Raw genomic sequence first — 144,179 nt, forward strand, 5'->3', positions numbered from 1 at the left:
ATCTCCTGAGGCGGTAGCTGGGAGGAACGCTCGTTTTTTAACAAAAATTGAAACTAAATTGATTGTTTTTACCTGTGTGTTGCACATTCTCCTGGGCACTCCCCCTCCTTAATACTTGCTCAGTTCTCCCTGCGCAACCGATCTAAACGCTGCCGCGGGTCAGAGAACTAATTTGCCGCCATTACCCGGGAAGCCAGGCCACGCCCACTGCCCCGAGGCCACGCCCCCTCCCCCTTAAAACAATGTGTCTCGGCCGGACACGCAGCGGACGCGCGCTGCGGGCGCGCCGCCAGCGCGACGAAGGCGCGCCAAAGGCAAGCCCATCTGCGTCCGTCCGCGCCAGGACGGGCAATGGGCCCAGTCCCCCTGCACCCTCCAGCTCAACACCCTTCAGTTAATGTGCAGGCACACTTCGGCAACTCAGGATTAGTACCCCTGACCTCTGCCTCCATACAATTTCACCCGAGGAGCGTCATAATAAATGCAACCATTGCTCATACAGACTCACTCCTCACTCCTCCCCCAAAACTAGCACAATCAAAATGGCCCTGCTCAACTGCAGATCCCTCCCCAAACACAGTACCGAGATTAACCTTCTCATACTGGACAACGATATCGAAGTGCTGTTCCTTACGGAAACCTGGATCAACTCAGCATCAGACCCTGACATAGTCCACGCTTTACCCCCGGGTTACCTGATCAAACACCTAGACAGACCTCTAGGACCAGGAGGTGGCTTAGCAATTATCACCAAAGCCCACCTCCCCTGCCAGTTCAAGGACAGCCCAATCCTCGACTGTGAAAACATCCACTTCTCCATACACCTTTCCCCGGAGAAAACTCTGTCGGGACTGTTGGTCTATCGACCCCCGGGCGCACTTGGACAGTTCCCTAATTCACTGGTGGATATAGCTACCTCTCTAGCCTGTCTCTCCTCCAACTTCACAGTGTTAGGAGATCTTAACATTCACTTTGATGACCCAGGGAACAAAATAGCTGTAGACCTCAAAGAAGATCTAGCCGCACTCAGCCTCTCCTTGAAAAATCTTCACCCCACCCACATTAAGGGCCATCTCTTGGACCCTATCTTCTATATCCCGGAACTCACCACATCAATACACCTCCCCATCCCCTGGACAGATCACCACCTGATCCTTCTTAAACACCCGATCACCACCGAACCCACTCACAGCCCTCCACCCCAGGCACCCTCTCGCCCGTGGCACAAACTAGACACGGATGCATGGACCAGCCAGCTGACAGCCTCCACTCCCACCTTGGATCCGGACCACTCGCTAGCAGACACCCAAATTCAAACCTGGATAGAAACATCCCTAGACTCGGTCCTTCCCTATAAACACCTCCCCAGTAAGAGGGGATCATTCAAGTCACCTTGGTTTACCCCTGAACTGCGCGAACTGCGGAAAAAATGCAAAAAACTAGAACGTCTCTGGAGGAAAGATTGGGCATCAAACAGCAAAGAAACTTATAAATCATCCATGAAACAGTATAAAATCCTTATAAAAAATACGCAAGCTGCCTACTTCGAAGGGAAAATTCTAGCTGCAGCCAACTCTTCCAAGGAGACCTACCGTATAGTACGATCACTTATGAAAGTCCCCGAACCTCAGCCTGTCGCTGGTCCTACCGGCGCCAGATGCACCCAACTTGCCGAGTTTTTTTCCTCTAAAATTCTCAAAATCCTAAAGACCTTCCCCCAGCTCCACCCCCGACAGATCCGCCAGCCTGGCCCATCGACCAAGATGCCCCCTTCCTGGATGCCTTCCTCCCCATTTCCACTGAGATGTTGGTGGCTACCCTCAATCAAGTGAAGAGCGGGTCCCCGGCCGATCCAGCGCCCATGAGCAAACTGAAATTAGTAGCTCCTACAATATCCCCCCTCCTAACCAGGCTGATAAATGCTTCCCTCTCCTGAGGGATAGTTCCCGCCAACTGGAAAAGTGCGATAGTACGCGCACTCCTCAAGAAACCCCACCTAGACCCCATGGATCCCTCAAACTTTAGACCTATCTCCCTCCTTCCAGGCATCAGCAAAGTGGCAGAAAAAATCGTGAATGAACAGCTATCCACCTTTTTTAGAGACCCACAAACTCCTTCGCCACTCCCAAACAGGGTTCAGACCAGGACAGGGGACCGACACCGCCCTCCTGGCCGTGACAGAGGAGACTAGATCCATCTTGGACGCAGGGGGATCAGTGGCAGTGATCCTCCTGGACCTGAGCGCTGCCTTTGACACGATGGACCACACCATCCTCCTCCACCGTCTCCACAAAACTGGAATCACTGGGACCGCCTGGCCTGGTTAAAATCGTTTTTAGAGCATAGGACCTTCCAAGCGGCCGATAGTCACGGTCATTCCAAAGCTCTTCCCCTTCAATGTGGGGTTCCCCAGGGATCGTCTCTGAGCCCCACACTTTTTAACATTTACATGGCCCCCTTAAACGACATAGCCTCACCATTCGACATAAAGGTGGTCATGTACGCCGACGACACCCAACTAGTCGTCTCCATCAATCAGTCCGACCTGTCCATGGAGAATCTGGTCTCCTACCTGCAGAGCATATCCAAATGGATGGACGACTCCCGACTAAAACTTAACGGTGAGAAATCGGAGATTATGCTCCTAGGTGACCCGCACAAACTCCCCAAGTCCCTTGCCAGGCCACCCAGCATGGGCTCCCCCCTATACCAAAAAATGAAATCAAGAGCTTAGGGTTCTGGCTCGACCAGGATCTTAGCTTCAGATCCCAAGCGAGAAAGACAGTCGGCACATGCTTTGGGCTCATGCGAACTGCCCGGAAGATCCTCCCTCTTATTCCACCCCAGTCTAGAAAAATTCTTATCCAGGGCCTTATTATCTCTAGATTGGATTACGGAAACGCCCTGTACCTGGGCGCCCCAGTAGCTGTCATCAAAAAACTTCAGCACGTTCAGAATGCTGCAGCAAGACTCCTCACGGGGACGAAACCCAGATGCTCTGCTAAACCCTCCCTCAAAGCTCTTCACTGGCTCCCCATTCAGGAGCGCATCGCCTTTAAAACCCTGTGCATCTCTCATAAAATCCTACAGGGTAAAGGCCCTCCCATTCTAAAACCACTCATCAAACCCCACAAATCCTCTAGACAGCTTAGGTCAGACTCCCTTTTCCTTGCCAGCATCCCCAGAATAAGAAGAGGGCGCACGGGTGGGCGCCGCTTCGCATACAACGCCCCAAAGCTCTGGAATAGTCTCCCCCTCAGCATCCGTAAAGAAACCAACCTGCTGCCATTCCGCAGGCTATTGAAGACATGGCTCTTCCCCCAATAATTCCCCCCCAGGAGCACTTCATGCTGATACTATAGCGCTGGGAGGCCCTTGGGTAGCTACGCGCTCTACAAATCTAAAATCAAATCAAATCCCTCACTATGGAGATGTTGCTGATAATCTTTTCAGATGTGACAGTCCAGTATATCCCAACCAGTTGCAACCGCTCTGTGTGCCTCTGTCAGTGATGCCTCGTTCTGCTCCCTCCCCTGCCTCTGTCGTTGCAGGCCAGCAAGCTGTGCTTCCTTTTTCCCAGATCCCATTTTAGCATTCTCCAAGATCCCATTATTCTGCCAAGACATGCCCCCTGATAACTACTGTCAATGTCTCCCATTTTACACCGCGGGTGCCAGTTCGTATTGCAAATACACTGGAGGTTGTCCTGCATGTCAATGGCATATTGTGGGTCACCTAGAGATTCAGGCCTGAACCTCCACAAAGGGATTCCGAGCTGACGACCCCTCACCCCGCAGTCCAACATTAGAGTTGCATGGTCAGAGTGAAACCACACCCAATAGAATGCTTTCACAACATCGAGGACCCCCTCACCGTCAAGAAGAAATCGATCCAGGCTTCTGTGAGTACCATGAGTCGGGCAATAACGTAAGTAATCCTGTGCCGCAGGGTGAAGCTCCCACCACACATCTACAAATTTAAGTCGAACCATAACCTCCTGCAGCCTAGCCACCTTACAGGGTTTCATGCCTTGATTGGGTGGGTCCCGATCCATTTGCCTATTCAAAATACATATATCTCTTTCCAAGACAAGGTGAACATTTATCGCCTACCAGATGGTGGTGATACGGGCTTACACTCACATGCCTCAGTAATCACATATCCACTCAGTTCACTGCTGTGCCAACCGGTGAGCCACCAGGTTTATCGTGCAACTCCGATTCTACACCTGAGGACGCCGCCAACGAGATCGTCTCCACCAGTGCCCTGCCCTGCACTCTCTTTTTGCTGCTGCGATTCAAGTGTGATGATGCAGTCTATTCTCATCACTACCCTTGCACCAGATCACGTCCTGCGCCTGCTCCTTTTCTGCAGATACGTACCCATTTCTGTCTGTTTCCATGACGCATCTCGTACCCACTTCAAATCTCCAACCAGTCCCATGTTTCTTCTGGACTTGTGAAAAAATAGGTGTGACCATCGTGGATTACTTTCAACTTGGTGGGATACAACATTGATTGTAGTCACATAGCAGACAATTTTTGCTTAACACCTTAAACGGGAAACAACCATTACAACGCAACTTTTACAACGCACTACCATTACAACGAAACTTTTACAACGCAAAAACCATTACAACGCATACCATTACAACGTAAGTATTGGTAAGTATATAATTATATTTTAAATATTATATGTTTGGGTTTTTTAAGGGGTATTTTTAGGGTTCAGGGTCAGTTTTCAGTTTTTGGGTAAAGGGGCATTTTTAGGGTTCAGGGTCAGTTTTCAGTTTTTGGGTAAAGGGGTATTTTTAGGGTTCAGGGTCAGTTGTCAGTTTTTGGGTAAAGGGGCATTTTTAGGGTTCAGGGTCAGTTTTTAGTTTTTGGGTAAAGGGGTATTTTTAGGGTTCAGGGTCAGTTTTCAGTTTTTGGGTAAAGGGGTATTTTTAGGGTTCAGGGTCAGTTTTCAGTTTTTGGGTAAAGGGGTATTTTTAGGGTTCAGGGTCAGTTTTCAGTTTTTGGGTAAAGGGGTATTTTTAGGGTTCAGGGTCAGTTTTTAGTTTTTGGGTAAAGGGGTATTTTTAGGGTTCAGGGTCAGTTTTCAGTTTTTGGGTAAAGGGGTATTTTTAGGGTTCAGGGTCAGTTTTCAGTTTTTGGGTAAAGGGGTATTATTAGGGTTCAGGGTCAGTTTTCAGTTTTTGGGTAAAAGGGTATTTTTAGGGTTCAGGGTCAGTTTTCAGTTTTTGGGTAAAGGGGTATTTTTAGGGTTCAGGGTCAGTTTGGGGTTTTTGGGTAAAGGGGTATTTTTAGGGTTCAGGGTCAGTTTGGGGTTTTTGGGGTACAGGGGTATTTTTAGGGTTCAGGGTCAGTTTTGGGTTTTTGGGTAAAGGGGTATTTTTAGGGTTCAGGGTCAGTTTTGGGTTTTTGGGGTACAGGGGTATTTTTAGGGTTCAGGGTCAGTTTTGGGTTTTTGGGGTACAGAGGTATTTTTAGGGTTCAGGGTCAGTTTTGGGTTTTTGGGGTACAGGGGTATAAGGTAAAAATAAAATAAAATTAAATTTAAATTAAATCAATAAAATAAAATAAAATTAAATTAAATTAAATTAAATTAAATTAAATTAAATTAAATTAAATTATATTATTTTCAATTATTTTAAATTTAAAAAAAATAATATATACTTACCAATACTTACGTTGTAATGGTATGCGTTGTAAAGGTACCTGCGTTGTAAAAACATGCGTTGTAAATACATGCGTTGTAAAAGTTTTTGCGTTGTAAAAAATTTGTTGTAATGGCATGCGTTGTAAAAGTATGAGTTGTAACGTCATACATCCCCTTAAACGATTGCCTCTGCAGCTGAACCGATCTGGTATAATCTGGGAAGTTGTGGATGGTGGTGTTGACAAATCTCGGGTCCCCTTGCTTTCGAACCACCTGTAGGATTTCATTCCGATCTCTATAGGACAGAAATGGAGTCCTGGGAAGGTCTCCAAGGTGTGGCGGCATGGCCAAGGATCTGTGCGCCCATTTCCCTGCAAAAGTTATACAGCTGTGTAGTTGGAAGCATCTACTTAATCTAGTCCTACAGTTTCTGGTCTGCCCTTTTCAATGCCCTCCAGGTACTCCACAAGTCGGAGGTTGCATCTGCGTGAGTGCCCTTTCAGGTCTTCCATCCTGGCCTCCGATTTGCTAGAGAGATACTCGAGCATGGTCACCGTTTTCTTTAGCTGAGAAACGTCTTCCTTCAACTCGGTGACCTGGTTCTCCATTTCTATCCATCTTTCTGCTACCTTGCGCAGATTAACTCTTAACAAGTTCACATTGATTGCTATTGCATCAATTTTTGTCTGTACCGCCATTCCAGAGGCTTCGATGTCTGCCAATATCTGAGTCCCCAGTGGTTCAGACACATTGCTGGGGCACGTCTCTCTCCATTGATTACGGGCCATTACTTATGGTCGGGCGGTGTATTTGTCCATTTTTGTTTGTTGTGTGGCCCATGCTGTCTGATCTTTACCCATAGAGTGGTGGAGTCACAATTCATATGGTTCAGTAGTTAGATCATTATCAGAATTGAATAACACCGTACCAAGTTTCAGGGAGAGATTTACCATATCTCCACGCAACGCAGTGCAGCCTCCCGCAAGGCTGTGCTGCTCAACAGGGAATGAACAGGAGAGTGCCATATTTTCAAAGATATGGCTCTCTCCTCCCCTTTCCCTTGTGCCGGTGCTGATTCCAGTTGCCGTGCACCACGCACCACCATAGCGCTAGGGTGTGTGTGTGTGCGTCTAGCATAGGTTTTGTACAGAAAGGGTACCCTTCCTGGACAAAATACTATGTATAGGCATGAGGGAAAGCTTTTCCCACTTTGTATGCATGCTGCAGAGTGCAGCACACATGCAAAGTCAGAAAAGGAAGGATAAATTAAAGCATTTCTCCTTCCTTAGGTCTAGTTGAAAAGGGCACCGTTTTCTCACGCTAAACCCAATCTAATGTGCTTAGTAAATTAGGTTTAGCATAAGAAACTTTGGGTGGTTGAATGGGAACGCCAATGCACAACACTTGGCACGCCCCCATGGCGCAAAGTAATGTGAACCAGCTCTATGCCCTGCTTTGCATTACTTTTACGTTATTTCCAGCGCTAAACAAGTTTAGCACTGGAAAGTAAATTTGGAAAAAAAAGAGTTTGCGCTGTTTTGCGTCACTTTTGTGACACAAACACTGTTCAAAATCTTTAATATTTCCCCCCTCAGTGCTTAGATGTACTGGGTACCAAAGATACAGACTCTTGCTTGGACTTTAATATGCTGTTGTGAGGTCTCTTATGCAGTAAGGAGTTTGATATTGCAATGGCCACCACACACAGTGTTGGGCAGGACTGCACCAATACCAAAGTTAGTAGCTAACTATGGTTAATGCTGCAATGGAAAGGCTTGCTAGACACTCAGTGCCTTTGCCTTGCGTCGTCACTCTAGGCCGCAGCCAGGCCAGGCTAGATGAGAAGAGCGTGGCACAGAAATCACCAGCCCCGCAGCCGCTCCCATTCTGCTCCGACAGGCCAGCTCCAGTCTCAGTGGGACGGCAGCTCTTGCACGGCACAGCAGACTACAGCGCCTGTGGGGACAGTGTCAGCCGCTCCTGCCTCCAGTCCCCCAGTTCCTCAGCGGCAATTGGAGCAGCACTCCGCCCCTCCACATAGCCATCAGAGACCGGATGCAGCTCACCTGGGCTCCCCAGTCACAAGGTGTATAGTGCTCCTATACCATGGGGATGGAGCAATCCTGCTTTCATGTGAGTTCCCTCCCCAGCTGGCACAATTACAGGTGTTTTTTAAGGGGCACTGGGGTGGCAGGATAGAGGGGGATTACTTTTACGGTGCTGAAGCGTGCGATTAGTACTGCCGCTCGACCATCTTGTAGGCCACGCCCCCACTCATGACATGTTAAATGACATGATTGATGACATCACTCATGACAACGGTCCCCAGCGCCTTGAGACCTCTAGGGGTGATTAGTACGTGCTTTACAAATACCGGATACAGATACATATCAGTCATAGCCTAAGACCAGACCCTGATTTCAAACACTATTTGGACTTGGACTCTGTCATAGCCCTACACCCAACCCTCCGCAAGCATCAAACCTCCACTACATGCAATCTTCAGCCATGTGTAGGACAAGTTTGACACAGGGTTTAGCCTGTGGCCAGGATCTGCACCCACCACTCCACAAATGGCTAACTTGCACTATGAACAGACTACAGACATACAGGTTGGGGGTTATCTGCAACAAGGCCTGGAGTCACACCGGACACTCCAACCAACATAAATCAGGGATTGGGCAGTGGGCTTGCCTATGGCCAGACCTTGCACTCAACCCTCTATTGTATTTGTATTATTATCTTCTGTAAACGTTCTTGCGCCCAGCTGTGGCATGCGCGAGAGCTGCACCCTTTGTTATTTATCCATTGCTCTCGCGCTCCAGCTACCTGCGGGCCCCAGAACGTAGGACTCGTTCTTTGTTCTGGTTTCCTTCAAACAGGCATCCCCATGCAGGCTTCTCCACCCTGCGCACAGATGCATGTTTGATTTCAAACTGTGCAACCTTTATTTATACAGCCATCACTGATAGTTGTGTCAGTTTGCTTTTCTCCTGTGCTCTGCTGACCTGCTGTTGTGGGCTCCTTGTATTCTCTTCATCAGGAAATAAAACCTTTCAATATATTCACTTGCTGTTTGGATTTTTGCTTTATCAACAAGTGGAACATCACTCCATGGACTCTTGTACCACATTTTGGCGACAATTGGAAATTGAAACGTGTGTCAAGGAGTCCACAATTCTTCAAATATTTTGTCACTACCCTGCCTTTCTTTATTGGATTGCTGCACCTATTTAAGCTACTTGGGTGCATTTTTCAAACCGCTTTCTTCTATGCTATGAATTAAGGTGCCTCTACTTTCGTCTGGATTTATTGCTGGCACTACGTAGCTCTGGCTTTGCTGTCCACCAGAGCGACACATTGGCAATTGCTTCCTGGCTCTTGCTGGAGTCATTTCTTCTGGATTACATTGGCAGCCATCAGAGATCTGTGACATTCATCACTAAACAGAGGTGACAGGCACACCTTGTGACTATTCAGTGCCTGTCTACTCTTGTGCTTCAGCCTCTTTATTCCCTTTTCCGCGGTGCCTGGTGCACGTTGGTTAGTGAGAGTATTTTTGCTGATTTCCTTATAATTCAGCTCTCTTCCTGAGTGTTCTTGATTATCATTTCTCACTACCCCTGCATATTTAACTGTGCTGTATCATCACGTCTTCTTCCAATAATTCTCCAAATGCCTTGGCTCAGTTGGCTCTATTCTTGCATCGTCCAGGGAAACCTCCCTTGAAATGGATGCTCTGGATTAGACCCTTTGAGAATTATCTTATTGCTGTGGGTGCTGACAAGTATGATCCTAAAAGTAAAGCAGCCATTCTTTTCAGTCACCTGGACATGAAGGTCAACAGGTGTTTGATAACTTACCCAAAATACCCACACCCACTGATGAGGGGGATGAATGGGATGTGTTCCTTGAAGCCAAAGCACGACTTCAAAAAAAGTTTAGTGACTAATAAACATTCTTCTAAAACGCTTTAATTTTGTCAAAAGACAAGCGGTTGATGAATCCATGGAAGACTACTTGTCTGCGTTGATACTTAGCTACCAACTGTAATTTTGGACCTGCATTAGATGTTTACTTACGTGACCAATTTGTTTATGGGTGTTTCTCTAAGAAAATTCAAGAAAAATTGTTATGTTACAGGAACCCATCTCTTCTTGAAGTGTTAACAGTAGCAGAAAGCATTGAACTTTCAATTGAGTCTTCTCGTTTCATGGGTCAGGAAGCAGTTTCTTCCTCTGCTCCTGTTGCTGTGCATACTGTAGATGACTTCATTGAGGTGAATGCTGTTAAACCCAAGTACAAACCTTCTAAATCTGTCAACAAAGTTGCTGTTTACTGGTTCAGATGTGGGTCTGAATCTCACATTGGTAATTTTCCACAGTGTCCAGTGGGTGGTAAACGGTGTATAAAATGTAAAAAGGTGGGTCATTTTCATAAAGTATGCAGGATGAGCAAGAATCAGACCAGAAATAATAGTCTGGAAACACCAGTAGATGTTGAAACATTGGATTTATCCAAATTATTGCTCAGTCTGGATGTTTTACATGTATCTTATTCAGAGATTAAGGATCCTATTTGTCAGGTGACCATTGGTAAGGATCTTACCTTGGACATGATGTGTGATTCAGTTGCTCCTATCACCATTATTTCTGATTTTTGTTTCATTCCTCCTGGGGTAATGAGGCTCATTTGGTAACTTTAGATGTACGACCCAAAACTTATGGGGATCAAGATATTGACGTTCGGATTCTTCTGTAAATCCATAACTTGTCTAGGTAGATCTCTGTACACTTATATATATGTTGCTAGAAAGGGAAAATCCATTGTGGGTTGGAAGGATCTTGCCAAGTTGGGAATTTTATATGGTTACTGGTGGAGTTCCTCCAGTAAGGGTTATTGATTCTTCTATAACTTCAATTCATTAAGTTACTCACACAGGCATGGCATTCTGGAAAGAATAAATTCCTGCTGTTTTCAACAATTCTTTAGGTTGTGTAAAACATTATTCTCATACAACTGTGTTGAAGAGAAACTTAAGCCCTGTGGCTTATAAAGCACTCCCTGTTCCTTTGAACATCAGAGATGAACTTGAAACTCTTCTGGATAAGGGGCCATATGTATCATTGAAAATTGCGATCGCAAACGCCGAAATTCGCAGAATTTTGGCATTTGCGATCGCAATTTAGCTAAGTGGTATGTATGAAAGCAAAACAGACACACAAATTTGGGATTCCCTATTTTGCGATTGCATTTAAGGAATCGCAAATTGCGATTCCTTAAATGCAATGTACGAGGCCCAGAAAAAGTAAAATTTGGCCATAAGGAACTTCAAGTTGGTGGTAATTTGCGATTTCTTTGAAAAAAGCACTTTTTTGCATTTTTCATAGTGCCATGTGCACACATGCACATTTCAGGGGTGCAACAGGGTGTCCTTTTGACACCCTGGCACCCTTCAAATTGCAATCTCAATTTGCGAATCTCTAATTGAGAATCGCAAATTGAGAATGTCTTCCCATTTATTCCAATGGGCCTCTAGGCCCATAGGAATGAATGGGGAGGTATTCCTTAATTGCGAATTGCAATTTGCGATTCACAATTAAGGAATATGTAGGATTCGCAAAATTATTTGCAAATCCTACATACAGAGCATTTTGCGATTCTCAAATAGAGATTCTCTAAAAATCGCAATTTGAGAATCGCAAAACGTAAGTTTCATACATATGGCCCAAGATGATTTCTGAAGTTGTAATTAAAAGGGGAGAGGCATCTGAATAGGTCTGTCCCAAAGCTATTGTCCGTAAGAAGGACAAAAGTATCAAGTTGTGTGCTGACTTGAGCAGCCTTAACAAGTGTATCATAGTTGAGTCATCCATTAACCAGAATTCATGAGCTAGTGGCCAATATTGGTGGCACACAGTATTTTTCCTTGCTTGATTTCAAATTGGCGTACCACCAAATTCCCTTGCAGTCTGGCTCTCAACTATTAACCATGTTTCTTACTCACTATGGGGCATACAAATTTACCAGCCTTCCATTTGGTCTAGCTTCTGCTGCCAGTGTCTTTCGGAGGCTGATGGACACCGTTTTGGAGGTCAATACTGGAGCACAGTATTTCCAGGATGATGTCCTCATCTTTGCCAAGACACTGGCAGAGCATGATGCTAACTCAGTCAAGTGCTGACTAAATTTGAGGAGTATGGCATTACTTTAAGATTACAAAAATGCCTATTCAAAGCTCAGAAGTTTGATTACTTGGGTAACTCTATAAGTTCTGAGGGCATTTCTCCCTAACGCCCAGTTATTAAGGCAATTCAGGATGCTCCTGTTCCCAGGGATAAACATTCCATTCGCTTATTTTGGGTACTAAGGGCCAGCTGTAGGTAATGAACATTTACCGATTCTAAAATACCGAATTTTACCGATTCTGTATTTTAGAATCGGTAAATAGGATGTAGGTATTTATTCGGTAAGTATTACCGAATCGGTAAGATTCGGTAATTACCGAATCGGTATTTACCGATTCGGTAATTCCCATTCTTTCCTATGGGTCTGGAGGCCCATAGGAATGAATGTGAATTACCGAAACAGTAAATACCGATTCGGTAAAAGGGGGAACACATTGAAGGGTGGCAGGGTGTCACTTTGACACTCTGTTGCACCCCATAATCATGCTTGTGTGCACATGTGGCACACATACATGCTCTAAGGGCATGTATGTCTGCCACATGGCACAGTTGAAAATGCACAGATTTGCATTTTCAATGGCATTCGGTATTTACCACCAACTTATAGTTGGTGGTAAATAATGAATCCTTGAAGCACATAAGCACTCTTAAATGTGCTTCCTACATGCCATTTACCGATTCGGTAAATACTGAATCGGGAAATAATGATTCAGTAAATACCGACTCTGTATTTACCGAATCATCAACTATATAGGAAATGGCTCAATACCGTTCGGTAAGCCTGAAATTTACTGAATTTCGGGTTTACCGACCGGTAATGAGCCACCTACATCGGGCCCTAAGTGAGTATTACTCCAGATTATATGAAGAGTATGCCTTTATGGTATAACCCCGGAGGAATTTATTGAAGAAAGGGATAAAATTCATTTGAAACTGTGAAAAGCATAATCATATCGGCACCTGTTCTTTCCCTTTTCAGGCTTATACAGAGTACATTCTTACTGTAGATGCCAGTCAAATTGGCTTGGGAGCTGTGCTTTCGCAAGTCACTCAGGCCAAAGAGCACACAGATGCTTTTGCCTCACGCTCCCTCGCTACAGCTAAATCTTGCTATAGCACTATTGAGCGGGAGGCATTGGCATGCTTCTGGGTAGTGGAAACATTTTAAATGTTTTGTGGGAACAAAATTTCGACTTGTTTACTGATCCCAGACCCTTGCTACATTTGTTGAATGGCAATGGATTTGGTACGGCCTCTTGCCGCTTGGTATTGTTGTTATCCAGATGCAAATATATCGTTACACAAGTAGTAACTTGTGCATCTGAAAGAGACACGTTAGTGATAGATTCCTTACCTTAGAATAGATACCCCAGCAATACCAACCCCGGTGGTGGGTCTGCGAACCAATAATCACACCAGAAAGTCCTGGAGGACAGAACGGCCAAAGAAGCCATCCCTCCAGACTTGGTTGTCCAGGCAGTAGTGTCTTGCAAATGTGTGCAGCGATGCCCACGTAGCTGCCTGACAGATGTCCTGTAAGGGCACTCCCCGGCCCAGGGCAGTTATAGTCGCCGTGGCTCGGGTGGAATGGGCCTGCAATCCAACAGGGGGCTCCTTTTTAGCCAAGGAGTAACATGCCTGGATACACAAGATGATCCAACGAGAGATGGTCCTCTTGTGCACCGCTTTCCCCTTCTTAGCGCCCACGTAACCAACAAAGAGTTGGTCATCCACCCGGAACTGGTGTGTGCGATCCAAATAGAATGAAAGCGCACGTTTTGGGTCCAGACGGTGGAGCCGCTCTTCCTCTTTAGAGGGATGCGGTGGCGGAAAGAAGGTGGGCTAGGTGATAGACTGCCCGATGTGGAAGGCCGTGACAACCTTGGGCAGGAAAGATGGCTTAGTACGCAACACAACCTTGTCCGGATGGACAGAAAGGAAAGGAGGAGTACATCAAAGAGCCTGGAGCTCACTCACTCTCCCGGCAGTGGTGATGGCAACCAGGAAAGCAGTCTTCAAAGTGAGAAGATGGAGAGGACAGTTGTGAAGAGGCTCAAAGGGAGCACACATCAGATATGTAAGAACAAGGTTCAAGTCCCACTGAGGCATCACAAACGGAACAGGAGGGAACATGTGTGTGATGCCCTTCAGAAATCGATTTACAATAGGGGACTTGAAAAAGGAAGGTTGATCAGGCAGCCTTAGAAAGGCTGAAAGGGCAGAAAGGTAGCCCTTGATAGTGCCCAGAACAGAGCCCTGCTGGGCAAGAGAAAGAAGGAAGAGAAGAACCTCAGAGAGAGGGGCAGCAAGAGGATCCACAGCCTTTGCTGTGCACCATGCCACAAATCTGTTCCACCTGCAGGCGTATACCGACTTTGTGGAGGGACGCCTGGCTGCCAGAATGACATTACAGACTTCAGGAGGCAAGTCAAATGGCCTCAACTGTCGCCGCTCAATCTCCAAGCATGGAGGTGGAGACTGGACAGGTTCGGGTGGAGGACCGTCCCCTGCTGCTGCGACAGAAGGTCCTCCCGAAGAGGCAGACGAACCGGGGGATCGACTGACATACTGAGTAGCTCTGGATACCAGTACCTTCGTGCCCAGTCCGGAGCCACAAGGATGACTTGGGCCCGGTCGCGCTTGATCTTCTTCAGCACTCTGCGCAGAAGTGGTATAGGCGGAAAGGCATACAACAGACTGCAACTCCACTCGCGACGAAAAGCGTCTCCGAGCGAGTGCCGCCTTGGAAATTCCAACGCGCAGAACAGATGACATTGCACGTTCTCTTCTGTGGCGAATAGATCTAACCAAGGCTCTCCCCACTGCTGAAAGAGGCCATGCGCCACGTCCAAGTTCAGACGCCATTCGTGATCCATCATGCACCGACGGATGAGCTTGTCCGCCCTGGCATTCAGAGAACCTGTCGGGTGTTGAGCCACCAGGGTCACGCCCTGGCGCTCCAGCCACTGCCAGAGGCGCAGAGCCTCCTGGCAAAGGGTCCACGACCCCACCCCGCCCTGTTTGTTGTAGTACCACATGGCGGTGGTGTTGTCCGTGAACACCTGCACTATACTCCCCCCGACGGAGGGGAGGAATGCCTTCAGTGCTAGACGAATCGCCCGCAACTCCAAAAGGTTGATATGGAACCGGGCCTCCGCCGGAGACCAGAGGCCTCTGATCTCCGCCTCTCCCATGTGGCCTCCCCAGGGACGCATCCGTCACAAGTACGTACTCTGGTTGGGGAAGGGAGAGGGATCTGCCGCTGACCCAATCGCGGTCCGTGAGCCACCACTGCAGCTGTCTCGCAGTGCCCTCCGAGATCAGGACGTGGTCGGACAGGTTGCCCTGATGCTGGGCCCACTGAAACTTCAGGTCCAACTGCAGAGCCCGCATCCGCCACCTGGCGTGATGCACCAGAAGGATGCAGGAGGCCATCAGCCCCAGAAGCCGCAGCGTCAACCTGACCGAGACCCGGGATAAAGGCTGAAAGAGTGGAATCAGAGCCTGAATATCCCGGACCCGCTGTTCGGGAGGATAAACGCGAAACTGCGCCGAGTCTAGAACCACTCCGATGAAGAGGAGCTTCTGAGAGGGACACAGGTGTGACTTCGGCACATTGATGGAGAACCCCAGCTGGTGCAGGAGGTCTGCCGTTGTCTGGAGGTGGTTGACGACTGTCCGGGGCGAGCCCACCTTCAACAACCAGTCGTCGAGGTAGGAGAAGACTGAAACCCCTAACCTGCGCAGATGAGCTGCGACCACCACCATCACATTTGTGAACACCCGTGGGGTGCTGGTAAGGCCGAAGGGGAACACGGTAAACTGAAACCACAGGTAGCGCCGGTGGGCCGGCAGGACGGCGATGTGGAAATAAGCGTCCTGCAAGTCCAACGCTACCATCCAGTCTCCTGGGTCCAGGGCAGCTAAGACCCGAGCCAGTGTCAGCATTTTGAACTTCTCCTTCCGGAGGAAGCCGTTGACGTTCCTTAGGTCCAAGATAGGGCGTAGGCCCCCTTTGCCCTTCTTGGGTACCAGAAAGTAGTGGGAGTAGCAACCACACCCTACTTCTGGCATAGGAACGCGCTCGATGGCCCTCTGGCCAAGAGGGCCGTAACTTCCTCCTGCAGAAGCCGCAAATGATCCCCCGATACGCGGTGGTATGGCTGGAGGGGTCGCCTCGAAGGGGAGGGAGTAGCCCCTTCGGACGATTTGCAGCACCCACCTGTCCGACGTGATGGTGCGCCAGTGGAGGAGGTGATGGCGAACCCTGCCCCCCACTGGCGTCACATGGGCCTGAAAGCACGGACTAGGAGGGTTTTGAGGCGGATGCTGCGGGGGAAGGTGTGGACTGACCTCGCCGTTGTCCCCGACCGCCGCCACGGCGGTTTCCACAGGCGCCACCGCGTTGGGTATTACCCTGCGGAGCGTGGCTGGCAGCACGTGTGGGTACACCCCTTCCGTGGCCACGAAAGGAGTGAAAGGCAGCCGATTGCTGGCACGGGGCCGAGAGGCCCAAGGACTTGGCCGTAGCCCTGGAGTCCTTAAAGCGCTCAAGCGCATGGTCTGCCTTGTCGCCAAAAAGGCGACGGCCATCAAACAGCATGTCCATGAGTGTGTTCTGGACATCAGCCGAGAAGTTGGCGGATCTCAACCGGGCGTAGCGACGAATCGCCACAGTCGTTGCCATCGCTCTGCCCAGAGTGTCGGTTGTATCCAGTCCACACCGGATAGAAGAACGTGCCGCATCTCGGCCTTCCACAAGGGCTTGGCCGAGTTTGGCCCGTACCTCCAACGGGCATTCTGGCAGCACGTCCGCGACCGTATCCCACAGAGAGTGGGTGTAGCAGCCCAAGAGGCATGCGGTGTTGGAAGACCGCAGTTCCAGACTCAGGGAGGAGAATACCTTTTTGCTGTATTGCTCATACCTCTTGGATTCCCTGTCAGGCGGGGCCGACGGGAATGCGGTCTGGGAATTGGAGGTCTGGATCACCAGGCTCTCAGGGGTGGGGTGGGTGGACAGGAAACAAGGGTCGCCCGGGGCCGGGCGGTGGCGTCTGGCCACGTTCCTATCTACAGGCAAACCTGTAGCAGGCCTGGACCAAGTGCCCAAAAGAACGTTGGTTAAGGCCTCATTAAACGGCAGCAGAGGCTCGGCCGACCTTGACTGCGGATTAAGGACCTCAGTGAGGAGGTTAGTCCTCACGGCCGCGACGGGGAGCTCAAGGCCCAAGGCCTTGGCTGCCCTCATCAACACCACACTGTAGGATGCCCCCTCCTCCGTAGCCATGGTAGGAGGTGACACAAAGCCAGTGTCCGGCGAGGTGTCGAGACCACTGGCATCCCCAAGTCCACCTGTCCAGTCCTCCTGGGACTGACATTCACGTGTCAGAGGGTCCTCAGACCCCTCCCAATTCTCCTCATCACCCATCTCCTGGTACTCAGGGTTATCAAATGATGGGTCCGGTTCATGGAACGTGAACTCTCCGAACGGCGTCGAGAGCGGCGCCAGAACCGGGTCGAGGGAGGCATCGGGGATGGCGTCGCCCGAAGACGACGACCCGGATCCGGAACCGGATCCAGTGGGGGCCTGCGGCGCCGGGCCCGAAGGCGCCGGGGCCGAAGCACCTGGCGGCGTCTGGGCCGAAGCCCCTGACCCGCTAGGGCCCCCAGACGGGTCCGCTAGGCCCGAAGGCGTCGCGGAGCCCGTTGGGGGAGTCAGAGACCTCATGGCCATGAGGAACCGCTCAATCTCCTCCGGCGTCGCGCCCGGCCCCATACCCTCCGGTCCCTGGGCCGCGCGCGACTCCGACGGAGCCGCATGGGCGGTGCCCCCTGAACCCCCGGCCGCGTCGCGCGAGCGTCGGGGGAGTCGGAAGAGCGATGACGTCTCTTCGACTTCTTGTGCTTACCTGACGACTTCGACCCTGAGGAGTGATGTCGACTCCCGGAGCTCCGATGGCTCCTCTCCCGCGACCGGTCCCTCGACCTCCGTCCGGACCGGGACCTCTCACGGCGCGGGGCCGACTGCCGGAGTTCGAGCCGCTTACGGGACCGCTCCCGCCTAGCCTTCGAAGTCAGGGCCTGGCAGTCAGAACAGGTCTTGTCGTCGTGGTCGACGCCAAGACAGTGGAGACACCGACGGTGAGGGTCGGTGACCGACATCAGTCGGTCGCAATCCTCACAGGGCTTAAAACCTGGCATCCCTACCGGCACCGTTCGGAGTCGAAGACTTCGAAAAAGGATGATCAAAAGAGATCAAAAAAGTTTAGTAAAAAAAAACTAAGGTACCACTTTTTCCGGATCTGCCCTGCTTGCGCAGAAAAAAGAAGAACTGATGTCAGCACGCGGAGGCGGCGTCTAAGTACTCCGACGACGTCATCACGGCGCCCACGACGGACACGGAGCCGCAGATGACGCCTACCGACGCACAAGGGTACTGCTACGCAAAAAAAATCCGGACCCAGTCTGACGCATGGGGATATTCTAAGGTAAGGAATCTATCACTAACGTGTCTCTTTCAGATTACAAGAACACAACTTCACTTTGAAGTACATTCCAGGTGGGAAAAACATGAGAGCAGATTGTCTTTCTAGGCTGCCCATTCAAGATTATTCTACTGAAAGTGTATACAATGAGGAATGTGTAGTTGCACTAGTGGATGGAGTTGTTTCTAATACTGGTATCATTTCGCACAAAAAATGACTAGAGGCTGCTTCATTGGACCACATCCTTGTTAATGTTGCAAAATTTTTGGAAGAAGGCTGGCCTAAAGAAAGGTCGGTTGAATCCTCTTTACGGCTTTTGTTCAAGTTGCTGATGAGTTAGCTTTAGTTGAAGGGGTACTTGTGAGGGGTGATCGCTGTGTTCCACCTTCATCACTCAGAATGGCTCACATCAAAGAAGTACATGAAGGGCATTTAGGAATTGCAAGCACTTGTAAGGCTCTGAAACAATTCTTTTGGTGGCCATGTTTAGAGGCACATGTGGAAAAGTTTGTTGAAGGATTTTCCACCTTAGTTTCTAACAAGCATTAGAAGAGACATGAAACTCACCTCATGCCTGTTCCTTTGCCTGAGGAAGCTTGGAGCAAAATTGCATTGGATTTTGCAGGCCCTTTTGAACTTTTACCTTCTGGACAACATTTTTTGATAGTAGTTATAGATTATTTTAGTAAATGGGTGCACTTTAAATTCACATCTCATCCTGATACGGAATCAGTTATTAGTTTTCACAGAAGTATCTTTCTGATTGAAGGTGTACTTAAGGAATTGGTTTTGGACAATGGGACATATTTTGTTTTAAAAAAAATGTGTACATTCTTGGAAGAACAGCATATTATCAAACACATCACCACTGCATTTTATTCTCCATCCGTAAACAGATTGGTTGAGCGCATAAATCGCTTTCTCAGAGAAGGCATTCAAACCGTGTTAACCATGGGTTGGGACGTCAAGAATTCCTTAGTAAGAAACTTTGGTCATATTTACTCACCCTTCATAGTATCACAGGAGTATCTCCTTTCCTTCTTTTGAGAAAAAGGTTACCTAGATGTTCTTTTTGTCCTAATTGGGTCAGGAATATGAATAAGCAGAAAACTAATAGCATGCTAGAAGATGTACCTGTTCACGTTGCCAAGAAACAAATGCAGTCTAAAGTAGCAGTTGACCACAGACACAAAGTGCGTACTTGTGAATTAGCTATTGGCGATTATGTTTTGGTGAAAATTCCTAAGAAATTTAAAAAGGGAGAGTCCAGATGGTCTGCTCCAGTAATTATTGAAAGAGTTTCTAAAGGCTCAGCCTTCTTGAAGGGCAAAGGTTGGTGGAGCAAAAGGGATTTAGTGAAAGTGACTGAAGACCAAGCTAAAACATTATCTCGCATAAAAAGGAGGGCGGAATCTGGTTATTTGGATTTCTCTGGAGCTGAAGTGGCTTGTTCAGTTCCAGGCAGCACATTGTCTGGTATCGAAGACAATTGTAACAATATAGGGAAATCAGGATCCTTACATATCAGCGATTCTGGTTTTGGGACAGGCTTACCTTCGTATTCTTTGTAGAGGGGTATTCACAATGTGGGAATGCCTTCTAAGTCCAAAGATTTTTATATGGGCTACTTCCAAGTGATTTCCAGCATTATTGTTCCTCTGCAGTTTAAAAAAAAAATTGAGTGAAGGGGAAGGTGTTGTACTAGTGTTATCTTGTGTAAACGTTCCAACACCCAGCTGGTGCCTTTTCCAAGAGCTGCACCCTTTATTCTTGATCTATTGCACTCGCGATCCCACTACCTGCGGGCACCAGAACGTAGGGCTCATTCTTTGTTCTGTTTTCCTTCAAACAGGTATCTCCATGCAGGCTCCTCCACCCTGTGCACAGATGCACGTTTGATTTCAAACTGTGTAAGCTTTATTTATACAGCCATCATTAACAGTGGTGTCAGTTTGCTTTTCTTCTGTGCTCTGCTGACATGCTGTTGTGGGCTCCTTGTAGTCTCTTCGTCAGGAAATAAAACCTTTGTATATATTCACTTGCTGTTTGGATTTACACTTTATCAACAGGTGGTACTTCGCTCCATGGCCACTTAACTCTGTGCTTGCTCAGCTTTCAGCACTTCACAGCAAGGTTGACCAAAGGGTCTATTGTTCAAAGATGTTCAGAAGCCTGCTCTCTGCAACTTAACTAGCCCCTATGCACCCACCTTTTTGATGAATACAAGTAAAAAGACAAGGTCAGTCATCAAAAGTGCTTCACATCTGAAATCTCCTATTCTTTTGCATCTCTCGAAGGCTTACAGACAAGCTGATAAGTCCAGTCATCGATTTAAATTGTTGTATTACTCCTCATTCATAAGGCCCCAGCCCACTGTCAGAATCATTGGTTGATCTCATAAGTAATATCAACAATGTTGTTCTTTAAATCTAGTCAGTGATGTCATGAGTGATGTCATGCTATGTTATATCTGTGTACCAAACTGTTACTTTTAAAACAAATTTAGAGAGCTGTAAGAGACAGAACATGGGTAGGCTGTGTAAGCCAACATGGAAAGAAGATGCTGCACTTATGCAGACATCTTTGTTTGAAATTATTTTTAGCTCCTTTAAAAATACATTATGATGCAAATAACTAAAAACCCATACCTCGCCTCACATTTCTAACCTGTTGGTGTCACACCTGCATTAACATCTCAATGCTAATTTACTTCAGCCTGCATATTTTAATAGTATGATGTATTTGCTTTTCTAATACTTCAAAACCTTATATTTGTTCTTGATTAAGTTTACAACACACAGCGTGCACTAAACTGCTCTGGTATATTGCCAGAAACACGTGCGTTCAAGTTTCCAATGCCTTTGTAACACCCCTGCCACCTACCTCACAAGAAACCACAATATTGGATCGGACCTCACTGGAAACATATGCATTGTCTTGATTTACAAAACAAGGTACAAAAAACATTGCTAGTTTAATAATACAAGTCCAACTAGGCCAACTCCTTTAGATGGATATACCTATAAGCGACACAAACACAAACATGTTTTGAAAACAAATATTATTTTTATATAAATTACAAGTTTAAGTTTAACACACAGGAAAAACACCCAAATAAATTGTCTTTTTTTATTTTGGAGAGATGTTTATATGTTAAGCAAATGATTTGTATTTTGCAAAATAAGAGTGAATCACAAAAAAAAGAATTTAACATTTGAAAAGTCAAATCTCAGTCTCCCAAAAGAAGCTGTGACGATATAGTAATATAGAATAAGCAATATGCAAGTGCTAATTAACAATTCCAATATCAATGAAGTGCAGCAAAATAAAACAGCATTTCAATGCCAATCACGAATCTTGATCTAGAAAGTGGGGGAGGGAGACAGTTTAGAGATGAGTGCAGGTTGGTGAGGCCCTCACAGTCTTTCACAGACCCCTTAACTCAGAAAACAGAAAATCACACATTACAAGAACATTTTTTGATTTGGGCTTGAGGTAAAGGGTGTGCCTGAACTGCTAATGCTGCGACAAAGCCTGAATTCTTCAGGGCAGCTGTTACTTTTCTTTCTGCTACAACTTTGACAGTTGACCAAAAATGAGCCATGGGTACTTGTTAGAAAGTGGCTCAGACAACACTCCAGAGATGACACCAGGGTAGAGGTTAACAGCAAGGCCACCTCAGTCCATCAAGCAGAATAAATTGCAGATAATCTGAAGTTGCGCCTAAAAAACAAGGAAGAAACAAATTAATCAAAGTTGTGATGCTAAATTATGCATTTTTGTACATTGTAGCTTTCGACAATTGCTCGGCCAATTTAATCTTTAAGTTACAAAAAAAAAAAAAAAAAAAAGAATCGCCATTCCCAAAGTAGGGACTTCAGTGTGGAAGGTGGGGTGGAGCAGACATTGCTCCAATGTCATGAGTGAATGACAGCGATGTGATTTAGATGATCTGTGTGTGGTCCTTGTGTGGGCGAAGGGATATGTGTATGACCAAACCCATGCAAACATGGCATACGTCAAGGTTGTCTAAAAGAACAACAGGACTAATATCTTCCACCTTGTCTGTGTGAGGGTTTATTCGTCATAGGGTAGTGTTAAGAAGCTGAGCTGTTCTTCTCTGGACTTTTGATTTCTGGTTTAGCATTAGATTTGCAAGGCTGCTGCAGTGCCTGTCCAGTTCTCTATAGGTCTCAAGTCCCTGCCAGTTTTCATTGACTCTGCCCTCTGACACTTAGTTCTCTGGCTACCTCCTCCGCAGTGTGCAAGGTTACAGCAGGTTGTCTCCTTGCTTTCTGAAAAAGGCCAGTTTAAATAAACCACAGCGGCCGAAATGAGTGGGCCATTCCAAGTGCCGGAAATAAAAGGAAAACAAAGACTATCAACATTAAGGGCACCTGTAGCATTACCTAATATAATTGTGATGTTAATACAAAATAAAATCACATAATAATAATACTGATATGAAAAAAGTATATATAAAGAGGAATGCATAGCATGAAACCTTTTATATATAAAACAAAGAATGTACACTTATTATGTGGAAAATGTGGAACAAAACCTGTTTCCCATAATGGCATTCCATTTGTAAATAATCACAACAAACTCAGTGGGTTGGTAAACAAAACAGTTTTTTATTATTATATATTTGTCGTGCTTTTATGAAACTAAAATGCAGTATTCTAGTGAAATTTGATGTGAATACCTTCTAGCAATATTGGTGCTTATATTTTTGGGTACTGTAGGAAAGAGATTGAATGTGAAATCTGAGCTAACCATACATATGTACTTATTACTTTTAATAATTTAAACTTTAATCTACATTTAAATCTAGAAGAGTGATGTGAAGCACTACCTCAAAGGATTATGTTGCTTACCCTTTAAGCATCTGTTCTTGGCATGTAGTGCTGTAGATTTACATGCTGTGCATAAGTCTGCCATCTAGTGTTGGGCTTGGATGTTTACAAGATGTTTTTCTTCGAAGACATAGTTCGGGTCAAAAGGTTGACTCCTGTTGGTGAGACTGCATATGGGGATCGACTCCATTGTTAGATTGTTTTGCCGCAGGTAGGTGAGAAGGGAGTTGTAGTATTAGTAATGTGATGTCCATGCAAGTAATGTGAATTCATGTAAATGAACTGTGACCTACACAGGCTTCCAGGGAGAGACGAGGGTGCATGTGAATCTACAGCACTACATGGCAAGTACAGATGCTTACAGGCGAAGTAACATAATTCGTTCGAGGCATTTGTGCTGTAGATACACATGCTGTGCATCGACTTTAGAGGGGAAACAACTGTTACAACGCATGCTTTTATCCCGTATGCCATTACAACGAAATGACTTGCTGTAGGGGTGTAAGGTGTTGGATTTAGCTTCAACACCTTCCCTACTGTTGCGCAGATTGGAGCTGGAATAGTAAATTATACTATTCCAAACTCCAGTGCATCCAGACAGCAAGTTGTTGTAGAAACTTGCGTTGTAATGGCATGTGGGGTAAAAACATACATTGGAATGTCATACAACCATTGTAGAGTAGTCACTCTCATGAAGAGGTGTTAGCCTGTGGGGGTGCAGTGGTTTAAAAGAGTCTGTAGTACTGCTTGGCCAACATTGGCTTGTTGATGTGCTAGTACATCCACACAATAATGTATTTGTGAAGGTGTGTGGACCATTACTGCCTTGCAAATGTCAGCAAGGGAAATATTGCCGAAAATGCCATTGAAGCCCCCATTGTACGAGTTGAGTGAGCTTTAGGCGTAACAGGTGAAAGTCTTTTAGCTTTAGCATAACAAGTTTGGCTACATTTTACTATCCATCTTGAAATTCCACTTTTTGAAATAGCATTTCCAGTGTGGAGAGGTGAATGAGAAAGCAATCAATAATTGCTTGGTCTTTCTAAAAGTTTTTTATTCTGTTAATGTAGTACATTAAAGCTTTTTTCACATCCAATGTATGTAAAGCTCTTTCTGCAAGAGTTGGGTTGTGGAAAGAAGAAAGGTAACTAAATTCACTGATTAATGTGAAAAGGGGGAATTACTTTAGGGAGACATTTGGATTTATTCGAATAACTATTTTGTCCCTACGTAGCTGGAAGAATAGTTCTTCTAAGGTTAATGCCTGGAGCCCACTAACACGTTTGAGTAAAGGGATAGCTACTACAAAAGCGACTTTCTAAGACGAATATTGGATTTGGCATGAATGTAGAGGCTAAAATTGAGGCCCCATGAGCCTTGTAAGTATAATATTAAGATTCCATGCTGGTGCAGGCGGAACCCTAGGTGGAATGACTCTTTTAAGTCCTTCTATAAATGCCTTAATAAAAAGGTATTCTGAACAGAGACAAATGTTGGCTATTTTGTAAGTAGGCTGCAATGGCAGCTACGTATAAGCATATTGAAGTATAGGCTAGACCTGAAGTTTGAAGATACAATAAATACAAAATAATTGTTTGTATTTGTACATGTGATGAATGGGTTAAACTTTGATGCTGACAGTATAGAACACACTGTTTTCAATTTGGCAGCATAGCATTGTCTGGTCATAGGTCTACAAACTTGTTTAAGAATATCCATACGGGGGGCGTGGCTTGAACGCCGGCCAAGATGGCGCGTAGCTCCGGACACAACCTCGGCGCAACTTCCCTCTTTTCAGCGCTGAAGGGGTTTAGCGGAAACCTAATCATGGATACGCCGACCGGAACGTGAGGTGCGCTACACGCTTTCTCCGTTGCACGGTTTTTCAGCGTTTTTCGAGCACTGTCATAGACTTCCCGATCCCGGCGATTGAAGCCGCCATTTTGTGCGCCGGCCACTTTTTCCTCACGGCGGCCGGCGATGCTGTTCCTGTCATGCCGTATTTATTGCCTGCATTTGGAATACTAACCTAATTGTGAGGTGAGCCCTCTTGCTAACCTGATGTGGATTAAGGACATTTTGCCTCTTTTTGCGCATAAAAGACCTTGAACTTATGCTCCCGCCGCCATTTTGTGACCTGTCTGAAGGCCTTATTGATTAGTGCAGTTAGCTGTTTTTCAACATCTTTGCTGAACTTTCTTCACTGCTTACTGCCTAGGCTGCATTCTTTCATTATTGCGCAGGAAGGTTCATGTGTCTTCTTCTTACATGTTATGGCTCACTCAGCTTGTTTTTCCGGCTCTGCAGTTGCCCTCTTATGATTACCTCATGACTTGGCAAATATCTCATATTACCTCAGACTTTCATGGAGTAACCTACTCATTATCTTTTCTATTACTTAATACCTGCACCTTGCTATCTCTATAAGTTGCCTGCGCTCCCGCCTCGCTCCTTTTGACTCACTACTTCCACTGCTTCTTTGGTGTTAATGGGGAAACTTCGCAATTTGAAACTCAATTCCGCATCTAAAGTGCCGGTTGGTTCAGACTCTGACTCGCCTATTCCAGACATGGAAGAGCCTCGACCATCAAAATCCGACTCTGTGCATGGAGCCATTCCTAAGGCTTCCACTGGAAAAAAAACGACATCCTCTTTGGTATCTTCCAAACGTTTGAAAAAGGACCCTCCTTCTCCTGGGAGTACTTCTTCTTCTTCTTCTTCTATGGATCTCATCTTGGAGGAGCTGCGAGCACTCAAGCCATTCATGGAAGCCACCACCAAAAACATGCAAGCTATGCAGGAGAAGTGGTCTTCTCTGGATGCGCGTGTCCATACCTTGGAACAATCCACAGAATCCTTGCAGACTTCTTATTCACGCATCCCGTCCATGGAAGCGGAAATACTACTACTTAAACGACAGACGGAGGAGTTGGAAAACAGAAATCGCAGGAACAATTTACGCTTGTACAGCCTTCCGGAACTTTCAGAAGGGTCAAACCCTACCTCTTTCTTCCAGTCCTTTCTTGCCAAGATCTTGGACACTCCAGCCTTGTCTTCCATCAACATTCAACGAGCACATCGCCTTGGTCCTAAGGTTGCTACCAAGCCTAGGGGTGTCATCATGCTTTTTCTCCAATATACTGACCTTCTACAGGTCCTTTCAGCCGCCAAGCTCAAGAAGCAGATCATTTGGGAAGGGCACCGTCTCTACATTTCACAGGATGTCTCCAGGGCTACTGCGGAGCGCAGGAAGAAGTTTTTAGCCATGAGACCACAGCTCAGAGCCCTTAATGCTAGATATGGTCTTCTGCATCCTTACCTCTTCAAGGTTACGTACAAAGACAGAACAATCACATACGAAGACCCTGAGGCCCTGCAAGCTTTTCTTCACAGTCAGGGCCCTGACGTCATGGATATGTCCAAACCCGGTTGACTGGTTCTGTTTGCTATTGTTTTGATCTTATTATAAGAATGGTTCTGGTTTCCTTCTTGATGGTCTGATGCGGTTTTGATGCATTTCTTGTTGTCATTATGTTTGCCTACCTTTTTTGTGCTCCTACTGTTTCTATCCTTCTCTCACATTGTTTATTGTACTCCATGCATATATCCTAATGTTTCTTTTTCTTCACCAGGTACTCCCCTTCTCCCCGTCACCCTGTTGTACCTCACTATTCCTCGTGCTGCCCTTTTGATGTCATAGCAATTGAGGTTGGTGTTCGCTCTGGATGTTGTCGCCGTCGTCTCCTGCCACCACCATCCCCTATCTTTGTCTTGGTTTTTTCATTTTCGTAAGTACGTTTCTCAGTCGTTCATTTTGGACGTGTACTGTCTTTTTGTTTGCTAGTGTTGCTGTTCTCTTTTCTACTTCTCTTATCATGTACTCTTCTTCTCAACTTCTCTTTTCCTTGTCTTCTCTTTTTCTTTCCTTTCTTCTTCTATGCCTTTCTATTCGCTTTTCTGGATTTAACATTGTTCTTATTCTTGAATCTTTTATCTTATCATTGCCCTATTATCTTTTTCTCACTTTCTCTTCAGTGTACTTTTTATGCATTGCTAAGCATGTTGCTATTAGCTGTTTTTCTAAATTGTTTCGTTCCGTGTAACGACATGGAACGTTAAGGGATTAAATAATCCCATTAAAAGACAGAGGGTTCTCTCACATTTAGCTAGACTTAAGACTGATGTTGCCCTCCTTCAAGAGTCCCATCTTGCTGAGTCGGAGGCTTTGAAACTTAAACGATGTTGGGTGGGTCATGCTCTTTGTTCTCCTACGACTTCAAGGAAGAATGGTGTTGTACTGTTAATACATAAAAAGTTAAATGTTTCATCGATTACTCATGAATGTGATGTTAATGGCCGTTGGCTCATTGTTAATTTATTCATTGATAATATTCCTCTCACCCTTTTTAATGTGTACGCTCCTACTGGAATTGATAGATCATTTTGGCCTGCCATTTCTTCCAAGTTGTCTTCCCTTTCTGGAGATTACATACTTCTCGCTGGAGATTGTAATCAGATTGTTGATCCCTTCCTTGACCGACATTCAAAAGTTACTTTTGTTCCCTCTAGAATGAACACGCAGTTTGTGAACTCCTTCCAGAATAATGCATTGGTAGATATTTGGAGACTTTGCAACCCTGATGTTAGAGAATATAGTTTTTTCTCCCCTCCTCATCAATCCCAATCCCGAATTGACCATATCTTTCTCAGTAAACCCTTATCCCAACACGCTATTCGTTCTGAAATCGGTTCCATTTTACTCTCTGACCATGCCCCAGTTTTTGTAGATCTTGATCTACTCCCTTTCTCTCCTTATACGGGCAGATGGCGATTTAATAATGCTCTACTTTTGGAACCCACCTTTTGTACCGAATTCACTGCTTTTGCCAAGGAATTTTTTCTTTTAAATCAAACCCCTGACTCCCCTTTTGTTATGGTTTGGGATTCGTTCAAAGCAGCCTCTAGGGGTTTTATTATTAACTTTGTATCTCGAAGGAAGAAACTACGAGAGGCCAAGTCGGAGAAAATTTTGGCTGACATTAAAGTTTTAGAACGTGCTTATTACGCTTCTAAATCTGACTCCTCCCTTAAGGCTCTTATTGACGCCAAAATCTCTTTTAATAAATTCACAACAGAAGCAGCTTCTAATATTCTGCTAAAATGTAATTCCAGATATTATGGGAGTAAGAATAAAATGGGCAAGCTTTTGGCCAACTACTTAAAGATCCGTAAAGAACGTACAAAAATTAAATCTATTAAAACTTCTTCCGGTGAATCCACATTTAAGGATAAAGAGATTCTCGCTGAATTTGCCAAATTTTATGATACACTTTACACTCCAGAACAGGTTCCAACATCTGACGATCTTCTTTCCTACTTCCAATCCCTTCCATCTCCCTCGGTTTCACATGTTGACTTTCGCACTTTGGAACGAGACATCTCGCTTTCTGAAATATCCCATGCTGTATCTAAACTTAATCATGGCAAATCTCCAGGCCCTGATGGTTTCACAATCGAATTTTACAGTCACTTTGCTTCTCTTCTTCTTCCTAAACTCCTACTTTTATTTCAGTCTTTCTCTAACGCTGGTGCTTCTAGTGCCTCTTTTCAACAAGCTTTAATTTGCTTAATTCCAAAGGAAGATAAAGACCATTCCTTATGTAAAAACTATAGACCAATATCCTTGGTTAACACAGATTATAAGATTCTAGCGAAGCTCTTAGCATTACGTATGGACCCTCTTTTACCAGATATCATTGGCCCAGAACAATCTGGTTTCGTCAAAGGACGTCTCTCCTCTGATAACTCCCGGGTTTTTCTTAACATTCTTAGCAAATCCTCTTCCCTCACTCTTCCTTTCGCAGCTATCTCCCTAGACACGGAGAAGGCTTTTGATAGGATTGGGTGGGACTTCATGTTTCAGGCTTTGCGTTGGATTGGTATTCCTCCTAATTTTATTTCTATTATTTCTTTACTTTATTCTAATCCTCAAGCTTCTATTTCTGTTAATGGAATGTCCTCTGATTATTTTTCTTTACATAGAGGGGTTCGACAAGGTTGTCCCTTATCTCCTTTACTTTTCGTTTTAGCCTTGGAACCCTTCCTTACTAAAATTCGGCTCGATTACACTATTTCTGGCTTTCCTTTTGGTTCCCAACAAGTCAAATTGTCGGTTTACGCCGATGATATTCTTTTTTATTGCTACAACCCTATTACTTCTATCCCTTCTTTTCTTCAACAGGTCTCTTCCTTTTCTGCAGTCTCCGGATATCGTCTGAACGCTGACAAGTGTGAAATTTTACCTCTGAACCCTCTTTGTCAAAAACATCTCTTTTCTTCCACAGGGTTTTCATGGCAAACATCCAAAATCAAATACTTGGGAATATGGTTTGCTCCTTTATTGTCTGACACTCTTAAACTGAACTTTGACTACATTCATAAGAAAATGGAAACGGCCATCACTCGTTGGCATCCACTCTTTTTGTCCTGGTGGGGTCGTCTCAATTCTATAAAGATGATGCTATCCCCTTTGCTTCTTTATACTATTTCTATGCTTCCTCTGTACATTCCTCTTTCTTTCTTTAAGAAAATTGACTCTTTATTACTAAAATTCCTATCCTCGAATAGCCATTGCCTCTCTGCGTAAAGACAAGGCTCAATCTGGAGTCCGTTTTCCTGATTTCAAGCAATACCACCGCGCTTTTTCAATAAAGCAAACGACTCGCTGGCTTTCATCTGAACTACCTTATTATTCCCCTATATGGTTAAGTATGGAATCCTTTTTCATCTCTCCTTTTACATTCCGTGAATTCTTGTCCTTTACGTCTTCGTTATCTCGCCTTCGTTCGCCCATTCTTTCACATTCTTGAACTCTCCTTTCTCCCTATTTAGCTTCATCTTACCCATCCCTTCTCTCCATTCACGAACAGCCGATTTGGAATAATTCTCTTTTCAAAATTCGCAATCGTACTATTTTTTGGAAAACTTGGCACTCCCGAGGAATTTCTTGGATTTCTCAACTACTTTCTCAAGCTACACCTCTTTCCTTCCAGGATCTTCAATCCCTTTTTTCCTTGCCTGCTTCTGCCCAGGTACAATACAATACCCTTTATTCAGTCTTGATTTCCTATCTTCAATCTCTTCCATCTTCCAATGATGTTCCTATAGATCACAGACCCACTTCCCTTTTATTGGAAACCTCTCCTTCTGCTTCCGCTCTTTATAATTCTTTTCGTTTTTCCACTGATCGATTGAAGTCTTGTGTTGAACTTGCGTGGGAGTTGGATTTTTCTCAGAATTGGCCTATACTTTTTTGGGATAAACTTTGGACTAAACTTCATAAGACCTCTAGAGCTGCTAACACTACCCAAACTCTATTTTTCATTTATCACAGAACTCTATTTACACCACTTGCTTTGTCCCGTTTTTCATCAGACACTCCCTCAATTTGTTGGTCTTGTCCTAGCCCTTCCGCTGACCTTAAACATATGTTATTTGAATGCCCGCCTACTTCCCAATTCTGGCAGTTAGTCTGGGGGCAAATACAGAAGATTTTCCATTTTCAGGTTCCCTTTTCCCCCTCACTAGTTTTTCTTGGCTCCCTTTCATCAGAACTTCCTCAATCCCCCAATCACTACCCTTTACTTGACCTTTGTATTGCTATAGCCTTTCACATTATCACCTCTAACTGGAAACAGGCTGCAAATATTTCATATCAGTCTTGGTGGAATGCAGTCTATTTTAACCATCGACTAGATACCAATGATGTATCTCCCATTTCCCTAGCTATCAAACTTGACCTGATTTGGCTCCCCTTGGTTACGTACCTCTCTTCACCTGCTCCTCTTCATTCCTCTCCTGCTCCTGATACAGTTGAAGTTCGCAAACCTCCATGATTACCTTTTTCTTCTCCTTAATTAATTAATATAATTATGGTATTTGTTTACACTGTGTTTTTTCTTAGTGTTTTTATATTCTCATGCTGTGTTCATAATTCCTCATGCTAGTAATGCTTACGTTTTATGAAATTGTTATTATATTATTTATTTCTGCCATCCACTTATTGTAACTCTTCTCCTTCATCCCCTTTCCTCCTCCCCCCCTATTTTTTTCTTTTAATAAATCAAACTTTAAAAAAAAAGAATATCCATACATTGCTGTGATAAACCTAAGTGCCAAAGTTTATGACTTCAAGAGCAATATTGCATGGTTCATCTCCCTGTAATTGGGGTGTCTTATTGTACCAAGGTTCTGTGTGAGAAGGTCTGGGTTGAGGAGAACCTTCTCATGTGGGATTAAGGAGAGTTCCAATAGTGTGGTAAACCATGGTTGACAAGCCCATGTTGGGGCTATGAGAACTATGGTGAGGGAGGTCTCCCTGAGGTTTCTAACCACTAATGGAAGTAGTTGGAGAGGTGTAAAAGTGTCAGCAAATATCCCTGACAAGTTCATCCATACAGCATTGCCCTTGGATAGGAGGTGCGGGAATCTGGATGTGAAGTTTGGGCATTTTGCGTTCTCTGGGGTTGCAAACCGAACTATTTTGGAAACCCCAATTTTTAAAAGTAAGGTAGGAAAACTTTGCGGTGAAGTTAAGTTCCCACTCATGGACTTGTTGCTGCGGCCTGCTGAGCAGTTCTGCAACTTAATTGCTTGTCCCTGGTACATGTTCTGCCAGAATATGACAGTTGTGATGTATCGCTAAGTGCCAAATTATTTGGGCTAAGCGGGATAATTGCAGAGAGTGCACCACCTCAACCCCAGTTTTTGTAGATAATACATTGTTGTTATATTGTCCGATCACCGATCAGATTAGGACAACTTTGTGCATTAAGTGAGGCAGGAATGCATTCATTGCTAGGTAAAAAGTACTGAAAACTCTAGGTAACTGATTTAGAGACTTGGAGACTCCTGTGTTTGGAGTCCCACACCCCCTGAATTGAAACATTCTGCAGGTGAGCTCCCCAACCCGTCAGGGAAACATCCACTGTGAGAATAGCTTGGGAAACTGGATCTAGAATCGGCCATTGTTTGGATAGGTTTTGTGGATTCTACCACTGCAGAGAGTGATATGCGCAGCGGTTTACCAATACTGGACCGTGTAGTTGACTCTGTGACCGTGTCCATTTAGGTGAAAGACAGTCTTGCATCGATCTCATATGTAACTGGGCACGTGGAACTATTGATATGCAGGAGGCCATCATGCCTAAAAGTTGCATGACATTTTTGGCTGTGACTTGGGTCCCGGGTTAAAGGTTTTGGATCAGTTTCACAATGTTTTGTGTTCTGTCTGCATTTGGGTATTCTATTCCCAAGTGAGCGTTGTTTATAGCTCCTACATATGGCTGTATTGGAGCTGGTTGAAGGTGCGATTTTTGCAGATTGATGGTAAACCTTAGTTGATGAAATAGGGTGAGCGTTTATTGTGTATGCTGTTTGCAAAGTTGGGAGCTGTTTGCTTTTATGAGTCAATCATCCAAATAAGGATACATATGTACATTTTGCATGCGCAGATGTGCTGCCACTACTACTAGGCATTTTATGAATACCCATGGTGCAGTGGTGGTTCCAAAGGGTACAATCTTGAATTGATAATGTTTTCCTGGGAAGATAAACTGAAGGAATTTCCTGTGTGAGCGATGTATGGGTATGTGGAAATAGGTATCCTTTAGGTCTAAAACAGCCATGAAGTCACTTTTTTGCAATACTGGAATCACTTCCTGGGGAATGAACATGTGAAAGTGTTCTGATAAGTTATAATGATTGAGTGGTCTGAGGTCGAGAAAGGGTCAAAGTTGGCTTTCTTTTTTGGGAATGAGAAGGAAACAGAAGCAGGCCAGAAGACAAATTAGTCCCGGCGGAAATTTGAAGACCCAATCCATTTTATATTGCTCAGACGGTGTGGACGACCATAGATCCGGTGGTCAAGATAGTTTGGACCTGTGGAACAGTAGAACCAATGAGGTTGTGGTCCCTGATTGCTGTTTTCCTAGTTGCCGGTCTAAGAATTGAATGTTACAGTGAAAGAGGCCTTAAAGGAAGGTTGTTCTGCCCCCATAATGTGTGTCAGCATTGCGGTTTATCCAAGAAGGAAACTGGTTTAGTGAAAGGAGAGATATATCCTCCTCCAGTTCAACAATGAATGGATCAAAAATTTGGGAGATTTGTTTAAAGTATTTGTTAGCCTGAAGAAGGTGGTGAACCATACGATACCACTGAAACACGTCGCTTCTTTGTCTAAGAGAATACCCAAACAACACTTGGTTTGAATAAAGCCGGTTGGGTTAGAACACTTGAAATAACATCTGGCTTGAATAGAAGACAAAGCGGTACAAAAGGGGGTGGTGATGGACGGAGCATCTGAACCAATCAAACACTCACACCCAGTCAACAGATCTGGGTTTAATCCATCACCGTTCTTTAGCCCACTCTGCCACCCCAGTTCAGACATGGCCATATGCAAATAAGTCTGACCCTGTGCCTCATTGGAACAGTCCAGCCTGAACTGCCAAGCCATGCCTTCCCTTGACCGGAATCAACCTTCCTAGGACCGGTTTTTGGCATTTCAGCCGTCTTCAGCCAGGCTTGCTTGAATCCAGTGGCAAAGTGAGCAAGGGACTCAACGTCTGAGCATACCCTGCCAACTTATGGCGAACAAAGCGGTACAATAGGGGGTTGTGATGGACGAAGCATCTGAACCAATCGAACACTCACATCCAGTCAACAGATCTGGGTTTAATCCATCAACGTTCTTTAGCCCACTCTGCCACCCCAGTTCAGACATGGCCATATGCAAATCAGTCGGACCCAGTGCCTCATGGGAACAGTCCAGCCCGAACTGCCAAGCCATGCCTTCCCTGGACCGGAATCAAGCTTCCTAGGACCCGTTTCTGGCATTTCAGCCATCTTCAGCCAGGCTTGCTTGAATCCAGTGGCAAAGTGATCAAGGGACTCAACGTCTAAGCATACCCTGCCAACTTATGGCGAACAAAGCGGTACAAAAGGGGGTGGTGATGGACGGAGCATCTGAACCAATCAAACACTCACACCCAGTCAACAGATCTGGGTTTAATCCATCACCGTTCTTTAGCCCACTCTGCCACCCCAGTTCAGACATGGCCATATGCAAATCAGTCTGACCCTGTGCCTCATGGGAAGACGGCTGAAATGCCAGAAACCGGTCCTAGGAAGGTTGTTTCCGGTCCAGGGAAGGCATGGCTTGGGAGTTCGGGCTGGACTGTTCCCATGAGGCACAGGGTCAGACTGATTTGCATATGGCCATGTCTGAACTGGGGTGGCAGAGTGGGCTAAAGAACGGTGATGGATTAAACCCAGATCTTTTGACTGGGTGTGAGAGTTTGATTGGTTCAGATGCTCCGTCCATCACCACCCCCTTTCGAACCGCTTTGAATATGTGCATTGATGAGATATTTGTGATTTTAAAAAGATTTAATGATATTTGTTTAATAAAGAATATATGACATTTTTATATTATACTCCTGGTTTCTATTTGGTGCTGGTGAGTGGCTTATGATTGGAGGTGAGTCTGATATTGCTGTATTCTTTACAAGGAGCCCAAAGGGATATTTTTATTTGACAAAAGTGTCTACTTTTTTGGGAATGAGGCAGAATAATAAATATAACACTGTTCTATAATATTGTTTTTGGACTGGTTCTAAGCTCCTTTGCGTAACAGAGTGGATATCTCTTGTTGGAGGAGAGATTGGTACTGCATGGATAGTTTGTGTTTCCTAGGTTTAATATTTGGAGAAGTTGTGCCCAGCTCCAGACAATAACCATGTTGGATAATGTCCAAAACCCACTAATCTGTTGTGATGTTTTTCAATGCCAGTAAAAAATTCTAAAGACATAACCCGACAGGTAAGTGGTTGGGTGTAATGGTAAGACAGTCATTGTTTGTTTGTATTTGCAGTCCTGGTATTCCAAGACTGAGGTCCTTGAAATTATTTCCTATGTGGGCTCCCCTATAAAAGGTTTTACCAGTGGAGGATTTTCCCAGATTTTTATAGGACGACCCTGTGGAGTCAGTGGAGACAGATCTATCACTGTTTGATAATGGGCTTACTAAAGGACCACCCCCTTATGTGGGAGTTTGTAAGGCTCCCATTGATTTAGCGACATCAGTGTCCTTTTTAATTTTTTCAAAGGCTGTGTCTACCTGAGAGCCAAAGAGGTGCTCCTTGTCTAAGGGGATATTAAGACTTGCCTATTTTACTTCAGGTTTAAAACCGTAGACTCCGAGCCAAGCATGTTTATGTAAAAGAATACTGGTGTTTATGCGTCTTGCTGCAGTGTCCGCAGAGTCTAGTGCACAATTTATGGGGTTTCTGGTGATTAGCTTTCCCCTATTAACAATTTCATAACTCCTTTTCTTGTGTTTTTCTGGGAAATGTTGGCTGAGCCCCTCCTTTTCATCCCAATGAGCCCTTTCATAAAAAGCTGGAAAGTGGGCAATACACCACTGATTAGCAGACTGTGCTGCTATCCTTTTGCCTGAGGCTTCAATCAGTTTTGACTCTTTTTCTGGGGAGGTATGTTCCCAGTTGTTTGAGAGTTTGCTCTTTTGCGTGCATTAGCCAATACCAGTGAGTCCAGTGTTAATTGTCTCCTAATGTATATAGGATCTGATGATGCAGCCTTATATTTTTCGTCCACTCGTGGGGTTATAAATGCCTTAACAGGAACCTTAAAAATGTTGCTTGCATGAAATAGCATTCCTTTAAGGAGGGGTAAATATTGTGACCCCATTTGTGCAGTTTATAGTGTTACAAGAAGGAAGTCATCCTCGATTGGAATGTTAAGGCATGTTATGAAAAGCTGCAGCTCTGTCTATTAGATCTTGATGGGCAGAGGCATCATCGGGTGGTGATGGACGTGTGGGATAAAGGTCTGGGTCTGTATCCCCTTGTGGTTCTATGTCATAAGCATCCTCAGCATCCCCAGGACGCGTGTCCTCTGGTATGTTATCATCCTCATCTATGATAGGTGAATGAGGGGAAATGTTGCCTGCATCACAATCTTGTGGTGAATCAGGTGGTGAATTGGCTGGTGGGGGTGGTGTTGGTGATGTAGGCATAGTATTGTCAAAGGCTAGTAGCAATTCTTTTTCTTCTTTTTGAGGTGTTGCCCGGGAATGTCTATAACCCCTTCAAAAGCTAATTGTCTTTTAGAGGGCTGAGGATTGCTGGGCTAAGAATTATCATTTTAGTTCCGGGTTGAATTTGCAATGTTTTTTGCTTTGGATCGAGCCGCACCTGCATAACATCGAGGATTGGTTTGGGTGGAGTTTTCGGTCCGAATGAGTAACATTTTGGAGCCGAAGAATGTTTTGGTGCCGATGTGGTCGGACCAAAAGCACCATGACTTTTGTCTTTCGTAACTAAAGTGGAAGAGTGGCGAGTTGCCGAATCGGACTTTGAGGAAGGGAAGGCCCCAGCTGTAGATCGAGATTTTGGTGCCGAGCCCGAGGGCGGGACCTCCGAATCTGTATGTCGGTGCGCGCCATGACTTTTCTGCATTGTTGGACCATGAACAGTTTTTTCGCTTTTGGATCAGGGACAATTGTACTCAGGGTTTGATGTTTTTGAGCTGACTTGAGGCTGGCTGAATCTTGTTCCATGTCTGAACCGGAATCGGAATCATGGATGGACAAAGATTCCTCTTGGGCTGCCAATGCCTCTTCTTCCTCCTGTTGACCGAAGATGTCAGGTAAGTCATCTGCTTGTCTGCAAAGCATTTCTTGGCAACTGCACATCGATCTCAAAGTGCCTTTTTGGACCCAAACGATCAGCAGGCCTCACAGGTATCGTCTCGATGATCGGTTGAGAGGCATAGATTGCAAACTGAATCTTGGTTGGTGTGAGGGTATTTGGATTGGCACTTTCAACAGAAATGGCACAGAATGCATTCCACCAGCAGCTTATACTCTGAAGATTCTGTAGAAGTAGAAGAGGCCCGACCAGGAAGCAGCTGATTATCTGTAAATTCTATCGAAGTAGAAGACGTCTGACCGGGTGTAGCCGAGAAAGGATCCGCTAGTGACCTGAAGGGAGCCAGGAAGGATCTCGAACCGAAGCGCGAGAGATTACATCTGAACCCATCAGTGGGAAAAAACAATCTAACAATGGGGTTAAAGCCCATGCACAGTATCGCCAACAGGAGGAGTCACACAACCTTGTGTCTCGAACCATTTCTTCAAAGAAAAACAACTCATAATCATCTGAGCCCAACACTGGATGGAGACTTATGCACAGCATGTCGCTCTACAGCACACATGCACTGAACAATCGAACAACACGTTACAGTGATAGGAGACAGAATCGGAAGAATATGTTGACAGTAGATTTTTCATGTATGGTTTATGGATCCTTATGTGCTCACAGTTTTTTCACTCGCAAAGCATGTAGTGCACCAAAATGCTGGCTATGCGAGTGTGAACAGACAATATGAATCGCTAATCTTGTGATTCAAGTATGAATAGGGGGCAAAAGGTCACATTGCCACCTTCTCCCAACCCCCCTCAATTCACAATGACATGTCCCAATGGTTTCGATACCAGCACCTCAAAGGGATGATTTCCATTCATAAAGCAGAAGCTGTCCTTCAGGGACAGATTCTGCTTTGAGAATGTAGGTTGTGGACACTGGGGGAAGCAAAAAGTGATGAATGGGACAATTTCATCTTCCTCCAATGTCCCTTTGAATAACATCTTTTCATTTTTTTTTTTAAATCTTTTTATTAAAACATAAATCACACATACAAAACAAATGAGAAATATATCAGGGAAACCAAGACAATACAGTATATTGGTACGAAAGAAGCATCAGAATAACATGATCCACCATAAAATCTCAGGGATCAACGGTTTCGGGCACCTCCTCATCAGGACTGGGCTCAGGGGGAGTGCAGATATCTCCCCTGTGACTGTTCTACGCTCCCCAGATCTTCCCCCACTTACGAGGGCACCCCCTGGTCACATATACCGACTTTTCCCGCACCATGCACCAGTCCAGGTCCTCCGCCCACCTGGTGACCCCAGGCGCCTGGCTAGTGCCCCAGAGCTGGGCAATATTAAGTTTGTGTAGAAACACAGTGAGGAGTACCACCCAAAGGGAATTGTCAGTTCCTAATGGGGTGCAGGCTAATGCAAAAAAGGGGAGGACTCTCCTTTTGATAAAAAACCCTCACTCACCACCTAGTGGTGACATGCTTCATCATCGGGGTCCACCCTCATGACCTAGCGTCATCAGGGTGTGCTACAACACCTGATTACAGTGGAGCTGGTTGTGAGTGGGGATGCGTGAAAGAAAAAAGTATGTGGGTTAAAAATTGTCCTGGTTTAACTTAGGAAAATAGAAGTTTTATTTGTAAGCAACTGGACAATGTTAAAATCAAAAAGTGCGAGATAAGTGTGGGTAATTATGAGCCCATGTATCTCTATGTGTTGCCGGGTCTACATGTTTCAACCATGAAGGTGGTTCACCAGGTTTTCTTCAGGACCGATGCCCGGAGTGTGGAAGGTGTGCGTCCCCTAAAAGGCGCACCCTGTCCTACTCTCTGGGACCACAATATGTGACAAAAAATTTTGTCTGTGGTAAGAGCTTGAACCCGGTTGGGTAAGCAGGAAAAATCAAAATACTCGTATTAGGGTATAGGGATACCTCATAGGGCGGGGGGAGGTTATCCTCGTTTAGAGAACGTATTAGTTCAGTAGCGAGGTAAATGGCAGTGTACCTACTGCGGTCCTCCGCCCTGTAGCAGTGACTATTAAGTTTGGCCAACATATACGCCAATGTCACCCATTGCTTCTGGGACACATTTAAATCAGACGGCTCCCAGACATTCAGCAAACAACGCCGAGCCTCGGGCCTCAGCTCAATTCCCAACACCTGGCCCAGCTCCACATGTATGGTCGACCAGAACGCCTGCACTCGCTCACAATGCCACAAGATATGCATTAGAGTACCATCTTCCCCGCACCCCCTCCGACACGCACTACTATCAGCTCGTCCCATGCGAACCAGGCGCGGTCCCGTAATATAGGATCTATGCAAGAGTTTCAACTGCACCAGCCTCAACCGCATCTGAATGGCTACCACCCTGGGAGAGGCCACCGCTTCCGTCCAGTCTTCATCATCCAATTCCAATCCAACTTCACACCACTGGGCCCTGATCTTACGCAGCGGATCGTCTGAATGATTCACCAGCTTGCGATAAATCAGCGAAATCGTTTTTTTCAGGGATGTGACCATCTAATACTCGGTCCTCCAGAGGCGACGCCTCCGGGAGAACCGTACCCTTAGAGACATGGGCGTCCAACGCGTGCCTCACCTGTAGGTATCGAAAATATTTGTTCTGGTGCAGTTTGTACTGGGCCACCAAGGACTCAAACGTGTGGACCGTACCCTTCCCCCACACGTCCCCAATCTTCACAATGCCAATTAAGTCCCACTTATCAAAGCCCTTAGACTTCCACATACTGCCCAACTTCTCCGAATTCAATAAAGGGGTGGCCAGTGTAAGTCTACCCTCCCACCCCAAACATTTGTTTGCAGCATGCCAGACGCGCACCACATGGGCAGTGGGACCAGTCAGAGGAAATCTACCCGGCCTAGAGTACAAAGCCCTCTCCAGCGAACCACCAGGCGCCTGACCCCGATCCATTGCATAACCCGGGTCTCCAGGGATCCCGTATACTATGTTATTCACTGCGGCCAGCTGGGAGGCCAAATAATATTTACGAATGTCCGGGAGCCCAATACCCCCATCGTACCAAGGAAGAGTCAACTTGCTGTAGGCAATCCGAGCACTACCTCCCCAGAGAAGCCGTCTCTGGAGAGTCTCTATCTCCTTGAAGTAAGCCACCGGCACCAGGTCCATTGAGTTCTGCAAAGCGTATAAAAACCGAGGGAGCACCATCATTTTAAACAAGACTGCCCTCCCAAGGAGAGAGAGTGGAAGGGACCTCCAACGCTCCACATCTGCCCTGCACCTAGTCAACGGAGCGACCAAGTTCCGTTTGTACCGCAGCTGTGGATCTAGCGTTATATATATATACCTAGATACCGAAACTCAACTTTTTCTATCCGCACCGGACATGACTGCGGAACCACCGGAGGATCCCCTGCCACCACAAACATCACCGACTTATCCCAATTAATGATCAGTCCAGAATACCTACTAAAAATGGCTAACACATCTAGGAAGACTCCGAATGACTCCTTAGGTCTAGTGAGGTAAAGCAAGACATCATCTGCATAAAGTGAAATCTTGTCCTCCCACTCCGGCGTCCAACGCAGACCCCGAATCGATCTGTCCCAACGAACCCACGCGGCGAGCGGCTCCATCGCAAGCGCAAATAGCAGGGACGACAGCAGGCATCCCTGTCTCGTCCCCCTCCCGAGCAGAAAATCACGGGATTTGCAGTTATTGACTATTATTCTAGCTAAAGGCTTAGAGTACAATAAGCGAACCCACCCTATAAATTCACTGCCAAACCCAAACTTCCCCAAGACCGCAAACAAATACCGCCACTCCACCCGGTCAAAAGCCATCGACGCATCCAAAGAGACCAGCACCGTCTGTTCGTGTATTTTCGAAGCACCCCCGAGGAGCCCCTGCAGCCGTCGCAAATTGAACGCAGTATTCCGGTGTGGCATAAACCCAGACTGATCCGGGTGAATCAGGGTCATAATTACCTTAACTAGTCTGGTCGCCAGGAGCTTCGTGAGAATCTTGGGCTCCGCATTCAGCAGCGATATAGGCCTATACGAAGAGCACTGCGTTTTAAGTTTGCCCTCCTTGTAAAGAACCACTACGTTAGCTACACGCTGATCGTACGGGAGCTCTCCCACCTCTCTACTCTCCAAAAACATAGCACGCACGTACGGAACCAACTTGTTAGCATTTAACTTATACAATTCAATAGGAATCCCATTCAGACCAGTCGCTTTGCCCGATTTAACCTGCCTAGTCGCCTGGGCCACTTCGTCACGCGGAGTCAAGATAGTCCCTATGTTCCTCCGACAGACGGGGCATGACTATATCCCTAATCAATTCACCATTTTCCACCTCCATCTACTATCTCCTGCGGGTCCGTTAACAGGTGTGACGACTTACCCTCTAACTCCGGCACCAACATCGAGGTCCGAACCCCTCTCTCGAGCCATGCTATCAATTTACCGGCCTTGTCCCCATGTTCATATATTTTACTCTGTACGGCCGTCTGACTAGCCACCGCCTTATTGCGTACTAGCACGCGATATTCCTCCACACGAAGGCGCAACTGATGCAGGTCCTCTGGAGCCCTCGACTCATTAAACTTCTCCTCTAAGCTCAGAATTTCTGCCTCTATCCGGACCATATCAGCCAGCGCCCTCTTCTTCTTCCCCGCCACCAGGGACAACACTTCCCCTCTCGCCACAGTCTTGTATGCCTCCCACAGGGTCTGCGCCGAATCTACAGAGCCAGCCTTTTCTCGAAAATAGCTATCGGACATACGGAGGACATCTTTTCTGATAACCGGGTCCTTCAATTGCCACGCGCCGATAGGAGCTACTCTGTCAGCCGCCGGCAAATCCAATCTAATGACAAGCCATAACGGAGAATGATCAGAGATACCCCTACCGAGCTAACGCGCCTCACAAATCTTAGGTGTCATTGCCGCCGGAAGTAACGCGTAATCCAACCAAGACAGACTGCCATGAGCCGCGGACACATGAGAATAATGTGTAGCCATCGGGTTACGTGCGCGCCATCCATCAATCAAACCCAACGTCGCCAGGAAATCCGTCAGCCACCGCTGTGATGGGCGGAGCACTCGAGGAGGACTACGATCTATTTCCCCATCCAGGACAGAGTTAAAATCTCCACCAATCACCAGGTCTCCCAGAGGAAACGATAGAAAAACATTCCCCAGATCGCGATAAGTTTCAGCCTGCAGGCCCAGTGGCACATACACCGACATCAAAGTCACAGTACGGCCTCCAACCAGTCCCGAAATCCCTACATATCTCCCCCTCTGGTCAACCCAAGAGTTTTGCACCGATAGTGGAAAGGAGTTTTTGACCAAGATCCCCACTCCTCTGGACCCAGTTGTAAAGCCTGCATGTGCCACCAACTTATAAGCACCCCTGTGAAGAGCCAGACATTTATTTCCAACCAAGTGCGTCTCCTGGAGAAGCACTACTTCCGGGCCATGTCTCCTGACGAGCTGGTTCACCATCCCTCTCTTGATCTTGTCCCCCAAGCCTTTCACATTCCAACTCAGTACCCTCATCCCGGACCCCTGGGAACTACGTGTCTCCGCACCTGTACAGTTCCAAATACAACAGCATGGTGACACCTGAGATCAAAAATCAAAAAAAAAAAAAGAAAAAACACTCTCAGCAACACACCCAAACCCCCTCCCCCCACCCTGCACCCCTGCACTCGGCCTTCGCCAAACCCCAACTCGCAGTGTGCCTGTCGCCCCATATACAAACAAACCCCTATCTAAATATAGATTCGAGGAGGAGTCCAGTACCCCGGATCCCCACCTTCCCGCCATGTCCAACACTGGCATCAAAGTCAATCAGGTGAATATGCACTCAACAGTATCCCCCTCCCCCCCGAAATTTCACATCTCCACTGCCCCAAATAAAGTCTGCCTCCTCCGCTGCCTCGCCATCACGCTCCTGCGGCTCCGTCCGCGTTGGCAAACCATCGACCCAGTCTGACACCACCTCCGGATTATCGAAAAACCAGGCCTTTCCTTGAACCTCCACTCGGAGCTTAGCTGGATACAGCAAGGCATATTTATAACCTTTGACTCGCAGCCGTTGTTTAACTCCTAAAAAACTCTGCCGCTGTTTCTGCACCTTTTGAGTGAAGTCAGGATAAAAGTTCAACGACGAGTTTTCAAATTGCAGAGGACCATTCGACCTTGAGGCCTGTAGGATAACGTCTCTGTCCCTAAAATTAAGGACCCTCACAATCATTGGTGGGGGAGTAGCGCCTGGACGCGGTCTCCCTCCTGGGACCCTGTGCGCCCTCTTGACCGTGAAAAAGGTACTCAGGCCTTTAGGCTGCAGATGTTTAGTGATAATGTCTTCCACAAATAGATCAGGGGCCTGCCCCTCAGCATTCTCTGGTACCCCGGTAAGGCGAACATTGTTCCTTCTGGCTCTCCCTTCTAACTCATCCAGTTGTCGACTCTGCACCTCTCCAGCGGTCCTTAAGTTTCGCACTTCCTGCTGGAGATCCACCACATCGTCCGTCAGGCTCGCTGTTTTAATGTCTATGGATTTCACTCTCTCGTTCGTTTTTGTGAGATCTGCCCAGATCAGGTTGACCTCAATGGTCACAGTGTCTAGTTTGTGGTCCAAAGACTGCATCTGTTGACCGAGAGAAGTACGAACCCCCTCAATGGCCGCCATTACATCATGCAATAGTGGGTTCCAGTGTTGGGCTTGGGCCCTCCGCACAGCCATCTTGTGTCCGGCCAGACATTGCCGGCGAACCCTTCGTGACCGTTTATCGATCTAATTTATTAGATTGCACTGTACGGCTTGTCCTGGACGATTTCACCTGGGCCTTCTCTACCTCCGGTTTGGTCGCCATCGCTAGGACCAGGCTAGCCTCAAGAGCGCAGTTCCTGCGCCCTCGCTCGGCAAATCGTCGTCAGCCACCAGGCCACCCCCTCAAGGACAGCGCATTCGTACACAACCGACCAGTGCACAAGGGGGATGTTTCCATCATACCCCAATAGAGAGGGCACCCACAGTCTGTTTGTCCGCGACCGGAAATCAAAACGGGGGTCCGGGCCGGCCACTTCCGGTCGATCGATCTGATGTTGTTCAACTCGGAACCGGGTCACCTCTCATCCAAGACCCCGGTCGCCCTCCAGCTCAGGCCCCGATCTCTCGGACTCCCCAACTTCACTCCCCGACGTCAGATTCGGCGCGGAATGTCTCATTCGGTGCCACTGTCAATCAATCATCCAGATCAGTGTCGAGAAATCAGGATAATTTACAGGATATTCCCGGCGGCAGCGGGGGTCCCGGGAGCCCCAAGCTAACGCGGCCATCTTGGACGCGCGCCAAGCTCCTCCCCCAACATCTTTTCATTTTTAAATTTTAGACCCTCTCCCACAGGGTACAAGGGCTGCAATATCAGAATTTTGCATATGTATATACAATGATGAGATCTCCTGTCCCTAGCAGGCGCCACATCTCTATATTAGGTAGGATTCGCACCAGCATGAATGTCATTTTTGGCTGCAATAGAGTATCACATCTATCGTAAAAAAAATATATCCTGTGGTTCCATCATGGATGCTTTATAATATTTATTTCTGCCAAGCATCCTGAGCATAGTACATTGGGTCCATGGGATATCCGGATATCTAGACATTTATATTTGTACTGTATGAGGAATGTTTGTCATAAAATGGAATGCTTTTCACTCCATAGTTTCTAGTTGCAAATAAGGTATTATGTTCAATTAATAACCATAAGCAAGAACATGGAATTTGAATGTTTTCTGTCTAGACTTAGGAGTGGAAGTGGGGGTTTGAAGGTGGGAGCTAGAATGATTTATTAAGGGAACTGAATAAAGACAAAGTGGCAAGTGAGGAATTTGAATAGCTGGAGCATAGAATAAAAACACAATCACAGTGTAAAGGTTGAATCTAGAAAGAAAAGATGTGATTCACCTACTCTATGGATAATGCCTGAATCATACTGTTAACCCTCATTACTCCATGTCCAACTGTTCCTCGTACCAGTTGTCACTAACAAAATGGGAGTCCATCCTATAGGGAGGCATCTCACTTGTTGCTGACACAAGAGAACACCACCACCTACCCCATGCAAGCCTTGCAGGTGCAGGCACGAGCGGCAACAGTGGTGTGTCACATTATTGACCACAAAAAATATCAAGCTACACATGTAGCATAACAATATCACCCCCAGAAATATTGTCAAGATCAATGAACATTTACTAATAACTCCACAGTGATGATTATTTTGGAGTTTATATTGCTGTCATGATATGTGCTAGGTTGATATTTTGACGGCAATAAAGTAGAATACAGTGGCAAGCTACCACCAACATTCACCTTAAATATTACTCGAGCTACCCAGCATGCCAAAACAATCACACCTCCAAGAGGCCGCGTACGACACAAGGAGTAATGAGAAAAAGTTGGAATAGGGAGTTCGATTAAGAAGTAATGAATACAAGCCCCTACTTTAAGCAGTACCACAAAAGGAAGGCTACAACCTAGTTCCATCTCCACCAAAACACACTAAAGCATGAAATGCTGCAAATACAAGGTACATTTATTTAGAAGTAACGAAGCACAAACGACTGAAGATCACCAAGCCCAAAACTAGAAGCCACTCCCACCTTCACTTGCAAACAAGAGTGTGGCATCAATGTATGGGGCATAGCCCAAGATCCAGCCCTTCAAATATCAGGCTAAGTATCTACCCAGACCTCTTTCCATTGTGCTACTTACTCACAGAATTCCCTGACTCCATGCCAGAAGTGGCAAATGAACCAATGATCACACTCAGGAGACCGCAGTCCTAGTATCTCGACTTACCAACCTTGTGACAGCCTTAGACCTCTGGCCAAAGAACGCAAAGTTCATATTTGGACAGGATACATTTCAGAGAATCAAAGAGGGATACCTGCACCCTAAATTAATAGGAGGTATCCAGCTAGTATTAGGGCCCGGACAAAAAGGCGATAAATTACAGACCAACCAGGCCACCACCAAGTCCCCTTTTTGCCACACAACCATCTTGTTCTATGGTTGCCTCTTCACTGAGGTAGCTACCACTGGCTAAGGAGCTGAGACAAATACACCAAGGGAAGTGCAATCCCAAATATACATAGAAATACTGCCAGAATTTCAAAAGGCATGGGACAGTGATCCTTCAGGGCACAAAAACAAACATAAGCTTTCAAGTACCTGTTGTATGATTGCATTAGACAGTACCACTAAAACAATTGAAGAACTAAGGGCCAGATGTATGATAAACTGGTCGTAAAACTGCTACTAGTATGCTATTTTGTAAACCGATCTATGTCCTTATAGGTCGGTTCACAAAATACAGATAGCAGGCCTCAATTCAACCTAAATCATGAATATAAGTGAGCTAAGTCACAAGCTGTGGTCCACTAGCAATTGCAGCCATCATAGGGACGGTGGCCTTCTGAGGTCAGCAGACCACCATGCCTGTAATTGCTTTTAAATAAAGGCAATAGAGCAATATTGATAATAGCAACTAGCTTAAGATTCTGTTAGATCCTCAATCTATAGAAACTGAACACGTGATACATACTTACCAGAGTAAAAAAAAATGCTTTTAAGGAAAGTTTACCAGCAGCTTATGTCAACATATTACAGCTTGGGTTTGTCCCAGCACCCTTGTGAGGTAAATACCCCAGAGTAACACTGGTCTGCAACACAGAGCTTAAGAACCTGAATAACGTTTCGAAAACTGGAATCCTGTGGCAAATAATCTTTGGTTTCAATACATCACCAATTCACATTTTTTGTCAGCAACCGCAACCAGTCAATAACCAGATATGTCAAAATTAGTGCTGGGTCTTGGGGCATGGTGCAGTGTGGTTGGAGAGTTAAATATTTTGCATCCTAGAATCCAAAATCTGGGGCAATGTAAATGTGAACTATTCTTCCAGAAGTTCAAAGGAGTCCTTAAAATGTCTTTTGTTCTGCTGTATCATCTCAGGCTCACCTAGATTTCCTTACTGTAACAAGCAGAGTTTCTGCACATGTATAAACTGGTAGGCACCTGTCCCCACCTGGCATGCTTCCTGGAGCCTTGAGGACAATTGAAAGCACATCAACCCATGAACAAATTCTGGAGCCCAAAATACATTTTCAGAAATGATTTAAAAAAAGTTGAGCACATCGTGCAAGAAGTACTTTGCAGAACAGGCATTTAACAAAGCTCCTTACCCATCTCTCCACCAAACGTATTTGCTTAAGGCCTTACAACATGGGGTCTGTGGAAGAGAGAAAAAGCAAAGAAAAACGTTAAAAAACATAAACAACGTTTGCAAAAATGAAAACCTACTTCTCAAAGGGCACCACATCAAGTGGCATTACCACAAAAGGGAGGTAGAGGAGTATTGGGAGTAGTAAACGAAATAAAAAAAATCAATTAGTGAGATAAAAATATATTTTTTTAACTGTGGGAGAGGACTAGAGGAAAAACAGTAAGTGTCGAGTTACTCTGGTACTTCCACACACGCGATCCATTACCAACAGCACTTTCTGGTGGATAGAGCCAGGAACTGCCTTTCAAATCAAAGGTGTTGATTGGATAGAATACAAACTGACAGATGCATCCCGTCCATTCCTCCCGCTATACCGCACCCATAACCCATGTGCCACACCATGACTTAACAAATTAATTTAACTAGCACAAATTAAATGCCCCTGTCTCTGTGTGGGTCACTATTTCTTATAAAAGTTGTTAAAATCTGTTGTCCACAAAAAATGTTTGGGAAAAAGTCACCTGCTATTTTTCTACATTCTGTGTGTCCGCTACAACGAGTGATGCTGCTGTTATGTAGCTACAGCCCCGTGACAATTTTATTAGCTCAATAAAGCACTGACCTGTCAACCAACATCAAAGTGCACATTATGGGACTTGTCGTTTTTCTTTTACCCTGCAAGTACAACTCAAAATCCGAACATGCTAGATCTTGTCGGCTAAAATGTCTGGGCTGATCGAATCTGATGTGTGCAAGGGGACAGTCAGAAATATTTTCATTATGCTATATTGGTATCTGGAATGAGTTTTTTCATGGTTTCACCTTTTCCGTTCTTCATTTCATTTGCATTGCATTTTAGCTTCAAACTTTCCAAAAAATACTCGGGTGTGTCTCTCTCCTTTGGAGGCAAGAAGTCTGTATTAATCAATATTTAACTGCCGACACTGATCTGCAGTGTTTCCATTTCAGAGTGGTCTTCTCAGAGTTTAAAGGTGTACACTGACGCAAAAGTATAACTGAACCTTACAAAACTAGGTTTCTGTGAAGATTGTGTTGCTATGGTACAACAGGAATAGGCATCGACCTAGTACTTGCATTAAAGGGTCTCTAGCGTCATCCTTTTTTTTTTTTTTTTTAATCCTCATATTGCGAAAAAACTTTATGTGTATGGAAAAAATTTGGATTCTGCCTCTCAAGATTCTGTACCGCCACTGCCCCATGTTCTCTCTTATCTGGGGAGTTTTCCCTTATCTTGCTCAGTCAAAGGAGTTCCTTTTTCCATTTACATATAAACATATCTGTAATCAAAAGGAGGGGAGCTAGCCACCTTGGCTACTCTATGAGTATCATACTCATTTAACCAGATTATGCTTTCGCTTAAATCATAGGACAGTGTGTTATTCAGAGGTCAGATATTTTTCCATAATCTCCCAATATTTAAACCTCTTGCTAATTTTTCCCCTTTTATCTAGTTTATTTATCTTAATAGCTGAGTTCATCCACTCTCCATGTGTCGGAGGGGATGGGCCAATCCACTTAATGCAGATCTCCCTTCTAGCGATCACCATTAATACAAAAAGAAGCTTTACTTCCATTACCGTTAGTTTAACATTCTCTGTTGTGCTATCAATACCAAAGAGAATAAGGGTTGTACTTACTTTTAGGTGTTTCTGAAATATCGATTTTAACGTCTTACCAACTTCTTCCCAGAATGTTCTTAAGGATGGGCAACTCCAGAACATATGGACGTCATCTGCCTTTTCTTCTCCACATTTAGGGCACTTTTTGATACCTGCGTTTTTGAATTTTGAAAGTTTTTTTGGTGTCCAATACGCTCTATACAAAGTATAAAGATGATTCTTTTTCAGTGCCGCTGATTTTAATGTTGACCAACATTTCTCTATTGAGTCTTCCCATATACTAGTTAGATCTTCTGTAATCAGGTCTTTCCCCCAGATTTGAACTGCCGTCTGGGAACTTTCATCTTCCTCCATTATTAAAGACCAGTACCACTTGGATATCTCCTTGTTTATGGGTAGGTTTTTTATCATGTCTTTCTCTATAGTTTTGCTATCCTTGTCATGTGTTGGTATTGTCTTTGCCCAGCTGCTTAATTGGTAAAACTTAAATTTTGATATTGAACCATTTGAGATCTTGTGCATTTCTTCCCATGAGATTAAAGTTGACCCATTTAGAAGTTGACCCCAGTATTTGATATTGTTTAGTTTTAAGGGGGTGGCCATGGCGTCTTTTAAGCAGTCCGGTGTACCGGGGGAGTTCCATATCGGTGCCATCGTACTGTAGTAAGGGATATTTAGGATTGTCTTGTCGGCTAAAATGTCTGGGCTGATCGAATCTGATGTGTGCAAGGGGACAGTCAGAAATATTTTCATTATGCTATATTGGTATCTGGAATGAGTTTTTTCATGGTTTCACCTTTTCCGTTCTTCATTTCATTTGCAGTGCATTTTAGCTTCAAACTTTCCCATAAATACTCGGGTGTGTCTCTCTCCTTTGGAGGCAAGAAGTCTGTATTAATCAATATTTAACTGCCGACACTGATCTGCAGTGTTTCCATTTCAGAGTGGTCTTCTCAGAGTTTAAAGGTGTACACTGACGCAAAAGTATAACTGAACCTTACAAAACTAGGTTTCTGTGAAGATTGTGTTGCTATGGTACAACAGGAATAGGCATCGACCTAGTACTTGCATTAAAGGGTCTCTAGCGTCATCCTTGCTTTTAAAGTGTCAAATGTCTTCGGTATATGTCTCCATGCCCTTTTCAAGCTACGTTCATAAACTGACCAACTTGTCCGGCAAGGTGAACTACGAAACAAGTTGCAGTCTTATTTCTGAGCCTGTTCTCTAGTTTCAAATCATAACCCTTCGCCTGGGTATCCAATTTTCCGTTCAAGTGTCCAATCTGGTTTCATACTGCGACATCCTATATTTGAAACTCCTGTATCATAGCCAGATCACTATTCTTCTGGTCTCCGTTTGTGCCCTTAAAGGTAAGGTAGCCGGCAATGCTACATCTGTCAGCAACTTGGCCCCTCAATCCCTTTATAGGTAGAGCCTGGGCAGTCCATGCACTGCTCTGTGAGGCATGATGTATTCAGGTATGGACTTGAAGCTCCACCCACTCTCCGCCCATATTTTTTACTGGCTTGTGTCATTGTCCTTTGTAAATGTTGGTTTCTGATTTGTTGATAGGCTTATTAGTGCCTCCTTAATACCATCCTGTTTTCTGTTAACTCCCATTAGAACTGGCCCTTTTACGTGTATCCTACTCGGGAGATTTCATTAGAAGTTTGGAGCGCTAGTTACTTAATTAATATAGGTAGGACTTGCAGGACGCCAGCAATAGCGGCTGTTTCTATGTATTAGCAGCGTGCCATGCGCGGTTTAGCTGTGACTGCCCCCCCCAGCACTCGCGGGATGCCGACCACTTCTATATATTAGCAGCGCTTTCACTGTGGATACCCCTCCCGCCCCCACAGCACTCGCAGGACACCAGCAATGGTAGCTACTTCTATGTATTTATGTATGCCAGCGTTTATACGACTGTGGATGTCTCCCTTCAAACACTCGCAGGACGCCTGCAAGGGTGGCCGCTTCTACTCTCTGCTATCCTTCTGAAGCCAAATAACTGACTAACCTATCTACCACTCAAATTACTTTCATATTTCACTATACTAATTCAACACTAATCCTTTATGGGTCACGGAGTAGCGTGCTACTCGCTGAAAAAGCGCTTCAACGCCTTGTCAGCGGCAGTAAGAGCTGTATAAATACAAATACGATACAATATAGAAGCATCGCGACACAAGATCACTGTGATAAGTCACTGAAGTCTTTGATTTCAGCTCTTGGTTTCTTGAAGCATGCTCTTCAGTTACACCTGAGGGTTGGCTTAATGCGTCCAGCTGCTGCGGACTGGTCAACTAACTAAAAACTCTGTAATATCAAAACAAACTGACCTATTCATTGGGATTGTCCATCCATCAGTTTTACTAAGTCACTGAATCAACCTGCTAAAAACACCTTCAGACTCAACAAGTCGATTCAGAATGAATAAAAAAAATAATAATCTCCACACGGTTTCAGTTGAACTTCTAGTCTCGGGTCTTATTTTTATGGTTAACTCATTCATCTCTTGCACGCTGCTCAGATTTCAGTTTTAGAGGTTACCTTTTCTGCCTCAGCACAGGAGATCAGTGTTACAGCAAACAAATGATGGACGGAACGCTGACAATGCAAACATTCTCCCCCAGTCAAAAGATTTGGGTTCAATCCATCTTTCTTTTGCCCATTACGCCACCCCAGTTTGGACCCAGCCATATGCAAATCAGTCTTGACCCTGTGCCCCATGGGAACAGTCCAGACCAAACTGCCAGGCCAGGTCCTCCACAGACAGGAAACAAGAATCCTGGGACCGGTTTCAGGGTATGTCATATTTCTTCAGTCAGGCTAGCTTGAATCCAGTGGCACAGTGAGCAAGGGACCCACGTCTGGGCATACCCATCCCACTTAGGGCGAAAAGTGTTACAGCAAACAAATTGATGGACAGAATGCTGACACTGCAATCATTCTCCCCCAGTCAAAAGATCTGGGTTAAATCCATTGATATTTTGCCCACTACACCATATGGCATATGGCTGGGTCTAAACTGGGGTGGCATGGTGAGCAAACAAACGATGGATTTAACCCAGATCTCTTGACTGGGGGTGAATGTATGATTCCTTCAGCATTCTATCCATCATTTGTTTGCATAGCACTAAGCACAGGGGATTGGCCTTTGGCTAGATATCTTTGGGAAGGGCTCTATAGGTTCCAGCAGATTGATTCTTTCAGGCACCTGGGATACATTGGACCATGGTGCTTGTTACAACTGCCCGACAGAGGGTGCGCTTGCGTAAAAACGATTTCTAGCTGGAGGCGTTACACCTCAGGGAAATGACTTGTGTCCTAGTCACCAGTATCATTATGTGCATTAGCTAATTTGAAATTTATGAGGTCACCAAGAGGTAATCCACATAAGAGTCCGAGTTTTAATGTTTGCTCTCTGAAGAAAGCACCTAGAAGCGCCGCTGGCAGAAAAGGCGAGGGTGCGCTTTCACTGTGGCAATGCAATAGGTCTCGCATCTGCGAGAGTTTGAGCTATTGGCATTGTAAATGACAATGCTTTTTATTTATCTATTGTAAAATCCAACATATAAATTAAAGACGTTGTCATTTACAATGCCAATAGCTTAAACTCAAAAAATTCGAGACCTATTGCATTGTAAATGCTAGTTTGGAGTATTGTAGGCAGCTGCATAGTAGTCATTATTGCAGTGCTGCCCTGTAGCTATAAGGTTTCCGGGAGGCGTTTCTGAAAAGGAAGACATGTCATTATGCCAAGGATCAGTCATTTCTCGCCTTGACAGCTGATGCATAGAGGCAATCTTTTTTGCTGTGGTATACTACACACACTTCAGAGGCTCAATGCAGCTACAGAGTGTTATATTCAGTTCCCTTCACTCAATCCCACAGTGCGAGCAACCCAGCAAAATGAAACTCTTGCTCCTAGTCGAACTGATATGACTGGCATGGGGGCAACTACAGGGTCGGATTGGTAAGGCGGGCACGCAGGCAATGGCCGAGGGGCCAGTATCAAAGTTCCAGCTTTGGGCTGCTTTTTTGGCAGCATGTGGGGCTGATTTGGGCTGTGCCTAGTGTGTTTAGATGTCGGTATCAACCCAGTGGGGCCTGAGTGGCATTTTTGAAGGCAGATGGGAGTCTATTACCTCCCCTTTATCAACGGGCAGAGGTGTCACTCCCTTTCACTCACTGGGCCGGCCAATTAAAGTCTGCATACTGAGCGGGGGCAGGGGGCCCGAACAGGAAGAGGCCTCGCTGTTTTTCAGGTGTAAAATAAACGGTTGTATGATTTTACAACGAATTACGTTGTAACACATGCCTTTACCACGCATGCGTTACAACAGAATGCAGTCACCACGCACATCCTTTACCACGAAAATACCTTTTACACGCATACTTTTTCAACGATTTTCGAAAATATGCATGTAAATGGTATTTTCATGTTAACAGACTTTCACCCTAAAAATGTACTTTTTTTTAATTTAACTCTCTGCTAGAACACCCATCCATTCCTCCTTACCTCTCCTCTCTTTGTTTTTCCGTGGTGACGTTGTACGTCATTAAGAGGAAGCGGAAGTGTTTTTCCGTTACCTCTTAAGACGCCGATCTCCTTCACTTTTTTTTTCTCAAACAGGTTCGTCTTTTTCTTTTTAAACCCACGCTTTTCTTTTGTTGGGGGGAGACCCCCCAAACCCCCCCTTTATGTTTTTTTTTACTTTAGCACACATGCCTTTACTACGTTTTTCGTAGTAAAGGTATGCGTGGTAAAGGCTTCTCGTTGTAACCACGCATGCGTTGTAATGCATGCGTGGTTATGGTGTGCGTGGAAACGGCCGCGTTGTAGTGGCCGTTTCCCAAAATAAACTTGCTGAAGCAGCGTTTTGCGGAAAGGCAATATGCAAATGTGGGCCACTCTTCTTTTGCGTGCCCGGGCTGATTTCTAATCCCAATCCATCCCTGGGCACCAACAGACAAGTTTGAAGAGCAAGTGCCATGTAAACTCAAGCCTCTCTGAATCCCTGGGCATCCAGACAGGGCAACGACTTAGCCGGTCATTGTGAATAAAAGAAAGTGGCCAATCATCGGCGTTTCCATCGCAAGTACTTTTCAGTTTTCGAGCTGAATGGTGCAGGCAGGGGCGGGCTGGGCGCAAGGTCGTCTCGATGTATTCTATCACAGGATGGGTGGGGGGAGGGGGCAGTGAATTAACAGTGAAAGCCCGGAGAAGGATTCAGCTTGGCTCTAAGAGCCCATGTATGCGCCGAGCCATAATCATATCATGTGACTCATTTAACAAACAATGTCAAAATATGATAATGGTTCTTCAAAATTAAAGTGTATTTAATTAACATGTGGAAATGTCCCACCTGGTACAATAAATTATATCACTGCATTTGAGAGTCATTCATTGAAGGAGCTCCCACTCTGAAGAAGTCTATTGAACCAAAAGGCAAGTTATTTTTCAAGAGCACCCTTTAGATAGCCTTGATTCTTATTATACACAAAACAGGTTTATATTGAGGTTTGTGAAGAATGCATATCTTGAACTTGTGTATTTGACTGTGCTCTAGTAAATGATAATGAAGAAAAAAGAGGGTTGGTGAAATAAAATATTTGCCCAGGATCACGCAATTGGGGTAACCAGGATTAATCTGAGGATTTCTGGGTCTATACTGTGCAATTCAGCCAGCTGGGTGTATCTTTCTCAAAGGGTAATGCTGTGTCTTTAGTTCTTCTCATGGAAGGTAGTGTTTTGAGATTTTTTTAGAACGCCGTGTTTGACTCAAGCATACATGCTTTGTTGATTTGTTTCTGTTAAAAAGTAATAAAGTTTCTGTCACAGCAGTGTCAGGGGAGCTGCAAAAGGAAATGAAACACCGCAAGGAGGGAGATGAGGGGTCTCACATAATAAAAAGAGACGGCAGATAAGAGGGGGTACCACTGACTATAGTTTTATCGCTCTCGACATGAATCCGTCTCTCATGGGCCTGATGCTTTAAATGGGCCGGTACAGGTACAGGCACTTTTAAGGGCGAGCCCTCGTGATGCACTGCGTAGCAGTGCTCGCGTAGGCGAGCCGTTTTGTAGGGGTTTTCAAAATGGACATGGAAATTCCTCACAGCGCGTGCGTGTTATTTCGTAGGTCCATTTTGATTGGGCTTGAAGTGCGTGCTGTTTTTTAACAGAGCACACAATAGGCCATAGGCGGTCGCGTAGCTCCGCCCATGGCCTATTGGTGTCTGTTACGCGCACCAAAGCCCATATGTCTCCAATTATCTTGCCGACACGGGCGAGATAATTGAAGACAAATGCCTGCAGTGGCGAGTGCGCACCACTCACAGGCTTTTTACTATAGCGATCGCGAAAGCGATCGCTTTCAGTACTGCTTGTTTCATATGTTTTTTATCCGGCATTAAAGCACATCAAAGGGAGCAGAAGGAGCCGTGATGGAGTTCTGGAGAGAGATAAATTGAACTCTTTTACCTCCACAGAGATAATTTGAGTTATAAACAGCCGGCTGACAAAAGCATCAGCTGACTCACCGAGGTGACGGCATCCCCGAGGCGGATGCGATATCACCAGATGAATGCACGCGTGATTTCATGACTGGTAGTTAAATATATAATGCGTGGGATAACGCATGCTGCACATTAAAGCAAAGGATTGGCAGTCAATTCAGCTACTCAGATGGATTTTGCTGGGCGCTCACACATGGGGACAGATAGATAGTGTGCCCTGCAAACAAGAAGTGACTCTATTCTAAACACTTGTTTTTTTTCCTAGTTTCATATTTTTGTGTTTAGCCAGCATCCTTTTCAAAATAATAAAGAACCACTAGAGAAAAGGCACCTACCTTCACTACAAAAATAGCAGCAGGCTAAAAAGACCTCTCCCACCACCTTCCGTCTTTTTTCTCAATTATTGCCCTGCCTTCCTAGCATCATTTATTGAAAAAAAACAGCTGTAATTCCCCCCCGGCACCAGCCGCGTCCCTACCCGCACCAACCCGGGAGAATTTCGGGGCATTTTTTATCTGAAAGAAACACCAGCCCGGGCGTTAATTTCACAAGCCCTTTCTTCGCCGCCCCCGTCAGCGGAATAACTCATCATGTGGCCGCTCTAGACCTCAGCATCACCCTTTTAGGTCATAAGTGATCATGAAATCATGGAGACGGGCACGCAGGGACCGCGTACCTCCATATATAGTAAATCATGCCCTGGCAGCAAGCAGGTTGTTGTGTTCGATGCACGGTATTTACACCCTCCATTGAACGGATATTGCTCTCAGTGCCCGCCATCCCCATTGGTCTCCATCGCTAACCTGTCAAGCACTTGCATCCCTCTTTGCAACAGTGTTTGGGCACCACAGGGAGGTGGCATCGCCATGGTGCCATAGTAAACGCTTTGCCCGTGCAATAATTCTCTTTCCTCCTCGCCGCAGAAGCCACCTTCACTGTCAACAAATCACAGGTGACGGCCCCCTCGCCATTAGACACGCAAATATTCGAGAATCATGAAGAAAACATATCAGAGAAACCTGTCATGGACAATGGGAAATGCCCAGAATAGGCAAACAAACACAGGTTCTGTTCCTACAGCCTGCACGCCGCTTCAGCAGTCTGGCGCACACAAACACACACTTGTTTTTTGTGGAGAGCAGATCTAATGCCCTTTCCAATGCTTGTCTTACATATGCCCAGCTTGCCCTCAATTCCATAATGCACCAGCGACAAAAGTGATAAGGCAGGGCACATTTAAAATCAATGATTTTCTTTTGCTCACAGTGAAACACGACCATAAACACCTCAGGTTTGCTTCATTTATCACCAGTATGTAAAAAGTGCCGTAAAGGTTAGCAGTAGAGCGTGAGGAAGGCAGGGGTAGGATGGGGAGTGCTGATCTCTGCTGTTCCGGTTATGTGACGTCTAATCCTGGTGGAGTAGGATACCCTGTTAAAGAGCTTTGATCTGCCGATGTCTGTGCAGCGCTACATCTGAGCACCCAGGAGGGTGCAGCTTCAGTACAGCTAAGGTAAAACTGGCAACAAGTTTCATGAAACTAGTAATCCCAATTACACCTATTTTTTTTATACAAATATACATTGCTATACTCCGATCCAAAACCACCCCCTTCTTCGAGCATGATTTACAGTCCTCTCACTTTTCACCCATTCCGTGTTCAAACTTTACATTCCTTCTGCCCTAACCGCTCCATCCGCAGGACGTTGTAACCTCATGGCAAACACGCAGCCTTGGCCCCACTCTGCTTCTCAACCCAAAGTATACATCTTATCTTACTTGGCCTATATATGTTATCTGTGTTGACTGCTACCATAAAACCTGTGGGGATGAAGAATGAGGTAGTGGTGACCGACCTTCAAAAATCAGCATCCAGTGGCTCTCGAAAATGTGGCTATTCCTTCATGGCAGTGGCGGCAGGTGACTCTCGAAAATAGTGGGGCGTTTATAGGGTACTTTCTCCTGCTGCTACCTTAACATTGTTTATTTATTTATTTTTGCAGTTTTTACATAATGCGAACTCGCCCAACAGGATTGGAGCGCTTTGCATGAGCACCATTACATTACATAAAACACACCACAAGAAGTTATATAGTAATAATAATAAATAAACATAATAAATAAACATTCAACTTACCTCAGCAGTTGACCTTCTTTGCACGTGTGCGGGCCGACTCTGAAATCCACTGCATCACGCGCTGAATAGAAGAGCTGAGCAATGCATGCCGGGCGGGTAAAGTGAAACTAAACACCATGCATCCCAGCCAATGATAGTACTGCTTTCATGGTGTTTATAATAGTAAACAGCATAAGTGCAGTGTGAGGATTGGCTGGGACGGGCAACCACAGTGCTCCATCTGAGAACGATGGAGCTGTGTATTTGCTTCCCAGCCTCCCTGACAGCTATGACTGGGGAAGCCTGAACTGTACATGTCGGGCAGGCATAAGCAAAATACCAGTCACCCTGACATGTGTGGTTCAGTTAAGAAACACTAACTGCTGGGTGCCAATAAACAACACCTACCAGTAAAACAAGCATTGGCATCGCCAATAAGTCTCGTTTTTATCTATCTATCTCCCTCACTTACTTTTTTGTATTTGTTCACCCTCTCTGTTTTCCCATTGTTCTCTTGGTAATTTAAAAAAAAATGTAATGTATGTTTCCTTCCCTGTACATGCCAGCCCACCTCCCACACCTCTCTGTCATGGCATCCCCTAACAGTGACATCCCCTCTTGTGTGCATATCTCTGTCTGCGTGCGTTTTTTGCTGTGTGTGCGTTTCTGTATCTGTGTCTGTGTGTGCATCTCTATGTGTGTGTTTCTGTCTCTCGGTGCACATCTCTGCCTCTGTGTGGGTGTCTCTATCTGTGTGTATTTTTCTGTATGTGCGTCTCTATCTCTGTGTGTGCGCGTCTCTATAGGTGCATTTGTCTCTGTAAGTACGTCTCTTCTCTGTGTGTGCATCTTTGTTTCTATGTGTGTCTCTGTCTGTGTGCGCGTCTCCGTATGTGTGTCAGTCTCTATGTGTGTGTGACTGTCTGTGCGTCTCTGTGTGTATGTTTCTATGTGCCTGTCTGTATCAGTGTGCGTTTGTGTGTGTTTGTCTCTATGTGTGTATCGGTGCATGTGTCTCTCTGTATGTTTGTCTCTGTGTATATGTCTACTGTTAGCCTCACTGGCAATGTAAACATGGCATGGGAACGCTATAATACACATACTTACTCCACAGATACATACAAACCGGCTATTCCCTAACACACACAGTACACAAACCAGCAAACATATCCAGCTAAATATAAACAATGCCAAATTCTCTAACTCTAACTAATGCGAGACCTGTTGCATTGCAAATGCTTGTTTTATTTTGAGAGGGAGAGTACCGGCACTTGTCAAAAGAAATGCTATACTTTTAATTGTAGAGTACCGGAAATTCTCTAGTAAAGAGTACCTGCACTTCTATTTTTCCATTTCAAGCACTGCATGAGCCTGCACATGAGAGAGCGGGGAGAAGGAGGCGGTGGGGTTGGGGTTGGGCCTGCCCTTGACTGACACACAGCTGGGAAGCCACACCAAATCGACTTTCCTCTTTCTCCGACAGCAGGGCAGATCAAAGTGCAGGTCGTTCTTTGGCTTGGACTTTGGCACCATCACCGCCATGTACATTACCATCCATCTGGCCAGTCAGTGCTGGGTGTCTAGCCAATCAGAGACCTACAAAAGTACGCCACATTTCTTACAGCATTTCTGATTGTCTGTGAGCCCCAGAGTCCCACACCTCGTACACTGTTTACGTGACTCAATGACTAGTTATCCGTCGGGCAAAATAGACATTAAATCTTCTTGCCTACCACAAAAATCAACATGTCTTGAGCTATAGGAATCCCCCGCCCCTGCGTTTTTCACCTGCAGGATACTCACCCCACTTGTAGACCTTGGGTTCAGACTGGCCATGAGCCACCCTGCATTCATACTCATCGCCCGAGGTGTAGGTGAACGTGAAGTACTTCATCCATTGGTATTTCCAGTCATTATCGAATGACATATCCGTGCCCTGCGTGTTTTTTATTTCTTCTCCATTTTTCAGCACAGCCACTTTGATGTCCGGTGGATGAAAGCCACGTACCAGACAAACCCCTGTGTTTTCCTTTCCTTCCTCCAGTGGGCCAGTCGTGTACATATTCACTTTGGGAGGATCTGCATTGGCAGGAAAGAAAAACATGTCAATGTTACCAGGAAACACCACCTCCACCTTCACCTCCCCCACTCTCCTCTTCACTGCCCTATGCAAAGAAGTACCATCCTGATAAACCCCCCACTCTATTCCACATTATCAGACCTTCTAAAAACCTCTTACACTCCACCCTCAGCACAGAAAACGTTCTTTAATTACGGCTCCACTATCAAAAATATTACGGGGCATATTTACAAGCCCCTATTGCCAGAGGAACGTCACTTTTAGTGACGTTCCTGTGGCGATAAACCCTTCGCCTTATTTACAAGCGGTGTAACACGACCTTGTGAATAAGGCCCCCCTTTTACACAGCACTTAGAGGGAACGGGGCGGGCAATGGGTGTTGAGGTGGGTGTTCCGACGCTACACCCATTTCTTTTTGATGTTGTCCCCTATTTACAAGGGTGGCGTAAATAGGAGGCAGCGCCAAAATTAAGACCAGGGAAAACCTGGTCTTAATAAGGCCGAAACAAGGAAAAATGTGTTATTTCTCCTTTCTTTTGCTGTTACACAGAAACGGCAAATAGTCATGAATGGTTGTTTATGTGCAGGAAGATGTGCCTTCCTGCACTTAAACAACCATTTACAATTTGCAACGTCTATGTGTGCTGCACAATGCAGCAAATATAGAATTTACAAATCGCCATTCTGGATTGTTTATGTACAGGAAGGGACACATTCCTGCACATAAACAATCATTTCCTCAACTCAGGCACCCTTGCACTATGGTGCAAGGATGAGTGCATTAGCGATAGGCAGCTAAATTTAGCACCAGCGCAGGGAGAAAAGCAAGGGTGCACCGTATTATTGTAAATTACGGTGTATCCCTGCATTTCTAAAGTGACTGCGTGTAGCTTTATCAATTTTGGAGCTAACCCGGGATCCGCCACTTTCTTATACACATGCCCCCATTTTTCTACTGCAAAGATATTCGATTTTAGCATGAAACGTGTGTCATTAAAATAAATGAGAAGATCCCATCAAATCCACACTTCTACAATGGTATTCTGTTCGGCAAACACATCATGAAAAGCTTATACACATACATTCATGATCGTTAAACGTGTGTTTCATTCCTGGTTGTCTTTCAAAAATAAACACAGTCTTAAAGTTCAGAGATCTGAAAGGACATTTTACCATTACTTATCAATTGTTTATTCAGAGGGCCTTTAACCGACCTCTGACTAAAATCTTGTAAAAACTCAAAGTATCAGATCAGAAGTTAGAGAGGACTTAACCGGGGTGATCAAGACAGGCTGGAATGACATCAGCATCCTCCTTAATCAAAGGCTCTTGTAAGGCTTTCGGCCTTCACTGAATGCTGCGAGGGCAGTGTTTGCTCTTGAACAGACAAGACAGTTGTCCATTATGACAGGAACAGCAGGCTTGCTATTTCACATGCCACAAAAGACCCTATTATTCTAAAGCAGGTAAGCGAGGTGCGTAATTAGGCATTTTATTTATTAACTAGCTAGCAGGGCCGGCTTTAACTCTTGTGATGCCCTGTGCAACTATGTCCCAATGACCACCTCTGCCACGGTTTTCCTCACTACCACCATTTAACAGCGCCGCTCAAGTCTCCATAACCACTGACTCTCAGATTCATTTAGTTTTATAGCGCCACTCATACCAGTGTAAAGTGTCAGAGCACTTTACATCACAAACACATTGCACAGAGACAATCAGTTGCAGTCAGAGAGAGAAAGGTAAACACCAGTTTTGTTGTTAAAACAATAGGCAGCAATTTGGCAGTAGGCAAAGGGCCTGATTTAGCTGAAAGTCCAAAACCGGTCCTAGGATGCTGGTGTCCAGGGAGGACCTGTCCTGACAGTTCGGGCTGGACTGTTCACATTGTGGGCAGGGTCAAGACTAATTTGCATATGGCTGGGTCCAAACTGGAATGGCATGGTGAACAAAAAAACGATGGATTTAGGCCCAGATCTCTGTACTGAGGTGAATGTATGACATTGTTCTGCATTCTGTCCATCAATTGTTGTTTAGGTCGAGCTGGAAAAAGCAATGCGAAGCATTGCGTCCAGCTCGACAACTAATGTTGCCCGCCTCCTGGGAATCTAGGACAGGGGTCAGGCACACGCGGAGATTGGTGTCTGTGGACGCGCAGGTCCAGGCCGGCGCCGTGCACATCTCCTGCCTCAGATTCCCTGAAGTGCGCAAACACACACACACATGCACACACACACACACACACACCCACCCACACACACACGCAGGCAGGCACACACACACGCGCGCAGGCAGGCACACACCCACACACACACGCAGGCAGGCACACACACACACGCAGGCAGGCACACACACACACACACGCACGCATGCACACACACGCAGGCAAACACACGGCAGGCACACACATGCAGGCACACGCACGGCAGGCACACACACGGCAGGCACACACACGACAGGCAGACACATGCAGGCACACACCCACACACACGCGCGCATGCACACACACGCAGGCAAACACACGGCAGGCACACACACGCAACACACGGCAGGCACACACACGGCAGGCACACACACGGCAGGCACACACGCGACAGGCACACACGCGACAGGCACACACACGCAGGCACACACACAGCAGGCACACCCCCTTCCCCCCCTTACCTCACCGGGCTCGCACCATGTGGAACACGCCGGGCTTTTCATGGGAGCCCCGCAGACCACTCGAGCTCCTCTGCCAGGCCAGCACGAAGCGGGGCTCTCCCCTTAGGGATAGGAGCCCCCGCAGCGCTGGTCTTCACCCGGGACCCCTCCTGGGACCCGGGACTTCAGCTGCCACTTCGCTTTCGCTCTGAGGCTCGGTACTCAAAACGAAAGTTAAGAAATGCCGCGCATGCTCAGGCAGCCCCCGCCCTCCCACTCCTCACACACTTTGTCTGCCCAGGCGCCTCGCAGACCACGTAATGGGCTAGTTTTAAGTTAGTTTCCTTTCCTTTGGGCGCTCGGGTATTGTAAACTCTTTGCCACTCACTCCTGTCATCGGTCACTTTCCTTGGTTTTTTTTAACAAACGGGTGCCCTTGAAAATCTCTAATCTAAACACTTCCCACCTCTTCAGCACTTAAGAGAGAAGCCCCCCTCCTCCCTCACTAATTGCTTCTTTTCCTTGAATGCCACTGCTTGTTTATAGAGCTTCATGTCACATTAAAGTAGCCTCGAGGCACTGAAGGGGTGCAGTGGAGCTGAGAAATTAGTAGCAGGCGAGATTTAAGGTGGGGAGACGCAGGGTGAGGGTTGAAGGTGCTTTGTGTGTGTGTGTGGGGGGGGTATCCAAATGGTAGTGTATGTGACAGGCTGCAGCTGGCACCTTCCGCACTGCGGCGCCTCCTCTCTGGTAAAGAGGTGCTTTCCTAAAAGACACAGAGATGCAAGGGCAACCAGCCACTGAAGCAGGAAAAACATCCTCTGTGAGATGATAAAATAAGCACCCCAAGAGGGAGATTACAAGTGAGCACGGCAAGCACCTGCTGCACGTAGACATAGTGTAAATAATACCAACTACGAGCGGGAGCACTAGGGTGGGCACCTTGGAGGGGTCAAAGGACCCTCAAATCACACTTCTTGGCAGTTTCTTCTTCATAGCACTACTTCCAGCATAGCACCTCCTTACATCAGAGCACCCCCTTTCACCAAAGTACCTCCTTTTATCACGGCCCCTCTTTTCACCAGAGCACCTTCCCATGTCAGAGCATCCCTCTTCTCAGAGGAACCATTCTTCACCAGAGCACCTCTCTTCAAACTGCAGCCTTCATTTACCATAGCTCTTCCTTTCACCAACATATTTTCTTCCACCAAAGCCCCTCTTTTCACCAGAGCACCTTCCTTCACCAGAGCACTCGCCTTACCAAAGAATCCCTCTTCTCCGAGGAACCATTCTTTACCAGAGCACCTCTCTTCACACTGCAGCCTTCTTTCACCATAGCTCCTCCTTTCACCAAAGTACCTCATATCACCACAGCTGCTCTTTTCACCAGAGCACCTTCCTTCACCAGAGCACTCTCCTTACCAGAGCATCCCTCTTCTCAGAGGAACAATTCTTCACCAGAGCACCTCTCTTCAAACTGCAGCCTTCCTTACCATAGCTCCTCCTTTCACCAAAGTACCTCCTTTCACCAGAGCACCTCCTTTCACCAGAGCACTCTCCTTACCAGAGAATCCCTCTTCTCGAGGAACCATTCTTCACCAGAGCACCTCTCTTCACACCGCAGCCGTCTTTCACCATAGCTCCTCCTTTCACCAAAGTACCTCCTTTCACCAAAGCCCCTCTTTTCACCAGAGCACCTTCTTTCACCACAACACTCTCCTTACCAGAGAATCCCTCATCTCCGAGGAACCATTCTTCACCAGAGCACCTCTCTTCACACTGCATCCTTCTTTCGCCATAGCTCCTCCCGTTACTATCGCATCCCTCCTCACCTAGGCACACGCCTTTACCAGCTCACCACACCTTCATTTACCAGTGCACCTCTCTTTAACGGGTCACCTGTCTTCACCCAAGAGTCTCCTTCTACTTCACCACCTCCCCCAATTGGGGGCTCTCACATTACCAAATCACCTCTGTTCACAATAGGCCTGCCAGTCACCATGGAGGACCCGATAGTGCATCTCTCCTCCACAGAACACCTCTATTCACCAGAGCACTTGTGTACGCCAGAGCACAAATGTTTGCATGGGTATCTTGTTTTCCCAAGGTACCTCTTTCAATCATGGTCTCCATCTATGCTGGATCACTGTCATTGTTATTTGTAATATCAATACATCAAACTCACGTAAATACAACACATATTGCATTATAAATGCTATAGTTGTCACATTTGCGAAAGATAAAACTATTGGCATTGTAAATGACAAAGCTATTAATTTCGCTATTTTCAAAACCAACTCATAAATAAAAAAATTGCCATTTACAAGACCAATAGCTCAAACTTTCCTAATGCGAGACCTATTGCATTGCAAATGCTTGTTTTGTATTGGTCATCCAGAGTGGGGACAGGTATGCCCAGATGTGGGTCCTGTGCTCTCCATGCCACTGGAGTCAAGCTATCCTGGCTGATGAGGGGTGAAACCCCGAAACCGGTCCTAGGATGCTTGTTTCCAGTCCAGGAAGAACCTAACCTGGCAGTTTGTGCTGGGCATTTCCCATTGGGCGCAGGTTCAAGACTGATTTGCATATGGCTGGGTTCAAACTGGAAAGGAATGGTGAGCAAAAAAACGATGGATTTAGGCCGAGATCTCAGTACTGGGGTGAATGTATGACATTGTCCTGCATTCTGTCATCAATTATTTTTTGCATCCGATTTAGACAGCAGCAGACGGGTTACTCCGTCACAACGGTGACGGATATCCTGTCTGCCGAAATATATATCCCATGATATCCTATGGGTTTTATATTTCGGTGGACGGGATATCCGTCACCAATGTGACGGAGTAACCCACCGCCAATATCTAAATGCGGCCTACAGTCAAACATTTGACACTTGTCTTTCTGAGCACAAAAAATGTGACAAGATTAACGCAAAATTAAAATCAAGACTGTCCATGAACAAGACAAAGTTAACAGTGAGCCCCTTGATGTCATTTAGACTCCGAGACATTAAAACCTTGCTGTCTGCATACAGAAGTGCAGGTATGGGTTAGATTTTAACTTGGGCATATATTTTCCATGTCGAATAAGGAAGGAGTTAAGATTAGTAATATATAATAGCAACAAGATGGGAGGAAGGACACACCCTTGTGTGACTCCACGATCTAATGTAAACGAGTCAGTACATTCTCCCGCTTCACCATACCTCACTGAGCATGAGACTTTTGTGGAGATCTCGAGAAAGTCTACTAAGGCCTTATCCGTACCTATATTTGTTAAAATTCCTCAAAGCTTTCTCCAATGTACTCATTCGAAGGCGCTACTCAAATCCATAAAGGATAAGCAAGGGGGGCCCCTTTACTATGGGGTAATTACTTATTAGAAGCTAAAGGTTTAGGCATTGCTCTGTTGTCCTAAGCCCTTTCCTGAAACCATATTGCACCTGTGAGAAGCTGTTTAAATCATCAGACCATGCCACAATTCTATCCAAGGCCATACGCCCACGGCCTTTACTAATGAATCGAGATCGGTCTGTCACATAGTAGATCTTGTCTATTACCTTTTTGTAAAACAGGGACCATGGTTGCTGTATTACACAAATATGGTAATTTAGTTGTGCAGGTTGAGTTCAGACCATTGGTGGGTAATAAAGGAGCAAAACCAAAAAAAGTATATTAATCATTTTTGTAGCTGGGTATTGGGCTTTCCAGAGGGATTCTGAGATTTCAGTGACTACCTCATGCAACTCAAACCTATCTGACTGCAAGAGGGCAGGTGTCTTGTAACATATTAATGTCGAAATATTTTACATAAGAGAGCCAAACCTCATCACTTACTTTGGTTGAAATACCAGATATGTTCCAACCAGAGACTTTCAAAGATGGAGAATTATGATCAGCAGTAACTTTTTTGGTAAGGGAGGGGATGCCCATAGGAAATGCGGATGGGACCACCAGATTCGATTTCAGGTTGCCCCATGGGGTCCCAACTGATGGCCCAAATCTGTGAATCAGTCCATTTGCGACCTCCAAAAAATCTTTGGACATTTGTCCCATAATGTATAAAAAAGAATAAAAATTGCACAGCTGGGACATGGCACAACGTGCAGTAGCCACAAGACAATGCCCAGCATGCACTGGCCATATGAGTTCAGGCAGGGGCGTTCCAATCAAGAGCGCAGGAAGTATGGGGCTGCCTGCAGATCAATTACATCTACTTTTTTTTACTGCTAAACCAGTGCTTACAGTGCCCGATTTCCCCTCCTTGCATTAGGAGTGATAGCACCTTTGCTATGCCACTGGGTAGAGGCAACTCTTAATTTTTAAAACAATAAGAGCCGGGAAACAACTTTTGCTCAGATGCCCACGGCTGGCTTTATAGGACCATCGAGGGAGAGCAGTCTTGATTCCACCTCATGCCTTTTTCACCCACCATCAGACACTCCCTGGCTATCTACCTCACTCTTGCAGCTTTTTTCTCCCCTGAACGTCCTCAATTAGGCATACTTATTCAGAGCCATAACTCCCGCCCCTCCCCCATTCAGAGCTCATTGCAGAAACACCTACGGCAGGTGCTTCACCAACCGAGCCGTCTTATGAGGATTTCAAGATTAGCCTGGCTGCGAAGCTGGGCTTGCACCTTGAACAGGTAATGAGAACTTCGGAAACTGTAAGGAGGAGCCGAGCTCCGTATCTTTGCATACAAGTGAAGGACATTCTCTGTGCGTCTCGTGGTCTCACGTGACTCCAGAAGCTTCCAGCACCTGGTTACAAACGCTTTCACTAATGTCTCGACGGGCTCCTCTCCTTGGCGACGGACAGGAAGAGCTATATTTGCGGGATTAGTCTAACAAAGGGTACTGAAATGTTTCCGTGAACGCTAGAAACAGAAAGTAAAACCACCGGGCACTGCATCACGTGATTTTCAGGAAAGTCCCGGGCACTATGCCAAGGACAACACAACGCCAAATGCTAGAACAGTAAACATTTTATCAAAGGGGCTTTCTGGAAATCGGTGTTCAAACAGCAGGAGCACCTCAAACCGAGCAATAAACTAGTCACTTTTGTAACGAGGCCGTCCCTGACGAGGTTTTTGGCTGTTTGTGGGCCTGGTTTATGGTTTCGTGGCTATTTTTTTTTCTGTTAACTTCCGACATTACCACAAACATTGCCTGCATCAAGCAACAAGCATGCACGCTCTCATTCTTTGCAAAAACAACGATACAGCGTGTCTTTACAACTTTAAAAATTCTCAGATTTGCAAGTATGCGAATCTTTTTTCAGCCATCTGATGTGTTAATGGGGGCCTCTTTTATTTTAGTGCCCGGGACTATTTTCTGTCGCTGCTTACCCACCTCTGTGACTCTTCAGTGAACTAGTCCTGCGTCAAACTGCCCAATGGCGTACTAAGTGGCCAATGCAGTTGATCAGAAAATACTTCTCGCTTAGCAAAATAACAATACCTTTTAACCACAGTAAACCACGAACAGAGAACAAAATGCAAAGAATCAAACACAAAGGAGATCATTAATTAACAGGAGAGGTTGATAATTGAAGAGGCACGCCATGAAATAAATACTTAAATAAATGAATCTCAAATATAGATGTGCTGAGATCAAGCCCTGATCTTTGGACTGGGTAAGAGTGGTCTGCTTAATTCAGACACTCTGTTCATCACCACCCCCTTTTCTGAATCGTTTTTGGCCACTATAGGTGTGGCAGGGTATACTCAGACATGAGTCCCTTTCTCACTGCTCCATCAGGATTCAAGCAAGCCGGGCCGAAGAGGCTGAAATGCCAGAAACCGGTCCCCGGTAGCTTGTCTCCTTTCTGGTGAAGAATTGGCTTAGTAGTTTGGTCTGCCCTGTTCCCATGATGCACTGGGCCAGGGACAGACTAATTTGCATATAGCCAGGTTCTGAGCTGGGATGGGGCAGTGAGATAAATAACGGTGATGGATCAAGCCCTGATCTTTGGACTGGGTAAGAGTGGTCTGCTTAATTCAGACACTCTGTTCATCACCACCCCCTTTTCTGAATCGTTTTTGGCCACTATAGGTGTGGCAGGGTATACTCAGACATGAGTCCCTTTCTCACTGCTCCATCAGGATTCAAGCAAGCCGGGCCGAAGAGGCTGAAATGCCAGAAACCGGTCCCCGGTAGCTTGTCTCCTTTCTGGTGAAGAATTGGCTTAGTAGTTTGGTCTGCCCTGTTCCCATGATGCACTGGGCCAGGGACAGACTAATTTGCATATAGCCAGGTTCTGGGCTGGGATGGGGCAGTGAGATAAATAACGGTGATGGATCAAGCCCTGATCTTTGGACTGGGTAAGAGTGGTCTGCTTAATTCAGACACTCTGTTCATCACCACCCCCTTTTCTGAATCGTTTTTGGCCACTATAGGTGTGGCAGGGTATACTCAGACATGAGTCCCTTTCTCACTGCTCCATCAGGATTCAAGCAAGCCGGGCCGAAGAGGCTGAAATGCCAGAAACCGGTCCCCGGTAGCTTGTCTCCTTTCTGGTGAAGAATTGGCTTAGTAGTTTGGTCTGCCCTGTTCCCATGATGCACTGGGCCAGGGACAGACTAATTTGCATATAGCCAGGTTCTGAGCTGGGATGGGGCAGTGAGATAAATAACGGTGATGGATCAAGCCCTGATCTTTGGACTGGGTAAGAGTGGTCTGCTTAATTCAGACACTCTGTTCATCACCACCCCCTTTTCTGAATCGTTTTTGGCCACTATAGGTGTGGCAGGGTATACTCAGACATGAGTCCCTTTCTCACTGCTCCATCAGGATTCAAGCAAGCCGGGCCGAAGAGGCTGAAATGCCAGAAACCGGTCCCCGGTAGCTTGTCTCCTTTCTGGTGAAGAATTGGCTTAGTAGTTTGGTCTGCCCTGTTCCCATGATGCACTGGGCCAGGGACAGACTAATTTGCATATAGCCAGGTTCTGAGCTGGGATGGGGCAGTGAGATAAATAACGGTGATGGATCAAGCCCTGATCTTTGGACTGGGTAAGAGTGGTCTGCTTAATTCAGACACTCTGTTCATCACCACCCCCTTTTCTGAATCGTTTTTGGCCACTATAGGTGTGGCAGGGTATACTCAGACATGAGTCCCTTTCTCACTGCTCCATCAGGATTCAAGCAAGCCGGGCCGAAGAGGCTGAAATGCCAGAAACCGGTCCCCGGTAGCTTGTCTCCTTTCTGGTGAAGAATTGGCTTAGTAGTTTGGTCTGCCCTGTTCCCATGATGCACTGGGCCAGGGACAGACTAATTTGCATATAGCCAGGTTCTGAGCTGGGATGGGGCAGTGAGATAAATAACGGTGATGGATCAAGCCCTGATCTTTGGACTGGGTAAGAGTGGTCTGCTTAATTCAGACACTCTGTTCATCACCACCCCCTTTTCTGAATCGTTTTTGGCCACTATAGGTGTGGCAGGGTATACTCAGACATGAGTCCCTTTCTCACTGCTCCATCAGGATTCAAGCAAGCCGGGCCGAAGAGGCTGAAATGCCAGAAACCGGTCCCCGGTAGCTTGTCTCCTTTCTGGTGAAGAATTGGCTTAGTAGTTTGGTCTGCCCTGTTCCCATGATGCACTGGGCCAGGGACAGACTAATTTGCATATAGCCAGGTTCTGAGCTGGGATGGGGCAGTGAGATAAATAACGGTGATGGATCAAGCCCTGATCTTTGGACTGGGTAAGAGTGGTCTGCTTAATTCAGACACTCTGTTCATCGCCACCCCCTTTTCTGAATCGTTTTTGGCCACTATAGGTGTGGCAGGGTATACTCAGACATGAGTCCCTTTCTCACTGCTCCATCAGGATTCAAGCAAGCCGGGCCGAAGAGGCTGAAATGCCAGAAACCGGTCCCCGGTAGCTTGTCTCCTTTCTGGTGAAGAATTGGCTTAGTAGTTTGGTCTGCCCTGTTCCCATGATGCACTGGGCCAGGGACAGACTAATTTGCATATAGCCAGGTTCTGAGCTGGGATGGGGCAGTGAGATAAATAACGGTGATGGATCAAGCCCTGATCTTTGGACTGGGTAAGAGTGGTCTGCTTAATTCAGACACTCTGTTCATCACCACCCCCTTTTCTGAATCGTTTTTGGCCACTATAGGTGTGGCAGGGTATACTCAGACATGAGTCCCTTTCTCACTGCTCCATCAGGATTCAAGCAAGCCGGGCCGAAGAGGCTGAAATGCCAGAAACCGGTCCCCGGTAGCTTGTCTCCTTTCTGGTGAAGAATTGGCTTAGTAGTTTGGTCTGCCCTGTTCCCATGATGCACTGGGCCAGGGACAGACTAATTTGCATATAGCCAGGTTCTGAGCTGGGATGGGGCAGTGAGATAAATAACGGTGATGGATCAAGCCCTGATCTTTGGACTGGGTAAGAGTGGTCTGCTTAATTCAGACACTCTGTTCATCACCACCCCCTTTTCTGAATCGAGAAAGAAAACAAGCATTAGAAATGCAATCGGGCTCGGATTTATTTGAGTTTGAGCTAATGGCATTGTAAATGCCAATGTATTGTTGCTATGTGTTATGGAGTGTGTTCATGTGGTGTGTACTGCCAGTGATCTCATTGTGAGTGTGAGAATATTGCACCGTTACTGCCTGTGTTGTCCTTCTTGTGAGTGTGAGAAGCTTGCACCTCTGCTGCCTGTGGTCTCCTTGTGAGTGTAAGAAGCTTGAACTGCTGCTGCCTGTGATGTCCTTCTTGTGAGTGTAAGAAGCTTGCACTGCTGCTGCCTGTGATGTCGTTGTTGTGAGTGTGAGAAGCTTGCACAGCTGCTGCCTGTGAGTATGAGAAGATTGCATTGTGCATCTCTGTGCTGTGCCTGTTCTTTATAAGGGACTCTTGCTCTGTTGCTGCTGCTGCCTTGGCACAGTACCTGCTGTGAGTGTGTGAGGGAATCTTGCACCGCTGCTGCTTGTGATATCCTTCTTGTGAGTGGGAGAAGCTTGCACCTCAGCTGCCTGTGGTATCCTTGTGAGTGTAACAAGCTTGCACAGCTGCTGCCTGCGATGTCCTTCGTGTAAGTGTGCTCTGTCATCGGTAGTTGAGAGTGGTAGTGGAGAGTGGAGAGTGTTAGTGGAAAGTGTTAGTGGAGAGTGGTAGTGCAGAGTGGAGAGTGGTAGTGGAGAGTGGTAGTGGAGAGTGGTAGTGGAGAGTGGTAGTGGAGAGTGGTAGTGGAGAGTGGAGAGTGTTAGTGGAGAGTGGTGAGTGGTAATTGGTAGTGGAGAGTGGTAGTGGAGAGTGTTAGTGGAGAGTGTTAGTGGAGAGTGGTAGTGGAGAGTGGTAGTGGAGAGTGGTAGTGGAGAGTGGAGAGTGTTAGTGGAGAGTGTTAGTGGAGAGTGTTAGTGGAGAGTGGTAGTGGAGAGTGGAGAGTGTTAGTGGAGAGTGTTAGTGGAGAGTGTTAGTGGAGAGTGGAGAGTGTTAGTGGAGAGTGTTAGTGGAGAGTGGTAGTGGAGAGTGGTAGTGGAGAGTGGTAGTGGAGAGTGGTAGTGGAGAGTGTTAGTGGAGAGTGTTATTGGAGAGTGTTATTGGAGAGTGTTAGTGGAGAGTGGTAGTGGAGAGTGGTAGTGGAGAGTGGTAGTGGAGAGCGTTAGTGGAGAGTGGTAGTGCATAGTGGAGAGTGGTAGTGGAGAGTGTTAGTGGAGAGTGTTAGTGGAGAGTGTTAGTGGAGAGTGGTAGTGGAGAGTGGTAGTGGAGAGTGGTAGTGGAGAGTGGTAGTGGAGAGTGGTAGTGGAGAGTGTTAGTGGAGAGTGTTAGTGGAGAGTGTTAGTGGAGAGTGTTAAGTGGTAGTGGAGAGTGGTAGTGGAGAGTGGTAGTGGAGAGTGGTAGTGGAGAGTGTTAGTGGAGAGAAGTTAGATCACAGAAGCTCTTTGTGCTCCACGTGCCGCCAAGCTCTGCAGAACAGGAGCTTAAAGCGAAAGAGAGAAACTGGTGTGCTATAGGGGAGAGGAAAAAAAGAAAAGCTTCAGACTTCAGTTGAAGGCTAAAAACGCGTAGACAGACAGGTCCAAAAAAATATTAACGTTTCTTAACAGGCAGACGAGAGGATGTGGCTTAACAGCTAGAGCGGCCGACCTCCAAGCTGGTCCAACTATAACTGCAGGCAAATGCTATTTTTACAGCATAAACCCGAACACATTATCTCCAGGCATGTTCGTGGTATACAGAATAGAATGGTATGTCTTATTTATTAATTTTCCTTCCCAGAAGGTACCGAGAACGAGAGACGTAAGACTACAGGAGAGAAGAACAGGAAAGATGCAAGCTTGTGTGGGAACAGGCACAGAAGGGAGAACTGACACTAGGTGACTAATGGGGATTAGGAGCAGGGTAAAGAGGAAGTGTTACACTACAAATCCCACGATGCACCGGAGAGCTGCAGCAGCACCCGGGTGGCACCAATGTCGGCCCGAGATGCCCACTGGCTGGATCCCGTAGTTTCCCGTTGAATTTCGGCAATCTTGGAAAGGAAAGAGGCCCGGCCCTTTGCCCAGAATCGGAAGGGTGCCCGATCTACGGGGAGCACGTGACATCAGAGCATGAGAAAGGGCACGCGAGAGATGTGCAGCGCGGAACCCCAGGCAGACAGCTGGAACTCATCTCTGGCAAGGCGGGGGTGACCACGGCAAGGAGCGCGAGCCCGCCCCTGGTTGCCAGGGAGGGGCGCGCGGTCTGGAAGGAGGCCACCGCCTCCCTTAGTTGTGCTTCCCAGCCTGGCATTCCCGCCTAGAATGCGGCATGATTATGAATCCAAAAGTTGTGAATAACATTTGAGCCATTGTGGTAACAGCCCCGGACAAAAATCTACAACCGAACAAAGTCTAGTCCCAGGAGCGCGCTGTGAACTTTCCATGTTCTATGGCGTAAATCACATTCACATGTACAGCTCCATCCGAGACCCACGCGGCATGCGCTCACCACAAGATCCATCCATCTCACAGCGGCACCACTACGGTTTCAGGTGTATATGCGCCTTCTGCTTTTGACACCGGTCTTTGCGTGCTCACAAATGCAGTGCCCAAAAAAACAATAACTTAACCTTCGTGTTTTCTTATTTATTTCCATGGATGCTATACATCATGTATGTGTACTTCATTCACATTGGTCACCAGCGAGTACATAAGCATTTTAACAGTGCTACGTTTCAGTTTAAATAACACAACATCGGCTTTCCGCTTTCTTCTGGACATCAGCTGCAGCGTAATTCTGCACACAACCCGCGGCAAGTAAAAGACACACAAACGGAGGAAGCAGGGTTTAAACTTCGACAAAGATAGAGAGCTCTGAGAGCGGCAGAAGCTGCAACGGTGTGCACAAACCAGCAAATGACAAGTCCTGATGAAATGACGACTCTGCTTCGTACCCCGTATTTCCAGTGCCCAAATGTAAACAAGCCCCGGAGACCACCGCAATGATCGGCATGTCTGGACCTCAGTGACATACGAAAGAAATTAAAGCGGCGCCATTACCGTATCCCCATTTATTCATACAACGCAACGTAGTCATAACATGCAAGAACAAGGAAGCTGCGCGCTGAGCGCTGCAGAATTGTGAACGCGCCCGGCCATCTGGATTCACTAACGGAGGCACCCTGACAGCTCCTAATTATAATTTATTTACTTCTTTGCGCGAGCACGAACGAAATATGCCCAAAATGGCGGAACAAAACTACATTTACCCTATCACTTCAAGCCTATTAAAACGAAAACACAAGGAAGACGAATCACTGGCCAGATGACAGAAAACGCTAAGGAATGTGTGGAATTCCTCTCGCCAAGGCCCTAGGAGATACTTCTTTTTTTTCTTCTTTAACATTAGTTCTCAAACTCCTCCCACTTTCAGTGGGGAGGAGTCCGAGCCCTAAAAAGGTTGCACTCGAAATGAAAAATGTCGAGGAAAACAATAGACCGTTAGAACCAGAGTGACAATGATCACCCACCAAGAGGCAGCTGAGGGGTTCAGTGCCGACTGCCGAGAAGTGTCACCTGCATGCCACTGCTTTAAATATGGGACAGGTCTAATCTGCCTTTCATCCTTTCAAGGATGTTGAAATGAGTACTATTGCACCAGCTAACATTTAAGTGCCAAAAAACAAATCCAGGTGTGCTACATACTCTGATGAATTTGTTCTAAGTGGGCATGGTAATTTTCCAACACCACAATGCCCAGTTTAGGATCAGTATTTCTTCTATTACGGGTGAATCATACTAAATTAGGCAGCGGGAAAAGGATAAAAGTGCATCTTAATAAAGCACGTTCTATGGCCACATTATTTAATATTTTGTCATTTATACACATCTTACAACATAATAGCCAGCCATACGTTTTACTTCATTAGCATCAGTTTAACACCTGACCACAAAAAATGCTACCAGTCAGCCATTGTGCAGGCAGGGCCGGCTCTAGGCTCATGGTGGCCCTGTGCAGGGAGCATAGTTGGGGGCCCCCGGAAGAGGGGGGTCCGGACGGGGCGGAGCTCAGGAAGGTGTTTTACTAATAATACGTCCAGAAAAGTCGTTAGATGATTGACCAGTACCTGCGGCTGCTCCTACCCTTCTGAATTCGTCTCAGAACGATGCAATTTAGGAGGAGGGCATCTGGACAGAGAGAATCAACCATTGAGGTTTCCTGGTTGAGTAGGATGCAAAGCACGCCGTTTAATTTTGGGGAATAAGGTATTCGTTGAACACATTTTTATTAGTGCTCATGTCACGGTATTGCACGTTTTACTGGGGAGTGGGGATAGTGGTGCATTTTAACGCCTCGTCAAGGGTACTAAGCGCAGTATAAATACAATTACAATTGCAGACAACAGCGCACTGTACATATTCGGTTGTGTAGGCATGGTGGTGCACTGCACAAATCTTATTTCAAGGAACAGTGCTGCTTCAATCACACACACGTTTCCGTGAGACGGGTTAAGGCAACACATCGAACACATTCCATTCGAAATGCGGTGCACGGTTTATTTCGAAGGTTTAAATAACGCTTCACCTATCTTTAAGGATGGTGGTGCAGTGCGCGCATTATATTCATAAGCATTACATTGCCCCGCTGCCCGCACATATTTCCATGTTTGAAAGGCAGCACGCCGCCCGCGCATTTCATCCCTGTGCATGGAGCCTGCTCTCTCGTGCACATGGACCGGTTCTCACTGAACGCGCCGGGCATGGCCGCCACTCCTGCTGGCCTCGGGCGGAGGGAAAGTCCAGGGCATTCAGTGAGAGCTGGCCCCGCGGCCGCGCCCTTGCAGCCGGAACGCACCCTGTCACTGCGCGGGTCACCGGGCCCCGCCAGCAGGAAATGAACGCGGATCTGCACTAAAGACACTACCGCCAAAGGCCGAAATAAAAGGGGCACGCGGCTGCATGAAAACGAAAGTGATCTAAAAGCCCAGAAAATAAAAAAAATACCCCTGTCTAAAAACAGAAGTCCCTCCTCACGCGAGGAGACAAAACACAGCAGTGAATCTTGTAAAACTGCCTCGTAAAAAACGATGACTCGGACGGGAGGGAACCGCAACAACCAGGCAAGCTCGCTCCTTGCGGATCTTTTTCACATAAATATTTATTTATTTGAATTAGACTGAACAGGTGCAGAAAGCACTTCTGGTGTCCTCTTTACACGTTTCACATTTTTGTAAAAAGCTTTTCAGCGAGTTCATCTTTCCACACAATATCCTCTTTTTAAAAATTTATTTTTTAACAATGCTGGTGTGTTTGGGTGGGCGGGGTGTCCACAGGTGTAAAATGAAACTTAAAAATAAATACATAGTCTTCAAATAAGGCCTAAGTATATATAGACACAAACTCCATGTCATAAATAAAATAGATACTCAATATTGACTACTAGACTACGCTGCGCATCATTCTGAGATGTTATTAACACTCATATTCATTACAAGGCAGCTCAACTGGAAAGACAGGCAGGCGATTATTACATTATAAATATATTTTGTGAGCACAGAGCAGTCTCGTCTCAGAGACAGAGTCAGACTCTCACCGGCGTTATTTGAAGAGTCGGAGTCGGACTCGGGGTCCAGGGAAGAGAGTAGTCGGACAGGTGTTCTCTGTCTCTATCGATGATCGGGTGGCGACAGGACGAGGTTAATTATTTGTTCTTTAATGATTTCTTCTCTCAATCTCACATGACGATGAGTGACCGTGACGAGTCGACGCACCGCTCACTGACGCTCTCTCCCAGTGAGGCGGGTCGGAGCGTGACGTGACCACCGTGATGCGTCACTGAGCGGCTAAATTGCGCACTGCGCACTGCGCACAGCGCGCGGGGGCTGTCCCAGGGCCGTCACGTCATCATAGGGGTAAGATTGACGGCCCTGGGACCCAACTTCTGGCTGGCTGCCTGGGCAAGTCACGTGAAACCAAAAACTAAACTGTAGACTAGTGTAAACAACAACAACGCGTTGCTGCCATTGCCCCCGGAGGCTGCCAAATCCTGACAGGGGGCCGCCAGTGATCCAAGTTCCGATCCGATCCTCACCTCGTCCGTCGGTCATCGGGGCGGCCCCTGGGGTTTGGCGGCCCTGTGCAGGTGCACAGTTTGCACATGCCTAGGGCCGGCCCTGGTGCAGGACCACCTGTGGTGTTCTTTCTAGCAATGTTTCATCCATTTGAGGAAAAAATACAATTAGTGGAAATCTGCATTTTGTACAGCAGAAGGTTCTGGGGCAAGTGCAGTTAGTTCATAATTATACAGAAAAGGCTGTGCCAATAGCCCCAATCATACCCAATGCTGTCAGCAACCCATTTGCCAGGACGTAGATGTAATAGTCTGTTATCCAAATCCACTGGTTATTAACCTGAGACTACAGACACCTGGGGGTCCGCAACGCTTACAATGCATGCAGCCAGGCCTGATTCAGGTGGGAGACTCCAGATTTTCAAATATAAAAGTGGCTAGAAGGTAGCTTTCTCCCGCCTAAAATTCCACCCACTTCAATGCAAATCAACGGGAAACTACATTAACCCAATTCTTTTTTATATCCCTCTTTCTGGTATCCCAACGTTGGCCTCTGTGGCCTACTCAATTCATTAATATTAGCAGATTAATAAAATATGTATACATGAAAAGTAAAATTGACAATTTCAGAAAGATGTGCAAATGAGAAGGGATTTGAAATTAAAGGCTAAATATTAAGTGGCACCCATTTTGTACAGCAGAAGGATCAGGGGGAAAGGGCAGTTAGTTAATAATTATACAGAAAAGGCTGTGACCGCGGAGTCGCCAATGGCTCCAATCATACCCAATGCTGTCAGCAACCCATTTGCCAGGACGTAGATGTAATAGTCTGTTATTCTAATCCAGTGGTTATTAACCTGGGACTACAGACACCTGGGGGTCTGCAACGCTTACAATGCATGCCACCAGGCCTGATTCAGGTGGGAGACTCCTGATTTTCAAATATAAACGTGGCTAGAAGTTAGCTTTCTCCCGCCTGAAATTCCACCCACTTAAATGTAAATCAATGGGAAACTACATTCCCCCAATTCTTTTTTATATCTCTCTTTCTGCTATTCCAACGATGGCATCTGTGGCCTACTCAATTCATTAATATTAGCAGATTAATAAAGTATGTATATATAAAAAGTAAAATTGACAATTTCAGAAAGATGTGCAAATGAGAAGGGATTTGAAATTAAAGGCTAAATATTAAGTGGCACCCATAAGCTTGATTTTTCAGAGCAGGGAAGCACAGTACACAGACTCTAGTATGGAAGATCAGTAGCCTCAATGTAATCACTTACTTGCATGAGGCAACAAAAAGAGTGCATTAGGAGCCAAAAATACAAAAGCGACAGTCATTTGATAGATTCGAGCATAATATTGCCTGGTCTTTTAGAAATAAAACATATTTCGAAAAGCTCCAACCCTGCGATTATAATAAAAGCTAATATTTGTGTATTTTTTTTTAAAGGCTAATGTTTGTGTATTTGCTTGATATGTACAAATTTTCTGAATTGCTTAGAGGTTAAAATCGTAGAAATTGCTTAGGCCGGAGTTTCCGGCTTTCAGTAGTGATTCACAGGGGGCCAACAGAAGACAACATGTTAAGAACCGCTGCTCTAATCTATTACAGGCCTGTCTATTAAGTTCAACCAGACTAGCAGGGTAGGGTGTGCTATTCACTGTGGAAAGTACCAGATGAAAAACCCTTGTTTATGCTGGCACGCAGCTTCATGGTAATCCACTCTTGTGCAACATAATTTTAAACATTTATTTTAACATGATGCAACAACAATCGGGTCATTCAGAATGTCACATACTGACCCATAATGTCACCAATAGCCCCTGCATTGCCAATACCCAATAGAGTCAGGTTTTGTCCAATAGGTTCATGTTTTGTCCAATAGGGTCATGTTTTAGGCTAGAACAATTAAGCAAACCGACTATGCCAGAGGGATACTATTTTGAACAAAGCAAATGCTGCTTCAAATGCCACCGCCAGTCCGACAGAGGATCAAAAGGAATAGGTAATGACGTAGAAACTGTTGAGATAACATTTATTTTTTATTGCAAGCATACACTTGAAAAATAAATAGAAAAAAAGAAAACATGGCATTGCCTAAACATGGCGGCCATAATCTTGGCATAAAAAATGTAATTAAAAAAAATGCCTTTCTTTTAACAGAAAGGTACAGGTGTGTCATAAAACACAGGTGTACTTAGAACAGGTAGCAAAACTAGTTTTAAATGTAGGGTCTGATTGCAATATTGGCGGTTGGGATACTCCGTCACAAACGTGACAGACATCTTGTCCGCCCGCATCTTACAAGTTTCATAGGATATAATGGAATTGTAATTTGGTGGATGGGATATCCGTCACGGTTGTGGCGGAGTAACCATGTCCGCCAAGATCGAAATCAGGCCCTCAATGAATATAAAAGGAAAATATGATTCTCAGTAGCACAATGACTATGTACTGTTGACTTTAAATTACTATACGTTCAACAAACAATTAGGGAGGGTCTAAGGGCAGGTTTACCGACCGGCCAGATATAAGCCCCGAACTCAATACACAACAACAAATAATATCTGGGGGTCAAAGAGTAGGTCAGTAAGTCAAGCAAGAAGGACCACTATACCAGAGGCATGCAAAACAGTATCATTGAGAAGTAATAGTAAGTGAACGGCCAAGTCAAGGCTCAAGAGTATATGGAGAAAAATATTGTTCCCATCAGAAGCCACACTGTACTGCCCTTATTGTCATCATTTGGGTTCTCCTTACCCAGGAGACACGACGGCCGGTAGGTAGTTACCGTGACCGAGATGTGATGGGCCCCCCCAAGCAGTACTGAAGACTGCCTGGAGACATCGACGGAAAGAGCGGTGCTCCTTTTACCTGCGCTGCAGCCAGGTGGGGTGAAGCCTCTCAACCTACATACAAGGTATACGGTTGAGTACGCCTGGATCTCCAGGTGATATTTTTTCATTATTTATCTCATTCTTATTTACAAAGCAGTAGTGTTTTTCTAAGGTCCTGAAGAATGCATTAGAAACTTCTTTCTTGTGAATGCAGAAACATGTCGACCACCAACACGTGCGGTTATTATTTAAAACCTGCACCTACACCTGCCTTTTAATCTTAGGGACTGGGGGATATTAATAAATTCCTTTTTTCCACCCAATTCATCTAATTTTATCATTACCCTTCACTTTTTCACTCTAATCACCAGACACTGCTTTTTTCATTAGCCACTACCATACCTTTCTGTTCTGCCCTCACATCACATCTCGGTCACGGTAACTACCTACCGGCCGTCGTGTCTCCTGGGTAAGGAGAACCCAAATGATGACAATAAGGGCAGTACAGTGTGGCTTCTGATGGGAACAATATTTTTCTCCATATACTCTTGAGCCTTGACTTGGCCGTTCACTTACTATTACTTCTCAATGATACTGTTTTGCATGCCTCTGGTATAGTGGTCCTTCTTGCTTGACTTACTGACCTACTCTTTGACCCCCAGATATTATTTGTTGTTGTGTTTCAATTACTATAACCTGATGGCGCTGTTTAAACACATAAAGAATGGCAAAAAAATTAAAAGGATAAATGATGGAATTAAAAATGCTTTGGCAACTTAGTGTGGGCTCACTGACCCTGGCATTTCTTTTTCCACCGTTGTGCAAAATGTATTGGGCAAAATGACCCCATTCACAATACAAGAGTCGAAGACTCAAGTGAATGGATCCACGGTACCGCGCTATGGGCCAGATGTAGGAGACGAAATACCGGTCGGTAACGGCCTATTTCGGCCGTTGCCGACCGGTATTTGGGTTTTGTAATGTAGGGGGCCTTTGATTTACAGAATCGGTAAAATACCGAATCGGTAAATTTACCGATTCTGTAAATCAATATGTAGGTGGCACAGTAAACAGTGCCACAGGCCCCTAAGAATTCGTTATTTACCATGTAATACTATTGCATGGTAAATAATGAATTTCTGTGTACATGCACATCTGTGCATGTACACCTGTGCCATGTGGCACACAGACATGCCCTAAGGGCATGTATGTGTGTCACATGGCACACAAGCCAGAAACAGGGGTGCAACAGGGTGTCAAAGTGACACCCTGTCCCCCTTGGCAATTCGATATTTTTACCGATTCGGTAATTACCGAATCGGTATTTGCCATTGATTCCTATGGGCTTCAAGGCCCATAGGAATCAATGGCAAATACCGATTCGGTAATTATCAAATCGGTAAATACCGAATCCTACCGATTCGGTATTTGTTACCGAATAATTACCTACATCAGATTTAGCGATTCATGAATACCGAATCGGTAAAATTCGGTATTTATGAATCTGTAAATCTGATTTACCTACATCTAGCCCTATATGCTGCAGTGGACAGAAGCAAAATGCAAATGATATTCGAAAAGATATCTGGATGAAGAGAGCTAACCCAAACCGCTCTATGTATGTATTCTTTTCATTCAACAGGTGTTTAATACATGATTTAGGCAAGACTGCTACAGCTGTCTTTTGGTTAGAGGTAGAAAACGTGGCTGGGCACAAAATTCCGACTGAGACATGTAAACCTGTGTGAAGAGAAAATGTATCAGTGTGGGTCCCGAGGACAGGGGTGATGGTCAAAACTAGTCAGAGAAAGAGGAAAAGAGAAAGAAAAAAAATGAAACCTAGATGTGATGTGACAGTTCCAGAATTACTATGCATATGAAAAGTGGAGGAGATAAAAATCTGGTTGAAATGTCACATTTTGCACACACATATATATATATATATATATATATATATATACATATATATATATATATATATTTATACACACACACACACACATATATATATAGATATATATATATAATTGTGCTGCACTTAAGTAACATTCTGAAGAGCCGCGCATACGTTAAATATACTAATACTGTGCTTTCCGAAGAGCACTTGTTACCACAAACTTGGGCAAATGCAGACGATTTTTACAAAGTTCTTCTTTTGAGGGGATTCGCAAATATTCCCATGCATTTACCCAATCAAAAACCAGCAGATTGTACCCTGGTTCCCTCAATTGTTTTCCTTGAGATGGAAAACGTCTTTCTGTGCCGTGAATTTCCACACTTGAGGGGATTGGAGCTGTTCCGCACCAAATCCTGGAACATTAGTTGTGTTTGTGTGTTCAAGCCGCGAGTGAAAATGTGCAGATTTAGATTTCAGTGATCGAATTTTAAGAATCTCGGTTCCTGATTTTGAAGCTGTTAGAATTGAATACATATTGTTATATATTTAGCAATTCTAGTTTCTCCAAATTCATAAACTGTTGGCATCCGATTTTAAATTTATCTGTTGAAGCTGCAAGGCATACGTTTTTGACCATACCCGAAATTTGATTTTGCAGCTGTTGTCTCAAGATCCTCCAAGCTTTTAAGTGTTTTCACAGACTTATCTATTTTCAGGAAAAAATAGATAAAGACGTCCTGAAGTTCTCCCTTTCCATTTTTCGTTTTGGGTGTTATGCATTTTGAGGGTATATTTAACTTGTATTATATATATTTATAGAAAAATACATGTTTAGGTACTTTTATTGAACAAAATGCAGTGGTATGAAAACAGATTACTTCACAGGGACCTGTGAAATGATACTATGTTTCACTGAAATAGCATCACAATTTCAAACAGCCACAAGAAACCTGTCCATTGTTTAATAAACATCCTATTCATTTAATTGGTGTCCATTTCTTGATGTACCTTGCAGAGAATGTCATCAATATTTCCCTTCTACAGACAGAATGGGATTTTAACGCCCAAAAAATCTGTGTAGTTCAGCATTTCACTTGTTGTTTTCAATAAGCATTTCTCGGTTTGAAAAAAACCTTAACGGTGCCCTAAACAACTCTGCAAGCTTTCCCACTTCCAGGGCTATACGATGTATCCGGCAAGGATGACAAAATTATCTTGTAATCTTATCTAAATTATGGAGCAAAAAAACCCACAAATTATGTGGCACATACTCTGGCAGTATTAGTTTCATCAATTTGAGCTAGATGTATTGTTGTGAAATCTGCGAATTAGCGCACAAATAAGGCAAATGATAATTATGTGGTAAAGAGTGCTGCCACATAATTGAATAAATCCACTGAGCCTCACCATTGCCAGTTGTTTTATCAACAATCTATTCATGAATGGTAAACAAGAAGGGACATTGGTAACACCATTCTCGCCAGCCAGCCAGTTCTTTACTTCACCTAAAAGCCATCCTATGCACCACAGTTCATCTAGTATCAGAGAATCGGATCACCACATGGCCTCCGTCTTGAGAAACCTATACTGGCTTTCTTTTGTAGTATGGTGCAAATTTAAAGGCTGCTCTCTCACGTTGAATGTTTGTCGCCCAGGCAGATCAATCTATCAAGGCGACTTTCGTAACCTCTCTGGTGGATCTTCTTAATTGTTTATTAACTGTTCCTTGTGAAGCACTCTTATACGTTCAGGTAATGCAGTAGAAAGAAAGTAAGAAAGAAAGAAAGAAAGAAAGAACAAAAAGGGCAGTACTCTGAAGGGCATGACTGAAGGGAGGGTGAGCTCTTAACTAATGCATTCAGTTCAGTGGTGTAGGGACCATCCGCTTAGTTATGTCGAACATCATAGCCTAAATAATACAAAGAAAGCTGGGAGGGGGTTACACTATGGATCATTGGGTTTCAATCACCTCCTGTGAGAAAGTGCCATCTTTCTTGCCTTGGTATGCCCCCCCTTTTTCTGACTGCCTATGTGCTTTGACTGCGCGTGCCCTGGGCTCCTGCCAACCAGGTACCCAGGGCCTGTGTTCCTTCCCTAGAAACTGTGTTGAAACAAAACCCAATTGGCATCTCTGGCCACCTGTCAGCCCCTAGTAAATGGTACGCTAGGTACCCAGGGCATGGTGACCTGAGAAGACCCCTGAGGGCTGCAGCACTTATTGTGCCACCCTTAGGGGCCCTGTACCTTGGTACCCACACACTGCCTTTGTAGGGTGGGTGCCTAAGCACAGAACTAAACAAAGAGTCGACATGGCACACATCATTGTGTGCCATGTCCACAAACCCACTGCCCTGGCATACATCAGTCACCTCTCTAGCTGGGTGCCCTATGCCAGTGGTGTGGGCACAGGTGCATGAGCCCTGTGCCCCTACAGTACCCAGGGCCATTCCTGGGCACTGTAAGTGCAGTGATGCCATTAAGAGTATATGGTGCTGGGAGGTTGTCATTACGAACTCCACAGCACCATAATGGCTACACTGAAGACTGACAAGTTTGGTACCAAACTTCTCAGCACATTAAACCAGCACTGATGCCAGTGTGAGATTTGATGTAACATGCACCAGAGGGAATCTTAGAGATGCCACCTGAAAACCTAACCTACAATCCACGTCTGGGCTGAGTGGTTGCAGAGGCTGCCACACAGCAGACATGTTGCTGGACCCCTGGGTGGAGAGCCCCCCGCTCTCCTGGGCCTGTAACAATGCACATCCTTGGCGAGGTGCTAGGCCTCCTCCCTCAGGATGGGCAGGGAGAAGCTTCAAAGGCATGCCACCGCTGTGAGCTTCTCCAGACCATTTGCTGTACCCAGCAACTGGCCCCGACCAGTTCTAACCGCCACTCTGGCGGGAAGACTGGCGGGAAAACCTACGTCAGGAAGGGGGGGGGGTGCCAGCCTGTGCCAACATCACCCCTCAGGTGGGGGAGGCGAGGTGAAGCAAAACCCCAGGCTCCGGCCATCTTGAAGATGGGGAGATCTGCCCAATCACAGCTAGGCTCCTGCCCCCCTCCCACAGGAGAGGAGCAGGCTAGGGGATCTACTCACCCCAGGACAGGGGCCCATTGGTCCCTGTCCTTGCCCTACCTGTAACGCCCCTAAATTCAGTATTTAGGGGCTCCCTGAACCTTCCTTCCTTAGATCCCTAAAGAAAAAAAAAAGAAGAAATAAGATCAAGAGGAAGAAGACCCACTGTGCAGCTGCTAACAACAGGACGACAATAACTGACTTGGCCCCAGCCCTACCGGCCTGTCGACCCTGGAACCTGCTCCTGCCTAATCCTGGCGATTCCTGCGGACAGCAATCTTGGGACACCCAGAGGACCTGCCTGCCTGGACATTCCTGTGCCTCCCTTTGGGGTACCTATCTGTGCTCCAAGATCCCAACTTACCTCTCGAAAGTGCTGGTCGCCCCTGGAGAGTCTCCGTCCCCGAGCCTGCAGCCTTTGCTCCTTTTTAACCTTTCCCATTGGATAACATTGAGCGCCCGACGGCTCAAAATCACCCTGCACCCAGCCGCCCGAGTGCCGCTGGCTGTGCCACCTTTGTCCTATCTTACTTCCCCCTTTGCCCTGAGCAAGTGACCAGGAGCACAGCTCCCACAGCGGCATGGCCTGCTAGCCAGCAGCCACCAACCGAAGGCCCCCTTTCCCTCATTGGGCCTACCTACCTCTGCACCCGGCAGCCCCTGTGCTGCTGGGGCTGAACCAACTGTACTTACCTGACCCTGGGGGACTCGTGAGTCTATGCCCAGAACCTTAACTTCACCAGCCAAGTACTCACCTGGAAACCGGTATCCCACTTACCTGCCATTGGATAACATTGACTAATTTTGACTTGAACATTTTCTACATGTGAAGTTTTGAAAACTGAAAATATTCATATAAAATCAGCCGAGTTCCGAATTCTGAAGGACTCACCTGGGAGCAGGGGAGAAGCCAGTACTGTATCTTGTAGCCCAGTACTGACCCACAAAAGTAATCCTTACCGAGTTTACTAGTAATCTGTATTTTCTCCATAGGAACCCATTGTCTGCTTTTCTCTGAAATTTCTTCTGTCTACTTTTGAAAACTTGAAATATTCTTTAAAAATCATACGAAATTCTGAAACGCAATTACCTACCTGTTTTAAGTTAAGACCCCAGTGCTGGCCCTAGGAGCCCAGTACTGGATTACAAAAGTAACGCAATCGTACTTTACCTGCAACCTGAATTTCCTCCCATTGGATAACATTGTCAGATTTACCTTGAAAAGTTTCTAAGTGTGAACTTTTAAAACAGCTTTAAATTCATGAAAATTCACTACAGTAACTAAAACGGTTTTACTAAATTGGTTTCAGTTTAGACCCCAGGACTGAATCTAGGATCTAGTCCTGGAACTACTAAAGTAATCTGTGTGGTAATCAACTGTACTTCTATGCCGAAAACCCATTGAGCTCAATGCTAAAGTGTGTCTAGACTTGCAGTGCCTTCAGCAACCCCTGTATCTATTGTGTTCACAAACTTTATTTCTTCCTTGCAAAGTAATTACATGAGAGTACTCCTATTGAGAAACGTATATTTTTATGCCTGTTGGTTCTAAAAAGTAAAACAACTATATCTTTTGATATAAAAACAATTGGCCTGGAGTTCAGCCTTTGAGTGTGTGAAATCCTTTGCTGACTGAGTGTGTACAACAAATGCTTTGCACTGTCCTCTGGTACTGCCTAACTGCTCGACCAAGCTACCACTTTTGAGAGTAAGGTCAGTCCTGACTTTAACCTCTGTTATACCTTTGGGGTTGGTGGACTCTATACACACTGTACTTCATTATAGTCCAGTATATATAGAGCCACTTTCTCACACCTCCTAATTCACTCGTAGTAGCTATCTAGTGCTCTGAGCCACTGGTGTTCCTTATAGGGTAGAGTGGAGACATGTACGCTACAGTTACAGGATGGGCTTTAACCCCTTTGCTGCGGGGCAAATTCCGCTACGGTGTGAGGGGAGGCGCGGTTGGACATGGCGCTCCCATACTCAGGACGGCTCCCAGCCATCATAAATCACGGTGGGCGTGTGCTCATGACGGCCGGGAGCCATTTGAACTCCGCCCACTGATTAATTCTCTCGCACAGGTGGGGAAATAATACTGCGAAATAATACCGCGCGGGCGGAGCGGCAACGTTTGGACGGCTCCTGGCCGTCATGAGCACACGCCTACTGTGACTCATGACGGCTGGGAGCCATCAGGAGCACTCAAGGAGTTATGGGTGCTCAGAGGCACCGAAATGTTTTTTGATGTCGAAAGTGTACGTTAAAAGTCGCTGGACAGCAAAACTGTACAAGAGGTGGTGAGGCTATGTTCGGCTAGCGAACCAGGGTGATGCTCTGAAAAGGTTCTTGGCTAAATGGAACAAGAGGTGGATTATGATGAACATCTGTAGTGTAGGCCCGAAAAACTGATGGTGGCTGTTGTCAAAGAGTAGAGTGGCATTTCACTTTGGAACCAAACACAACATTCGTTCTGTCTGGGAATTCATCAGATCTTTGTGTCATAAGCAGTGTGTTGTTTCTGTCAGAGAAATGAGAACCTCTACAAATACTGCGACCCGAATAACAGTGACAGTCCTTTCTTCATTCATATAAACAGCACTTAGTCACAGAGAACTGTGTGTTAAGATGCTGATCAAAACCCTCTCAAAGCTCAACAACAAAGCCTAAAAATAAGTGGCACAAAACTTAAAAACACTGATCAAGAAACCTGGAGACATTTCACCCAATGCCCATTGCATCCCTCACCTTGTTAAAAGATTACTTGGTGACATACGGGGGATGCATGATCTTTTAGCCTTTAGAAAAGCCATCAAAACCCATCTTTTCCAATAACCCGTTTTCTTTGTGCACCTTCATTCTGCACTCTGGTCAGCTTGCAGCGCCGGGACGCCCCTTGGCTGGGGCAGCCGCGCGCTATACAATTTCTCATAACATAACATAACATAACATGGCCACATAGCTCAAGAAGTAGTCAAAACTCAACCTCAGAATATGGGCTAAATAAGGGGTACGCGGAACTCAGAGTTTCACTCTGCTGAATTCCTCAGAATTACAGAAAAACTCTGCGAGATTCTGCGGAATTCTGCCAACGGGTGGAAAATATGCAGCTTGTGTTGCAACTTAGGACCGGTAGCGCATGCAGCACAGAAAATCAGCGTGAATAGCACCATGCATTGCGCAAGAGCACACAGCCATTCAAGTTGATTTTGCTGCCACTCGATTAGCAAATCTACTAGGATGGTAGCACTCTGACCACGAATGCTCTCGAGTGTCGGCAACCGTCCTTGGTAGAAAATCGCGCTAGGGATCACCAAATCTCGCTCGCAAGCTCACATATTCTGGAGCCTCGCAGGAGAATAATTCTGCCACATGGCAATTGGCAGAATTTGGCCAGAACTCCACGTTAAAGTTTAACGTTGAGTGGCCTCAATTCCCTTGACTGTATGGAATTTTTCACCCACCCCTAATCTAAATAAGTACAAGCCGAGGTATCCAAATAACACCTGTGCCAGAGGAATTCTGACAACCAAACAACAATTCAGAAGGTGGCAAACTTTACTGAACAGACCATAAATACCAGACTTTACATCATGCACATTCATAGTTGTAAGATGGGCCAGGAGCATGCTTGCTAAATGTGCCACCTTCGGCCATCCTGGGCTTTTAAAACAAAAACTCAATGCATGCGCTGATTTTTGAGCTCGTACTACCAATGTTAAAGGTGAATTTACTACTTGGCTGTTGTGGACATCTTCCTGAATAAGCAAATGCCAGTAGCAAATGCTGACAGCGCCATTTTGAAAGTAGGTGTTTTTTCTTGTTTTTAGTTACTGATCCTAGTAGGATCAGTAACTGAATACAACAACATGCAAGTGTTTTTTTAAGCAGGGGGTAACAATGGGGGGGGGAGTCAGTAGCAAGACATGAGAAGGCGGCAGGACACGGAAGCAACATGGGGAGGGCAGGAGGCAGATGCAACATGAAAAGTCAAGCTGCGTGTAACAGGGAGGCGGCCATGGAGAAGCACACTGGACAGGCAGCAGCATGAGGTGAGAGAAAGGTACACAAGGGAAATGGCTCAAAAACACATTCACATCCCGTGAGCATTTAGACAAAAGTATAAAGTTGTTCTCCAACATCGAGTACAGACACCAGGAAAAAAAACATGGATGGTAAAGAGGTAATGCTCCAGGGGAGGGACAAACACAAAATTAAGAAGCCGGGGCACAAATAAGAAGCAGGCAATTGGGAATGACAAGGAAAGCCAACCAATCACAAGTAAACGGCGGGCCCCAAGACCCTACATGTTCATGGTAAGCCACAATATGGCTGACAACAGACAGCACATGCCCTGTCTAGGAGGCTAGCCCTGAAAAGCACTGGTACAGGTCGGATGCTGGTTGCCAAGCTTTTTCCAATCCTTTCTTTATGATTTCTTTGTTATGAAGACACACAACACCATGTTGGGGGAGCTGCTAGTCTGTTTTCTGTGCACAAGTACTGTCTAAAGTCAAAATGTATAAATTCTATTCATGTAAAAGGAACCACTTCACCAGTAGTCCTAGAAGTAATTAAAAGGACTTCTTATTGTGCAATGAGCAGAACGTATTCACTCATATAAGGTTAGGTGAATGATGTAGTGGGCTGACCCTGTCCCCTATGCTGCGCTGGGCAGGAGAAAAAAGTGAATGACACCCCAGGAAACAAATGGATAAGAGTGCTGACCTTTGCTTTAAAAGGGCAGGTACTGACCAGAACTCAGTACCTGCACTTCTTTAATTTGAGAGAGCACTTGCACTTCTCAGTACTGCTACAACAAAGGATTTATTGGGAGATTATTTAAACTCCACCAGGCACTCGCACTACATCTGACGGTCCTTGGAGCTGTGTATCAGGCCGGTTTCGGGTTCATAACCCTCTTCAGCCAGGCTATCTTGAATCCAGTGGCAAAGTGAGCAAGGGCCCCACGTCTGGGCATACCCTGCCAATTTAGGGTGAACAAAGAGATACCAAAGGGGATGATGGATAGAGCGTTTGAGCAAATCAAACACTCACCCCCAGTCAACTGATCTGGGTTTAATCCATCATCATTCTTTAGCCCACTCTGCCACCCCAGTTCAGACATGGCTATATGCAAATCAGTCTGACCCTGTGCCTCATGGGAACAGTCCAGCCGAACTGCCAAGTCATGTCTTCCCTGGACCGGAAACAAGCATCCTGGGACCGGTTTCAGGTTCATAACCCTCTTCAGTCAGGCTATCTTGAATCCAGTGGCAAAGTGAGCAAGGGACCCACGTCTGGGCATACCCTGCCAACTTAAGGCAAACAAAGCGATACCAAAGGGGATGATGGACAGAGCGATTGAGCAAATCAAACACTCACCCCCAGTCAACTGATCTGAGTTTAATCCATCATCATACTTTAGCTCACTGCACCACCCCAGTTCAGACATGGCCATATGCACTATCAGATGACCCACAGCCGAATCTTCCCCGCCCCACCACTACCATCAGCGCAGCAAAGATGTTACTCAAAGGGTAACCAAAACCAGAACAATTAAATCATAGCTACCGAGTTTTAAGTCGAACGTACTACTTTGCATTATTGGACTTGTAGTTTCACTTTTACTTTAAATCGTGACGATCTTGAGCACCCAGAAGAGAAAATGGTGCTTTAGCTCGTAAAGTTTACTCGACAAAGAGCCCCCGGGCAACCTCAACAAATGCCTCCAATACACAGTAAGGCGATAAGTTCCCTAAACAGATTAATGTAACACCACTTTCCAGCTACGTTAACACACTATGTTAAGGCGATACAAAAGAAGAAAAAAAAGACAATATTCATCGAAGGGCTCTGCTTACGTATCGTTGCCTGGCACCAACATCCGAGACCCAAAAGCAGAGCAAAGAGCATGATTCGCGCCATCTCCCGCAGCAGAAATCAGGCACCCCTCTTCTACGATAGAAGTCAGCCACAAACTAGCCTCCTATTTCCCGAACACTTTTGTAAGAGACGGAAATCGACCAATGGGAGCCACGCGCTACGAGCGCGTCATCGGTCTCTGGGTGGACGTCGGTGCTGAAGACCAAGAATGAGCCTCACCATAGCTAGTTCACCTCAGGGCTGGAGATGAAGTCATTTAAGAGAATACAATGAATTAAGGGCAAAGTTTCACTTTCGTTTATCAGGCGATTGTGTGTGCTCGGAAATGGGAATGGATCCGTACGTGATGTTACCCCCACTAAGAGAAAGCGATGCTAAGTGTATGTATGTGAAACATTCTTAATAAAATATTTGAAATTAAAAGTTCTAGGTAGCTACCAGCGCATCTCTTAAACGTTAGTGTATCTCACCTCCGAGTAGACTGTTGGGCTGACAGGACTTTAACGCCCCTCCTCCCATCCACACCCTGTCAGGTTCCCTCGTGCTAGGCTGGCTGGGCTGTGGCTGCTGGCCTGACCTTCAACCATGGCAAGACAGTCTTTGTTGCTTTTCCAATAACCGCTGCCTTTCTATCTCAGGAAATACAAATCCATGTTACCATTATATAACATGATTTTTTCTCTTTTTCTTTTTGCAGTTTTATATAGCGCTAACTCGGCGCGAAGGTATTGGAGCATTTTACTTGACCACTAGTTACATTACACAAGGGCGCCTTAATTTTTTTTTGTAGGCGGGGAAGATTGTGATTTGCCCAGAATGACAGGATGTTGAGCCGACATGAGACTCAAAACTTGTTCACCAGTGCCAAAGTTGTCAGCTCTGGTTGTTATGCCACATCCTTTCTGGTTTCTTTCCTCAGGCTCAGCCTGAAGACACACAACAAACAGTGTTGGGGGAGCTGCTAGTTTTCTGCTTGTGTAAAACAAGCACCTTCTAAAGCCTAAATGTATATATTAATGTAAAAGCAAATACTGTACCAATAGTCCCTAGAACGAATAAAAAAAGGACTATTTATTTTGCAAAGAGCAGAATGCAGTCACTCATATCAGGTCAGGTAACTGATGAAGTGGGCTATCCCTGCTCCTGTGCTGTATGCTGTGGTGGGCAGAAGAACAAAGTGAATGGCACTATAGCAGACAAATGGATGAGTGCTGACCTGTGTTTTAAAAGGGTACATGCTGCCTCTAGGAAAGTAGGATCTTTCTGGCATAGATACCCCCACTTTTTGCCTTGTGTCAGTGTGTGTTAGAAATGGGGGTCTCTAGTTGGCAATGGTTTACACCTTGTCCAAGTAGGAACCCTTCCTTCAATCAATCAATCAATCAATCAATCAATCAATCAATCAGGGTATTGTAAGCACACTACTCACCCAAGAGCGTCTCAAGGCGCTGGGGGGGAGGGGTGTCAGCAGATCCGTTCAGTCGAAGAGCCAGGTTTTGAGAGACCTCCTGAAAGTGTTCAGGGAGGGGGCGTGCCTGAAGTCTGGTGGGAGCTCGTTCCATGTTTTGGCCGCAATGTGGTAGAAGGACCTTCCGCCCGCTCTGGCTCTGTGGATGCACGGGGTTTCGGCCAGAGCGAGGTTGGAAGATCTGAGGTTCCTTTTGGGTATGTGGAAGTTGATTCTGTCATTGAGATATTTGGGTCCGGTGTTGTGTAGGCATTTGTAGGCGTGGGCAGGGCTTTAAGTAGACCGGGTCTCACCGGGTCTGAGCACCAGTAGTTTTTTTAAAAGAGGCCTCAAAACGGGTCTCTATCGGGCTCTGTTTTGTGCCCTGGCACAGGTGGTCTGTTTTTTTTCCGGACTGTAGTGACATTGATGTGCGTGTGCTCACACTGCTCACTTCTCACTAGTGGAGAAGTTACAGCATGACATCATGCCAGGTGAGCGTTGTAGGGGAAGTGAAATCCTTTACAGATAGTAATTTTCTCTCAGGATTTCCTTCTCTTTTTGAAACTAAGGAGCAGCAACATTGCTGTGGTGTCACCAGGGCTTTAAGTGGAAGCGTTTTCAATATTATATATATAAGCCATAGTTGCTGCTTATTTATCTTATGCAACTAACAACCATTGACAAAGCCAATAGTCTTGACTTGTTGTAGGTATGATGTTACTTCTTGTATCAAATATCTAGATGCAATGACAGAAACCGCAAAATACCAGTCAGGCGGCACACTATGCTAAGCACAGATTTTTAGCTTAAGTGTTTTTAAGCCACGCCCTTATTACATTGGTCATGCCCCTTTAAGAGACCCTCCAGTTTTTTTGTCCCACTTAAAGCCCTGGGCGTGGGTGAGGATTTTGGAGGTGACTCTTTTCTCCATCAGGAGCCAGTGGAGCCTTTGTAAGTGTTGGCTGATGGGTTCGTGCCGGGGGGGGTGCCAAGGACGAGTCTGGGGGTGGTGTTCTGTATCATCTGGAGTTTGCGGAGTAGGCACTTGTTTATGCCGGCGTAGAGTGCATTTCCATAGTCAAATCTGCTGGTTGATGAGTGTGTGGGTGATTGTCTTCCTTGACTCAGGGGGGATCCACTTCAAAGTCTTGCAGAGTATGCAGAGAGTGGCGAAGTAGCTAGAGGTGATGGCGTTGACTTGTCGGTGTATGGTGCATGGTGAGGGATGATTCGAGTATGATGCCAAGGTTTTTGGCTTGGTCTGAGGGGGTCGGTAGGCTTCCGAGGGCGGTCGGCCACCAGGTGTTGCCCATGCTGAGGAGGTGGCTCCGAGGACGAGGACTTCTGACTTCTCGGCGTTGAGCTTTAGGCAGCTGTTGGTCATCCAGATTGCGACTTCCTACATCTTTTTTTGGAAGTTGAGTCTGGCGGTGGGGGGATCTTTGGTGAGGGACAGGATGAGCTGGGTGTTGTCGGCGTAGGATACGATGTTGAAGCCGTGTTGTCGGACGATGGCGGCGAGGGGAGCCATGTGGACGGTGAAGAGGGTCGGGCTCAGAGACGACCCTTGTGGGACTCCGCATGTGATATTCGTGAAATCGGAGAGGAAGGGTGGCAGTCTGATTCTTTGGCTTCTTCTGGTGAGGAATGATTGGATCCAGTCTAGGGCTGTTCCTTTTATGCCGGCGCCATGTAGTCTGGCGGTGAGTGTGCAGTGGGAGATGGTGTAAAAGGCTGCTGATAGGTCAAGTAGGAGGAGGGCTGCGGAGTGGCCTTGGTCCAAGAGGATGTGGATGTCAACCGTGGCGGTGACTAGGGTGGTCTCGGTCCTGTGGTTGCTCCGGAATCCGGATTGGGACGGGTCGAGGACGGCGTTGTCTTCGATCAATCGTGTCAGTTCCCTGTTGAATGTTTTCTCTGCAACTTTGGCTGCAAAGGGGAGGAGCGAGAAGGGCCGGTAGTTCTTGAGGTCAGTGGGGTCAGCTGGGGGATTCTTGAGCAGGCGCCTGACTTCTGCACGTTTCCAGTTGTCTGGGAATGTGGTGTTGATGGTGTGCTGTAGTTTGGGTGTGATGGCGGCTCTGTGGTAGATATGAGCAGGGCAGGGGTCAGTGGGGTCCTTGAGTGAATGCCTTTCATGGTCCAGGTGGTGTCTTTGGCCATGATCCGAGTCCAGTTGGAGATGGTGGGCTAGCTGGTATGTCTGGGGGGCGGGCTAGGTGTGGCGTCTGGTGAGTGGTTGGCGAAATTGTCGTAGAGGTTTTTGATCTTGAGGTGGAAGAAGGTTCCAAGCTTGTTGAAGGTATCTTAGGACGGGTAGATGTCTGTGGCTTTGCTGCGGGTGTTGGTGAATTCCTGAATGACGGTGAAGAGTTCCTTGGAGTTGGTGGAGTTTGCAAGGATTTTCTTGTGAATGAAAGTCCTTTTGGTGGTTCTGATTTGGTTGTGGTAGTCCGTCATGGCGTCCTTGTAGGTGGTGTAGTCTCCAGGTGTCTTGGTGTTTCTCCAATTCTTATCCAGGCATTTGCAGTTGCATCTGGCTTCTTGGAGATCGGTGGTGAACCAGGCGGCTTTCTGCGCCGTTTGTCGGTGTAGCATAACGGGGCAAGCTTGTCTGCGCAGTTGGAGATCCAAGTATGGAGTTCTCCAGCATTGGCGTTGGATGCCTGGGTGTGGTTGTCTTGTGTGAGGGTGGAGTTGAGTAGCTCGTCCTTGACCTTTCTCCAGTTCATGTACGAGTGGTGGTCGGTCCATGGGGGTTGCGTTGTGTGGCTGAAGTGTTTCCTGCTGCGAAGATGGGGTGGAGGGTGTGTTCTCTCCTATGTGTGGGTGTGGTGACAAGTTGGTTAAGTCCGATGTTGGCGAGGTTGTCCAGAAGGGTGGTGGAGTTGGGGTCACTGGGGTTGTCGAGGTGTAAGTTCAGGTCTCTGATGAGTATGTAGTTCATTGAGGATATGGCATGGGGTGTGAGGAGGTCGGTGATGGTGGCGGTGAAGGGGGCCCAGGGGCTGGGGGGGGGCTGTAGACGAGGGTTCAGCAGAGCGTGGAGTTAGGGCTGATCTGTATCTGGAAGTGCTGGTGTTCTGTGGAGGGTAAGGTTTTGCTGGAGGTGGTGAGGCAGAGGGTATTCTTGTGGGCGCGATAGTGAAGCCCCCACCCATGTCGTTGGGGCAGTCCTTCCTCTGGATCTTGTATCCTTCCTGGATGGCGGTGTTGATGTCGGGACCGGAGGAGGCATTGGCCCAGGTTTCCGTGAAGGAGGCAATGTCTGGCGAGCGAGAGTCGAGTAGGTTCCAGATCTCCGCGGCATGTTTGTGCCCGGAGCGCACATTGAGGAGGATGCATCTGAGGGTGTCGCTGGTGTTGGTTTTGGTGGTGAATGTCTGGCAGCAGTGGAGGCAGGAGATCTCACCGTGGGTCATGTTTGGTATGGCCTGTTGGCAGTCTCTGAGTCTTCTGGGGTTGAGTGCGTGAAGGGCGGCTGTGTTGGATCGGTGGGTGGTACGAGATGCCGGGTCTCTGGAGCTGGTCACGGTCGAGTCTCGGACGGGCACAGACGGGCTTGCCTTTGGCGTGCTGGCGGTGAGGCCGCTGCGCGTGGCCGCTGTACGGCCACGCAGCGGCCTCCATTAAGTAAGGAAGGGGGAAGAGAAAGCGCGGTTTGGAGGCAGAAAGGCAGGAAGCGGCGATCGGGAGGTGGGCAGGGTCTAATGGGCGCCGAAAACAGAATAAGGGAGACAGAGGCAAAAAGCAATAACAATAAGGCAGGAACTAGGACTAGACCTAAAACAAAAAACAATGCAGAGGCAATCAGGCAATGCAGGCAATGCAGGCAATCAGGTCAGGCACAGAACGGTCTCAAACCCTGTTCTCCTAGGTCAGCGGATTAAATCAATCATTGAGAAGTTTTTCACCGAGGGAGGGATCATCGTTAACAATGTAGTGATGTTAGGAACCACAGGATATTGAGGAATCACAATGTTGTTTATCGCACGCAGATCAATAACAAAACGGTAAACATCAGGGTGAGCATCAGAGGCATTGGAAGGTGCTTTCATAAGAATGGGAAGAATAGGGCTATAGCAAATATTTGCTACTGTTTCATCAACCACCCCTGTCCTTCTTAAGTCTTTAATTATTTGCAAAATGGCTTTCTCCCTTGCCTGTGGTATCTTATACTGGGGAATATGCAGTAATACAGCATTATCTTTGATCTTGATAGAAAGTGGTGGTATCTGTAACAACCCCACGTCCGTATCTCCTGTAGCCCATAGAGTATGTGGCACCTCTTGAAAATCTGCAGGGTGGGGGGTATCTTTAGTAAAACTCTGTTTGGTACTGACCACCTTCGGGTCAATGGTCATGTAAACGCCATCCGGTGAACAGAATATGGTTGCAGGTAGCTTCTTCAACAAATATAATCCCGTCAAATTCTTACCACAATTCGTTGTCATTTAAAATGGTGAATCAACCGTGAAAGGGCCAATAGTCAAAGCAAGAGGCTTGGAAATGGGGCTCACAACCTGCACGTCTGAGAAACCTGCCGAAACAGTATTAAGGCTATACAGAGCTGACCCTGGGACCAGCGAACGAGAAACAGAGCTATTCATAGCACCCATATCAATCAGAAATGTCTTGGCTGTGCCTTGTAGATCAGCGGTGACATAATATCCAGGTTGATCTACAGGCACTGAAACTGGTCCCTCACCCTGTCCCTGGCAATCCTAGCTGTAGGACATGCCTGTCACCTCATCCGTGATTCCGACCATGATGGCAGCCCTGTGATTTTGCCAATAAAAGATACACGCTGAATTAAGTGACCCTTTGGATCTTTTGAAACCCGAGTCAGATGCGATTTAAAGCGCACAGAAGCCAGCTGCATATAAGAAGTAGGTGGTGTCCTTTGAGTGACCGGTTTCCTGCTGCTGCCAAATTAAGTTTTTTTAGTTCTTTGTCGCCCTGTCCTGAAGAGGCCAGATTTATTGGAAGGCCGAAACGCGACCACGTCGATACTTTCCATATGGAGGAGTCCTAGTTTTGAATTAATTTTGGAAATTAATGCCATGTGACACACGTTTGGATTTAGGTTATGTGAGTTTGTGCATTGAACCAGTGGTGTCCGACTACCTCCTATTGCACCCCCTAGATTGAATAGGAGGGCACTCAGCCTTTGCTGCAACATTGTTTTTTAGGGTGAAAAAGAAAAAGTATATATTTTTCTGTCATTTTTTTGATTTTTTGTCAAAAGTGTATATGTTGTTTATTGTTTGTATTCATTGTAGATAGGTATGTACATAGGTGTGTATATTTGTGTATAGTGCAAAAAGTTGCCTTTAAAATCTTTGTTTGTTTTGAAAAAAAGAAAAACAGGGAATAAGAAATGAGATAAAAATATTTTGTGTTGATTGCAAAAAATAAAATGTGTAATCATGTCCCCTTGTGTTAGTGATGATGTCCAGAATGTTTGATTAATGTAGTATTGGACTTAGGTCACAAAAATAGGAGAATTGAAGGTCTCTTATTAAAAAAACAGTGTAGATCTGTTCCTCCTTTTTCCATTTTTTTGTTCCCTGCATTTGTCACCTCATCCATATCATAATCATCATGATAATACTGACCTCCTCGAGTATCATCAAAATAGTTCTTATTCTGATGGCCAAACAACAAATCCTCTTTCTGCATCTCATCGCGGCCACCTCCATCATGACCACATCCTCTAAAACCCGACCCGTGCAGCCACAACTTTGTATAACAGCTCCGGACACTCACTTCGCCAATGCCCCTCCTTTTTACAATAAGCACATTGGTTTGGTCTAACAGGTGCACCTGCGGTGCTGTTCCTGTTGGTCTGCGGCAACTGCTGGGCTGACCCTGAGCCCCCTCTCCCTCTTCCATTTCCCCTTGTGGCTTGCTGCATTAACACCTTTGTCTTTAAGTCCTTATTCTTTTTTCTCCACTTTTTCCTTCTCCTTATTCTCTCTGTGCTCATAATACTGTGCCATACTAAATATTACTGATGGGGAGGAGGTAGTCCAGGTACTCTCTGAAGCCGGCACCGAGTCGCCATCTCGGGAAGCAAGTTTGTAACAAATTTGTTAACAAACAATCAGACTCCACCCTCCACCGACAAATCTTGGTGGCTAAAATTCAAGAACATACCTTCAAACCTGGTGAAGAAATCAGACACACTTTAATCCTTCTTCTGACGACAAGCTGCTAGCTTGCCCCAATCTACTAGCCTAGGTGGAATAAGGGCATGCATATAAGTATGATGTGACCCGGTACAGCTAATATTTCTGCCCTCGGCTTCTCATCAGGCTTCCGGTCCCTATCCCACGCCCTTATCTTGTTCCATGTCCCCACTAAATCCACTGCATGGCCCTGCGTATGCACCTGCCTCCATATATCCACCGGTACCAATAATCCACAAAACAGCTCGATAGCAGCTAGTGTCATTACCGTAGAGGAAGCTGCCTCCGTCAATTCCTTATAGTACGCAGTTGGATTCTTCCTAGGGTCTGGCAACTGACTTTTAAAGGATAGTACCTCACTCCTCTTCCAAAGAGTATAGACCCACTATTCCTGGAAATGAGCCTCTATCCTTTGCAGAATAACAACGATCGCTGCATTACGCTGCACCAGAATCTCGGGATGGTAAGTGGGATGTACCTCCCTTGGAGGGAACTGTGTAACCAATGTTGGGGTCTTCTGATGTAATCTACTACGGTAACCAACTAATGTCATAACTTTGCTAAAACATAATTAGGGGCCAAATCAGTAACATACATACGATCTCGGATGTCACATATGATCTGTGGTGGAACACCATTAAAACACTGTTCCCACAATCCTATTAGTGTAGCCGACGTGTGCTTAAGTGCATGCTGCTGCGCAAATGGCTCATAATCTTTCATCACACTCCACACTTCTTCTACTCTGTAAATTGGATTCCAGGCTCACTGTGCAGCCTGGTCAGCCGCCATTCTTTTCTCCTATTTTCCCACATTAGATCTCATCAATGCCCTCCCCATTCATTATCACGCTGCTGCCCAATTCCCCTCAACCTCTCCACGCACAGGCGTCGCAGCACTCAGCAGCACCAGGGGTGAAACATTTAAGGGGGATAGAGCAGATGAAGAAACAGGTGTCAATGTTAGCAACGGTTGGGAATAAGGGATGAGAGATGGGGAAACAACAGGTGTAGGGCCATCAGGCTGAACAGGAGAAATAGTGGCCCCCACACCTGCAGCTGACAGAGACATAGAGGAGGCAGGGGGAGCCAAGGCTGGAGCTGTCAAGCCAGAGGCATTGAGACCAACAATAGCAAGTGTAGGGTCTGGAGGCTGAGACATAGGAACAATAGGTTACACCCTCTGTGGGGTATAAGGAGGTGGGGGTTGGGTATCTACTAGCTTTTTCACAAAACATCACCTTCTTCTTGAGCGACATAACATTTATCACTTTATAAGGGAAACTTCCTATCTGCACATTCTATACCCTTCTCTGTTCTCTCTCTATTATAAGCCACGGCTTTCTGCGTCACTGTCTGGACCTTGGCCCTTCTGGCCTCCTTCTCTGCACTCATAGGTCGCTGCTTCGCTTCCTTCTGCCACACCCGAAGATTGTCAAACATCGACTGTCTACTTCTTTTAGCAAACAATTTATACTGCAGGAAATGCAAGTTTTGTTCATCAAATGTAGCCATCAGTGATAGTCGGCATTGTCCCTAGTATACTTATGCCAGAGCGTGCTAAACATAATGAGGCCAATACCGTACTTGACGTATACATCGAAAGTTGGGGTACCTTCTGGAGGCGCAGGCTGCCTCTCCTCCAATCGGGCCTCAGTAAAACACCACCTGCATCCAAAACACCCTGATTTATTCAAATAAGGTATCTTAATATATGACACATTCACAATCCACACTGGACAAATACCGTACCAAACAACACAAACCAAGACAGTCCGAAAACTGTACCAGGCAGTCCGTAGACTGCACCAGACAGTCCGCAGATTGTACCAAGACAAGAAGATAGGCTCTCGCCCCAGGCCTTTTCAAGAGTAGACCACATTTCCAAGTGGCCTGGCAGAGCATTCGCAAACACGCTGTATCTCAAGGGTCCTCAGACCCACCGAGTTCGAACAAATTAGGACTTAAAATGGCGCCATATTTATCACAAGACAAAATAAACTCACCTGGTACACACTGGTCAAGTAAAGTTATTCTCCACTGCCAACTCTTCGGACCAAACGGTCAAATCCAAGGGTTTTGCCTTCTCAGGACCCCAGCCAGGGTGACCACTGGACGAGGAGCCACCCGATCAGACAGGCTGGACATCTGCAAGTCTAAAAACTCTGTCATGAAGGATACCCTGATCCACCAATCTGACCAGACATAACCCCGTCCTCCTTACACCCGATTACGGGTGAGGATGGGACACCCAATGGAGGAGTTCCTGTTCGGGCGCCAACTGAAGGAAGTGACCCGATTAGGGCCATCAGGGTCACTCACGACCACCTCATAGCTTTCCAAACAAGTGAAGAGTCGGTCATACAGTAGAGAATACAAACAACCATTTATTAGAAAATACACTGCAGCAGAGTTCAATCTGACCAGCACCCAGAGATGGCTGTCGAGGGGACTAGCTCCCCAACACTTGGTAACGCATAATCATTCTTCTGACAACACCCAACCACGCCCCCAGTGGAAAGTTACCGGCTTGAGCTGTACATGAACAAAGAGGGCACAGAAGGACGGGCTACCACCTGCGTGATGGGTACACACTATCACTATCGCAAGGTTGCCTTGCTGGGCTAGGCTCCTCCTAACATGGGAGCAGGGCTACGAAGAGGGCTAAGCATGCAGAGGCAGAATGGCCTATTCATTAGTGAGTCGGAATCCAACCTTGAACACAAGAGAAAAAAATTGCTGAACACAGTCTTATGCTAAGGCAAGAAATGCAGATAATTGGAGCTTGAATCAGTCACCACATAACATGGCCTATGAGCTACAAAATGGAGCCGCAAATGCTAACTTAAGCTTGTATTATAAGGATAACTAGGTAAGGTACATATAGGTGTGGCGGCTGCTACTATTCAGAGCCTTCTAAATGCTAACATAACATAATGCAAAACAAGTCCATGAAAGTACATAAATTGCCAAATTCCATCACACCCCTAAGGTAGGCCCTTCAGACCAAGGGCAGGAAGCTTGTTTCTAAGTGTGGGTGTACCCCTGCATGAGCAAAGATATCCCTACACACCCCAGATCCCTTTTTCTAGGCCATTATATGGTATGTAGTGGTCACTGGCAAGTCGAGATGTCTAACTACACATAATGGCTGCCTCAAACCTGATAATGTTTGGTATCAAAAATGTCTGAATCATGCAACTATGCTGATTCCTGTGTTAGTTGCATGTTACCATGTACTGAGGGGCTCCTTAGAGGACACCCTGAAACCTACCTGTGTAGCTTTATAGGGTCCAATTGCCAGCCCATGCTGCTGCCAAACCTAGACAGTGTTCTGCCCCCCCCCTGCTGATGAGCTTTACTCAGGCAGGGGAAGCTGAACAAGGGACTTCCTGTGAAGAAGAGGTGTGACCACCTCTCCTTTAGAATTTGCTGATCCTGTTGTCCCATGGACATCGCCTGGCTGCAACACAGATAGTGGTTTGTTGGTTCTCCATAGGCCTGACCAGTCTTCCCTGCAAGTTGGGTGACAGCAATCCCTCTCCAGCTGACATGAACCGCCTCCCTGCGCACAGCATCTGTTTTTCGTTGCCATGTCTTGTTGACTTTTTCCACAAAAGACCTCCAAGCACCAAGAAGATTCAGCCTCCATTACAGCACAGCTCCCAGGATGACATCCTGCCTGCCTTCTCTCCATTGTGGGCCTTCATCTCCTGAGCGCTGTTGAGGCTTCCTTGCGACTCACTGTGACTGCTGTCAGAGGGTCCTCAAAGGGGCTCCATCGATTCCTGCTGGCTTTCCTGCATGCAGAGGGCCAGCCCTGGCTTACCCTTGCTGAATTAGTCCCACAGAACTTGCTGGTCTGCAAAACAACGCACCTTCAAGTGCAAACTGTTGTTTGGGTTTGCCAAGGCTTGTTGGTGGTCCTGCCGGCAGCTGACCTTCCTGCACTCGACGACCAGCGTGGGACAGCTCGTGACAGGCTCCTGGGGTCCTGTAATGGTGCCTAGTCTCCTCAGCTGCTGTTACTTCTACATTGTGCTTCAACAAGAAACTTCAACCTGGGCTGGTATTGGGCTCCTATGCCTCCTGGTCACCTCTGGGTGGTTTGAACTCTGTCCCCTCTGCTTTGAGGTTCTTCTCACCTGGATTCTTTGTCCTGGTCTGCGAGACGCTGTAGCTGCTGTACTTCCACGAACCTCCAGTGGCGTCTACGGAGGTTTGCAACACCACTTCACCACTATGAAAGCAGACTCCCTAGTGCAAGTATCAAAATTTTCTGGGTAACAATGGGTGGGCAGGTCTCCAACCTTCCTTGATCTAAGTGGTTCCTGCGGGGTCCTTTAGGAAGGGTTCTAGGACTGTAACACTCCAACCGCAACTTACCCTGTGTTATCATATGGATGTTTGACCCATTGAAACCAGTCTGCAGCTGAGTGGCCTGGAGTCCCTGGCTACTCACCTTGGGTGGTTCACTGTTTGCCCTGGGGTCCCCCATCCTTGGGCTCTAGTCCCGTTTTGGTACTTATCTCGCATCCCACTATTTTAGGATATGGTTTGGCCCTCCGGTTGTGCCCCTATGTGTTTTTCTATGCTACTTATCTCTTTCTAAGTATTTCATGTGTGTAATTGAAATCCCCGGGTAGGAGATATACCAAGTTAGTGTCTAGTGTGTAGTAATAAATATAAAGTCTTTTTCTACCCACCTGGTGTTGTTCTTTTTTTTTTTTTTTTACAGTTTTATATAGCCCGAACTTAAACCGAATCAGGTTATCAGAGAACTTTACATAGCGACAGTTAGTAAAAGCTTACTGACTGACTATAGTGGTGTATGCAAGTGCTTTAACCCCTTGACTGCGGCGAAAATTCCGCCGCGGTGCGGGTGATTTATGGCGTGGGCGTGGTTCGGACGGCCCCCGGCCGTCCTCCGCACACGCCCACCGTGACGCCAGACGGCCGCCGGCCGTCCGATGCATGGAAGGGGTTAAAGCCTCTTGGAAAGGCCTTAGCTGCTCTCCACAGCTACCCCTTGAGAGCTTTGGTTTTCAGGGACCTCAACACTATCACCAAGGGGTGCCTGGATCAGTGCACAGTGCCTCTCCATAGGTGGACACTACATGCTGAATCCACCTTGTACAATGCCAAAAACTCAGTAACTGCACGTCTTTAATTTTAAAGAGCAAGCACTTGTACTTTTCAGCACTCCTACAATGGATTTAATGGTAGTGTACTAGCATTAGAAGGCAGGCATTGTTTATTGTTTCTTTCATCAGGTACAGATTACCCCGTTGTACTGTCAGGCTCCTTGAACAACTTCCTGCCTCATTCGCCTTTTGCCTCTTTGGCCTTTTCCCTCCATTTTCTGTCTTTCTTTCCCTCCCCTATTCTCTCTTTGGCCTCTTCCTTCATTTTCTTTCTCATAAATTTGCTCTTTCAGCTTCTCTCTAGCTGTATTTCCTCCATTTCTACTCTCATTCATTGCCTCTTCTAGCCTGTCTCTGGCCTTTTTTTTCCTCCGTTGTAAGAAACTTAGTTTTTGTTGCAGTACCCCCCCCCATACTTTTTGCCTGGTATCTAGTGCAACTTTGGCTTAAAGTGGCTAACCAGGTCCCCAGGACTGTGTTCTTTTCCAAAACTGTATGATTGTTCCACAATTGGCAACCCTTTAGGATCCATGCAAACCCCTGGTAACTAGGGCATTGGCCCTAAAGAGGGTCCATAAGGAATTCAATGCAAATTGTGCCACTCTAAGGGACCCCTCATAAAGCTCATGCAAACTGCCATTGCAGCCTGCATGTCTTGTTGCAGAGAAAATCGAAGAGTTGACATAGCACACATCCTTGAGTGCCATGCCAGCCAGCACAACAAGTTGCATATGTAAGTCACCCTTATGGCAGGCCATACAGCCCTAAGGCAGGGTGCACTGCATGTGTGGACCTAACTCTGAGAGTGGCTATGTACCGGTGATATCTAAGCTCACCAGTGCATAGGGAAGCCATAACAAGCACATGGGCTGAAAACTCGCCCGTTCGAGTTCCCCAGCTACATGATGACTTCACTGTACCCCAAGGTATTTGGTACAAAACACCTTGTCTTAATAAACCCACATTGATACCAGGGCTGGATTTATTAATAAATGCACCTAGATGGCACCTTAGAGGAGCCGCATAAAACTTACCGACTACTAGTGTGTTCACGATAAGGGAGCCACCATAGACAGGTTTCTGACCTCCTGAGGTGTGAGACTTCACTCTTGGAGGATAGGAACAACGCCTGTTCTGGGTAGAGATGTTCACACCTCCTCCAAGCAGGATGGGCATTCCATGGCCTTTGTTATGCAACCCGGATCTCTCCATATAGTGAAGTTGGGACCCACCTGTCTTGACCCCACCTTTTGACAGCAAGACATGTGAGTAAAATAGTAAGATTAGGATGTGTGCCCATATTCAGCCAGCACCACCCCTCATGCGGGCCAGCTGATGTGGGCCCCACTTCTTTTCAGATTCCTCCATGTTGTTTTGGATGTAATTAGCCTTTTAGGGTAAGAGCCCACTTCCCCCAGAAAGTGGTCATATAGAGGGTGTAGACACCTTAAAGGTAGGTAGCCCATTGGCCACTACCTGTCAATCCCTATAACACCCCAACATTGAGTAATTAGGTAGCACCTCTGAACCCAAATCTCAGATTCAATGGATCAACAGAAGAATAACGAAGAAGAGTCACTGCCTGGCAAGAACTGCAGCAAAAGTTTGGCGTGAAAGCCTGCTGTCCTCAGCTCTCTCTTGCTATTCACAACAGAGTGACTCGTCCTGCGAGCTGGAGAACTACCAAAGCCTTGGGTAGCCTGTCAGCACTTCACCAAACACCAAAAGTCTCTCTTGGAGTAGAGGAGCTACTCCCATGCAGGCCAGGCCATCGCCTTGCAGCTCCCCGGCCCAACGGATGCGGCAGGCAACCAGGAGAAGGTTCCTGTGCTTTGGAAGGTCAGATCAGTCACCACACCGAGTGTGAAGACACCAGGTCCAGCAGGAGCCATGAAGCACCAACCCCCGGGGTACCGGACGCTCTGTACCAAACACCAACCATGAGTGTCCAGTCCAGATCCTCACTGCACCAGTGCCAAACCGTCATTAAGGGACCTTAGCATCATTGAGACACAGCAGCTTTGATTTTTCCCCTGCCAGCTGTTATCCTTTACCGCTGGGTGCATCTTTGCGCACCCAGCCAACCCGACCTAACCACTCTGGCCCGTGTAACTACAAACCGGCTGTACCCCCATGCTCCAAGACCTCTTGTGACCTTAGCCCCCGTTTGGGAGCCATTGGACTTGCCTGCAAGTCACCCTGGGCAGCCACTTTTCTGGTGGCCCCACTTCTCCTTAGCACACCAGCTACCAGCCTCACCAGCACCCTGCTCCAGGTAGAACCTGTGCAGTTCCACACAAACTGCTGGAAGTACTTTGAACCTTGGCCCACCACAATTCCGATCCCAGAAGGTGAACTCCTGACACCAACTGTACCTATCTTTAAGCATCTTTGATGTTCCCTCCCATAGGATTGCATGGTACGATGAAGCGCACAGGTTTGAAATGTTTACTTCCCTGTGTATATTTTTATCGAAAACGTTACCTTGAAACAAAGTTCTTAAGTTTGAAACATATAAAAAGAAGTGTTATTTTTCTAAATTGGTCTCTGATTTATTGTTTGAAAGTATGTCTCATGTATTGCCTCTGTGAGTACAACAAATGCTTAGTATAGGAAGCTGGCTCTGTATATATCATACCAAAGTAAGGTATAATGTGGACAGAGTCCAGTGGATCCCCAGAGGCTTACGTCGATAATACTGAAAAGCTCTATTTGTGGTAGTGTGGTCGAGCGGTTAGGCTTATCAGAGGGCTGTGTTAAGCATTTGTTTCTACACACTTAGGCAAGAAATGATTATACACACCCAAAGACTGAATCCAGACCAATTGTTTTTATAAAAATGTATTACTTTGTTATTTTATTTTAGAACCAAGAGGAACTCAGTTGCAGATAAGTTACAGTTTTAAAAGTAGCAAAGTCCAAAGTTTTATAGTGTGGTCCAAGGACCATGGTAAGAGCCACCCCTGGGTCTCAGGACACCTGGCTGCAGTGGGTCATTATGCTAAGTTGAAGGGCCAGACCGATCCCACTAAGTCTTTCCTCATCCATGCGGCACTAAAGGGTTGGGCGAGAGGAGAAACCCGGGCCCCTGACACCAGGCTCCCCACTGAATTCAGAACATTACAGGGCATGATCTATGTAGTAGACAAGGCAACCTTTTCTTCTTTTGAAGCTGCCCTATTTTCGGCAGCTTTTAGCTTGGCATTTTTTGGGGCTCTGAGAATAAGCGAATTAGTGGCAAGGTCCAAGAATGATAGATCTGGGGATGCATTAGGGGTATAGAATGCAGTGCTCACAGGCAAATCCCTTAAATCCTAGTTAAAAGATTAAAAACTGACAAAGCAGGCAGGGGAAGGTGATCTGGTTACATCAACTGGGGGACACAAGGTACTGCCCAGTGGGCCTAGTTGCAGCTTACTTGGCCCTCCGACCCCCTGGGGAGGCTACTTATTGATCCATGTGGACAGCACACCCCTTACTAAGTTTCAGGTAGAACAAGTTATGAAGCCATGCTTAATACTGTCAGGTAATGCGGGTCCTCGCAAGCGTTTTTGTAGCAATTTCTTTAGGATAGGGACAGCCACTTCTGCATTCAAGGTATGCATGTCACCGGACCGCATCAGGCAGGTTAGGCAGTGGGAATCCCAGTGTTTCAAGCGGTGCTTTCGCCCATAAAGCTGGCAAAGGCTAAGTGCGTGGTGTAGCACCAGGTGTCACGAGGGGTGCAGGGCAACTTCTAATTAAACTAAGTACAATCCTGCGCGGCACCATGTTTTTTCAGATGGTTACAGTGTGTATTTGAAGCAAACTATGTGCAATGTTGGGGTGCATCATGCAGTATTATGTGTGCAGTGTGATGTCTGAGCAAACTGGGTGTAGTATTGCATATTATTTATAGAATTTTGTGCAGTGGTTTCAATAAAAGGTGTTTTGCAACTCTGCATTTCTTTATTTTTCCAGGATCAACGGTCTGGGTGATTGGCCATTCTTAAATTGCCAGAGTGGCCGCGGTGGCCTGAAAGCAGAATTGGAGGCATGGGTTTTCCTTCACTGAGATAGTCTGGTTGGGTTTCCCAGGCATGCGTTGGCACATCTTGCTAAAGAAGCTGTGGCACAGACTAGCGGGAGACGAATCCCCTCCCAACATTTTTGTCATACATCTGGGAGGCAATGACATGACTCTCTTGGGTAGGAAGGTCCTGCTGCAAGCGATGAAATCCACTATGTGTAAGTTGAGCAACCAATTCGGTGCATGTGAATTATGGTGGTCTGATATATTATGCCATGTTTAGTTTGGTATGGGGCCAGGTCTGGCGAGGCAGTGGAAATATCTTGCAGGAGAGTAAACAGCGCCATGCGCAAATTCACAGAACAGAGGGGTTTTGGATTTATCAGACACGGTCTCTTGCATGCCAAGCCCACAGGATGTTTTGAAGAGGACGGGGTTCATTTGTCTAAAGTGGACATGGGCCTTTTTCTGTTGGACCTGGGAGATGCCTTAGAATCAGCCGGGTGTAAGAAAGAACGCTACGTAAGAATGCCTGCCTTGGTGGGAAGGCCCTGGGTGTGACGGCTGCCACACTGAGAGCCATGGCGGAGTTACAAGGCGATCCAGAGTCTGACTGGTACATAGGGGTACCCTCTTCAGGAGCATTGGATCACTGACATAACCTCGACAGACCGAATATCGACTGTACAAAATATCGATGAAAAATTATCGACTACAAAATTATCGATTGCCTATACTTAAACAACAAAACACAAAAATATCGAAACCACATTATCGACTAAAAAAAACAACGACTACAACAATATCGACTAACAACCTTATCGATTTCTAAAACATCGATTATCACATCTTTAAATGAAAAACTGACAAAATATCGAATACAAAAATATAGATAGCAAATTTATCGTTTTTTTAAAATATCGAAATTACTACATCCTTGAATGAATCACTGTATTATCTTAAAATTTAGTCATACTATTCATATTTATTCATTAATTGTTTCAAAAAAGCTATAAAACATACTATATATTTTCCTAACATTTATAACACAAAATAAATACAAACATACATTTTATAATACATAAACAATGTTTCGAACAACTAAACATTTCTTACTGCAAATTATATATATTCCTCCACTTTAAAAATATAAAGATAACATTACTTATACAAAATAAGGCCTTACACATTAAATAAACGTTAATTGGTGTCACCCATATAAGGAAAGCAATTAGCATAACAGGTTAAAAAATTCAAATCCACGAATTAAAACAGACTATCAATTTAAACAACCAATCCTACTTCAGAAACTATTAGACTAATACTATATAAACAAGATTACAGCAAACTAAAAATGCAGCCTAAATCTCCTAACTAAAGGAAGACGAAACTCTGCAGGATTTCTGAAAGAAAACGTATTGACTTCAACATAAAGACAGCTACACCTATATAAAATAAGTACTACTACATTATTTTCCATCGAAAATGTAACTCTCAAACCTCACACCTATGTTTAAAAGCCAAATACCTAAAATATATGTTTTTTTTACTATTTATCCTACAGACAAAAAGAAAATACAGAAGACCTAGACAACACCTGGACATCAAAAGTTAAATATAAATAAGTAAGTATATAATTTAAATGTAACTTCGACATTTAATAGATAGGTAACTAAATAGAAACTAGCTAAAAACCTCTACCAAAATATCATAAATAGTTATAAAATATTTGTACACATTTTCTCAACTTCCACAGGTACAAAAATATATACACAGAAAATAACAGTTTGAAGAACATCAACACCTGAAAAGAACTACTTGAAATCATAAAAAGATTTACAGGTAAATCAGAAATGTGTTAAACTGTATTATTAGAATACAACATTATTTTATCAAAAAATGTAATGACATTCTCTTTTAATTACCTCCTAGCACTACAATACAAGCATGACTGAAGGAGCTAAATTCATTTATTCACAAAAAGGGAAAATGCTTCTTTGTTACATGGGATATGTCTACACTCAAGAGAAACAAAAAGATTTGAAAGTTTTTTGGAAGTGTACGAAATATTATGCCAACAAATGTTATGGTAGAGCTATAACTCAGGAAACTACTGTTACTTATACTAAGGAACATAATCACCCACCCAATGTAACAGAAATAGAGATTAGACAAATGCTAGATTCCCTTAAAGAAGCTAGTACTAGTACTGATCAACCAACAACTGCTATTCTGAAACACCATTTAAGTGTACTTCCCCAACATGCTTCTAGCCAATTACCATCTATCGAATCCCTAAAAAAAACTATAGCTAGACAAAAAAGAGCAACATGCACTACTCCTCCCACACCAAAAACTTTTGAAGAAGTGCAAATTCCCCCTGAACTCTCTGTAACTCACAATAAAGATGATTTTATACTCTATGACAACAAATGTAAAGATAAAAGAATTATACTGTTTGCCACAGCAAACAACATGACTAAACTTACCCAATGCCAAACTTGGATGATGGACGGTACTTTTTCTGTATGCCCCAAACCTTTTTATCAATTATACACTATCCATGGTCATTTCCAAAATGCTAATATTCCATTCCTTTATGCCCTTCTACCAAACAAACAGCAAGCTACTTATCAAGAAATACTAACTGAAGTCAAGCAACATACTAACAACTATTTCCCACAAAAAATTATCATTGACTTTGAAAAAGCAATGATAAACAGCATCCTTAAAACATACCCACACACAGCAATACAAGGTTGCTATTACCATTTTAACCAATGTATCTGGCGACATCTACAACAATCTACCTTGAGTATCCAATACGCCACTGATAGCACTTTTGCTTATCAAATAAAAAAACTCATCGCCCTAGCCTATGTTCCACTGACAGATGTAACTGAGCACTATAACTTGTTAATAGACAGCCCCTACTATAAAAGAAACGAAGAAAGAGCCCTATGCTTGACTACTTCGAAGACACATGGGTAGGAAGGCTACACAGATCAGGCCATAGAAGACAACCCAAATACCAAATAGCTTGGTGGAATGTCTACCTTAGCACACTAAATAAGGAAGCAAAAACAAACAATGCAGTTGAAGGATGGCACAATGCCTTCCAAGCAACTACAGGCCGAGGAACACCTACCCTTCACAAATTAATACAATCCTTACAAAAAGAACAGAGTTACCAGGAGCTCCGAATGGAGCAATCAGTAACTTTGATCGGACCTAAACTCACCAAAGAAAGGAAAAAAATGTATAACACACTCCAAAGTCAAGTTACCCTCTATCCAACTAGCAAAGAACTAGACTATCTATCAATGATTGCAAAAACTATTCTTTAAAACATAACATAACTATACACGTTACATTAAGCATTTTTTATTTTAATTCCTTAATTTTTACATGTAACAATTTGCAATTAAATTATCAAATACATAATATTAACATATATAAAATGTATTTAGATAATGTATTTACAAAATGTTACATACAACGTAACTAAAGCAAAAATTAAAACAGTTTCCCCACCCATAAAAAGTTTTTTAAATACTGACCTTTCTGTTGCACCTTCAAACGTAATCCAATTCCAAGCAATCCATACGACACCATAGCAAAAACCCATACAATCCATGGAAGCCCAAAAAAAATGCAAAAATACAAGCAAATCCATAGCGACTCCTCTCCAATGTAATACACACGATATACCATTGAAAACCCGAAAATAGTAATTTTAAAAAAAAACGCTCCTGGAAAACGTGAAAACCAAAATATTTGTGTGCAAAAATAAGAGTATATAATACTCGTCACACAACTCTGATCGAAAAAGAAGGACCTCCTCAAAAACAGTAAAACGCGACGATAACCTGGAAAAAATAAAATACATACCCACCCACACAAAAACACCCATACATATATAAAAAGACATATTTATACACCAAACATATTATCTGTGTAACATTTAAACATATTAGCTCACGTCACACACCTACAACTAAAACGCGGTAAAAATGAAATATCGTACACTCTACCTAACACCGAAAACACAATCTTCTCTTAATAACCCTATGTACATAAACTTAAACACACCACACATACACTAACACTAACTTCATTAACTTCTAAAATACAATAAAAACAAACTTACCCTCTCTAACGCGAAGCAGCATCCAACCGCGATCTGTTGAAGCACCAAATAAGCCTAAATAACATTACGTGGTTAAAAAGTAGTCCCTGTATACAGCAAAAACCTCTTTAATTTCTATATTCCAACACTTTAAAAAAATACACTGAGTATTATATTAAGTGTAAATAATTATTTAAATTGTAGAAAATTATTTCTTAAATATTCATTACTTTCAAATAATTATTCAACTGTTATCTGTTACTTTAAAGAATATTTTATTATTTATATATACATTTTGAAAATAATCTATATGTTAAACAAATGTGAATATATAACCTTGTTACAAATAATTTGTTTATAAAAATAGCTCATATTAGTTTAAACATTATGTATGTATATAAAAATGTATTTGTGTGTTTATCTATGTAAAAATTAATATTATAAATATGTTAAATATTCATAATATTAATTTGTAAAAAAAATATGATTACTTTGTAAAAAACAAAAATGTTACTGTTATAAAACAAATATACATATTTATCTATGACAATATATTCAATGTCTATGTGAATAAAATAATTGTTATTAAATGAAAAGTACATATTACCAATTTGTTTCTTTAACTAATTAAATTACAATATATGTGAATAAACATATAATTATTTAAATATCATTTATTTGTTAAAAACATATATATGCACTTCATATATTTTGTTGGATAATAAAAACTGTTTACTTAAAATTTTCCATAGAAATAAAAAATACATCTCTACTTACAATTTATTGTTGATATGTTAATAAACTGTTTTTCATTTATTCCATTTAACCCTGTGTATGTTTCCTTCTTTATTATTCTACATGAATATTAATTACATATGAAATATTCTATTTAAAAATGCATTTTAAATTTTAATAAATTTAAAAATGTCAAGTCAAGTCAAATGATCTTTATTCGGAATTTGGTACTTCCATAAAAGTACATACAGTTTAAAACATATTAAGAAGTGCATAAAAACATATATTATTTAAAATTGTTAGATAAAAACAAAACTTCCCAATAAAATTTTCAGAGCAGCATATATGGCATAAAGTGCATAATACATGAACAAGAGAAGTCCTAATGTGCTTAATGTTTAAATTACAATTTTCAGTTTGTATTCTCCCTGAGACAGTCGTTTACATCCTACCCAAACATACGGGAGGGTCTATGTGCAAAATATGTCATAACAATAAAGTGCAATATGCATTTAATACCAAAATACTGTAGTCCGTCAGGCAAGTTCCATGCTTGCCCTTGATCTCACACAGGTTTTTAAAAAGCAACTTACAGTACATATCACCTCATCTGTTGACAGCATTTGTAGAGTTCTCATTGCCAGAGTAAAATCCCTTTGGTCATATTTGCGAAGGAACGGCATTAAATATTGGCGGGTATACATTTTATAATAACCACAAAAGAAAAAAGAATGTAACAAACTTTGTTTCCCACCTTCAGAGCATGGTAAATCCAGCTGTTCTAAATTTTTATTAAAGCCAAGGGGAAAGCTTAATAGATTGACAATGCTTCTATCCCGGAATCGGAACAAAAGGCTCCGGTTCCCTCTTCCTATCGAAATTGACAGGTATTTACAGGGCTTGTTTGAATTGACATTGCCGGATTCAGCATAGGGCAAATATTTAATAACCGTAGATTTAGCAAATTCAGATCCCAACCGTTCCTCCTTATATAAATCCAACAATGCCCGTTTGACAATGTTCTTGTGGGCATGAATAATGGTGTTAGGGGAGCTAAACAAAAGGCCCTGACCCACGCTCAACAGGCTATTCTCAACGGCATTTAACCAAGGTATAAGATGGGATCTTTCACATATTAAGCAGTCAGATATTGTGCTGCGTGTTAAAGATGCCGCTGGGTTTAACCATATTTTTATCCAAAAAAGGGCGGGTCTGGATCTATTAAAATCCTCGATATATGGCAACTTAAGCTCATTGTGACAGATAAATGTAGAGGCACAAGGAACTCCTCCCAGTACCCTCCTACAAAATCTATTTTCCTCTAACTGGACAGGCGTGCTATTACAATAACCCCACACTTCTGCTCCATAAGTCCCCGTTGGTTGACATTGAGTACGATAAATGTTTAGGAGAGGGGTGGGGACATCTGCCTGTTTAGGTTGCCGGAGAGATAAAATTGAGTTAATTGACTTGCCAATTTTATTTCTCGCAAAGGCTACATGTGGCTGCCATGAGCCTGTTAGAGAATACCAGTCCCAGATAAGGGAAAGTGCTAGTGCATCTTAAAGTGTTATCACCTGATTTAATTGAGGTAATATTATATTTTTTAGGTCCACAGTTCATAATAAATGATTTTTTAAAATTCGTGTTCAAACCCAAATCAGACATAAAAGCAACAAACCCAGAGATTAAAATACGAAGGGCATTAGGTGTACGCCCCATTAATACTGCATCATCCGCATAAAGCAGGGCAGTAATGGGGGAACCGTTTATAATTGGTACATCCTTAGTAATCTTGCTCAAAGTGCTGCTCAACCCGTTAATGTATAAAATAAAAAGCAGTGGGGCGAGTACGCAGCCCTGTCTAACTCCTCTGCTAATAAAAATATCATCAGAGACCTCACCCTCATTGTTAATACGTACTCTGGCCTTTAGATCCCTATGTAAATAAGAAAGAAAATATACCAGGGAATCATCCAAACCATAATTAAGCAAAAGTGACCACAAACTAGAACGGTTAACAAAATCAAACGCAGAACTCAAATCCATAAATCCCAGATAAAGCGGGGACTTTTTTACAGTAATATACTTGGCCACGATCAAATTCAAATTAAGACATTGTTCAATGGTGCCCACATGGCTTCTAAAACCTAGTTGACTGCAATGTAAAACATTATTATCCTCAGCCCAGTTCCTAATCCTTTTAAAAATTACCCTTCCAAGGACCTTTAGCGTATTATCAATCAGCGAAATTGGGCGGTAACAGGCCGGGTCCATCCTGTCACCTTTTTTGAATATCGGAACGATAACGCTATTCGACCATGATTCAGGAATTGAGCTGTCTGACAAATTATTAAATAAGTTACATAACAAAGGGGCCCAGAAATTAATTTCGGATTTGATCTGATCAAAAGGCCATCCGGGCCCGGGGCTTTGTTGCTGGCACTCTCAACTATAGCATCTTCAACCTCGGATAATAAGATGTTCAGTGATCCGACAGTATTAGGTAGGGGGACAATATCTGATAAACAGCCAGATGTAGCATAAATTTTAGAGAAGTGCTCCACCCACGCCTCACCAGTTATATTACAGTTAATTGGTTTGATGTTAGAACCAAAGGATCTGAGAGACTTAACCTCTCTCCAAAAGCCCGTTGTATCTTTTAGTGTAGCAGTACGGGTAAGAGATTCCCAATGATCAATCACTAGGGCCTCAGATCGGGTGCGTAGCGTGGTTTTATATTTAGATCTTATATCTCTCACAAGTAGGGCATCCCTTGGGTTGGTTTTTAGGGCCGCCCTCAGGTCCCTATTGGCCTTAGAACATGAGGAATCAAACCAGCGAGGGCCATGATCTTTATTTGGCCTGGCTGGTTTAGAAGATTCTCTTTTGATAGCCCCGCAGAGATTACTAAAAGCAACAACCACATCATGGCCTGGGCTGTTGTGCGACAGACAAATCTCGACTAGCGTTGGGTGTTTACTAATGACTCTGGCTAAAATGTCTTTGTTGTCCACCCCTTTCCATATCAATCTTAATCTATCAGTAGATAATGCCAGATTTTGTGCCCCAATCTCTACTCTTGGTGCATCCTTCGTGAACTGCTGATTTTTTAGGTATATTCTAAGTGGGTAATGATCACTGTATGCGGAACAAATGACTTCTGCGTTTAAATTATGTCACTTAATGATGGAAAGATAAACATGTAGTCTATTGTGGAAGCACAACCTTGGCCAATATATGTAGGTGTCGATATATTGCTTGCACTTGTTCCTGCAGTTACCATAGCATTCAATAGGTCATGGGAGGCTAAATGATCTTTCAACTCCTCTCCATTTCTACATGGTGGGCTTTTGCGGTACATATGGGCATTAAAATCTCCTCCAATGCAGATACCATCGAAAGACCCGTGCTTCTGACCCTCCATAATTTCATCAATAAAATTAAATAATAACAAAAAATTATTGTTAGGGTGGGTAACAAAATCATTATTATAAAAATTAATTATACATAGTTTCATCCTGTTGGTATATTTTATAGCCATAAAACATTTACCCTGTGTAGGAATCAATTTAGTTTGAACCCCCGTTTTTATTTTGGTCCAGATAGATAGGCCCCCGCTGGGGCGACCCATGGATGAAGGGGATGCCATTAAATTATAGCAACTGAAACCCTCCATTGTAGGCATATTTATACAGCAAGTCTCTTGTAACATCAATATGTCACAGTTGGCAATAACCCAATCTGACCATTCTTTAATTTTCAGCTTAGAGTTCAGACCCGCTATGTTCCAGCTTACAAAGGATAGTTCGGAATCATGGACAGTCCTTCTTTGGTTTGGTGATCTTTGACTGTCTACAGTCTGCCGTGAGAGTTGTAAAACTTCCTGAAGTTCAGTTTTGGGTACCAAAGGTAGTTCAACTGAGTTGATCACTGATGGTCAGTCTTGCATGTCCAAATCCGAAAAAGGTGCAAATCTGTTATACATATTGAGTGGAAAAGAAGCTGGCTGAAATTGCATAGGAGGTGGCTGACATTGCAATGCAGGTGGCTGAAATTGCATTAAAGGTGACCGAAATTGCATTGGGGGTGGTCTGTAAAAATAACTCAAAGGTAACATGGTAACGACAGTGGAAATAGCAGAGCAGTTATTATTTCTGTTGAGGAGATATCTGACGGTACCAGGATTTTTAAAATTAAGAACTATGCAGTCACCTTCCTTGTCTTTGAGTAGGGGCCCAACCACCCAAGACACCCTGCGAGCCAATAGAATCTCTCTTGAAATATCATGGCCAACACCTTTGTGCTTGGTTAGCCAGTCTATACATTTATTTTGCAATTGAACCCACGATTCTCCCTGTTCCTCCCTCAGCGGCGGTACACCCGCAAGGACCAGGACAAAAGGGCAAGCATCCGGTTGCAGGTGTAGGGCAGGCCCTTGATGTTTACATGGCCTACCTTTCCCAGATTGCCCAGAGCTTTTGATGTTATCTGAAGTTGCTGCTGTTGTTAGTTGGGTATGACCGTTGTTGTGGTTGATGGTGTTTGCGTTAGTGGTAACAGGGGGGGCTGTTTTTCGAGGTGCGGGCGTGGGTACAGTTTTGGAAGGTGGATTGGGTTTCACCAGGTTATTCCCGCCATTGCCAAGACGGGGTTGAATCGTAGGTGGTACAATAGATGGTTGTAATAATCCAGAATTGCTGGGGCCTTCACCCAATAAAGTGGAAACTTCCTGCTTTCCCTGTGACAAAGTGTTACTTACAGATTCAAGTTCTTTTAGCAAGCGATCAGCTCTGATTTGATCCAGGGTAACAGTCCCCTTCCTTTTCACTTCTTCATTTTTAACCAGGTTTTCTAATCTGTCAAGTCTTTTAAAAACGTTATTAAACTGTTTGATCATTTGCTTCTCTAGTCGATTAAAAATAGTGTCAACTATAGTTTCAATTAGATTTCCATTTTGTTTAGATAAACTAAAATTATCTCCCATTAATGTGGTTTGTGTCCATATCGTATTAGAGTTCCCACTTAAGTTACTTGTGGTTGCGGTGGAAGTATCGTCCGTATCCACTAGGTCTATATCGTCAGTGTGAATAATTAGTGCCTCAGAAGATTTTTGTTTATTCCACATACTCTGTGGTGTGGGCTGGCTCTTATTAATTAGTAGTTGTTTTCTTTTATTAGGACCTGGCTTGACAGTACCTCTTTTGCGTTTTTCCCCACACTGTTTTTTGTTAACTTCCATGGTTCCAGTAGTAGTATTAACTTCATCCTGGGAGGCAATTATAATAGTGGGGGCAGCCTCTGGTAGCAGGGATACAGGGGAAGTGGGTACCAATACCGGTTTTGTTATTGCAACAACTGGTGATAATGGAATTATTGGGCTAGTTGTCAATGATATTGGCTGTGTTATATTGTTGGTACAGCTCAGGGACATTCTTCTTTCCGTATCGGCTATTTCGTTTGAGACCAAGTTAAGTGCGTTTTCCAGTAGAGACTCAAATGTAGGAGGGGGGAAGGGAAAATCATCCTGTGTAGCAACTCTATCTGCCGACTCCATGATGAATGAACTGAACTCACCACAGTCACGGTGTCGATGTTAGAGGGGTGGCCCGCCCGACCACAGCTGACCACTGACGGCCCGCCCTCTGCCCGGGCTCAGCCCGGCGACGCCCGCGCACGTTCCGCGACGCGGAGGGTGCGACCTGTTTAAATAGCGCCTCCGGGCGCGCAGCGGCAGGAAGTGGCCGGAAGTATTCGCTTGGCCCTCTGGGAGCTGTAGTCTCCAGCCGCCACCAGCCGCGAGATGTAGAAACGCGGCAGCGGCGAGACCACAGCGTCAGGGCCCCAGGAGCAGGAAAGCAGGAGAGCGTCCAGCAGGTGAGTGCCCCACAGCGTCACGGCTCAGTCTCCGCCGAGAAAATCACCCCCCGCTCCACCGAGGGAGCGACCTGTTTAAATAGCGCCTCCGGGCGCGCAGCGGCAGGAAGTGGCCGGAAGTATTCGCTTGGCCCTCTGGGAGCTGTAGTCTCCAGCCGCCACCAGCCGCGAGATGTAGAAACGCGGCAGCGGCGAGACCACAGCGTCAGGGCCCCAGGAGCAGGAAAGCAGGAAAGCGTCCAGCAGGTGAGTGCCCCACAGCGTCACGGCTCAGTCTCCGCCGAGAAAAATATTTATCTTTTAACTACTACAATAACAATAATTATAATTAATACAAAATTTTTCTATGTAATTTTAAAACTTTATTATAGTATCCTACCAATAATAATTATTTGTATTAAAAATGTTTTCTTATTTCCACTGCACCAATTATAAACTCACAAAACCATACTACACATTAAAACCATACAAATTACAATTCCCACTTCACCAATTGTAAACTCATGGAAGGTGCTGGACACTGAACCCATACTAATTACTGTTCCCACTCCACCAAGTATAACATCAGGGAAGGTGCTGGACACTGAACCCATACAAATTACTATTCCAACTCCACCAAGTATAAACGTAATTTTTACCCTGTACCCCTGTACCCAAAAACCCCAAACTGACCCTGAACCCTAAAAATACCCCTTTACCCAAAAACTGAAAACTTACCCTGAACCCTAAAAATACCTCTTTAACCAAAAACTGAAAACTGAACCTGAACCCTAAAAATACCCCTTTACCCAAAAACTGAAAACTGACCCTGAACCCTAAAAATACCCCTTTATCCAAAAACTGAAAACTGACCCTGAACCCTAAAAATACCCCACTACCCAAAAACTGAAAACTGACCCTGAACCCTAAAAATACCCCTTTACCCAAAAACTGAAAACTGACCCTGAACCCTAAAAATACCCCTTTACCCAAAAACTGAAAACTGACCCTGAACCCTAAAAATACCCCTTTACCCAAAAACTGAAAACTGACCCTGAACACTAAAAATACCCCATTACCCAAAAACTGAAAACTGACCCTGAACACTAAAAATACCCCTTTACCCAAAAACTGAAAACTGACCCTGAACCCTAAAAATACCCCTTTACCCAAAAACTGAAAACTGACCCTGAACCCTAAAAATACCCCTTTACCCAAAAACTGAAAACTGACCCTGAACCCTAAAAATATCCCTTTACCCAAAAACCCAAAACTGACCCTGAACCCTAAAAATACCCCTTTACCCAAAAACCCAAAACTGACCCTGAACCCTAAAAATACCCCTTTACCCAAAAACCCAAACCTATAACATTTTAAATATAATTATATACTTACAAATACTTACGTTGTAATGGTATGCGTTGTAAAAGTACCTGCGTTGTAAAAACATTTGTTGTAAATACATGCGTTATAATGGTATTTGCGTTGTAAAAGTTTCGTTGTAATGGTAGTGCGTTGTAAAAGTTGCGTGGTAAACGTTGTATACCTTTATTACATATTATTATTTCCTTCTTTATTATTAAATTACTTCCCACTCTATTCCCCTATAAACCCACAACCCGCTACAGGAAAAAAAAAATTAATTTAACATAATTAGCAAGTAATCAATTAAATTAAATTAATTACCAATGAAATTTTAAATAATCAACAAATATTTTTTAATTAACAATTAATTAAATATTACTAACAATTAATAAATTTACATATTTAATGAATTATAATTAAATTACTTCCCACCCTATTCCCCTATAAACCCACAACCCGCTACATGACATAAATTATTGAAATTAACATAATTACCAATTAATCAATTTAATTAAATTATTTACAAATTAATTTTTATATAATTAAAAAATATTATTTAATTAACAATTAATTAAACCTTACTACCAAATCATAAATTTACATATTTTATTAATTACAATTAAATTACTTCCCACCCTATTCCCCTATAAACCCACAACCGGCTACATGACATAAATTATTTAAATTAGCATAATTAGCAATTAATCAATTAAATTAAATTAATTACCAATTAAATTTTATATATTTGAAAACTATTATTTAATTAACAATTATTTAAATATTACTACCAATTAATACATTTACATATTTAATTAATTATAATTAAATTACTTCCCACCCTATTCCCCTAAAAACCCACAACCCGCTAAATGACATAAATTATTTAAATTAGCATAATTAGCAATCAATCAATTAAATTAAATTAATTAGCAATTACATTTTATAAAAATAAAAAATATTATTTAATTAACAATTAATTAAATATTACTACCAATTAATAAATTTACATATTTAATTAATTATAATTAAATTACTTCCCACCCTATTCCCCTAAAAACCCACTACCCGCTCCTAGAAATTATTATACTATTTGAATTAATTTTTATATTTATTAATTTTTTATAAATTTATTTTCAATATAAATAAATAAAAAAATAACATATATTTAATCATGACTGTCGATAACACAACTTTCGATATTCTTAAAACCGATATTTTGACTTTCGATATTTTTAAACTACTAAAAATAACGATATTTTTTACTATCGATATTACTTACTCGATATTTTTTCAATTGATATTTTTTAACATACATGAAAATCGATAAAAAATACATCGATATTGCTTACCTCGACATTAATGCCATCTCGATATTCTGGAGTCAATATTATGTCCAGTCGAAAATAAAAACTCGATATTTAGACTGCACACCGGAGCATTACAAGGGTGAAAATGGCAAACAACCCCAGGAAGTCCTTATAGCAGGACCCTGAAGGAACGACGGTGCCCCGTTAGTCCTGCGGGTGGTTGTAAACCTGAGCAACCGGGGGCTTGCCTGGATACGCTCCACCCCCACAAGGGGCGTGAGTAAATGGGTGGGCTGGTGGTCCAGATGATGTATGGGGCAATCCCCAAAATGGTGACCACCGATTGGTTAGGGCCTTGGGGGAATTTGACTCCTCAGGTGGGCAGGGCAGCTTAGGGGTGTCACTGCTGCCTGCCCTTGGATCGCCCGTAAGTTGACCCACCGTGTTGGCATATTTCTTATGCAAATAAACCTGCAGCAATGTTTTGTCCAACAAACAATGTGTCTTGTGTGTTCTTTGCTATGGGATTGCTGTGATTGCCGGAAGGGTATGTTGCTGATATTGGCACTAATGGCCACAAGTCCCAGAATTCATAGAACAAGCCTGGCCTGGAGACTGCAGCAGTAAATCAGGCATAGACCATGGGATCCTTGACAGGGCTGGATGGGAAGAAGCTGGCTGAGGGCTGTGGTAACGCTCCTGGCTGTATACAGCTCAGCCTCATCAGTGGCCCTTACTTGATACAATCAGAACGGCAACTGTGTTTCACTGTTGCTCTTCTGCTTTATGCTGAACAGCGTTGCCCGCTTGCCACACTCTGCGCACAGCCCCCGGGCAGTATGTACAGCCGGGCAGACTGAGAGTCATGAGAGACGCTGAAAGGCCCTGCCTAGAACAGTGGGCCGAGGAGAGGGGTTATGATCAGAGGCCAAAATTTTGTTCTAGTTTGAGGAAGGAGAGTGTTAGGTAATTGAAGAGGGGAGCAGGAGTGGGAGTGGCGGCAAGAGGCTGAGTTTTATTCAAAAAAATTTTTATATGTTATGTAAAACTAGTACTCTTCTGTTGTTGTTTATGTATTGGAAGCAGGGACAGATGATTTTAGGGGTACCCTGTTTAACAATAAATTAAAGATGGCTTTCAGCTAAACGGGGTGCGGGCACGTGTGTCAATCTTCCTTTTTGTGCCAAGGTCATGTGACGTGGGATGCCTGAGTAGGGCGGTAGGCACGAATGTGGGGATGTGAGGGACAGCCCTCTAGGAGAAGGGAATATCTTGATATGTGTCCTTGTGGACACTACATTCCTCTCAAAATCCAATTAGATGAAACATAGTTGAACAAGTGAAAGCAAAATAAAACAAACTGAACACCAGTGTAAGTCTGTCAGTGTTGATCACAAACATGATGAAGAATGCTCCATGGTGTGAGAGGCCTCCTGAGCACTTTTTTAAGTGAAGCCCCTGCATTATGTCAACCATCTCCATTCATCCCCTGTGTCCGAGGCGTGAACAGGTCGGGAGGAAGAGGAAGAGCACGTTAGGGCTCAGTCCCATGTGTCCCAGGCCCTGGGAGGCGCCCAGGCAGACAAGACTGCTGCTTCAGCCTTGGCACCATCATGGCAATACTCCCCACCCCTAACCACATAGCATGCATGCAAATACGTACACACCACAGAGATTTTGTTTTGGGAAAACTGCAGCAGGTTTATTACATACAACGTTATTTAATATGGTGGGTTATCTTACGGGCGATCCAAGGGCAGGCAACCATCTGTGCCGCCGCCTGCCCGCCTGATGAGCCGAGCAGCACAGGGGCGAACCCCATCTGTGCTGCCCCTTCTGGTGATCCTACTCCCGGATCACGTGACACCTGGTCCCTTATTACTTACTCCCATTTCAGGGCAGAGCGTAGCAAGGCAAGCCCCCGGTTGTTCAGGCCCACCACCGCCTGAAGCACTAACGGGGCGCCGACACGGTTTCCAGGAACCTTCCTAGAGGCTCCTGGGCGGCACCCCTATTTGCCGTGCAGAGGTACCCTTCTGTATCCATTAGCTTCCAGATCGCCCTGTAACTCTTCCACAGCTCTGGCGGTGGCCACCGTCGCCAACAGGGCCCCCCACCAAAACAGCTCCTTTCTCACCTGCAACTTCTCATTTACAGGCCTCCTACCAATCTAAGGGAATCGATCCCTCCCTACTGGTGATAGGTGAACCCCTTCTATATCCCAATAGCCCTTGACGCTAGCCAGGATCCGCCAGTATCTCATGAAATCAAAAGCCCCTCTGGTCTGTGAACTTGTGCCAAGAACTAATCCTCATATGGGAAAGTTCCACTGCTTCACATGACTCTGCCCCGTGCCAGCTCTGGGCGGGGCGGATTCAGACACCATGGGGCCGATTCCAATTCGGGAAAAAACGCTTCGAATAGCCGTTTAGAGCGTTTTTCCCATACGAATCGTACCCTGCAACGTCCCCCATATGTACATTGAAGTACGATTCGTACCAGGAGCCGTACTCCGTACGAGTCGTACAGAGACCGTACGACTCTAATCTCCGTACGATTCTCCCTCGGAACCCGCTGTACGCGACATTTGTACGGTTCATGGCTGTTTTTTACGACCCAGCAAGTACGATACGTGTCGGGTACGCACAGTATGACCCTTTTTCTAAGGGAGCTGAAAACAGCCGTAAAAGCAGAGTTTGCGCTGAAACAGGTACGGAACGGCCGCCCCGGGTATGGTGCGTACCCCCCATGATCGCAGGGGTACGCACCATACCCCTGCAATCATGGGATGTACGAGCCGTACCCCATGTATGATGGGTGTACGAGCCGTACCCCATGTACGATGGGTGTACGAGCCAAACCCCATGTACGATAGGTGTACAAGCCGTACCCCATGTACGATGGGTGTACGAGCCGTACACCATGTACGATGGGTGTATGGCTCGTACACCCATCGTACATGGGGTACGGCTCGTATACCCATCGTACATGGGGTACGGCTCATACACCCATCGTACATGGGGTACGGCTCGTACACCCCATGATCGCAGGGGTACGGTGCGTACCCCTGCGATCATGGGGGGTACTGAAGGACTGGACTATTTAAGGCCCAGCGGTGCCAGGGGACAACACCTGAAACCTTCGTGGGTTACCTGTTCTGGCGTACAAATGACAGAGACACGGGACACTTCCTTCGGCGTCAAAGATCAGCGTTTTATTACTGCAGGGATGCAAAAGTCACAAGAAGTACAACAGAGTGTAGGTTCTGAGAGTCTGCTTCAAATTGTACATGTGGGTCACTCTTTTTATACACGTTTTCAACATTGCACAACATGCGGACAAAAGGTTACAACTCAGTTCCCACAGTAAACTTCAAAAGGGCTTCTTTCATGGTGTCGGAACCCGGAACATAATTACAGTAACTTTTGCCGGTTCCCAACTGTAAAAGCACATCTTCTCACCGGTAGGCACATTCCATTCTAGTTGTAAACGAGCAAGAGAAAGAGACAAGAACAGCTGCAAGGAAGACAGACATCAGTAGATAATAGAGTGTGAGGGTAATATCGGAAGCATGATCACAGGATCAAAGGATTCGATCCTAGCACATGCACGGCTGAAACAATAGGCCGGCACGACAAGATTACCCTCAAGCGGAGCCATCTGCCTTTGCAGTGTCATTCCCCTGGTCATAAAGGACGCATAAAAGGAATATGCGTCTTCCGTAAGGTTTGGGAACTAAAGGGTCATGAGGCGAACAGTTGCCTGCTCGCTGACTACGTGAGGGCAAGAAACAAAATGAATGCCGTATCTAAAATGGAACCCGAGGGTTCAGATGTAGAAACGCGTAAATAAGGCGAACCCCGCCCAGTAGTGTAGCGAAAACGCGTACACTTACTAAACTCGTCATTTACGGTTCATAGATACCAAACTTGCCCATATTCGATCATGCCCGAAACACCGTAACGATTCTCACGGAACCTCAGACGCTCCTTTTGCCCTCATGTAGGCAAGCACTAGTCGAAATCAGAATCGATTTCAATATTCATCAGATCATGAAGGTGTTGCTGGAACATTATCCTATCCATCAATGCCTCTTTGGTAACAGATGGCCTTCTTATACACGTAGTAGCACAAAGGCCACATAAGGCAGGGCCACACTGCACACAAAGACAACACGTGAACAGAAACGTCACAACGACCCCTATAATCATCAGAATCTTCCAACCCCAAGTTGACATCAGGCCCCAAAACCATCCTAGAAGCGTCCAATCTCCCTCGTCCACGTGTATGGACTCTGAGATTTTATGCAACTTTGAGATGGCTTGATAGACAGTTGGAGCATTATCAGGTATAAAAATGCAACAACTCGAATGGATGACCTTACATACACCACCTCTATCTGCTAGTACAACATCTAGAACCATACGGTTCTGGAGCGTCATAAGTCTATCCGCTTGAAGCTCTGCTGTCAGATTACCAAGGGCGCTTGCAGTTATGTTAGCAGTCGATTCAACTACACGAGTCAGCTGTCTCAGATTCCTGCTATTGACCATAGGGCCCCAAAATTGTAGGAAACCCTTAAAGAAGTCTCCTGCTTCTTGGCCTGCAGTATCTTCTCTACTAATAACACCTCTCACAACTCTAGTCTTGTGATAGTCTGAGGCGACAGTGAAAGTCGGTGGTAGGAGATTCGCAATATAACAGGTGCCTGAGAAATCACGAGGCAACCATGTATAAGCACGATCGTAACACACAAAATAAGTACCCTTGGCAGTCAAAAAGACAGGGGAAGAGAGCATCGGTAAGACATACGTCTCAGTACAAGCACTCTTCCCAAACTGAGCTCTCGGATTTTGACCAAGACCTTGCAGACAGAAGTGACCAAGGTGAGGTACGATCCAAATCGGAGACGAGCTCTTAAGCTGTCTATCACCCACTGAGACACTATACTCAATCTCACTCAGATCCTTATATGCTCGCACCTCCTCCTCTGGGATAAGCGATGCATCAAAAATATCTCTATCTAAATCTGCAATTGCTATCGCCAAAGACTTGTGGTACGGGCCAGGACCAAGGTTTACTGAGCGTGGTTCTCGATGGGGGTAGGAATCTAGTGCACTACGGAACATAGTTTGGAATGCCCGAGCCGACCCTTGGGAGCTATAAGGAAGAACCAAATACGGAATACCCTTATCCATGGTATGTGGCATTAACCCACACACCCAACAGTTGGTAGTATTCATCACCAACTGATGCTGATGCAGGAGTTGAACAAAGGAATTATTCATAAATTCCGCACGTCTGATTTGTTCATGTTGAGGCAGAAGATGAAAGGAATGAGGAGAAATAGTGGATGCAAAATTCAGATCATGAGAAGGAGGAGTAGGTGAAATGGAAGGCAATAATAATTGAATCCCAAAATATACTCCACCCACTAGTAGCATAGAAACAGTTAGGAACAACATAAAAATCTGAAACAAAAAACATTTTGTGCGAAACAACTTATACAATGTAGATCTTTGCGCCGACATTTTCTCTCTTTTCGACAGCATAGTGAATTCCATCCTCTAAAAACCGTCCGTGACGTTCTTGACGCACTTCGTTCTGAGTAGCGATTATCAATTCCCAGGAGTTCCCAGAAATCGACAAAAGAAATCGACCTAGTGTCAATAACTGCTAAACAGAAGGAAGTACCCGCACGGCCTTACGGCCAACCCAGATGATAGGTTATAAATGAATTGAGCATTCAATTTAATATAAGTCTCTTAGCTGCACGAAGAGAAAAGGGTACACATAATATAAAATGTCCACAATATTCAAGGCAAATGTGATGGGGGTAATGTAAAATCAAAAAATAATAAAAAACTTTATTTGTCCTTATTATGTGAACGGAGAAAATATCGAGATCTTCCAGCTCGAGTTTGTTCCTCAAACAACGGTTCAGATGGCAAAGCAGTGTTCGATTGCTCAGGTAATTGTTCAGAATTTGAATTCTCCAATGCTGCTGAAAAAGGGTTAACTTCAGATGATTCAACAGGGGTGTCTGATTGCACTAAATTGGTCTCTACAATCTGGGCATCACTAAATGGCATATAGTACGGGGGAGTACTGGTTTCAGACGAGGCAATTCCTTTCTTGATCCATGTATCAGCTGGCAAGGGAAGCGGAACCTTTTTGGTATGGCTCGCATGAACCCAATGCTTCTTGCCTACCAGCCGAACTGCAGTCCTCGTTGCCAGTAGCACCTGGTGGGGTCCCACGAACCTCGGCTCAAGATTCCGTTTTCGTCCAAAGTTGCGGGTAAGGACCCAGTCACCTGGTTGGCCGATGTCCAGGACCCTCAGTTTGTGCCGGTAGAGCCTCAAAGACCTGTTGATGAATCAAACTCAAATTAGCAGTCAGATCATAGAGATAGTCAATCAACATTGGATATTCAATTCTGTCAAATTCTTTTGGCCTCGGAACTCCCCAAATATTCGCAGGACGGCCGAACACAATCTCATATGGGCTAAGCCCTACTCGAGAGTGCACAGTCGCCCTGGTCGATAAGAGAGCTAAAGGCAAAGCATCCGGCCATGATAAACCAGTCGTTGCCTGGATTTTGGCAAGTTTCAGTTTCAGGGTGCCATTATATCCTTCCACCAAACCTGCCGACTGAGGATGATTAGCACTATGAAATTTTTGATTAATGCCAAGACCACGACATACACTCTTCATTACACTTCCCACAAACTCACTTCCGTTATCTGACCATACAATCCGTGGCATTCCATACCTGGGAAAATACTCTTTGAGCAAAACTTTTGCTGTGGACAGGGCGGTATTATCCTTTAGGGGATAGGCTTCAATCCATCTGCAGAACGCACAAACTACAACCAAGACGTACTTCAAAGTATTGCATCTCTCCATGTGGATAAAATCTAATTGGATAACTTCAAAGGGACATGTGGGAGGAGCAAAATGACCACGTGGAGTGGGGGTGACCTTGCCAGGATTATACATCAAACATACCATGCAATTTTTAACCACTCTCTCCGCACACTTAGTAATCCCATCATTCTTCCATACAGGCGACAACAACTTGCATATGCCTTTCGCACTTATGTGTGATGTACCATGAGCCATAGTAACAACAGCAAGCACGTATGCATCTGGTAACATCCATTTCTGCTTTTCCGACAAATCAACCCAACATCCATTCTCGTCTAACTTCCCTGTGCTTTCTTTCCATTGCGTCTTTTCCATCTCAGTAGCTTCATTCTGTATTTCCTTAACACTTTCAACTGTGTCCTCACACATGCTAGTCTCCACTGGCCATCTCACTGAACTCGGGACGTACATTCGATTTGTCAGATCTCTAGCCGTCTCCTTCGCAATCTCATCCGCAAACGCATTACCACGACCAACATCATCCGTCACCTTCCGATGCGCACTACATTTGATTATTGCTACCTCTTTAGGCAATGTAAGTGCGTCCAAAAGGTCATTCACAAGCTGTCCGTGCTGAATCTTCGTACCATGCGACGTAAAGAATCCTCTTTCTCTCCACAATCGACCAAAACTATGCGCCACACCAAAAGCATACTGGCTGTCTGTAAACACATTCACACGCTTTCCTCTGGACAACACACACGCTCTCGTCAAGGCGATCAACTCAGCCGCTTGGGCCGAATTCTGACTCAATCTCGCAGATTCCACAATCGTACTCAATGTCACTACAGCATACGCAGTCGTTACATCACCCTTCGGTAACTTAAAACATGAACCATCCACATACAAAGTACCATCAGGATCTACCAATGGAGTGTTTTTCAGGTCAATACGACCTTTCGTCTCTTCTTCAGTTCTTAAGTAGCAATCATGTTGAGCTACATCACCTGATTCCATGTTGATCGGCAACAATGTTGCTGGGTTCAACACATTGCAACGTTTTATCCTAATATGACTTGCCAAAAGTGTCAACTCATAGCCAGACAGCCTTGCACTCGTCAGGTGCTGAGTTTTTGTCCGGTTCAAAAGAGTGTCGACTGCATGTGGGACCATCACCGTAAGCATATTATCCATGACTAGACCTGCGGACTGTCGAATAGACACCGCAGCTGCCGCTGTTGCTCTCAAACAACTCGGCAAGGCTCTAGCTACTGGGTCTAAGGTCAAAGAAAAATATGCACATGACGTTGTTTGTCGCCAAATTGTTGCGTCAAGACACTCAACGCACAACCATCCCTCTCGTGAACGTATACCGTAAACGGCTTACTGTAGTCAGGGGTACCTAACACAGGAGCCGAACACAACGCATCACGTAATTCAGAAAAACCTTTCTGACACTCTTCAGTCCAAGGCAAAGGAGTCGGAACATCCTTGCACGTGAGAGCTAACAATGGTTTCGCCTATAATGAAAAATTTGGAATCCATTGTCTGCAGTACGACGTAATACCTAGACAGGCACGTACATCTCTCTGAGTTTTTGGCACAGTCATTCGAGCAATGGCTGCTATTCTCTCTGGGGTCAACCTTCTCCCTTCTTTTGAAAATAAGTGACCTAAGTAGGTTACTTCTTGACAACAATATTGCAGCTTAGAAGGTGACACTTTGTGATGTAAGTCACATAAATGGCGTAACAACGATACTGTAGCAGTTTTGCAAATAGCCTCTGTATCAGCTGCCACTAATAGGTCGTCAACATACTGAATTAAAGCCGCACCCGTCGGCAACACGAATGCGTCAAGTTGACTTTTAAGAGCTTGGCTGTAGATCGATGGACTCTCACAATAGCCCTGTGGTGCGCGTTTTAATCTAAAACTGTGACCTCCTAATGTGAATCCGAATAGGTCTCTGCTTTCCTCAGCGATCGGGATACTAAAGAAAGCATTCTTTAGGTCGATCACCGTGAACCAGGAGGCAGAAGCTGGAATCAGGGTCAGCAAGGCCGTGATATCAGGCACCACGGGAAACTGTGGAATCACAATTTTATTCACTTCTCTCAAATCGATTATAAAACGGTACACAGGAGGTTTAGATGGATCTGTACATTTCAAAATGGGTAACACAGGACTATTACACACATTTCCCCGAGTTTCTTCAATGACATCCCTCCTAATTAGGTCATAAACGATCGCTAATAGCGCTCGCTCACCATCAAAAGAGATACGATACTGAGGTATACGTGGCAATCGCACATTTGGTTTTAGTTTGATCACATAAGGTGGGATGTCCAACAGACCCACATCATTGGGACCTGTGGCCCATAGAGACGCGGGAAGGGAGCTCAATTCCGGTGGGAATTTATCGATCGACAAGTACATAGGAGAGATTACTCTCCGACCTAATGTAAGCTCCACTCCTTCAGGAGAGCAATACAAAGTCGCATATAACCGTTTTAACAAATCCAGACCCAAAAGATTCTCACCACAACCAGTAGATAGAATCAACGGAGCCTCCAGCTCACGAGGACCAACCGTAAGGGGCAAAGGGCTAGAGACAGGATTGCTAACCGGGGCGCCAGAGAATCCAATGGAAACATTCGTTAAGCCGGACAAAGGTGCGCCAGGGAGTTTTGAATGCATGATGGAACTTTTTGCTGCACCAGTGTCCAACAGAAAAGGCTCAACTACGCCAGATGTAGCAACTGCGACGTAAGGCCCTCTCTGATCAACCGGAACTGACACTACTCCCTCTCTTTGTCGATGGCTGTCCTAGTAACGGTCGTCGGCAACAATCTCATGCTCAACGTAAAAATCGTCCACATGGTACTGTGCAGATTTATTGGACCCCACATTTCGCTGGTCGAAACAATTATTTGCGTCCGATGAAACAGTTAAACGCTCATGATTTTGAACGAAACCTCGACCTCTACCTCGAGAGGCCTGTTGAGGACCACCACGACCTCCCCGAGCCGAGACATTATTATAACGATCACGTAACGCGGGACAATCGAATTTTATATGGCCCTCTCTTCTACAATATGCACACTGATTATACCCAATCGTAGATCTAAAGTCAGAGGAGTAAGAGCGCGACTGCATTCTAGTGGACTGGTCTCGTGGTCGATACTGCTGTTGCGAATCATTTTGATTCGAACGTGGAGGATATGCCTGCTGCAACAAAACCTTTGTTTTGAGCTCCTTCGTTTTCTTATCTGAACGATCACTTTCTTCCTTTTCCCTATTCTCATAATATTGAGCCGTAGCTAATATCTGTGCAGTGGTTGAAACAGCCCATGCACTTTCTGAATTCTTCAATTTGTTGCATAGCTCAGGCAACAAATTTAACACAAACTTATCAACAAATAACCGTTGACCACCTTCGGTGCTCATGTCCTGACCACTATGATCGACAAATGCCTCCTCGAATCTAGTAAAGAAATCGGAGACACTCTCGTCTTTCTTTTGCTTACAAGCCGATAATTTATCCCAATTTACCTTCATCGCTGGCATGAGTGTTTTCATAAGTGTAATAATTTTCTGAGGCAGCTCCGTAATTAACTGCTCAGGCTTAGCCCCACCAACTTGTCGTCCATCAGCCGCTACTAGTGTAGCCCAGTCACCACCTAACTCAACTAAATGATTCTCTTGGCGAATTTTTGCCCAAATCGGTTGTGGCACGACATTTCCAAACAGCATGTCAATGTCAGCAAGGTTCATAATAGAAGCATCCATCAGTTGAGATAACTCCTTATAGTAACCTGCCGGATTCTTGCGTGGATCAGGTAAAGATTGTTTCACCTGCAAAACTTCTGATCGCTTCCATGGGAGGTGTATCCAAACTCTCTGAAAGTATGGCAGAATCACAGGATTAGCTTGCGGATCACCTGGCATGTATACTGGCGGAACCTCTCTCATAGGATACTGACCAGAGTTCGTTTCCTGAGTATCGGAATCGTCATCAAACGACACTCGAGAAAACACTGTGCACCGTAAGGCTAATAATCACTCTAATGCACGTCGTACATCTCCACCTACAATCATGCCGTTCGAAAATTGACTCTGAAGTTCAGTCATATCGGGCGGTACATTATCTAAATCATCATTATACCATTCTTCTCTCAAAAAGTTACACATTTCTTCAAACACAAATCTCTGAGTGGGCTCATTAAACTGAGAAAACGTATCAAAGACCACGCGCGGAGGGTAGTTAGCAGGGTGTCTTATCCATCTACGCGCCATAGTTACCAACGTGGCACTCTCCCTTCCACCAGGGATTTGACTTCGCCTCTGAGGAGTTTCAGAGACATCGGATCGAAATAACGATCCAGAAAGTGGGGAGTAAAGAGTAGCGACAGTATTAGGGATACGATTACGAACAGAAGGAGAAAAAAGAACAGGAGCAACAACATTAGAAGTGAACGTAGGGACAGCAGAGGTAGCCGGGACGGCTGAGGTAACAGGAACAATTGACTGAGGAGGTACAAGCAAAGGAGCAGTAGGAATAGGACCAGGTGGTAGGACAAACGCAGGACCAACAACAGGCTGACCAGCAGCCGCTGGAACTACAGGAGGAACTACAGGAGGAACTACAGGAGGAACTACAGGAGGAACTACAGGAGGAACTACAGGGGCTGGAGCACCCTGTGCATAAGGAGGTGGCGATTTCATCAAATACGCTAACAGAGGATCCTCCTTCGAGTCCTCTTCTGTCTTATCAAGACTAGTTGATAATACCGGATAACATTTGTCTATCCTCATGTGATGTAGTCTAGTAGAAACTTCTATTTCTTTTTCTTCTTTATCTCGCTGACATTGTTGTACAACTTGCATTATCGGGACAATACCTTCTTTACGATTCTTTTTAAGCTGTTTGATTTCTTTCTGTTTGGCCTCTTTACGCCACAACCGAAAGGAATCAAACATAGCAGGCCTAGCTTTCTTTTTAAACAATTTAGCTTCAAGATTATCTAAAATCGTAAGGTCAAAACTTCCATGTGGTGGCCAACTAAGGACACCATCTTTTTTCGTATAACGGACCCAATATTTATTATATATAATAGGGCCCACACCATGTCGACTATAGAGCTCATATATCGGAGTTCCAACTGGAGGTATCGGACACGAGTCCTCCAACCGGGAATCAGTGTTATAACATATAAAGATACCAAAGAAACCACTATGGCTAGGCATCATGCACACTAACCTAGTATCAAACTTCAAGGGTTATCGAAGCGCTAAATCTTCGTGAAAGACAAAACCCTCGGTTTTTGGCAATTGCAACTGTCAAATAACAACTAAGAACCAACAACTAAGAACCACAAATGCAATGGAACCATGCAAACAACTAAGCACCAACAACTAAGGACTGGGAGCGACCCACGAATACTTAACTGAGAGCTCAATGGCGTCACCAGGAAGGCCCGTCTATCGTCTCGCCGTACGAAAGGACTACGCCAGGCGCCGAAAACAGGTCGACAGTCAGGGCATCGGTCCGTCGCAGCCGTCAGGAGGCGGGAATCTTCGCGGGAAAAATCTTCGGACCACTTATTTCGACAACAGGATCGATGAAGCGGGGTGCACCTTCCCTCGGAGATTTCACACGAAGTTCCTCACTATCGTCAGGCTTTGGACCGGTACCGCTGATGACGCCCCACGTTGGGCGCCAACTGAAGGACTGGACTATTTAAGGCCCAGCGGTGCCAGGGGACAACACCTGAAACCTTCGTGGGTTACCTGTTCTGGCGTACAAATGACAGAGACACGGGACACTTCCTTCGGCGTCAAAGATCAGCGTTTTATTACTGCAGGGATGCAAAGGTCACAAGAAGTACAACAGAGTGTAGGTTCTGAGAGTCTGCTTCAAATTGTACATGTGGGTCACTCTTTTTATACACGTTTTCAACATTGCACAACATACGGACAAAAGGTTACAACTCAGTTCCCACAGTAAACTTCAAAAGGGCTTCTTTCATGGTGTCGGAACCCGGAACATAATTACAGTAACTTTTGCCGGTTCCCAACTGTAAAAGCACATCTTCTCACCGGTAGGCACATTCCATTCTAGTTGTAAACGAGCAAGAGAAAGAGACAAGAACAGCTGCAAGGAAGACAGACATCAGTAGAGAATAGAGTGTGAGGGTAATATCGGAAGCATGATCACAGGATCAAAGGATTCGATCCTAGCACATGCACGGCTGAAACAATAGGCCGGCACGACAAGATTACCCTCAAGCGGAGCCATCTGCCTTTGCAGTGTCATTCCCCTGGTCATAAAGGACGCATGAAAGGAATATGCGTCTTCCGTAAGGTTTGGGAACTAAAGGGTCATGAGGCGAACAGTTGCCTGCTCGCTGACTACGTGAGGGCAAGAAACAAAATGGATGCCGTATCTAAAATGGAACCCGAGGGTTCAGATGTAGAAACGCGTAAATAAGGCGAACCCCGCCAAGTAGTGTAGCGAAAACGCGTACACTTACTAAACTCGTCATTTACGGTTCATAGATACCAAACTTGCCCATATTCGATCATGCCCGAAACACCGTAACGATTCTCACGGAACCTCAGAACGGACCGTACGGTGTGTATGTGTTTGTGTGCTTTTCCGTACGACTCGCCCTTACCTGACGTGGACCGTACAAATCGCGTCCTCATACCCCGGTCCAGATCGTACTCGTCGGGTCGTACGGCATGTGTACGAGTCGTACGGCATGTGTACGAGTCGTACGGTTCACGGTTTCAGCCTTGCAATACGTACGGATTGCGTCAATTCGGACGGATTCACGGAATACGGATCGTACTACACGACTCGGACGGATGGGTACGATTCGTACGGAGAGGGCTTCGGATACAAATCGGACGGACTTTTTTTTTCCCAAATCGGAATCAACCCCCATGGCTCACATAGCCCCCTAAATTTGCTGATATCACCTAGCTGCCGTCTAACTAGCACCGTTTGTCCTGCACACCTGTGCCCCACATCTAAGGGACAGCAGCCCACTTGTTAGCTGACTGCTCCCACACCCACCTGCCTACTTTAGGCTATTCGGACAAGAAGGATTATACTTTAGCATTTGCACAGCCCTTTTGCTTTCTAAATCATGGCGCACCTGAGTGTCTATAACTAGAAGTATGTGACAATGAGAAAGGGGGGGGGCCTCCTGCCCTTGCCCAGCATCCCTTAATCCTTATGGGGATCGCCAGCTCAGCTCCCTCTGTGGTGAAACCCCCTAGGCATACCGGCTCAGAGAATGTCTGATTTTATACAGTGCCCACTGCCGGTCCTATGGTGCCTAACATTAAGGGTTGACTAAGTCCTACTTACCCCCACCCTAGTATATTCACGAATAGGGGGCGGGGGGCTTCACACTGCCCACACTGAGCAGCCCCAGGAGTGGAAAATAACCTGCCCCGCTGAATTGAAATTTTTGTTGAACACTGGACGTGCCAAATGCTCTATTACATAGTCTTTTGTGCTTGACACATTGTTTCCCTATTTCCTGGGATGGCAGCACAGGATGACCTTAAACAATCAGCTTGGTGTGCTACCACAAACCGCATTGGTCATGAGAACCTTAAGAAGCACACAATTTCACCTGAGCGTACCCCTCAATGACACAGGCTCCACACAGCTGTAGGCCAGAAAGACATATATTCAACCTATTTACTGTTTTTTGGCACTTGGTACCCTACTGGTTGCAGCTCTGTATTTTTGTGAAGCGCGCGTGCCCCCGGGGCATGCTGACGCTGATAACCGGTGTATGTTACCCACTTGCTGATGTATCACTAACTGCCCTTATTTGGATTGAAGGAATGCTGCGTGATTCCTAAGGACTGTGGACTTAATACTCCAACCCAGTTTGACCCCAAAATTTGGGACAGGCCAAGAAGTAGTCATGCCCTTCTAGGTACATCTACCCCAGCATTGACTATCAATGAATTTGGGACACCGGTGGCAGAAGATGCTCCTTTCAGTCACGGGTTCTAGCCCATAGAAGGATAAACAGAGAACAGACAAGTCTGTGGGAATCAGGGGGAAATTCTGTGCTAAAACATGCCCTTTCATGAATATTGGAATGCCAAAAGGTCTGTAATACTCTGTCGCCATTTGGCTCTAACGCAGTATTTACCAAACTTCTCTGTGCCACAGCACACTTGTTAGATGACAACTACCACCGCCTGCCTGCTGCCCTGGTTAAAGCTCAGGTGAATGTGTCTTAACTGAAGTGACCTGATACCTGCCCTTGGCTGCAGAGGAATGCCCACCCAGTGTACATGGTACCTGATTCTATATGGAGCCCGCAGGTGTTCCTCATGCAGGCCCTCGTAGCCAATTGCACAATGCAGTCTCAGTATTTCGTACTGCCTCTTTGTGTAGAAATTTCCTGAGTAAGTGTAAGATTATACTTTCCCACCATTGGGCTGGTAACCGGTGTCATAGGCAGACTGTTAATTTGTGGCTTCTGACATTACCTCTGGATATATACTATAAAACCACAGTGCACATACAACACACCAGTACCATTGGCTTTAACAATGCTTGTTAGTTGCATTAGATAACTAAAGCCACAATTCTGGCTTCCCTGCGTAGCATATTGAAAATGCATCCATTCTGCACTGGTGGGACTGTCACCTAACGTGTTGTACATTGCATGAAGTGTCTCCCCTCAATGAGTAGCAAGCTCAACCGCAATTGGAACCCTTACACTAATCAACTTCCGCAACAGCCAGACAGGTCACATGCAAGTAAGCCAGGTGCTGAAAGCAGAAAGCGGGAGCCCTTTGGAAACGCAATAGCGGCACACAATCCCCGCGTTGGAGACAAAATTGACCTTGTTGTACTGCGAAAGAGGCACATGCGGAGGCAAAATACTTTCTTTTGCAAAACCGAGCCTGTCCGTAACTATTGTCTATATTGGGACAAAAGATGAACCATGATATTATCACTGATCAAGTGTGTGATGTCATAATCCCTACCTCTGGTATATTTCTCATAATTCGCCATATATGACTGACAACGCACCCTCATACTGTGCTTTGTGTGATCTTAGGCCAACTTTGGTGTGAGCAGAAACCCGTGAAGTATAATTGGCTTCATTGCCAATGCAAAAGTAATAGGTGAGAAAGACGAAACCATACTTGTCAAGCCGCGGCCAGAACCGACAACCATTTTACCCTTTGTCTCAGTAGCACATTCATCAATAAGACATTGAGAAGGGCCACATGCATAACTCCTGGTGACCAAAGGACCTTGTTGGCCAAGCAGCGAAATCTTCGCTCAATGCAATAATACGAGCAGACTTCTCAGGGCGCACACCACCCAGGTGCCAAACAGGACACCGAGGTTTAAACAAACATCCCAACTCACAGGAAAGACACCACAAACCTAACCCACTGCGCAAGTCACTCACCAAGGCACAGCTGAAGGATCAACCCATGAACAACACCCCTGCATGAAGCTTGAGTGCCCCCTGAGGATAATGTAGGCTGTGGGTCGCCAGACACTGCGCTTGAGCATACCCTGTAACAGCCAGGTCCTTCCCAGAACCCATTGCTGGAACTCAGGGGGTGCACATTCCTACTAATCCTACACAACTGCCACTGCTCCATTGATGCCGCGCAATGAGCTCCATCTCAGGAACCACTGAATGGAGCACCTTAGTAATTCCCGGCAGCACTGCGCTTGATTATAGCCATAAACTGGCATGGTGAAACGAGTGACCTGCCCCAGGCCACTTGGTGTAGAGCCGACGTTGGGACCCAAAACTGGCTTTGCAGTTCCCAAGTCTCCTATTTGGGCGCCTGTGCCCCCATCCTGTCTCCAAACAAATGCAGCTACTGCACTGGCAGTCTTGCAGCTCTAGTGGCATCCCAAACCACCGCTCCCTGGCCACAAGCCCAAAACTGCCTCCACAAAATTGGGGGACTCCCTGGCCCCGTGACCACAAAAGGGGGTGTGTTACTCTGTATATATTTGATACTGCTGCTCGCTTTTGCTACTTGCGAGTAAATCAAAGAACAAAGGTGAGGGAGACATACCGATATTAGTAATTACGCCCACTTGGCCAACAAGAAACTAAGAAGACCAAGGTTTAAGGCTGCTTTTGTGAAACATTCCCGAGCTTGGAGTGTGCATATGGGTGACATTAATTCAAGTGTGCATATGTGTGACATCTGGCCTAAATGTATATTTAAAACAAAACTTATCGGGCCTGCATATAACAGACATACTCAAACATACACTTCAAAAATTGGCTATCCCCACGCTCAGCTGCTTGTACTGATCAAGCCTCTGAGGTCCAAAATGTAAATTGCTTTATAAGATCAATTCAGGCAAGACGGGTATCACGCTAAATTATGCTTGGAGGAGAGCTAAAATGCTTGGTCGAGAGTAAAGCAAGCCACGGAGGAAATGGCAAGGGAGGTGCGTATAACAGGAAGCTGTCTTACAAGAACCCATCACTCCGTAAAATATCGCAACCCCAAAATGAAAGTCTTTAAAATTCACAGACTGAATTGCAGACCTAGACATAACTGGAGCTTTCAAAATTGCACTACCATAGACACCGGAACCTTGTATATAACAGACATTCACCTATGGATGGTTATATTCACCCAGCTCAAAGGTACCTATTTTCCTGACCGCACGAGGATGAACGGCTGAGTGGCCCGGCAGTGATCCAATCCTGCCCAAGGCCTACGATACACATTTGTATAGTGTTCTTGGACAACCCACGGCAGAACCTGGTGCGGACCGCCTAATAACACTGACCGGGATGCTCCACCCAACGAGGTTTGCCCCCCTGCTTAACAAGGAAGGGAGGGGTTAATCCACGGTGAAAGCCGAGTTCGCCTGACAGCGTGGCCACAGGTCCAAGGATGGAACTCCCCCACCCCCTGCAGCCGGGAAAAGAGAAAATCATGCAACCCAAGACTACATCTTGTGTCACTCAAAGGGGGGAGGGGGCAAAAGACATCCTGAAAGAGACCAGGGACAATCTCCCAATGCCTGTGTACCGTTTCCAGGCAGCGGGTGTGTTAAAGATTACTCCTTAGGCCCGAAGCTTACACTTACACTGACCGAAACAACTGCCCACGTCGGGCGGAAGGGGGGGACCACACAACAGGGGCCTCTCCCCTCCATCCAAGCCCCAACGGGCAGTGCCATAATAATTGACGGTCAGTAGAGTACCCATAACCGGGGTGCCTGTGGCACTGGCCAATGCCAGAAACCTCCAGCCAACATGTGGCCTAGCCAACCCACAGGCCACTGCCCTTAACGTACTTGTGGCCCCAGACAACAGCAAAGTATTTGTGCAACACTTAAGCTACAGTAACTCAATGAAAACATCACAAAAGGACTCCACAGGGTTTAGACAATTAGCAGATACTGTATGGCAACTTAAACAGTGAGTACATGTATTTCAATTCAAGTATCCAAGCATGAATAGCAGAAATGGCTCATGTAAAATCCTGCACGATAATACCACCGGAGCCCTTGAGAGGCCAAGTTCCCCTTGGAGAGCCCAAGCTCTATGGCCCCACCAGGGGCAAGGTAAGCCCTCCTCACACTCGGCTGGTTGCAGCAAGGGTTTCTGTAGAGAGGACACTGGGCTGGTTCTCGTCAGGCCCTCAGGGCCAAACCCTGTAGGTAAGTCCTCCTGCAAGAGGATTGGAATCGGAGCCCCACAGAGACAGACGCCTAGAGATTGTAGAAGGCGCTTCCTGGAGTGAAATGCTGCAACTAACATTACCCTTGCAGAGACATACTCTTGCATGAGCACCGCTGCCGTAGGGTAACCCTCATTCTGGCACCCGCTGGCAGCACTATACATGAAGCACCTGGGAGCATAGAGTGGCCAGCACCCTGGACGCAGCGCCTTGGACCCAAGTTGTTTGTTATAACGGAAAACCGCTGCCCAGAGGAATGTCTCTCCCCCCTTCTGCAGCCCCCAACCTGCTGCCGCCCATGCCCAGGGGCGCAACACAGGGCCCCGCGCACGCCACAGGATGGGGTTCCCCTCGACACAGCACGCTCGTCCGGAACACACAACTGTGATGGAAAGAGTAGGCACAAAGAACAGTGGCAGGTTCGCCCCTGGCCACCCTGATGCAGACAGTGGGAGCTGCATGCCTCTCCTTCCCTAGAACATGCAGACGCTACGCATGCTCCGTGCCCGCTAGTATCCGTGCCACTCCAAAAAGATACCCTGCTCTTAGTGGCATGGGGGCACCAAAGTGACCGTCGCACCCGGTCATGCCTGGGAGCCAAGCTCTACACCGCAACGTGATCAAACGCTGAGGGAGAGGCGAGCTCACCCGGTCCCGCCACAACGCCCGACCGCTCTCGATGGCACCCCGCTCCCCACCCACAAGACACCATCATGCTGATACAAGGCGGGTGAGGCAAAAAGGAGGGGGGTGGAAACGCGATGCGCCCCCAACAATAGCACTCTGCAGCATGCAGGAAGTCAGCACCGAGGTCAGGCAAGGGAAGCCCGCTAGACTTGCAACAACGAGTGTCCCCCCGCCCTGCAAACACATTCCCCACCGAACCTCTGGCAAGCCTCCGCTACTTGGGTGCTGTGATAAAGCTGGGGGGGAAGATGTGTTGATAAGGGGTTCAACTTCCACCCCAAGGATATGACCCGGGGAAAACAAGCCACTAACCTCTTCGTCTCTGCATCCAAACAGCGCTGTTGTGTTCCAGCTTCTGCACGCCTGTGACGTAACAGGCGTGCAGCGTAAGGTCATGTGACCTGGTTAAATAAATAGGGGCCACGCACGCCACTTGGCGAGAGTGCGGAGAGCCATAAACTTCCCTAAGCGTCCGTGTGCATTATTTGTTGCTGGCCACGTGTCAGGCCTAGGCCATCCCAGGTGCCCCACTGAGTGTAGGCCCATAGCTCATGCCCCAGGGCCCACACGACCCCCCAAGAACACAACAACTGGCGACGAGGGTGGTCGCGCCCTCGCCGTGTGTGTGTGGTGCGCCGGCCTTCTGTCGAGGCGGCCGCGGGCTTGTGCCCCTGCTCGCGGTGCTCGTGCCCCGAGGTCCCACACACACAGTAAACGGAGGGGTGCCGCACATGGAGCTCCGTCGGGCCCGCAGGTGAGCCATTGCATGCCCCTGCGCCCCGCTTGCCAGACTGCCGGCCTCCAGCCCCGCTCTCACCGTGCGCGCTGCTGCGACGGCCTGCCCCAACCTGTCAGCCCATTGGTGTCCCGGCAGCGACTCAATGGCCCTGTGCAGCGCCGCACCCGGGCAGACCGCCGGTGCGTGAGGCGCGCTGCCGGAGAAGAGCCGCGCGTCTGGGTTCCGACGCCGGGCCGCGCCCCTCGCTAAACCTCATGCATCGCGCGGACGCAGCGCGCTGCGCTGCTGAAGCAGTCCGCATCAGCGCGGGGAGGGCAGACACCTTGGGTCGCTCCAGGCACGGCCGGACAAAGGGGAAGACAGGGACTCGACGGCATATACGCCCCGCTCACCACACGAGGCCTGGGTCAACACCCCCAGTGGGGTGGGAAAACAAGCATTGGCTGCGGCCACACCGATTCCACCAGCGGCCGCCATCCGGTGAACAGACTGAGGTTTACCCAGCACACTGTGCCCTGGGCCCCGACAGCTGAGCTATGGCCACGATACCACCCATTGAGCCCTTTGTAGTGGAAGGCTTGCCGTCATCACTAGCCCCTAAATGGAAGGACTGGGTGGACCGGCTGCTGGTCTTTTTCGAGGCCACCAAAGTTCACAAAGAACAGAAGAGAGCCATGGTGCTCCATCTAGGGGGCAAGGATGTTCACACCATCGCCAAAACACTAACAGAGGCCACGCCAAAGACCCACCATTCACTCATCAATGCCCTGAATGCATACTTCGAGCCCATGGCCAATCAGGACTATGAAAGGTTCATTTTCAGGCAAGCCCGGCAACTGCCGGAGGTGTCACTGGACACGTATCATGCCAGGCTGAAGCGACTGGCGTTGTCATGTGGGTTCACGGACACTACTGAAGAAATAAGAGGTCAAATAATTCAGGGCTGCGCCTCAGCCAAGTTAAGAGAGCGGATCCTGGAAGAATCCGGAAAACCATTAGCCGATATTTTGACCCTCTGGCGCACGAAAGAACTGTCCAAAGCCCGAGCTGCTCACATGGAAGCAGCCCTCCAAGCGCCGGTGAAAGACGAACCAGTTAACAAGATCCAGGTCAAGTCCCCGACCAAGTGGAACAAGAAACCCTCTGGAACGTCGGCAGGAACAACAGGAAAATCCTGTGGATACTGTGGAGGCCCACCCCATCCAGCATCGGAATGCCCAGCTCGAGGGAAGCGGTGTTCAGGGTGTGGTAGATTTAATCATTTCGAAAAAGTGTGTCGATCGAAGAAGTTCCGCAAACCACGGCAAGTGGTGAACGCCGTACCAGAGGGTGACCCAAGCCAGAGCGATATGGATGACGATGAAGAAGAGGAAAGGACGATGCACAAAGTGCACATGATTGGCACGGCCACTCGACGAGCCAGAAAACTGCTGCAGTGCTGCATCAGAGTGGCAGAGCAAGAGATCATGGCTGTGGTCGACACAGGAGCAACTATCAACCTCATGAGTGCGGCCCTATACCGGACAATGGCTCGTCCCCCACCCTTGAGTCCGTCTCCCATCACTGTATTCGCATACGGTCAGGACACCCCTCTCAAAATCAGAGGAAAATTCAGGACGGGAATCAACCATGGTGACAGGACTGTCACCACGAACGTCTTCGTGTCGGAGGACGGGCAGGGCATGTTACTTGGATGCCGGGCCGCGGAAGAACTTGGAGTAGTCACATTTGCATTTGGAGTTCACCAAGAGTCGGTGCAGCAGCTCATAACGGACTTCTCAGACCTTTTCAAGGGAATTGGAAAATTCACAGGTCGCGAAATACACCTACACATTGACCAGGCCATTCAGCCCGTAGCATTGAGACACCGCCGCATTGCCTTCCACCTCAGACCTCTGGTACAAGAAGAACTCAAGAAGCTAGAGGCAGCGGGCATCATAGAAAAAGTGACGGTCCCCACACCGTGGGTATCGCCCATCGTGGTCACACGGAAGCCGAAACAACCGGGAGCCGTCAGGATTGGTGTGGATATGCGCCTTCCCAATGCCGCCATCAAAAGGGAACGCCACATCACGCCCACTATTGACGACCTAATCGGAGAGATGGCGGGGGCATGCTGGTTTTAGAAACTGGATCTCCGGTCCGGATACCACCAACTGGTGCTCGATGAAGAGTCACGGAACATAACGACGTTCTCGACCCACGTGGGACTCCGGAGACACCCGACTCAGTTTCGGCGTGTCCAGCGCTGCGGAAGTATTCCAGAATGTGATCCAAGAGCTGATTGCTGACATACCGGGCATAATCAACGTCAGTGACGACATCATGATACACGCCCGCACCATACCTGAGCACAACCAGCGGCTGGCGCAGGTGTTCCGAAGACTGAGGGAAGCTGGTCTCACCCTACACCGGGAGAAATGTGAATTTCTGAGGCAGAAGATAGGGTTCTTCGGATACACGTTCTCCGCTGAAGGAGTCAATCCTGATCCCGAGAAAGTAAAGGACGTCAAAGAAGCTGCCTCCCCCACCACCGTCACCGAAGTCCGCAGCTTCCTGGGAATGGTCAACTACTGCGGGAGATTCATCCGAGATCTCGCCAATCTCACACTCCCATTGAGAGAGCTCACGAAAAACTCCACGCCCTGGACATGGGGACCGGAGCAAGAGAAGGCGTTCAAGAGCATAAAAGCAGCCCTTTCAGACAACACCACCTTGGCATTCTTTGACCCCCGGAAGCTTACCTTAGTGGCGGTAGATGCCGGTCCAGCAGGACTAGGCGCGGTGCTCATGCAAAAACAGCGGGACGAGATGGACTGGGCCCCGGTAGCATTCGCTAGCCGTTCACTCACAGACACTGAACAACGGTACTCCCAGATTGAAAAAGAGGCAATAGCCATACACTGGGGGTGCAGACACTTTCATCTGTATCTATACGGAAAGCCATTCACAGTAGTCACGGATCACAAACCACTGGTCGCACTATTCTCGGGGACCTCGACGAAACCCCCACCCCGCATAGAAAAATGGATGCTACAGCTCCAAGACTACAACTGCCAGGTGGAATACCAACCAGGGTCGCGTAATCCAGCGGACTACCTTTCACGGCATCCAAGGGCAGCCACACCAGCGGAAATGGAGGATGCCGAGGACACGGAAGCCTATGTCAGGTGTGTCACTGCCCGATCATGCCCACGGCCCCTATCCATGAGCAACATCGCGGAGGCTACTCTAAAGGACGACAGTCTACAAAGAGCATGGAAAGCACTTCGGAACGGAAATTGGCACCGCGCCAAGGAGGAATGGAAAATACTTACACCGGAAGCCCAACGCATCATGGAGAGCCGGCACCACGTGCGAGGAGAACTGAATGAAGATAACACAGGATGCCTGCTACGGGGTCACCGGCTGGTAATACCCTCTGCCTTGACAGATCAGGTTGTGCAACTGGCCCATGTCGGCCATCAAGGAATGGTCAAAACCAAGGCAAGATTAGAGGACCAAAGTGTGGTTTCCACTCATGGATGACCTAGTTGAAAATACCGTT

General features: G+C 45.7%; 1 protein-coding gene across 2 annotated transcripts; it reads right to left on the reverse strand.

The window, feature by feature from the left end:
- Positions 1-21,449: 21,449 nt before the first annotated feature.
- On the reverse strand, positions 21,450-90,622 carry B2M (beta-2-microglobulin). 2 transcript variants are annotated; one of them, XM_078652453.1, is made up of 4 exons: positions 90,407-90,622; positions 59,304-59,579; positions 47,183-47,229; positions 21,450-22,057 (listed from the first exon to the last, which is right to left on the reverse strand). In XM_078652453.1, the coding sequence occupies exons 1-3, from the start codon at positions 90,468-90,470 to the stop codon at positions 47,216-47,218; spliced, it is 354 nt and encodes a 117-aa protein (XP_078508579.1). In that variant the 5' UTR covers positions 90,471-90,622; the 3' UTR covers positions 21,450-22,057; positions 47,183-47,215. The 2 variants fall into 2 exon arrangements, 1 of the variants encoding a protein (XP_078508579.1); XR_013598591.1 differs by lacking the exon at positions 21,450-22,057 and adding an exon at positions 36,314-37,918 and having other exon boundaries at positions 44,306-47,229; positions 90,407-90,560.
- Positions 90,623-144,179: the final 53,557 nt, after the last annotated feature.

Source organism: Lissotriton helveticus, chromosome 7, assembly GCF_964261635.1.
Source record: "Lissotriton helveticus chromosome 7, aLisHel1.1, whole genome shotgun sequence".
NCBI classification, from domain to species: Eukaryota; Metazoa; Chordata; class Amphibia; order Caudata; family Salamandridae; genus Lissotriton; species Lissotriton helveticus.

What these genes read in the sequence shown, in the direction of transcription:
- B2M (XM_078652453.1), bottom strand. Translation starts at nt 90,470, where the DNA reads ATGGCGCGAATCATGCTCTTTGCTCTGCTTTTGGGTCTCGGATGTTGG. An exon ending in TTGGTGCCAGGCAACGATAC is followed by an intron (nt 59,580 to 90,406) that starts GTAAGCAGAGCC and finishes CTGCCAATGCAG; the next exon opens with ATCCTCCCAAAGTGAATATG.